At 44.5% G+C, this 144,179-nt stretch overlaps 2 protein-coding genes across 2 annotated transcripts; one reads left to right on the top strand and one right to left on the bottom strand.

The window, feature by feature from the left end:
* Positions 1-23,638: 23,638 nt before the first annotated feature.
* LOC115132117 (multiple epidermal growth factor-like domains protein 6) lies at positions 23,639-120,846 on the top strand. The gene is made up of 34 exons (XM_029664379.2): positions 23,639-24,026; positions 49,389-49,511; positions 54,472-54,597; positions 57,767-57,889; positions 58,016-58,138; positions 58,632-58,769; positions 58,915-59,037; positions 59,534-59,656; positions 59,939-60,112; positions 63,101-63,232; positions 63,690-63,818; positions 64,011-64,139; positions 72,053-72,187; positions 72,926-73,060; positions 82,069-82,194; positions 83,525-83,656; positions 83,754-83,882; positions 84,418-84,549; positions 84,733-84,861; positions 85,064-85,192; positions 86,984-87,112; positions 88,372-88,500; positions 100,300-100,428; positions 112,299-112,427; positions 112,681-112,809; positions 114,882-115,013; positions 115,276-115,404; positions 115,651-115,779; positions 115,960-116,088; positions 116,436-116,564; positions 116,649-116,777; positions 116,970-117,098; positions 117,331-117,459; positions 119,436-120,846. Exons 1-34 carry the CDS (start codon positions 23,858-23,860, stop codon positions 119,510-119,512), a joined length of 4,416 nt encoding a protein of 1,471 aa, XP_029520239.2. The 5' UTR covers positions 23,639-23,857; the 3' UTR covers positions 119,513-120,846.
* On the bottom strand, positions 51,658-52,552 carry LOC115132664 (eukaryotic translation initiation factor 4E-1A-like). Its single transcript, XM_065020680.1, has one exon. It carries the CDS (start codon positions 52,450-52,452, stop codon positions 52,099-52,101), a length of 354 nt encoding a protein of 117 aa, XP_064876752.1. The 5' UTR covers positions 52,453-52,552; the 3' UTR covers positions 51,658-52,098.
* Positions 120,847-144,179: the final 23,333 nt, after the last annotated feature.

Raw genomic sequence — 144,179 nt, 5'->3', positions numbered from 1 at the left:
ATCTGATTAGATGTCTATTGGTTGGATCCTGCAGGAACATGGTGCATCCTGGGTTTCTATGCCCCCAACAACGCACACTTGTACGCACACACACACAGTGTGTGTACACAATCACAGTGCTCAAAGGGAAGTCCATGTTGATGCAGTTCTCATAGGAGAGATCAAACAAGCATCACGTTTTTTCACACATACAGGACTGTTTGCCATTGGTCCACTGAGCTTAAAGACAATGTTTGGTTGTTCAGGTAACAGTCAAAATGAAGGAAACATGTGAGAAATGAGGATTACAAAGTATATTGAAAGCAGGTCCTTCCACACAGGTGTGGTTCCTGAGTTAATTAAGCAATTAACATCCCATCATGCTTAGGGTCATGTATAAAAATGCCCAGTTGCCTATTATTTTGGCTACCATGGCTAGAAAAAAAGATCTCTGTGATGTTGAGGGCTTTCACACCAAATTGGTTTGGAGTGGTTTTTCAAATGACCCCCTTGTTCAGTTTCGGTTTGTTTGGACTGGTGTGTACACTCTAACCGCACTTGGAAGCTTACTAAACAACGCACCGTGGTTCGCTCACAAAGGGTGGTCTAGGTCCGATTACATTTGTACTGTGGTGCGGTTGGCTGCAGGTGAGAACGCAGTCCGGACCAAACACAGAAAAAGAACCATGACTAAGCATTTAATGAAATGCACACAGTTAGGCTACCATAACTTGATATCTCTGAAACATTATGTGAGTAGCGTAGCAGCACATTTATGTTATGAGTACATCCGATGCAGATTAGGGGAGACGGGGATACACAGTGCATTCGGAAAGTATTCAGACCCCTTGACTTTTTCCACATTTTGTTACGTCACAGCTTTATTCGAAATGTTATTCAATTGTTTTTTTCCCGCCTCATCAATCTACACACAATACCCCATAATGACGAAGCAAAAACTGGTTGTTAGAAATGTCTGCAAATATATTACAAATAAAAAACTGAAATATCACATTTACATAAGTATTTCGACCCTTTACTCAGTATTTTGTTGAAGCACCTTCAGCAGCGATTACAGCCCCGAGTCTTCTTGGGTATGACGCTACAAGCTTGGCACACCTGTATTTGGGGAGTTTCTCCCATTCTTCTCTGCAGATCCTCTCAAGCTCTATCAGGATGGATGGGGAGCGTTTCTGCCTAGCTATTTTCAGGTCTCTCCAGAGATGTTTGATCAGGTTCAAGTCCAGGCTCTGGCTGGGCCACTCAAGGACTTCAAGGACATGAAGAAACTTAACCCGAAGCCACTCCTGCATTGTCTTGGCTGTGTGCTTAGGGTCGTTGTCCTGTTGGAAGGTGAACCTTCGCCCCAGTCTAAGGGTCGGGAGCAGGTATTTATCAAGGATATCTTTGTACTTTGCTCCATTCATCTTTGCCTCGATCCTGACTAGACTCCCAGTCCCTGCCGCTGAAAAATATCTCCACAGTTAAGGTTGGTTACAAAGGATGAACACACTGCAATTTTATTGTTCTCTCTTTTCCTTTCTCTTCCCATCATTGCATTAAGCCCTTCCGATTGTTGTCTTGGATTGCCTGTACAGAACCTCTGCTCCACTTTATCCTTGAATTCCTTTTTAGCTTTCCACATTTTTGACCTGAATTCAGTATCTCCTTTCAGGAACGCAAACTTCCTTTCATTGAGGCACATTTTCAAGTCCTTGGACACCCAGGGCTTGTTGTTGGGAAATACTCTGACAGTTTTTGTGTTAATGATAGTATCCTCACAGAACTGGATGCATTATGTAATGCTGTCTGTCAACTCGTGGGGATCCCTGCAAAGAAGGTCAAAGAACACCTCCCCAGTCTGTGATGTCAAAGCAATCCTTGAGCTCAACGAGAATCTCATAGTCTCTGGTGCACACTTGTTCAATCACATTACACTACATGGACCAAGTATTAACTACAAAGATACATAGCCCCCCACCTATTGATTTATGTGATGTTGTAATGACAGTGTATCCATCAATATTCACATCAATATTGTCCTGTCCTGCTTGAGCCACGTTTCTGTAAAGCAGATTAAATTACTTCTCCTAAAGTCCTCTTTAAATTTAGCCCTTGACGCTACCTCATCCAGTTTATTATTTAGTGACCTCACATTTGACAGGGTGATCACCAAGAGCGAGTGACGGCTTCTCCGCCTCCGTAGTCTCGACCACATCTTGAGCCTCGCTTCTTCTTAGTTTCCTTTTTTGACTTTGTAGAACAACCATCAGGCAAGGCAATGCTGTTTTGGAGAGTGTGAGCTTTATCTCGGAAAGAGAGTAGAAACTCACCGGAGTAGGTGATGGTGGTTGATTTACTCACAAAATCCCTACAACCTCCGGTAGTGATTGTAAAGTTTTCCGCATGTTGCAGCGATTAGGATGAAGAAGGTCACACATGCCACGTACGTTCAAACTTGCGACACACTTGGATTTAGACAAAACAAAACTAAATTGAGCGATATAACTATAAACAAAAAAATAATTCACGCAGGTGAGCTCAGGGTCTGGCAGCAGTGCCACGCCCCCAAGTCGGAGCCTGTCTAGTCCCTGCCGCTGAAAAACATCCCCACAGCATGATGCTGCCATCAAAATGCTTCACCGTAGGGATGGTGCCAGGTTTCTTCCAGATGTGATGCTTGGTTTCAACAGACTAGGGAATCTTACCATAAAGGCCTAGAGTGCTGCAGGGATGGTTGTCCTTCTGGAAGGTTCTCCTACCTCCACAGAGGAACTCTGGAGCTCTGTCAGAGTGACCATCGGGTTCTTACTCACCTCCCTGACCAAGGCCCTTCTACCCCAATTGCTCAGTTTGGCTGAGCGGTCAGCTCTAGGAAGAGTCTGGGTGGTTCCAAACTTCTTCCATTTAAGAATGTTGGAGCCCACTGTGTTCTTGGGGACCTTCAATGCTGCAGCATTGTTTTGGTACTCTTCCCAAGATCTTTGCCTCGACACAATCCTGTCTCGGAGCTCTACGGATAATTCCTTTGACCCCATGGCTTGGTTTTTGCTCTGACATTTACTGTCAACCGTGAGACCTTATATAGACAGGTGTGTGTGCCTTTCCAAATCATGTACAATCAATTGAATGTACTGTACCACAGGTGGACTCCAATCAAGTTGTAGAAACATCTCAAGGATGATCAATGGAAACAGGATGCACCTGAGCTCCATTTCGAGTCCCAAAGCAAAGGGTCTGAATATTTATGTAAATAAACATTTCTCAAAACCTTTTTTCACTTTGTCATTATGGGACATTGTTTATAGATTGATCAGGAAAATAAGTAATTTAATCCATTTTAGAATAAAGCTGTAATGTAGCAAAATGTGGAATAAGTCAAGGGGTCAGAATACTCTCCGAATGTACTGTAGGCTACTGAATATAGGCTATTAACATTGCAGTTCAAGCAGCTATTGTTTGCTCTCTTATGTTGTTGAAAATTGTAATATTACGTTTGGGATACAGGTTAATAATCGTAGATGGATTTAATGTGATAAACAAGTGACTTGCATGGACACTTGGTTTTGTTAAGTCATTTTAGTTAGTCAGTTTAGTTTGTGGCATTGTGAAACCAACCGGACCAAATGAGAAAAAAATACAATGTGACAAATAATCTAACTCTGATTCGAACTATAGTTTAGAAAAATGTGTGAAAATGCCCATAAAAAGGGGTCTCAAAGGAGCATAGGGGGTTTCAAGGGTGTTTGTGTGTGTCTCAGTCACCAAATCTCAACCCAATTGAAAACTTATGGGAGACTCTGGAGCCGTAGCTGAGACAGCATTTTCCACCACCATCAACAAAACACCAAGTTATTGAATTTATCATGAAAGAATGTTGTCACATCTCTCCAAGAGTTCCAGACACTTGTAGAATCTATGCCAAAGGTATAGGAATGGGTGACAATGTATCAGTGTTGAAGAATGTTCTTTATGTCATTTAACATTTGCTTTATGATGTTGAAATGACTGTAGGATTGGCAAGGCTTTATTGCGTTATCCAGCTTCCACATTATCCATATCATATGATCATAGACTTACACAAAATAGACCAATCTGTGGAGGACTCTTATTCACTTACAGCTACAGTGAGTCTGTCTAATGTTGGCTTGACTCATCTTGCCTGGAAACGCTAGCTATGATACTTATATATGTACAGTACAGCGAATCAATACCAGACTCCCTTGTGGACTCTCGGGTCCTGCAGCTCTTGGCCGTTGGCTAGGCCGTCTTGAGGAAGTTTTTGAGATTTTTTTTTATTTGAAGAACTGAGAGAGATGACGCCTATAGGAAATACTCCAGCGATTTGTCATGACATTGAGCATAGCATATGTAGTAGATGCAGTGATGGACCCACGCATTCAACACTCTCTTTCCACTGTCCTGCATTCACTCCATTTCCGCTTGATTGGAAATCCCACTCATCGCTCCCCGAGCATCCTTTCCACTAAAAATCCCTCTTCGCTCCTCACAGGAACAAAAAACTGCCGCTCCAAATTGTGTCGAACCAACCGATATCTACTGGATCAGCTGGCCATATTCTGAGTCCTCTGTGTTCTCCTGTGAGTACTAAAAACGGGTTGTTCTTAGAATAGACATAAGTAGACTTCAATCGGAACCGAGATACCTCGCTCCGAACATGCAAGTTTCAGAATACAGAGGGTGGGGGTAAGAACATGAGATGTGCACAGCCGTGGTGGATTAGGTACAGAGTTAGGTGAAAAGAGCAACTTACACAAACAGAATAACAGGATTGTACATACCAATCATTTAAAGTAGTGCTAATACAAATTTTTCCCCCACAATTTGCAGAAATATTAAATTGTTCCTGCACCGCACGACAAGGCACCCTTTCAGTACATTCCAAATGAATGTAGGTTCAAACAGTTAAAGATTTTAAATATACTGAACAGAACAGAGAATATGTTCTTATAGGTCGCATGCTCATCTAGAAAGTATACATTCTAAATTGACTCATGTAATGGCCGTTGAAATTCAAACCAACTGTCCTCTCTCTCTCTCAGCAATCCAATCCTTTTGACACTATGAATGACTCTGAGCTAGAGCAACTCCTCTAGGCCAGACTCTGACTGACAAATGAAAAAAGGCAGATCCCATTTGGTTCTATTATAGGGCTTCCACTGACTAAGCCCACTGGCAGTGCCCACAGTCCCATTAATGGAACATTTATTCCAACAGGAAGTGTGCATCAGGGTTGATTTTAGGCACAGGGAAAGAGGAAAGACTGGTTTTGGCTTGGCCTGGGACAGGACAACGTGGAGATGGCTCAGTCCAGTTTTCAAATGAACTTTATTAACAAATGCCATACCATATACAAACAACAAAAGGAATAGTCACATACTTCTCAGTCACAAATACAAACTTCTTAAAATACTTGTTGGAAACTATTCCAGTTGCAAGAACAGTATTGTGATACAGTATTAGTGAACTGAAAGTCACACTCCGTATGATCAAGCTCACATCAGTGCTGTGCAAATTCCAGACTAATCAGCCTTGGGTAGATTCTGGCACAAACTTATAAAGTTTTGTTCATTGATGTTAAGGTTTTAGTAGAACACTCTAAATGACCCTAATCTTCAGTAGTTTGATCTTATTTCCCCAGTGGACTTATGTTGATTTCTTCCACTTTTTTTTTAGTGGTGGCTAATGAGTGAACTCATGCCCACCCCTTGACAAGTTTGATGGTTTTGTACTAAGTCCGTGGCCACATTGGTATTTTGTGTGCGAGAATTACAGATGGAGTAAGTGTGTGTTACGTATGCAAGTCGTCCGAAAAGTAGAAGGATGAGTTGTTATTTTGTGTTAATGCATGTCTGGCCATGCCCTAAAGATGCTACGCAACCCCCTTTCTTCAGGAGGCCTGTCCTTGTTCTGTTCATCTCTTTCATCTCATGCATCTGAATTATTTAATGATGTTTGGTCTATCAAGAAAATATAACAATGAAATACCTTACTGTAATAGCTTTCCATTTAAAATGGTCAAAAAGCTAAAATAAATTGATTTCAGCAAAATACCATTTTTCAAACAAGAATTCGGCTAGGACTGTCTAGGAGTGGTCTGAGTGAGGGACCTTTTTGGAGGGGCCTAATGGGAGGGATATGTAACCTGACAACTAGCTGTTATTGGCAGAGAGGATTGGAACTATTTTTGTTATTGGTCTGTTCACTTTTACCGCCTGGTGATGTCACCAGGCAAGCAAAACCTCGGCCCATGCAAAACCTGCTGATTAGAAGGTCTGGTGTAAATTGTATTTTCAACCAGCAACTATCAGGAAATAACACTGATTGCTTTTTCAAATTTTTACAGTGTTAATTTCATCAGCTGTTGTACAATATGATACAACATTTAGGAAAACTGAATTTTGACTGCACTGGGCCTTTAAACGTAAGATGGTACAGAACATTGATCACCACATCCCATGGAACTGAATGAAACACTCTTATAAACTGGCTTCTATACTATAACCCCATAAGACGATTCAGTGTGGAAGTGTTTTACCATGTAAAACGTTTTATGTTTTATATGGGCCTCACACTTAATTTGGGCCCTTCACACAAATCCTTTATTGAGCAGAGGATAACATCAAACCTGTGCACTGGAATTGACTTCTACATATCCATACACATCCATAACTCACTCTCCACACTCTCCTCCTAGCGTAGCTTATGAAAGCGATATCACATGTACATAGCCCAGGAGGTCTATGTAGCTCATGCATGTTTCCCCCGATAAATCAAAGTAACTAGTGGATTTGTTGAGCTTTTGGGTGCCAGGAAAGCAATGAAGCTATATTATGTTTCCTAGACAAAGCCCTACTGTATTTTTATGACGCCAGGCCCGAACCAGTGCCAGGAGATCTTTGCTGTGATGAATGCAGACCTGCTCGGACTGTGTTTACTTAAAATGTGAATTGATTGCTTTCTGTTCCCCGCAGTGCTAACTGAATGTTGTAGAGAAATGTTATGCCGAGGTGGAAGTTATTTCAAAGAGTAAAGAGTCATGGCACAAAGTAAGAGTTATTGCATAGAGAGACCAAAATAAACGGTTGCATTGATAAAGAGTCCATATTTTCCTCCCTCCGTCTAGGTGTCATTGACTTTAGTGCTGTATATCAGTGGAGGCTGCTGATGGGCGGCCGGCTCATAATAATAGCCGGGACGAAGCTAATGGAATGGCATCTAACACCTGGAAACCATGTGTTTGTAATGAATTTCCTCCTCCGAAGAGGCGAAAAGGATCGGAGGACCAATATGCGTCGTGGTAACTGCATTTAAATGCTAGTAAAACTAAATGCATGCTTTTCAACCTATTGCTGCCTGCACCAGCACGCCTGTCCAGCATCACTACTCTGGACGGTTCTGACTTAGGATATGTGGACAACTACAAATACCTAGGTGTCTGTTTAGATTGTAAACTCTCCTTCCAGACTCACATTAAGCATCTCCAATCCAAAATTAAATATAGAATCGTCTTCATATTTCTCAACAAAGCATCCTTCACTCATGCTGCCAAACATACCCTCGTAAAACTGACTATCCTACTGATCCTTAACTTCGGCGATGTCATTTACAAAATAGCCTCCAACACTCTACTCAGCAAATTGGATGTAGTCTATCACAGTGCCATCCATTTTTTCACCAAAGCCCCATATACTACCCACCACTGCGACCTGTATGCTCTCGTTGGCTGGCCCTCGCTACATATTCGTCGCCAAACCCACTGGCTCCAAGTCATCTATAAGTCTTTGCTAGGTAAAGTCTCACCTTATCTCAGCTCACTGGTCACGATAACAACACCCACCCGTAGCACACACTCCAGCAGGTATATCTCATTGGTCATCTCCAAAGCCAACACCTACTTTGGCCGCCTTTCCTTACAGTTCTCTGCTGCCAATGACTGGAACAAATTGAATATCTCCCTCTCTAACTTTAAGCATCAGCTGTCAGAGCAGCTTACCAATCAGTGTACCTGTGCACAGCCCATCTGTAAATAGCACACCCAACTACCTCATCCCCATATTGTTATTTATTTATTTTGCTCTTTTGCACCCTAGTATCCATGCTTGCAAATCCTCATCTGCACAATGCTAAATTGTAATTATTTTGCCTCTATGGCCTATGTATTGCCTTACCTCCCTAATCTTACTACATTTGAACACACTGTACATAGACTTTTTCTCTTGTGTTATCGACTGTGCGTTTGTTTATCCCATGTGTAGCTCTGTGTTGTTGTTTTTGTCACACTGCTTTGCTTTATCTTGGTCAGGTCGCAGTTGTAAATGAGAACTTGTTCTCAACTGGCCTACCTGGTTAAATAAAGTTGAAATAAAGTAAATTATACAGTATTTCATTCTCACTGGATTTTCTCTGTTGAATTACCAAACTTCCCTGACCATTGAATCCTACAGACATCAATATTCAATAACAGAGCTATGGATGTGTTCCCTTCTGATTATGCAGCTTAGACAAGTGGCAGAAGGCACAGATTGAAGCAAACAGTTGTGCTCATTTCTTCTACAGTCATGCACATATTAAACAGTCAGATATGTTTTTTTCCTAATGGTTCGATAAAACGAGCTGGAAAATATTTGCTCCTAATGTTGGAAAATTGAATGTGCACCGTGCAGCCATTTCTCTGTCATCTACTTTGAAAAGGTCAGGAATTGGAGCCAGCTAACTGGAGGTTGTGGTTTTTCAGAACGCTGTCTGTGGTTTCCATCGCCAGTGGTGCAATTCTTGAAATAGAATTAAACGGTTTAAGTCATTTGCCAGGATTCAAAGTTGTTTATGGAAGCTATTTGCCATTGAGTTGTGTCTATTATTATCTGGTATTGGATAGTCCTCGTTACTGTACAAGATGTTTCTGTTTGAACTAATCCTTTTTCAAAATGACCTCCAAGGAGGTACATTAGCCAATTTCCTTGTGAAATCTACGGTAGGAAAAGCAGTATTGTAATAATCTGTGTGATCAAGGCTGAGGACCGAGGAGTCGACTTTGACCACGACTCAGCATGAAATAAATAACGTTTAGTCAGAAGTCTTATGACCTATATTGAAGGCCCAGAGTTTTTCCTGGTCAGGTCACATGGTCAGCAAAGCTCTGGGCCCTACTCACAAACTCCCAAAACCGGGGATTCCCAAACCTTTATGGTCCGCGACCCCAGTTTCATATCAACATTTTCTTGTGAACCCATCATGTAAAAAAAGTTAGGTAATGTTTACTTTTTTTATTTGGGCCATGACAATCTATCAGTCTGACAGCATTTTGACAGTATTTCAATTTGAAGACAGTGTAGTTTGAAGTGACTAAAATGCATCAGAAAGGTATTGGTGGTTATGGTACCGATACCCCCTGTATACAGTGCATTCGGAAAGTATTCAGATCCCTTGACTTTTTACACATTTTGTTACGTTACAGCTTACATTGATCAAATAGTTTTTTCCCCTCATCAATCTACATACAATACACTATGGATACAAAGCAAAAACACGTTTTTAGAAATGTTTGCAAATGTACAATATATATTTTTTTATATTCACATTTACATAAGTATTCAGACTCTTTTACTCAGTATTTTGTTGAAACACCTATGGCAGTGATTACAGCCTCGAGTTTTCTTGAGTATGACCCTACAAGCTTGGCACACCTGTATTTGGGGGGTTTCTCCCATTCTTCTCTGCAGATCCTCTCAAGCTCTGTCAGGTTTGATGCGGAGCGTTGCTGGACACCTATTTCCAGGTCTCTCCAGAGATGTTCAATTGGGTTCAAGTCCGGGCTCTGGCTGGGCCACTTAAGGATATTCAGAGACTTGTCCCAAAGCCACTCCTGTGTTGTCTTGGTAGTGTGCTTAGGTTTGTTGTCCTGTTGGAAGGTGAACCTTTGCCTCAGTCTGAGGTCCTGAGTGCTCTGGAGCAGGTTTTCATCAAGGATCTCTTTATACTTTGCCCCGTTAATCTTTCCCTCGATCCTGACTAGTCTCCCTGTCTCTGGCACTGAAAAACATCCCCACTGTCACACCCTGATCTGTTTCACCTGTTATTGTGATTGTCTCCAATGTGGGAACAACAGCCGGCCATATCGATGGGCGATTATGGGAATGAAGGAGGGAGAGGAAATTGGATTTCGCTCGGACGCCCAGGGATCCCACCTTGCCTCCGAGTCATCCCGGAAGCTCCCGACAGTCTCGATGCCCAGAGAACCCGATGCTTCCCAACTTGCCCCGAGGGCTGCTGAAGACGGCAGAGTCACCGCTTCCTGAGCCAATGCCACTAGCTGGGTTATCGCCAGCAGAAAGGCAATACAGGATCGACACGAAGAGTTATCTGTATTGTGGGACTCTTGATCATTTCGTGTCCTATTGTCCTTTAAAAAAAACAGGCTCACCGGTAGGAGCGAGTACTCTGGTGGGCCATATGGAGAACATTCCTGCTTCCCCTGCTCGGACCCCTTTTCAGCCATTCTGCTGTGGGGAGACCATTCCAAATGTTTCGCGGTTCTCAATGACTCTGGGGCCAACGAGAGCTTTTTGGACGCTACCCTGGGGTTTGAGCTTAACATCCCCACTCAGCCCCTATCCATTCCCATGGACATTAGAGGGCTGGACGGGCGGTTTATAGGCCGAGTCACCCACAACACTACTCCCATCAACCTACGTGTGTCAGGGAACCACAGCGAGGCTATCCAGTTCCTGCTCATCATGTCCCCTCAGCTTCCCGTGCTATTGGGTTTCTCCTGGCTCCAGCGACACAATCCCCTCATTAATGGACTTGGTGCACCTGAGAGTGCGAGGAGGAGGCATTGGACGTACTGGGCTGTGGAGGCGCACTGGAGGCGTACTGGAGACCTGGTGTGTAGAGCTGGCACAGATGGTGTCCTTCCTTTACCGCTTGCGTCTACTTCCATGGAAGGCTTTCATCTCCTGCCATTATCTCTTCTCAAGTCCAGGATGTCCTTACCTCCTGGATATCCTCCCAGGCCCAGGATACCCTCTCCTCCTGTGCACTCTGATTGGTCCTGGTGTGGTGGGATCTTCTGTCACGATCGTCGTGGTAATCATACTCGGAACAAGGTGCAGCGTATGTAGATTTCCACATGTTTATTAAACAAAACTCACAAAAACAATACAGCGCAACGTGACGTTCTGTAGAGCTCACAGGCATCAACACGAAAACAAGATCCCACAAAACACAGTGGGGAAATGGCTGCCTAAATATGATCCCCAATCAGAGACAACGATAAACAGCTGCCTCTGATTGGGAACCATACCAGGCCAACATAGAAATAAATTAACTAGATCACCCACCCTAGTCACACCCCGACCTAACCAAAATTGAGAATTAAAAGGCTCTCTATGGTCAGGGCATGACAATGATTCCATATGTGTTATTTCATAGTTTTGTTGTCTTCACTATTATTCCACAATGTAGAAAATAGTAAAAAGAAAGAAATATCCTTGAATGAGTGGGTCTGTCCAAACTTTTGACTGGTACTGTACATGTCTCCTTTAAGACCCTGTGATCTGTGAACCGTACATGATACAGACAACACCTTGGTGTCATTATAATCCCAATAGTGTGCTCTAAAATATGGAGTATTGTCACGCCCTGACCTTAGTTATCTTTGTTTTCTTTATTATTTGGTTAGGTCAGGGTGTGACAAGGGTGGTTTGTTTAGTTTCGTCTAGGGGTTTTTGTATGTCTAGGGTTTTTTCTAGTCTAGGTGTTTATATGTCTATGGTTGCCTAGATTGGTTCTCAATCAGAGGCAGCTGTTTATCGTTGTCTCTGATTGGGAACCATATTTAGGTAGCCATATTCCTTGGTTATTTTGTGGGTTGTTATGTCTATGTGTAGTTGCCTGTTTCAGCACTCGTTGTTTATAGCGTCACGTTTGTTTTGTTGTTTTTGGTTAGTTTGTTTAAGTGTTCTTCGTTAATAAAAGAAGAATGTATTCTAATCACTCTGCACCTTGGTCTCCTCTATACGACGAACGCGACAAGTATTTATAGATTCCATAATACAATTTTCTATACGAATTTATTAAACATTAAAACTATTAATGTTAATGTCTAAAAAGTACTCATTTTTGATTTAGTTAATTTTGTGACATATTATTTTAAGCAATATACTCTACAAGTACATCCACTTTCCAGAGTGGGCTCTCTGCTGCTTTTAAAGTTATGATACATTTTATAAGCACAACCAATACTGTGAATGTGAAAATGGGTTCAAAGGGAACTCCCTCTGCTGGTGTTTTTCTGAATATGCAATCCTACAATAGGGATGTGATCGGTTAATGACCTATAATGTCATTTCCCTGATATCAAATGGATCATTTCTTTAAAAGTACTAGAGAGCTCACTCTTGAAATGTTTTGTGTTTTAAATTAAGAGTAAATGGTTCCAAACAATGTTTAAAAGTAAGCTAAATCAAGATGCGGTTCATGTTTAATAAATGAATGTAGACATACTCCATATTTTAGAGTGCACTATAAGGGGTATAATGAAAACAAGATGTTCTATGTACCATGTACGGCTCACGGATTATAGGATCTTATAGGAGTTATGTACATGTAGACAATAAACATATAGACCAGCGGTTCCCAACCAAGGGTACTAAGACCCCATGGGGGTACTTGAAAAGACTCATGAGTCCATGGGGTTACTGGTAAAATGCACATGAGCGGGTACTTCAGGCATACTCCGGGCAGAGAAAAATTCAGTTGGTGGTAAAATAACCAAAAAAGGTTGGGAACCACTGCTATAGTCCATATAGGTTTAAAAAGGGCCTAAAATAGCCACTTTCATCAACATCTTCTCAAAAATGATGGGTATTGTCAGAACAATCTGTGACACCCAAAATATTGCTCTATTACAGTAGGAAAAATAGGAATTCCAACAGTAGGAATCCCAACACCCATCTAAAAAAGGCAAAGGTTTGAAAAGCTGTAAGCCATTAAAATTAAGAATGTCCTGTCTGGTTTACATTAACTCTTGGCTTTTTGGGGTTGAAAGAACTGCAAAGTTTTCTTTCCTTGGCCTCATTAATCAAAAGAAGCCTTCAGGAGCTGTGTCCATGTGCCATACTCTATTACAGGAAGCAGTAGTGTTTGGGTTTGTATGTTGGTGTGTGTGAGAGAGTAATGCACACATGTACTCATGTATACACACACACACGCGCAAGCAAGCACACAGACGGCAAGGAATTAATCAATTGTGGGGGATCACTGTGGGGAACAATCTATACTGAGCCTATAGCCATAGTAGAGATGTACTGGTGCTACAATGATCGTGTGTGTGTGTGTGTGTTTGCACGTGTGTGTGTTTGTGTGTGTCCTATTTAACCCGTGTGTTGTCTTAAGGGTCAAAAATGACCCACCACTATGTTTAACAGCAGAGAAAAACTCCTAAATGATATTTTTTCAACTTGAAATTGGATGACTTTTCAAAGAGTGACCCCAACATTAGAAAATGTGAAACATCACATTTGTTAATATTTCCATGAAAGCTGTACACCAGCAGGGTACAAAGATTATCTTAGGGTCATTTTTGACCTGGCAGTTATAAAATAATTTTAACCACACACACACACACACACACACACACACACACACACACACACACACACACACACACACACACACACACACACACACACACACACACACACACACACACACACACACACACACACAATGAGAAATTGAGATTGTGTGCTAGTGATTGAACTCAGACAAAACTGAAACTTTCTTGTGCATGTGCAGCATCTCCCCTCCACAACCACACACATGACTCAAGTTCAATGATTCAGGAGAGGAGGAGGTATCTGAAGAAGGAGATGGGGAAGAATACAACCCAGAGCACGATGCCTCATCTTCAGATGAAGAAGAAGATGGGGAAGAATACAACCTAGAGCACGATGCATCATCTTCAGATGAAGAAGAAGATGGTGGGGAAGTATACAACCCAGAGCACGATGCATCATCTTCAGATGAAGAAGAAATCCCCCAAGCTGAAAAAGAGACATTTTTGTCAAAGAACAGCAGAATGACATGGTCCTTGTCACCATATGACGACCAGGGCAGGATGGCAGCACAACACGTCATAAGGATGACCCCAGGGCCCACAAGACATGCAGTCAACATGTCATAAGGATGACCCCAGGGCCCACAAGACATGCAGTCAACATGTCATAAGGATGACCCCAGGGCCCACAAGACAAGACATGCAGTCACACATGATCCAGGGCCCACAAGACATGCAGTCAACATGTCATAAGGATGACCCCAGGGCCCACAAGACATGCAGTCAACATGTCATAAGGATGACCCCAGGGCCCACAAGACATGCAGTCAACATGTCATAAGGATGACCCCAGGGCCCACAAGACATGCAGTCAACATGTCATAAGGATGACCCCAGGGCCCACAAGACATGCAGTCAACATGTCATAAGGATGACCCCAGGGCCCACAAGACATGCAGTCAACATGTCATAAGGATGACCCCAGGGCCCACAAGACATGCAGTCAACATGTCATAAGACATGCAGTCAACATGTCCCAGGGCCCACAAGACATGCAGTCAACATGTCATAAGGATGACCCCAGGGCCCACACAAGTCAACACATAAGGATGCAAGTGCAGTCAACATGTCATAAGGATGACCCCAGGGCCCACAAGACATGCAGTCAACATGTCATGCAGTCAAAGGATGACCCCAGGGCCCACAAGACATGCAGTCAACATGTCATAAGGATGACCCCAGGGCCCACAAGACATGCAGTCAACATGTCATAAGGATGACCCCAGGGCCCACAAGGCAGTCAACATGTCAAGACATGCAGTCAACATGTCATAAGGAACCCCAGGGCCCACAAGATGACCCCAGGGCCCACAAGACATGCAGTCAACATGTCATAAGGATGACCCCAGGGCCCACAAGACATGCAGTCAACATGTCATAAGGATGACCCCAGGGCCCACAAGACATGCAGTCAACATGTCATAAGGATGACCCCAGGGCCCACAAGACATGCAGTCAACATGTCATAAGGATGACAGGGCCCACAAGACATGCAGTCAACATGTCATAAGGATGACCCCAGGGCCCACAAGACACATGCAGTCAACATGTCATGCAGTCAACATGTCATAAGGATGACGCCATGGCCCACAAGACATGCAGTCAACATGTCATAAGGATGACCCCAGGGCCCACAAGACATGCAGTCAACATGTCATAAGGATGACCCCAGGGCCCACAAGACATGCAGTCAACATGTCATAAGGATGACCCCAGGGCCCACAAGACATGCAGTCAACATGTCATAAGGACGACCCCAGGGCCCACAAGACATGCAGTTGCCCAGGACATCGCCTCAACATTCTACATGTTCATCACACGAGCCAATTAGAGTTGATTGATTTATGTTCTTCACGTTTTTGTTTTGGATCTATTATCTTATTTCATTCGTATTTATTGACGTTGTTTATACACTTTGTGGGTGGGGGCAATGGTTAAAAAATGAGACTAGTATTTTGTAGTTGAATTCCTCATTGTATGGTATATAAGTGTATATCTCTATGTTGCCAAAAAAGTTCAAGACTGTTATTGTTTCCCTTCAATACAATGCATTCAAAACTACTTTCTGCACATTTCTGCTACTTTCTTAGGCTATACAAGTGCTCTCTTGCTAAAATACAAATTATGTTTACACCTATGCAGTACCTTTAGCAATAATAATAATAAAAATAAACCTCTACTTTACTAAACAAAACAATAATGACAGGTGTGTTGTAATTAAAACGAGTGGTGTCCTCTGATTAAATGCAGTCTTTCTGCATGGTGAAGAGGGAAAACACAGATATTCACAACATGTGTGAATAACAGGTTGTATCTTCATGCAAAATAGATTTGGAGTTTAAAATTCAGTGAAGATGCTTTATTTTAAGGGTTTAGTGAAGGCGGGTCATTTTTGACCCTTAGGACAAGGGGAGTATACAGAATGTTAAGACTACACACGGGTTAAGTCCAGACCTGTTGGCTTGAGGACAGCACCTATAAAAGATAGGACAATACCATGGAAATGACAGAGGATCCTTGAGTCAAAGCCATTATCAAAATCTCAATGCTCTCTCTTCAAATCAGGCCTTTAGCCTAATCAATGGCGGTGCATTAAGGAAGGTACGAACCAGTATGAAGTGAACAGCCCAAATCTCTTAATAATCAGGTCCGACTGGCTGCTGATCTCTGTCTAAAAAGTCGCAGAGTACCTGGTGTGTATCATAGACTTATGGTACACCAGCCAAGCATTTGCATTACGGTATCCATATAAGAACAGCCTCAGGATGTGTGACACCATTGTGGGGAATACTGCCTGCCTGTTATATCCGCAGCATCATCAGCACAGCAACGCTTGAGGCTTGAGGCATGTGTTCGAGTGTATGTCCTATTAAGAGACGTGCGTCAAATTGTTTGAGGAGAGTGCACAGTTATGAACTTGAAAAGTTATTAATAAACCAATTAGGCATATTCGGGCAGTCTTGACACAACATTTTGAACAGAAATGCAATAGTTCAATGGATCAGTCTAAAACTTTGCACATCCACTGCTGCCATCTAGTGGCCAAAATATAAATTGCAACGGGCTGCATAATACATTATGGCCTTTCTCTTGCATTTCAAAGACGATGGTACAAAAAAATAAAAATAATTGTTTGTTTTTTTCTTTGTATTTTCTTTTACCAGATCGAATGTGTTATATTCTCCTACATTCATTTCACATTTCCACAAACTTCAAAGTGTTTCCTTTCAAATGGTATCGACAATTTGCACATCTTTGCTTCAATGCCTGAGCTACAGGCAGTTAGATTTGGGTATGTCATTTTAGGTGAAAATTTAAAGTAAAGGGCGGATCCTTATGAGGTTGAAGATGTCAACTTCCTTCATCCAGGACACACTGCTTTTCAAACCAAACACACTCCTGAAAACTGCCATCTTCAATAAATGTATGAACCTTTCAATCCCACTTGGCTGCACTCGGACCACAATTAACTTTCTGTTAATTGCCTTAACTGGCCCAGATTTGACTGCTATCTGGGACATAGTCCACATCCTAAAAGCTAGTGATTTCCAGGTAATGAACAGCCTGTAAAATAGTCTTTTAGTTCCAATGTTCTTCTATAAGTCTCCTACTGTACATGCAGCCGTGTACTTAAGGATTTGTTATTCTATAGATGAGCTCACATATGGCTTGCCTGGCACATCACTTGAGCACGCTATTACCTATAATTTCCCTCACTCAGCTGAAGTTGGCCCTTCTCTCGCTGCTCGCATCCAAGCACAGCAGTCGATGATTGATTACATAAAAAAATAGCCCTCGCAATTCCCACAATTCCCTTCATGTCCAAAATGGCATTGACATCTTGATTTATGTCAGGAAGTGTCCGTGTTGAGTTAGTGTAGTGTAGGTAGTGTAGTGTCTTGTCCTCGACACACGTAATGTCCTTCAGGGGTAGCTACTATAGTTTTTTGGTCAGATGAGTGTCTTGTAATAGATGTGTTCTTTGTGTGTGTTCCTATGAGAATGTTCCAGTGGTTAGTGCTTTGGAAGCTCCCTTCTGTGGCTCTTGGTTCCCCCTGTTGCTACTTTTTCTACATGGGAGACTGAAACTAAGCGACCGACAGTCGCAATATGGGCTCTTCAGATGGTCCATTAATGAACAGAGTCGGTGCTCTCTCACAGAGTGCAATGTAAGGGTTACTCTGGAGACTTTAATACACTTTAATACACTGGGAAGGCATTACAGGTCCATTAGACTTATAGTACAACGGTTTGATTTGTCTAATCTTATCAATTTCTTCTTAGCTAGCTACACAGCCGTCTTTGTATCATAGATAATTGCGTAATTATCGTATTTCGTCGTCCTAACGCAGTCTACACTGCCCTGCAGCTAGCCAGCTAGCTAACGTCCACCGTTAGCTAGTTCTACCGATTAGCAGCACAACTATTACACTCAACTGAACGACTTGATTAGTGTAGTGTTAGCTAGCTACATAGTTGTCTTTGCTGTCTTCGTACCCAAGATAATTTTGTAGTTTAGAGTGTGTAGTTTTATGTCGTCCTTAACATAGGAGACTCTGCTAGCTAGCCAACAGCTAGCCAACGTCTACCGAACAGAACTTCTGCACTCAACAATCCGGTCGCATTTCGCTTCGCTCCACAGGTAGTATCACATTTTTCATTTCATTTCATTACAGTACAACGGCTTGATTTGTTTGATCGTAGCTAGCTACATAGCTAGCTACACAGCCGTCTTTGTATCAAAGATAATTGTGTAGTCTAGAGCAATTTCCTAGGTTAGTTACCCAGCTATTGTCGTTCTTTAAGCAACGTAACGTAATCAACACTGCTAGCTAGCCAGCTAGCCCCGAATAGCAGCACAGTAGAAACTATTACACTCAACGGAAGACTTGATTAGTGTAGTGTCAACAACGCAGCCAATGCCAACTAGCCTACTTAGTCAACAACGCAGCCTCTGCCAGCTAGCCTACTTCAGCAGTACTGTATCATTTTAATCATTTTAGTCAATAAGATTCTTGCTAAGCTTAACTTTCTGAACACTCGAGACGTGTAGTCCACTTGTCATTCCAATCTCCTTTGCATTAGCGTAGCCTCTTGTGTAGCCTGTCAACTATGTGTCTGTCTATCCCTGTTCTCTCCTCTCTGCACAGTGCCACCCTAATCTGGTGGTCCCAGCGCGCACGACCCACGTGGAGTTCCAGGTCTCCGGTAGCCTCTGGAACTGCCGATCTGCGGCCAACAAGGCAGAGTTCATCTCCGCCTATGTCTCCCTCCAGTCCCTCGACTTCTTGGCACTGACGGAAACATGGATCACCACAGACAACACTGCTACTCCTATGCTCTCTCTTCGTCTGCCCACGTGTTCTCGCACACCCTCGAGAGCTTCTGGTCAGCGGGGTGGTGGCACCGGGATCCTCATCTCTTACCCATCTGTCTATCGCCTCCTTTGAATTCCATGCTGTCACAGTTACCAGCCCTTTCAAGATTAACATCCTTATCATTTATCGCCTCCAGGTTCCCTCGAGAGTTCATCAATGAGCTTGATGCCTTGATAAGCTCCTTTCCTGAGGACGGCTCACCTCTCACAGTTCTGGGCGACTTTAACCTCCCCACGCCTACCTTTGACTCATTCCTCTCTGCCTCCTTCTTTCCACTCCTCTCCTCTTTTGACCTCACCCTCTCACCTTCCCCCTACTCACAAGGCAGGAAATACTCGACCTCATCTTTACTAGATGCTGTTCTTCCACTAACCTCGTTGCAACTCCCCTCCAAGTCTCCGACCACTACCTTGTATCCTTTTCCCTCTCGCTCTCATCCAACACTTCCCACACTGCCCCTACTCGGATGGTATCGCGCCGTCCCAACCTTCGCTCTCTCTCCCCCGCTACTCTCTCCTCTTCCATCCTATCATCTCTTCCCTCTGCTCAAACCTTCTCCAACCTATCTCCTGATTCTGCCTCCTCAACCCTCCCTCCTCTCCTCCCTTTCTGCATCCTTTGACTCTCTATGTCCCCTATCCTCCAGGCCGGCTCGGTCCTCCCCTCCCGCTCCGTGGCTCGACGACTCATTGCGAGCTCACAGAACAGGGCTCCGGGCAAAGCGGAAATGGAGGAAAACTCGCCTCCCTGCGGACCTGACATCCTTTCACTCCCTCCTCTCTACATTTTCCTCTTCTCTCTCTGCTGCTAAAGCCACTTTCTACCACTCTAAATTCCAAGCATCTGCCTCTAACCCTAGGAAGCTCTTTGCAACCTTCTCCTCCCTCCTGAATCCTCCTCCCCTCCCCCTCCTCCCTCTCTGCAGATGACTTGTCAACCATTTTGAAAAGAAGGTCACGACATCCGATCCTCGTTTGCTAAGTCAAACGACACCGCTGGTTCTGCTCACACTGTACCCTGTGCTCTGACCTCTTTCTCCCCTCTCTCCAGATGAAATCTCGCGTCTTGTGACGGGTACAACCTGCCCGCTTGACCCTATCCCCTCCTCTCTTCTCCAGACCATTTCCGGAGACCTCCTCCCTTACCTCACCTCGCTCATCAACTCATCCCTGACCGCTGCTACGTCCCTTCCGTCTTCAAGAGAGCAGAGTTGCACCCCTTCTGAAAAACCTACACTCGATCCCTCCGATGTCAACAACTACAGACCAGTATCCCTTCTTTCTTTTCTCTCCAAAACTCTTGAACGTGCCGTCCTTGGCCAGCTCTCCGCTATCTCTCTCAGAATGACCTTCTTGATCCAAATCAGTCAGGTTTCAAGACTAGTCATTCAACTGAGACTGCTCTTCTCTGTATCACGGAGGCGCTCCGCACTGCTAAAGCTAACTCTCTCTCCTCTGCTCTCATCCTTCTAGACCTATCGGCTGCCTTCGATACTGTGAACCATCAGATCCTCCTCTCCACCCTCTCCGAGTTGGGCATCTCGGCGCGGCCCACGCTTGATTGCGTCCTACCTGACAGGTCGCTCCTACCAGGTGGCGTGGCGAGAATCCGTCTCCACACCACGTGCTCTCACCACTGGTGTCCCCAGGGCTCTGTTCTAGGCCCTCTCCTATTCTCGCTATACACCAAGTCACTTGGCTCTGTCATAACCTCACATGGTCTCTCCTATCATTGCTATGCAGACGACACACAATTAATCTTCTCCTTTCCCCCTTCTGATGACCAGGTGGCGAATCGCATCTCTGCATGTCTGGCAGACATATCCGTGTGGATGACGGATCACCACCTCAAGCTGAACCTCGGCAAGACGGAGCTGCTCTTCCTCCCGGGGAAGGACTGCCCGTTCCATGATCTCGCCATCACGGTTGACAACTCCATTGTGTCCTCCTCCCAGAGCGCTAAGAACCTTGGCGTGATCCTGGACAACACCCTGTCGTTCTCAACTAACATCAAGGCGGTGGCCCGTTCCTGTAGGTTCATGCTCTACAACATCCGCAGAGTACGACCCTGCCTCACACAGGAAGCGGCGCAGGTCCTAATCCAGGCACTTGTCATCTCCCGTCTGGATTACTGCAACTCGCTGTTGGCTGGGCTCCCTGCCTGTGCCATTAAACCCCTACAACTCATCCAGAACGCCGCAGCCCGTCTGGTGTTCAACCTTCCCAAGTTCTCTCACGTCACCCCGCTCCTCCGCTCCCTCCACTGGCTTCCAGTTGAAGCTCGCATCCGCTACAAGACCATGGTGCTTGCCTACGGAGCTGTGAGGGAACGGCACCTCAGTACCTCCAGGCTCTGTTCAGGCCCTACACCCAAACAAGGGCACTCGTTCATCCACCTCTGGCCTGCTCGCCTCCCTACCACTGAGGAAGTACAGTTCCCGCTCAGCCCAGTCAAAACTGTTCGCTGCTCTGGCCCCCAATGGTGGAACAAACTCCCTCACGACGCCAGGACAGCGGAGTCAATCACCACCTTCCGGAGACACCTGAAAACCTCTTTAAGGAATACCTAGGATAGGATAAAGTAATCCCTCTCACCCCCTCCCCTGAAAAGATTTAGATGCACTACTGTTCCACTGGAGGTCATAAGGTGAATGCACCAATTTGTAAGTCGCTCTGGATAAGAGCGTCTGCTAAATGACTTAAATGTAATGTAATGTAAAATGTAAATGTAGCAGTAAGTAATTATGCCTTTTCTAGCCTGGAGCCCTTGTATCAGTACCATTGATGCACAGTCCATCAGTACGCTAGTAGCATGGATGGGCGCTAGACTACATCCAACAGGTCACCTTTCTCTCCTTGTATTCCTGACAGTCCTGGTGACAGAAGCGAGGAGTTGATTCCCTTAGCTCTGTCTCTTCGCATATTACTCCTTCCAGATCCTCTGTTCTGCTCTCTTTCTCTCGTTCTCCTTTCAAGGCCTCCAACAACGGTAAATGTAATAACACCGGAAAATGTACACATTTTTCTATTTGTAATAACATTTCAATGTTTTTATGTAATAAACCTGGTAAATGTAATAACTTGCCAGTAAATGTTGAACTGTAAGCTTAATAATCAATGTTTTTATGTACTACTTCCCTCAATTTGATGCACATACCACCACCCACTGCCAATTATGACACAAACAAACTCATGCACATCATACAGGAATACTCATACATAGAGACACTCACAAGCACACATTGAAATGTACACATGCACAGTCATGCAGACACACACACACACACACACACACACACACACACACACACACACATATATAAAAAAGACCTGAATGAATCTGTAGGCCATCATTTTAAACATATAATCTGCAATCGTTACCTGTAAACAATAATGAGTCGTTCGGACATCCTGGGACGTGACGAAATGGTCGCCTGGAGGTTTTGTGAAGTTCCCAGTTTGATTGAATCTCCCCTTTCCACAGTGGGGTGACATTAGCTTTAACCCAAACGGTTCAGACGCTACAGACAGAAGTTGGCACGTCGACGGTACCGACTTCACATGGTCGTAGAGCTAAACAGAGAACACCATGGTGTCCGTGAGAGTCTCCCCTTTCCATAACACAAATCCAATGCAAACCTGATATCTCTAGCTTAAACTGAGGATATTTATGGGGATTTTTTGTTGTTGTGTCACTTCAATTCACTCTAGGGGGGTTTGACCTCTGTCTGGTGAGCTCTGTGTAATACTTTGGATAAAGTTGTGACATATAAGGCGGCAGGTGGCCAAGGATAGGGAGAGAGACTTTTATTGTGGTTTAATTCAACATCTGGGAACTCTTTTGGACTGTGTCGTTCATCACCCTGGGAAGATTATTACCTTATTTTGTTATTTGTGTGGGGATGGTTGTGAATGGGGATAAACAGAGCCCCAGGCCCAATGTTTGAGAATCTAAAAGTAACAGTGTGATAATGGATTTCTGTCTCATCCCCATTGGGTAGTGAGATGAGGTGGGCATGCTGTTACTGTTGACTTCCTTTCTGCGTTCTCTTCAGTAATCACTTCCATTCACATGTCCTCATTTCTGCTTGCTGGACAAGCTGTAAAACCAAAATAGCAGTCTCTTTCTATCTCCCTCCTACTCCCCCTATCCTTTATTGGCAGGTTAATACCTCCATGGTGATCCCTTTTCATGAAGATAATATGTTGACCTCTGCTGTAATATTTCCATATTTTCCTTTTATTGCATTTTCATCTTACCTGTGACGAGCCAGCTAGCTGTCAAAATCCCAGTTACATGTACAGGCCTACTCAAGTTCTCCCATTGCCATGAAATCAGTGTGATTTACAATACGTTTCTCTATGGCATTAGGAGTTACAGGATAGAGGGAAAGGTGTGACAGTGCTTGGCTTCTCTGGTGTGATGTTACCTCGGTGAATGTTCCTGTGCGGTCCAGTTGTTAGAGTTCCTCTGTACAACTGTGTCTCTGTCACTGTACCTGAGGGGGCAGGGAGGTGGGAAGAAGGAGGGAGGAACAAAGGAGCAAGGAGAGTGGACCTGTCTTTGGGGAGAGGGAGAGAGGGAGAGTGGGAGAGAGGGAGAGAGGGAGGAGCTCCCAAGCAAAAGAGAATCACATACAACATGTTTGTCAAAGCTGAGAGAGTTAGAGGGAGAGAGAAAGAGAAAAGGGGGAATGCTGCCTGAAATACCAAAGAAAATGACTCAACTGGTGCGGTGATCATACCTCCTTCGGAAACGATGCTATCGACAGCATGGTCCAGGCTCTATCTCTCTACACATCGTAATTATCTTACTTCTTTGTAGACACTTATCTCTTACTTTCAGTGCTGTTTAGACCATGGCTTCCACAGGATGGTTTATGGTGGTTCTAGTGGGCTTTTGGAGTCAGTTAAGCCCTAGTTGGGGAGCTAATGACAGGCTTGGCAGATACCGCAACCAGCGCAGGAACTGCTTCACCTGTTTTTATGGATACAGTGGCTACAACACGGGACACACGCATGGTGCAGGTGAGTGAGAAGTATGTGCTGTGTGCACAGTGCTCTACCATAGTAGCGACTTTGACGGGGGTGGGGGCCAACAATTTGAAGTCATCATGAGGGGCAGCAGTCTGTGTGTTGACATCTGACATATCACCAAATTATCAGTGTGGGCTTTAGCTTCCGTCCCTCTCCTCGCACCTACCTGGGCTCGAACCAGGGACCCTCTGCACACATCAACAACAGAAACCCTCGAAGCATCGTTACCTTGCAGAGCAAGGGGAACAGCTACTTCAAGGTCTCAGAGCGAGTGACAACACCAATTGAAACACTGTTAGCGCGCACACCTCTAACTAGCTAGTCATTTCACATCGGTTACACTCACCCCCCTTTTGACCTCCCCCTTTTCTGCAGCTACCAGTGATCCGGGTCAACAGCATCAATGTAACAGTATAGCTTCCGTCCCTCTCTTCACCCCGAACCAGGGACCCTCTGCACACATCGACAACAGCCACCCTTGAAGCATCGTTACCCATTACCCCACAAAAGCCACGTCCCTTGCAGAGCAAGGGGAACAACTACTTCAAGGTCTCAGAGCGAGTGACGTTACCGATTGAAACACTGTTAGAGCGCACCCCGCTAACTAGCTAGCCATTTCACATCGGTTACACTTGTCTGTGTGAGAGTTACAAATACAATGCAGCTTTATTGTCCCACATGAGGCTATGAACCTACATTAGTGGCTTAACCTACATTACCTTTAATGGTAAAATTGTAATGGTGTGAGTGAACTTGTGTAAAATTAATTGAAAGCAGGTAAGGATCAGGAGACAATACTGCTCCTGCAGTTAAGGGGTATACCCTGGAAGATGTTTAATAGCCTCTCACTTGTCAGAGCAGGAGGAATATGTGCATTTGAACAATAAGCAATGGCAAAATGTGTAGAATTCAGGAAATTGGCTTTAAAACATCACATTTGTCTCTCAGCCACATGGCAAAATGTGTAAAAGAGCAGGAATTAAGCTTTAAATTTGCAAAATTATCTCAGCCTCATAACAAAATGTGTAAAATAGCATCATAAAACTACAAAATAATTCTCTCTTCCCATGGCAAAATGTGTTAAAATGCAGGAAGTTAGCTAAATTCTTCTCTCAGCCTCATCACAAAATGCGAAGAATAGCATGAGATTAACAATAAAACAGCATGTTTCTCTCTGCCCCATGGCAAAATGTGTTAAAATGCAGCTAAATTCTTCTCTCAGCCCCATGGCAAAATGTACACAATTGCAGGAAATTAGCTTTAAAAACTCCTAAATTCTTGCAGCCTCAAACCAAAATGTGTAGAATAACATCATACAACTGAAGGAAACAAATATCTCTGCCCCATGGCAAAACGTGTTAAAATGCAGGAAGTTAGTTGTTTTCCTAAAATAATCTGCTTCCCTTTTTGGGGGGTTGGGGCTCCAAATGCGGTAGTCCGACCCTGGAGAGAGAGATAGAGATTGATTAATAACTTAAATCATATGACAGCGGTAGGCGATTTTTGTCGGAGTGGATGGTCGGGAGCTGGAACATACAGTAGATATAATCATTTACACTGTCACACCCTGACCTTAGAGAGCCATTTTATTTCTCTATTTGGTGAGGTCAGGGTGTGTTGTGGGGTGGGCATTCTATGTTTTGTATTTCTTTGGTTTTTGCCCGAGTGTGGTTCCCAATCAGAGGCAGCTGTCTATCGTTGTCTCTGATTGGGAATCATACTTAGGTAGCCTGTTTTCCCACCTATGTTGTGGGATCTTGTTTTTTGTTAGCTCTGTGAAGCCGGCAGAACGTGACGTTCGTTATTCCTTTTGGTGGTTTTGTTTGGTGTTCTGAGCATTAAAGATCATGAACACTTCTACGCTGCACCTTGGTCTACTTCTTAAGACGACCGTTACATGTACACTGCAAATTGACCATAACTGAGCCCAAAAAAGAAATTATATTTGAAAATAACAATAGTTTTCATACCTTGATAACATTGAGACATGATCACAATAGTTGGTGAACAGATTTCCTAAATTAAATGCATGTTTTGGTGAATTCCTGGTCATTTAGTCTTTTTTAAATTTCTTATTTTTTTTACAAACATTTTCCAAATTCCAGTGTGTCGGTGCCCTAACCCAACTGTAGATGGTGTATCCTGTGTCAGCATCAGGAGAGGGTGAGATGTCTATACAAAACATTAGGAACACCTGCGCTTTCAATGATGTAGACTGACCAAGGGAGTCCAGGTGGAAGCTATGATTCCGTATTGATCTAATATGTTAAATCCACATCAATCAGTTTAGATGAAGGGGAGGAGACAGGTTAAAGAAGGATTTTTAAGCCTTGAGACATGGATTCTGTGGGTGTCATTCAGAGGGTGAATGGGCAAGACAAAAGTTTGAAGTGCCTTTGAACGGGGAATGGTAGCAGGCACACCGGTTTCAAGAACTGAATGAATGCTTATGAGCCTGCTGCTGCCTACCACCGCTCAGTCAGATACTTGTATGCTTGTATGCTCAGTCAGATTATATGCAACACAGGACACGCTAGATAAATGCTTATGAGCCTGCTGCTGCCTACCACCGCTCAGTCAGATACTTGTATGCTTGTATGCTCAGTCAGATTATATGCAACACAGGACACGCTAGATAAACTAGTAATATCATCAACCATGTGTCAAGAACTGCAATGCTGCTGGGTTTTTCACACTCAACAGTTTTCCGTGTGTATCAAGAATGGTCCACCACCCAAATGACATCCAGCCAACTTGACACAACTGTGGGAAGCATTGGAATCAACATGGGCCAGCATGCCTGTGGAACGCTTTTGACACCTTGTAGTCAATGCCCCGACGAATTCAGGCTGTTCTGAGGGCAAAAGGGGGTGCAATGTTTTGTACACTCTGTATGTCTTAGGGTGTTTTCACATATAGTCCTCTTTAAAAGAACCCATCTCAGTCCTTTTAAAGTGAACTCTGGGATAAAAAAGGCAAACGAACTCAGTTCTCTTTGTTTTCACTCTGCCCTTGCATTTGCATTTGAACTCTTTTGCCAGTTCAACTATTTTGTGGTCTGAATCCTCTTCGTATTCACATTGCTATGCTTATAAAGAAACCAATATATTTTGTCAACATTCACTCAATGCATTCTGGGTTTAAACTCTCATATATTTAAGTGGGAGAACTTGCACAATTGGTGGCTGAATAAATACTTTTTTGCCCCACTGTATATCGACATAACCTGAAAGGCCACTCAGCAAGGAAGAAGCCACTGCTCCAAAACCACCATAAAAAAGCCAAAGTACGGTTTGCAACTGCACATGGGGACAAAGATCGTACTTTTTGGAGAAATGAAGCACGGTTGGCAGCATCATGTTGTGGGGTGCTTTGCTGCAGGAGGGACTGGTGCACTTCACAAAATAGATGGCTTCATGAGGAGGGAAAATTATGTGGTTATATTGAAGCAAAATCTCAAGACATCAGTCAGGAAGTTAAAGCTTGGTCGCAAATGGGTCTTCCAAATGGACATGGACCCCAAGCATACTTCCAAAGTTGCGGCAAAATGGCTTTAAAAAATGACTTATTCAAATCAAATCAAGTCAAATTTTATTTGTCACATACACATGGTTAACAGATGTTAATGCGAGTGTAGCAAATTGCTTGTGCTTGTAGTTCTGACCATGCAGTAATATCTAACAAGTAATCTAACAATTTCACAACAACTACCTTATACACACACAAGTGCAAAGGAATGAATAAGAACATGTACATATACATATATATGGATGAGCAATGGCCGAACGGCATGGGAAAGATACAGTAGATGGTATAGAGTACAATATATACATATGAGATGAGTAATGTAGGGTATGTAAACATTATATAAAGTGGCATTGTTTAAAGTGACTAATGATACATTTATTACATCCAATTTTTTATTATTAAAGTGGCTAGAGATTGAGTCAGTATTTTGGTAGCAGCCACTCAATGTTAGTGATGGCTGTTTAACAGTCTGATGGCCTTGAGATAGAAGTAATCTTGAATTAAAAAAATATACATCCTTGATGCACATTATCTTCTCTCTTTTGTGGCACCAATGTGAACATTTATGGCAGGGGAACAGGTGTTGCAGTAGTCAGGTGTGTTGCGTAGGAATAATGACAAGCGAACCTGGGGAGCTTTGTTTTCACATTGCCCTAAAAAAAAGGAACTTGACCTCCTCTCGAAATGATCTCAGTTCAGTTTGGTTCTCTTTGGGGGCTCTTTGAGGGGTCTAAGTTCCTTTGGAGTGTTCACACTGCCCCCAAAATTAAGCAATCCAAATTGGCTGAAAGGGACTAAGTGTGAAAACACCCTTCGACTAGATATTAGAGTTATAGACTACCTGGCATATTCAATCTGCAGATGCAGCAGCTTCTTTGTTGTTTCTTTGACTTGGTGAATTCCTGTGATCCTCCTGATTTATGACAGTTGGAGTCTAGTTGCTTTTTGAATGCGTCTTAACATTGTCCAGTAAGAGTATGGCAAGCACAAGGAGATCCTGGCACCACACACACCCATGCATGGACACACACAAGAACTCACTCACACATGCACACACATTCATGTGTGCACACACACGCCCGCAATCACGCACACGCCAATGCTACCTCCCAAAACCAAGGTTCGGCTACACTCCATACCTCTAATCCTGAAAAATGTTGTGATATTGGACCGCAGCGGACCACAGTCTTGTAACCCCCACAGGTTGCCAAACTGCGTACTTGATCTGAGCCATGTGTGTTCCATCTCTGGTCGTAGTTCCAGTTCCAAACATGTTGATGCTGGCTGTGAGTGTGGGAGAGACCCCAGGGCAGCTGTTTAGGACATTACAACGGAGTTGTGTTGTGCTAGTCAGTGTGAATTTCATGGCTGTTGGTGAGAGGTCAGTGACTTGAGGCCAGATATACACTGAATGACTGTGAGGTCAGGGAGGGATGTTGGCCACAGCAGCAGAGGCCAGTGGCTCCAATCCATATCAATAATCCTCTCATGTCGAGAACAACATTCAGAGATTGTTGTATGGTAAACAGCTAGGCTGCAGTTGCTCTTCCTCTCTGTCTTTTCTTCTGTCAAATGTGCCTCACGTCATCTATTGATTGAGAGACGATCAAGTCTATCAGTGCAGTCGATGCCCCCTGTAGCATGAGCGAAATGTTCATGCCTCTTGTCTGACTGCTCCACTTACTCATTGCTAGCTATAGCCTGACATGAGGAACCACTGCACTCATTGGGAGTCTGGGCTGTATCACCACTTATGCTGCACAGAAGTTAACACACTTGAATAATGCAACACAGTATGTAGAAATGTTGAAACTGTTAATTGCTGTTCTCAAAACAATGTCCAGTACAGGCTAGAACACTACAAGGCAAGAAGATACCGGTAGCTTCCATCTTTGTAGGCTAACTTTCCTTGCTAGCTTACAGCTGAAGCCAACATCAATTCACTTCCCCAGTACTATGTTTGTGATAATATGTAAACCATAATGCTAAATATGCTGATTTGTCAGCAAAAAACATTATTCATCTCTCCCAGTCGAGATTATCTTTGCTGGGGCCTCAAAATGGCTTTGTGTGTGAATGATCTAATGGGTCTTAAAGAGACAGCGCACACTTTTTTAAAATAAGAGATTGCTTCTTCTACGCAAATGTTGATAAGTCCCAAATGGAAGGTTAACTGATTGTTTTTCATTTGTAGCCACATGAAATCAGCCAAAACAAGCTCAATAACGCATGCACACGCTCTTATTGAATATGTATTCACCTGTATTGTGAATAGGCCTAGGCTACACCTTGATTTACCCAGTTTATCAATAGAAATGTACCATTCAAATGAATGATTACCATTATGCAGTTATCTTGTATATAAAAAAAAGTTTATTTAATGCATACAATCAAAAATACAAAATGTCCAATATAATGATATTGAACTCAAAGGATATGTCTGGATCAAGTGCCATTCTGTTACTTTGGCCAAAATGTCTGCTTTTGTTGACGTGGTATCATTTTGGTATCAAGTATCGTGATGGTATTGTGATACTAAACCTGGTATCGGTATCAAAGTCCTGGTATCGTGGCCTCTCTCCCTCTCCCTCTACCTCTCTCTCTCTACCTACCTCTCTCTCTACCTACCTCTCTCTATACCTCTCTCTCTACTAGAGGTCGACCGATTATGTTTTTTCAACGCTGATACAGATACCGATTATTGGAGGACCAAAAAAGCAGATACTGATTAATCAGACGATTTTTTAAAAATGTATTTGAAATAATGACAATTACAACAATACTAAATGAACACTTATTTTAACTTAATATAATACATCAATAAAATCAATTTACCCTCAAATAAATAATGAAAAATGTTCAATTTGGTTTAAATATTGCAAAAACAAAGTGTTGGAGAAGAAAGTAAAAGTGCAATATGTGCAATGTAAGAAAGCTAACGTTTAAGTTCCTTGCTCAGAACATGAGAACATATGAAAGCTGGTGGTTCCTTTCAACATGTGTCTTCAATATTCCCAGGTAAGAAGTTTTAGGTTGTAGTTATTATAGGAATTATAGGACTATTTCCCTCTATACCATTTGTATTTCATTAACCTTTGACTATTGGATGTTCTTATAGGCACTTTAGTATTGCCAGTGTAACCGTATAGCTTCCATCCCTCTCCTCGCTCCTCCCTGGGCTTGAACCAGGAACACAACGACAACAGCCACCCTCGAAGCAGCGTTACCCATGCAGAGAAAGGGGAACAACCACTCCAAGTCTCAGAGCGAGTGGCGTTTGAAACGCTATTAGCTTGCACCCCGCTAACTAGCTAGACATTTCACATTGGTTACACCAGCCTCATCTCGGGAGTTGATATGCTTGAAGTCATAAACAGCGCAATGCTTGACGCACAACGAAGTGCTGCTGGCAAAATGCACGAAAGTGCATTTTGAATGAATGCTTATGAGCCTGCTGCTGCCTACCACCGCTCAGTCAGATACTTGTATGCTTGTATGCTCAGTCAGATTATATGCAACACAGGACACGCTAGATAAACTAGTAATATCATCAACCATGTGTAGTTAACTAGTGATTATGATTGATTGATTGTTTTTTATAAGATAAGTTTAATTCTAGCTAGCAACTTACCTTGGCTTACTGCATTCGCGTAACAGGCAGTCTCCTTGTGGAGTGCTACGAGAGGCAGGTGGTTAGAGCGTTGAACTAGTTAACTGTAAGGTTGCAAGATTGAATCCCCCGAGCTGACAAGGTGAAAATCTGTTGTTCTGCCCCTGAACAAGGCAGTTAACCCACCGTTCCTAGGCCGTCATTGAAAATAAGAATGTGTTCTTAACTGACTTGCCCAGTTAAATAAAGATTAAATAAAGGCGCAAAAAAAATACTACCGATTTCCGATTGTTATGAAAACTTGAAATCAGCCCTAATTAAACGGCCATTCCGATTAATCGGTCGACCTCTACTCTCTACCTCTCTATGCACAACTGACCCCCAGGTATGTGCACCAGATACATTTCCTAGCTCGTCTATATCCAGAATGCTGCAGCACCAGAGCAAATGCTTTAACCCCTACTCCATGCTAAGCTGTTGCATACATTTGGCTTTACCAATAACAATTGGTTGCTGACTGGGAATGTGCTGTATTGTCATACCAGATCATGTCCCACTTTTACTCACAGTGGTGTAATCATGCTCTAATGATTCTGTGTGAAACAGTGCTGCTGTGTATGTCCTCGCTGATCGTGTGTGTGAGTGACACAAATGCACGCACACACGCACACACACACACACACACACACACACACACACACACACACACACACACACACACACACACACACACACACACACACACACACAAGGGGCATTAATTTAGCCTCCCGTCAGCGCTCCGGGCCACAGCTATTAAAATTCTTTGCCGATCACTCGGGGAGGTGGTCTTCGTTAGCCTGTAGAGTTTGCATGTGCTCGATTGGTACACTGTTTGGGAGGCACACTTTTGTATACACTGTAAATATTTAGGGGAGACGGAGGTTGGTTGTCACACATTTTGCTCTCGTGTGTATTTCACAGCACCAGTCTATCTGACTCTTCAATATTAGAATAAAGAACAAGGTCTTGGGTTGAAATGGGGATGATTTTTATCCTCGTATCTTATTCCAACGTGAAGTTATAAGCCATCAAACACACTCTGTCCACTTGTAACAACCAGCGCCTGGTTGTCACACAGTATGGGGTTGGCTGTCACAATGTTTGCTAGTAGCTTATAGCAAACAGAGTCTTAGAAATAGCCACTCCTTTCTTTGGTCTGTTGATATTCCGAACAAAATTCTCAATTTTATGCTGTGAGAATATCATTTGTAGGGTGTATACATGTGTTTGCATACTTGTGGGTGTGTGTGACAGAAATTAAGGGGGCTCTTTATAGCACACACACAAAATGTATACTACCAAATATATACTACCGGTCAAAAGTTTTAGAACCCCTACTCATTCAAGGGTTTTTCTTTATTTGGACTATTTTCTACATTCTAAACTTTTGACCGGAAGGGTAGCTCTTTATTCCCTCTTTTCAGGAAACATAATTGGTCATACATACTCCCATAAATCAAACATTTACAAAGAAAATACCAATAATGCATTTATTTTCTTTCTATGATAAACACATAAATTCCCCTCACCTTAGTGTTTAGTCATGCTAACACAAATTGACCACATGGATGTTTTTTCAAAGAATTCAAACATTTGAACCTTCAAAATATTACACAATTTAGATTGGGAGTATTTACCGCTGTGACAACCAACCCCAGTCTCCCCTAGACTACAGTGCAATCGGAAAGTATTCAGACCCCTTGACTTTTTCCATATTTTGTTACGTTACAGACTTATTCTAAAATGGATTAAAAATATATTTTCCTCATCAATCTACACACAACACCCCATAATGAAAAGGCAAAAACAGGTTTAAAAATATTTGCAAATGTATTAAAAATAAAAAACAGAAATAACTTATTTACATAAGTATTCAGACCCTTTGCCATGAGACTCGAAATTGAGCTCAGGTGCATCCTATTTCCATTGATCATCCTTGAGATGTTTTTACAACTTGAATAGAGTCGACCTGTGGTAAATTCAATTGATTGGACATTATTTGGAAAGGCACACACCTGTCTATAGAAGGTCACACAGTTGACCGTGCATGTCAGAGCAAAAACAAAGCCATGAGGTCAAAGGAATTGTCCGTAGAGCTCAGAGACAGGATTGTGTCGAGGCACAGATCTGGGGAAGGGTACCCAAACATTTATGCAGCATTGAAGGTCACCAAGGACACAGTGGCCTCCTTCATTCTTAAATGGAAGAAGTTTGGAACCACCAAGACGCTTCCTAGAGCTGGCTGCCCGGCTAAACTGAGCAATCGAGTGAGAAGGGCCTTGGTCAAGGAGGTGACCAAGAACCCGATGGTCACTCTGACAGAGCTCCAGAGTTCCTCTGTGGAGATGGGAGAACCTTCCAGAAGAACAACCATCTCTGCAGCACTACACCAATCTGACCTTTATGTTACAGTGGCCAGATGGAAGACACTCCTCAGTAAAATGCACATGACAGTACACTTGGAGTTTGCCAAAAGACACCTAAAGTCTCTCAGACCATGAGAAACAAGATTCTCTGGTCTGATGAAACCATGATTGAACTCTTTGGCCTGAATGCCAAGTGTCACGTCTGGAGGAAACCTGGCGCCATCCCTACAGTGAAGCATGGTGGTGGCAGCATCATGCTATGGGGATGTTTTTCAACGACAGGGACTGGGAGACTAGTCAGGACTGAGGGAAAGAGTAACGGAGTAAAGTACAGAGCTATCCTTGATGAAAACCTGCTCCAGAGCGCTCAGGACCTCAGACTTGGGCGAAGGTTCACCTTCCAACAGGACAACAGCCCTAAGCAGACAGCCAATACAGTGGCTTCGGGGCAAGTCTCTGAATGTCCTTGAGTGGCCCAGCCAGAGCCCGGACTTGAACCCAATCGAACATCTCTGGAGAGACCTGAAAATAGCTGTGCAGCGACTCTCCCCATCCAACCAACAGAGCTTGAGAGGATCTGCAGAGAAGAATGGGAGAAACTCCCCAAATACAGGGGTGCCAAGCTTGTAGCATCATACCCAAGAAAACTCGAGGCTGTAATCGCTGCCAAAGGTACTTCAACAAATGACTGAGTAAAGGGTCTGAATACTTTTGTAAATGTGATATTTTTGTTTCTAAAATAAAATGTCTAAAAATACATTTATTTCTCTGTCAATATGGGGTATTGTGTGTAGATTGATAAGGGGAAAAAACTATTTAATCCACTTTAGAATAAGGCTGTAATGTAACAAAATGTGGAAATAGTCAAGGGGTCTAAATACTTTCCGAATGCACAGTTTGTACTGTATGCAGTGTAGTATGTCCTTTAATTCACTGAAAAAGGCTAGTATACACTGAATGTAGAAAACTTCAGGAATACCTTCCTAATATTGATTCACACACCCTTTAGCCCTCAGAACAGCCTCAATTCGTCGGAGCATGGACTCCACAAGGTGTCGAATGCTTCCCACAGTTGTGTCAAGTTGGCTGGATGTCCTTTGGGTGGTGTACCATTCTTGATACACACGGGAAACTGTTGAGCCTGAAAAACCCAGCAATGTTGCAGTTCTTGACACACTCAAAACTCTGAATGGCACACATACACAATGCATGTCTCAAGTGTCTCAAGGCTTAAAAATCCTTCTTTATTAACATGTCTCCTCACCTTCATCAACACTGACTGAAGTGGATTTAACAGATGACATCAATAAGGGATCATAGCTTTCACCTGGATTCACCTCAACAGTGTTTGTCGTGGAAAGAGCAGGTGTTCCTAATGTTTATGTACTCAGTGTATGTTCTGCACAGGCACAGATAAACATACTTTTATGGAAATGGCCTGTTGGCTGTTGTTCCTTGTTTTCCTGCTTTAAATCAAATCAAATCCAATTTGATTTGTCTCATACACATGGTTAGCAGATGTTTATGCGAGTGTAGCGAAATGCTTGTGCTTCTAGTTCCGATAATGCAGTAATAACCAACGAGTAATCTAACCTAACAATTCCACAACTACTACCTTATACACACAAGTGTAAAGGGATAAAGAATATGTACATAAAGATATATGAATGAGTGATGGTACAGAACGGCATAGGCAAGATTCAGCAGATGGTATGGAGTACAGTATATACATATGAGATGAGTAATGTAGGGTATATAAACATAAAGTGGCATAGTTTAAAGTGGCTAGTGATACATGTTTTACATAAGATGGCAAGATGCAGTAGATGATATAGAGTACAGTATATACATTTGAGATGAGTAATGTAGGGTATATAAACATGAAGTGGCATAGTTTAAAGTGGCTAGTGATACATGTTTTACATAAGATGGCAAGATGCAGTAGATGATATAGAGTACAGTATATACATATACATATGAGATGAGTAATGTAGGGTATGTAAAAATTATATTAAGTGGCATTGTTTAAAGTGGCTAGTGATACATTTTTTACATCAATTTCCTTGATTAAAGTGGCTGGAGTTGAGTCAGTATGTTGGCAGCAGCCACTCAATGTTAGTGATGGCTGTTTAACAGTCTGATGGCCTTGAGATAGAAGTTGTTTTTCAGTCTCTCGGTCCCTGCTTTGATGCACCCAGGCAGTGGCTCGGGTGGTTGTTGTCCTTGATGATCTTTATGCCCTTCCTGTGACATCGGGTGGTGTAGGTGTCCTGGAGGGCAGGTAGTTTGCCCCCGGTGATGCGTTGTGCAGACCACACCACCCTCTGGAGAGCCTTACGGTTGTGGGCGGAGCAGTTGCCGTACCAGGCGTTGATACAGCCCGACAGGATGCTCTCTATTGTGTATCTGTAGAAGTTTGTGAGTGCTTTCTGTAGAAGTTTGTGAGTGCCGAATTTCTTCAGCCTCCTGAGGTTGAAGAGGCGCTGCTGCGCCATCTTCGCAATACTGTCTGTGTGGGTGGACCAGTTTGTCCGTGATGTGTACGCCGAGGAACTTGATACTACCCTCTCCACTACTGTCCCGTCGATGTGGATAGGGGGGTGCTCCCTCTGCTGTTTCCTGAAGTCCACAATCGTCTCCTTTGTTTTGTTGACGTTGAGTGTGAGGTTATTTTCCTGACACCACACTCCGAAGGCCCTCACCTCCTCGCTGTAGGCCGTCTCGTCGTTGTTGGTAATCAAGCCTACCACTGTAGTGTCGTCCACAAACTTGATGATTGAGTTGGAGGCGTGCATGGCCACGCAGTCGTGGGTGAACAGGGAGTACAGGAGAGGGCTCAGAACGCACCCTTGTGGGGCCCCAGTGTTGATGATCAGCGGGGTGGAGATGTTGTTACCTACCCTCACCACCTGGGGGCAGCGCGTCAGGAAGTCCAGTACCCAGTTGCACAGGGCGGGGTCGGGACCCAGGGTCTCGAGCTTGATGACGAGCTTGGAGGGTACTATGGTGTTAAATGCTGAGCTGTAGTCGATGAACAGCATTCTCACATAGGTATTCCTTTTGTCCAGATGGGTTAGGGCAGTGTGCAGTGTGGTTGTGATTGCGTCGTCTGTGGACCTATTGGGGCGGTAAGCATATTGGAGTGGGTCTAGGGTGTCAGGTAGGGTGGAAGTGATATGGTCCTTGACTAGTCTCTCACAGCACTTCATGATGACGGAAGTGAGTGCTACGGGTCGGTAGTTGTTTAGCCTTGTGAGCGTTAACACGTTTAAATGTTTTACTCATGTCAGCTGCAGTGAAGGAGAGCCCGCCGGTTTCGGTAGCGGGCCGTGTCAGTGGCACTTTATTGTCCTCAAAGCGAGCAAAGAAGTTACTTAGTCTGTCTGGGAGCAAGACATCCTGGTCCCATACGGGGCTGGTTTTCTTTTTGTAATCCGTGATTGACTGTAGACCCTGCCACATACCTCTTGTGTCTGAGCCGTTGAATTGCGACTCTACTTTGTCTCTATACTGACACTTAGCTTGTTTGATTGCCTTGCGGAGGGAATAGCTACACTGTTTGTATTCGGTCATGTTTCCGGTCACCTTGCCCTGGTTAAAAGCAGTGGTTCGCGTTTTCAGTTTCGCGCGAATGCTGCCATCAATCCACGGTTTCTGGTTTGGGAATGTTTTAATCGTTGCTGTGGGTATAACATCGCCGATGCACTTTCTAATGAACTCGCTCACCGAATCAGCGTATTCATCAATGTTGTTGTTGGACGCAATGCGGAACATATCCCAATCCACATGATCAAAGCCGTCTTGAAGCGTGGAATAAGATTGGTCGGACCAGCGTTGAACAGACCTGAGCGCAGGAGCTTCTTGTTTTAGTCTCTGTCTGTAGGCTGGAAGCAACAGAATGGAGTCGTGGTCAGCTTTTCCAAAAGGAGGGCGGGCGAGGGCCTTATATGCGTTGCAAAAGTTAGAATAACAATGATCCAGGGTTTTACCAGCCCTGGTAGCACAATCGATATGCTGATAGAATTTAGGGAGTCTTGTTTTCAGATTAGCCTTGTTAAAATCCCCAGCTACAATGAATGCAGCCTCAGGACATGTGGTTTCCAGTTTACATAGAGTCAATGAAAGTTCGTTTAGGGCCATCAATGTGTCTGCTTGTTGGGGAATATATATGGCTGTGATTATAATCGAAGAGAATTCCCTTGGTAGATAATGCAGTCAACATTTGACTGTGAGGAATTCTAAGTCAGGTGAACAGAAGGACTTGAGTTCCTGTATGTTGTTATGATCACACCACGTCTCGTTAATCATAAGGCATACCCCCCCCGCCCCTCTTCTTACCAGAAAGATGCTTGTTTCTGTCAGCGCGATGGGTGAATAAACCAGCTGGCTGCACCGACTCCGTTAGCGTCTCTCGAGTGAGCCATGTTTCCGTGAAGCAAAGAACGTTACAGTCTCTGATGTCTCTCTGGAATGCTACCCTTGCTCGGATTTCATCAACCTTGTTGTCAAGAGACTGGACATTGGCGAGTAGTATGCTAGGGAGTGGCGCGCGATGTGCCCGCCTCCGGAGTCTGACCAGAAGACCACTTCGTTTGCACCTTTTTCGGCGTCGTTGTTTTGGGTCGCCGGCTGGGATCCAATCCATTGTCCTGGGTGGAAGGCAAAACACAGGATCCGCTTCGGGAGAGTCATATTCCTGGTCGTATTGATTGTGAGTTGACGTTGCTCTTATATTCAGTAGTTCCTCCCGACTGTATGTAATGAAACCTAAGATGACCTGGGGTACCAATGTAAGAAATAACACGTAAAAAAACAAAATACTGCATAGTTTCCTAGGAACGCGAAGCGAGGCGGCCATCTCTGTCGGCGCCGGAAGTTAAAAGGGATTTATTATTAGAAATGGTGGTCTGAACGTGTGTGCCTGCGAGTGAACTTGTGCTGAGCACGTGTGTGTGCGCACGCCCGTGTGTAAAGTCTGCATGGGATGTTTCATGAATCTCCATTTTCCATCAGTGTTGATGTGGCTTTGGGTTTGATCTTCCTGTTGGCTGCGTCTTATAAAAACCTGTCACGTCTTGCATATGCTAGCAGCTTAATAAAATTACTCTAAGCCATATGATTGATAACATGTGGAAACAGCTATCATCTCTCAAATTGAAATGTGTACTGACCACTTTGTTGTGGAGGCTTAACATTCATGACCCGTGAACAGCCATTTTGTCTGCCAACGTTTCTTTTGAGATTCATCTTCATGTTTCACCCTGTAATTATCTAGAGGATATAAGGTTATGGAACTGACGCTTAGAGGAGATTTAGTTCAGTTGTGAAGAAAAGTTCATGCTGTTAGCCTCCCCTCCCTTATTTTTTAGTCTCTCAATTGTTTTGTTTGGTAAAAAGGAACTCATGCCTTTGTCGATTAGGGGAGAAAAACATATAGCATGTCAAAGTGCCTACCTCCTTCAGACAATGATTGAAAAAAAAGGAAAAAAAAAAAGAGAAAAAAAAAAGATTGACAACCCAGATATCTTGCCGGCAGAATGTAAATGGGGTTGCCAGCGCAATGTGAGATAAATTAGTAGTGCCTACTGTATATCAGCTCAGACGCCCCATCAGCACAAGGCTGCTCGCCATCAGAGTACGGTGGGCCTCAGGGGTCAGACATAGTTATTTATCTCCTGGAGTAGAATAGGCAGGTCTTTAATCATCGTCACAATAGTCCTGAATGCAAGTAAGACTTCTGATGAGCCCTTTTATCATCATGGGCTGCCTCAGAGAGTGTGCCAGACTGTCTGTTGAGCTGTCTGGACACGCTTGTCTTTGTCCGTCAGAGGGAGACTGACGTTTAATCAAAGCTGCAGTCTAGTGCCCCTATTGACTGTACTGTTATACCCTACATTACCCTCCTCTACCTTACATCGCCCAAATGAGGTTGTCTGGCACTGCTTTGTGTTTTTCAAGACAGGCCACTCGTTCCATCACTGTCAAACGGTAATATTCCACAATTTTTCAACCTTATATTCATTATCTCCAGCACCATACCAGTGTCTACATATACTGTGTGAAAATGGCCATATGGTAGAGCATGGAAGAATCATGACGTTGTGTTTTTTCTTATTATCCATAATTGGATTCTATATGTATAACAGTTGGTGATATGTGTCAGTCAACTTGAAATATGAGTGTTTCACTTTGAGTAACTCCTTGTTTGGCTCCTGAAGGTTAAAGCAATGAAACTAAGGTCCCTGACTATTCATTTCTCACCCTCTTTGTGTTGTTTTTCTGCTTTCATCTCTTGCCGTTCCACTAATTAATCCAGACATATCTTTGTTTTTATTTGGATTCTCTCTCTATCCAATTAGTCTCAAGGCCCTTCAGCAGTAAATTGTCCCTTGGCTGTGAAAAGTAGCAAGATGTTCAAATCCTTATACATTAACATGCTGTAAATGGGTCTCTGAGCTCCACATTTTGGGCAGAACTATTACACGCTCCTGGCCATGTGAAACAGATAACGTCTGGCACTAAGAGTCTCTTGGCTGCAAGGCTTTCTTGGAGGAAAGTGATTAAATGCCGTAGCAATGACCCCCCAGCTGGTGTTCTGTATGGGGAAACAAATGGCTGTAAATACAATCTGGGGATGAAAGAGACAGCTTCGTGAATAAATACATTTATTTTAGAAAGTTTCCATTGTCTGTTAATGGACTTTCAAGTCATTTCAACTGACAGCCTTGACTTCACCCAGACACATCACGTGGATTACTTGGCCAAATTCTACACGCAATGCAAATATTCTCTCATGTGTACATTTGTTTGCATTGGCTGGCAGCAATGTTTTTGTTGGATTTGATATTTGTCCAAATGTTCAAATATATACTGAGCAAAAATATAAACGCAACATGTAAAGTGTTGGTACCATGTTTCATGAGCTGAAATTAAAGATCACAGAAATGTTCCACACGCACAAAAAGAGAATTTCTCTCAAATTGTGCACAAATAGTTTACTTCCCTGTTAGCATTTCTCCTTTGCCAAGATAATCCATCCACCTGACAGGTGTGGCATATCAAGAAGCTGATAAAACAGCATGATCCTTACACAAGTGCACCATGTGCTGGTGACAATAAAATGCCACCTCTAAAATGTGCAGTTTCGTCACACAACACAATGCATCAGATGTCTCAAGTTGAGAGAGCGTGCAATTGGCATGCTGACTGCAAAGAATTTAATGTTAATTTCTCTACCATAAGCCAACCCCAACTCCAGATAATTTAGCAGTACTTCCAACCGTCCTCACATCCGCAGACACGTGTAACCACACCAGCCCAGGACCTTCACATCCGGATTCTTCACCTGTGGGATCATCTGAGACCAACCACATGGACAGTTGATGAAACTGAGGAATATTTATTTCTGTAATAAAGCCCTTTTCTTGGGAAAAACTCATTCTGATTGGTTGGGCCTGGCTCCCCAGTGGGTGGACCTGGCTCCCAAGTGGGTAGACTTACGCCCTAACCAGCCCACCCATGGCTGCGTCCCTGCCCAGTTATCTGAAATCCAGAGATTAGTGCTTAATGAATGTTTTTCAATTGATTGATTTCCTTATATGAACTGTAACTCAGCAAAAACATTGAAATTGTTCCATGTTGCGTTTATATTTTTGTTCCGTATGGATTGATACATAGATTGAACTTTGCTGTAACTCCAAATCCCTTATGGTACCAAGATAAATCCAGTAAACATAATTTGGCTGATCACTTCAGGCATTTACTGCTTATCACACTGCCCAGTTTTAATGGCAACTGGGCCACTCTCCACTCCTGGGCCTCTTGAGGCCCGAAGCCAGACCTTTCCTTCCGGCTTTAGTAACGTCCTCTGAAGTCTCTTTCAGGCCTTGCCCCCAAGTGGACCCTAATATAGCTCCAGAACAGAAGACAGAGGACATCAGAGGACATCCAAAGGTCTTTGTTTCAAAAGCCAAATAACTCCTCATAGCCTATCTCTCATTCTGACATTCGTCTTGTTTTGGTGGTCTCTGGTTTTGTTGGAAGTAGGGGATGTCTGCGTCACAGATGGTTTCTCATAGGCTTGAAAGGCGAGCCGTGTGACCACAGTGCCTTGAAATGATAACAGTAAAGCGTGTCGTGGAATGCTACTGGACTTGACATTGTGGAACGATGGCTGTATTTCAAAGAAACTAAGGAAACCATGTTTGTTCTCCATAAATCTTGAATGGAGAATAAGCTCTCGTCTTATTAAGAAAATGTCACTTCATTGCTTTGATGGAGTCAGCAACTCTCTTCATAGTGACATACTGTATTTGTTATGACTGCTTTTTTCTGCTATATGTATCTTGTGCATTGTATGGATGTGGCTCCTTAGAAGAACAAATGTGTAGCTTATAGAGCTAAATCTACTCTGCAGGAAACTATTACGTTTTTGATAGCTGCAGGTTTGTGCTGAGTATGTATTTTCCCTATGGTAGTGCTCATTGAAGCGGTGATATCCAGAAGAGAATGTCTTCAAACGGGCCCCTGAAGGACACTTAATGTCATAGGAGCCTCTGGATCAAGTTTTAATAGAGGCACAGAGAACCCTTATGAAAAAAGATTGCAGTCAGAGTGCAGTATAACTGCAGTACACGGGAATACAACTGCAGTTAGTGAGTGAATTATAACCACAGTATGCTACAAATACTGCTTCCAAAATAACAATTTTCTTACTGCAGTAATTTAGCAGTGTAACTGTAGTTAAAGTGAAGTATAACTGCAGTTCAACTGCAGTACACTGCAGATATTCTGCAATTACTGCGTCCAAAATACCACAATCGACAGCAGTTACTGCACTTTAACTGTAGTTTCAAAACCACATGATATTTTTGTAAGGGAATCATTGACCTCCGACAGATAAAACGGGTTGTTATGGAGAAGAACTGGATGATGTTTACTGCCTTTGAGGAAGCTTGCATGGGGCCATATGTTAATTTTCCAGTGCCATTCCTAATCCAGGTGTAAGGTTCATTTTTGTTGTAATAAATGGGGTAGATATACTCCATTTTAGCATTGCTTGCACTGATCTGTCTCGTATCTCGCAAAGACTAATGGGATCAAACGTAGTTTGGCTACAATGTGGTGACTAACATTAGATAATATTACCTAGGTGACATCTTCTGCTGAACCCCATTTCTGCCTCAAAGCTGTCTGAATTAATCATGGAGCTAGCATAAATCATGCTGGGACTGTATGTCGACAACTTCAGTGTAATTTAAGCAAGCCTTTTATGTCAATAAAGATAGAGCTAGAAAGCTAACTAGCTATGTCAGTAAGCTAGCTAAGAAGTTAGCTAAGCAGCTGATCAAGTCACAGCACTGGAGACCGACTTCCTTGCACAGAATTTGTGCAGGAGATAGCCACCACTTTGATAATTTTTTTCTCAAATTTGCAAACTATTAAATCACTGTCACAACGTGTTTAATCATTCAGTATAAACGCAACATGCAACAATTTCAAAGATTTTACTGAGTTACAGGTCATATAAGGAAATCAGCCAATTTAAATCAATTCATTAGGCCCTAATCTATGGATTTCACATGACTGGGGATACAGTTATGCATCTGTTGGTCACAGATACATTAAAAAAAAGTAGGGGCGTGACCACCAATTTGCCTCATGCAGTGCTACACATCTTCTTCGCATAGAGTTGATTAGGCTGTTGATTGTGGTCTGTGGAATGTTGTCCCACTCCTCTTCAATGACTGTGTGAAGTTGCTTGATATTGGCGGGAACAAGCTGTTTTACACATCGAGCCAGAGCATCCCAAACTCAATCGGTGACATGTCTGGTGAGTATGCAGGCCATGGAAGAACTGGGATATTTTCAGCTTCCAGGAATTGTGTACAGATCCATGCGACATGGGGCTGTGCATTATCATGCAGAAACATGAGGTGATGGCGGTGTGTATGAATGGCATGACAATGGGCCTCAGGATCTCGTCACGGAATCTCTGTGCATTCAAATTGCCATTGATAAAATGCAATTGTGTTTGTTGTCTGTAGTTTATGCCTGCCTATACAATAATCCCAGCGCCACCATGGGGCACTCTGTTTACAACGTTGACATCAGCATACCGCTCGCCCACATGACGGCATACACATGGTCTACGGTTCTGAGGCCGGTTGGACATACTACAAAATTCTTTAAAATTATGTTGGAAGCAGCTTATGGTAGAGAAATTAACATTAAATTATCTGGCAACAACTGCTGGTGAGAATTCCTGCCGTCTGCATGTCAATTGCTCCCTCAAAACTTGATACATCTGTGGCATTGTGTCGTGTGACAAAACGGCACATTTTAAAGTGGCCTTCTATTGTCCCCAACACAAGGTGCACCTGTGTAATGATCATGATGTTTAATCAGCTTCTTGATATGCCACACCTGTCAGGTGGATGGATTATTTTGGCAAAGGAGAAATGCTCACTAACAGGGATGTTAATTGGGCTGCAATCCCGTTACCGGGATGATATGACAACAACCACTGAAAGTGCAGGGCGCCAAATTCAAAACAACAGAAATCTCATAATTAAAATTCCTCAAACATACAAGTATCTTATACCGTTTTAAAGGTATTCTTGTTGTTAATCCCACCACAGTGTCCGATTTCAAATAGGATTTACAGCGAAAGCACCACAAACAATTATGTTAGGTCAGCACCGAGTCACATTAAAACACAGCCATTTTTCCATCCAGAGAGAGGAGTCACAAAAACCACAAATAGAGAAAATGAATCACTAACCTTTGATGATCTTCATCAGATGACACTCATGGGACTTCATGTTACACAATACATGTATGTTTTGTTTGATAAAGTTCATATTTATAAAACAAAATCTGAGTTCACATTGGCACACTATTTTCACTATTTCCAAAAACAGCCAGTGATTTTGCATAGCCACCTCAATTCAACAGAAATACTCATCATATATGTAGATGATAATACAAGTTATACACATGGAATTATAGATATACTTCTCCTTAATGTAACCGCTCTGTCAGATTTAAAAAAAACTTTACTGAAAAAGCAAACCATGCAATAATCTGAGACGGCGATCAGAACATTCAAGTCAAAATAGCAGCCATGTTGTAGTCAACATAAACCATAAATGCTAAATATTCCCTTACCTTTGAGGATCTTCATCAGAATGCACTCCAAGGAATCCCAGGTCCACAATAAATGCTTGATTTGTTCGATAATGTCCGTTATTTATGTCCAATTAGCTACTTTTGTTAGCGCGTTTGGTATACATATCCAAACGCTCGTTCTGGTCAGCGTTACGTCGGACAACAGGTCGAAGAAACATTTCAAACTAAGTACAGAATCAATCATTAGGATGTTTTTAATATTAATCTTCAATAAAGTTCCAACCGGAGTATTCCTTTGTGTTTTCAGGAGCCATGGAACGCAGGTTCGCTATCATGTGCAATGCGCGCAGCCAGAAAATGGCTGACTGCCAGACACCTGATTCATTCTGTTGTCATTCAGTCCCACAACACAGTAGAAGCCTCATTCACATTTCTATAGACGGTTGACATCTAGTGGAAGCCCTAGGAAGTGCAACATCATTAATATCTCAAGCGGGTTTCAATGGGAACTGTGTTGAGTACATACAGTGCCTTGCGAAAGTATTCGGCCCCCTTGAACTTTGCGACCTTTTGCCACATTTCAGGCTTCAAACATAAAGATATAAAACTGTATTTTTTGTGAAGAATCAACAACAAGTGGGACACAATCATGAAGTGGAACGACATTTATTGGATATTTCAAACTTTTTTAACAAATCAAAAACTGAAAAATTGGGCGTGCAAAATTATTCAACCCCTTTTTTTCAGTGCAGCAAACTCTCTCCAGAAGTTCAGTGAGGATCTCTGAATGATCCAATGTTGACCTAAATGACTAATGATGATAAATACAATCCACCTGTGTGTAATCAAGTCTCCGTATAAATGCACCTACACTGTGATAGTCTCAGAGGTCCGTTAAAAGCGCAGAGAGCATCATGAAGAACAAGGAACACACCAGGCAGGTCCGAGATACTGTTGTGAAGAAGTTTAAAGCCGGATTTGGATACAAAAAGATTTCCCAAGCTTTAAACATCCCAAGGAGCACTGTGCAAGCGATAATATTGAAATGGAAGGAGTATCAGACCACTGCAAATCTACCAAGACCTGGCCGTCCCTCTAAACTTTCAGCTCATACAAGGAGAAGACTGATCAGAGATGCAGCCAAGAGGCCCATGATCACTCTGGATGAACTGCAGAGATCTACAGCTGAGGTGGGAGACTCTGTCCATAGGACAACAATCAGTCGTATATTGCACAAATCTGGCCTTTATGGAAGAGTGGCAAGAAGAAAGCCATTTCTTAAAGATATCCATAAAAAGTGTCGTTTAAAGTTTGCCACAAGCCACCTGGGAGACACACCAAACATGTGGAAGAAGGTGCTCTGGTCAGATGAAACCAAAATTGAACTTTTTGGCAACAATGCAAAACGTTATGTTTGGCGTAAAAGCAACACAGCTCATCACCCTGAACACACCATCCCCACTGTCAAACATGGTGGTGGCAGCATCATGGTTTGGGCCTGCTTTTCTTCAGCAGGGACAGGGAAGATGGTTAAAATTGATATGAAGATGGATGGAGCCAAATACAGGACCATTCTGGAAGAAACCCTGATGGAGTCTGCAAAAGACCTGAGACTGGGACGGAAATTTGTCTTCCAACAAGACAATGATCCAAAACATAAAGAAAAATCTACAATGGAATGGTTCAAAAATAAACATATCCAGGTGTTAGAATGGCCAAGTCAAAGTCCAGACCTGAATCCAATCGAGAATCTGTGGAAAGAACTGAAAACTGCTGTTCACAAATGCTCTCCATCCAACCTCACTGAGCTCGAGCTGTTTTGCAAGGAGGAATGGGAAAAAATTTCAGTCTCTCGATGTGCAAAACTGATAGAGACATACCCCAAGCGACTTACAGCTGTAATCGCAGCAAAAGGTGGCGCTACAAAGTATTAACTTAAGGGGGCTGAATAATTTTGCACGCCCAATTTTTCAGTTTTTGATTTGTTAAAAAAGTTTGAAATATCCAATAAATGTCGTTCTACTTCATGATTGTGTCCCACTTGTTGTTGATTCTTCACAAAAAAATATAGTTTTATATCTTTATGTTTGAAGCCTGAAATGTGTCAAAAGGTCGCAAAGTTCAAGGGGGCCGAATACTTTCGCAAGGCACTGTACCAGCCTCAGATTTCTCACTTCCTGTTTTGATTTCTCCTCAGGTTTTTGCCTACCATGTGAGTTCTGTTATACTCACAGACATCATTCAAACAGTTTTAGAAACTTCAGGGTGTTTTCTATCTAATACTAATACTAATATGCATATATTAGCAACTGAGACTGAGGAGCAGGCTATTTACTTTGGGCACCTTATTCATCCAAGCTACTCAATACTGCTCCCCAGCCATAAGAAGTTAACAAATTCGTGCACAACATTTGAGAGAAATAAGCTTTTTGTGCATATGGAACATTTCTATGATCTGTTATTTCAGCTCATGAAACATGGGACCACCACTTTACATGTTGCGTTTATATTTTTGTTCAGTGTAGCTAGCTAATTATTCTGCCTTATTCATGGAGAGTCATATAAAAAAATAGGAAGTATGTTTTCATTGTTAAATTGCTGATGGTCTGGAATATTACAATTTGAATATGAGTTCTATGTCCTACAAGACAGGTCGCTTGAAGTACAAGCGTTGTCAAGATGCCGTAGGACTTCTGTGGTTAGAGGGCTGGTTGTGTGTGTGTGTGTGTGTGTGTGTGTGTGTGTGGGGGGGGGTCTACCAGCCCTCCAGTACTTTCTTTGCTAACTGTCCTGGCCTTCGTCCATCTGTCTCCAGTTACCTCCTGGCCCTGTGAGATTGGCATGCGCCTGTATTTATTGCTGATTGCTCTGTGTTTGTCTAATGGCTTCTCTGTAAGTGGCCTGCAGGGCTTCTGGTGCTTAGGCAGGACTGGTGCCAGAACAAATCAGTTGGAAGGATATTTGATTTAAATAGGGGGCGCTTTTTTTTTTCATGGGACCTCTGATGTTTGCAAGTGCTGCACACATTTTTTTTTCAAATAGAACTGCTGGGTCTCAAGGGACCTCCCTTCAGGCTAATGCCATACTCATTTTGTCCAGACAGCATCAGATACAGTACAGTCATTTTGAGAATGACACAAATACTAATTTTCAAAGTCTGCTGCCTCAGTTTGTATGTTGGCAATTTGCATATACTCCAGAATGTTATGAAGAGTGATCAGATGAATTGCAATTAATTGCAAGTCCCTCTTTGCCATGCAAATGACCTGAATCCCCCAAAAACATTTCCACTGCATTTCAGCCCTGCCACAAAAGGACCAGCTGACATCATGTCAGTGATTCTCTCGTTAACACAGGTGTGAGTGTTGACGAGGACAAGGCTGGAGATCACTCTGTCATGCTGATTGAGTTCGAATAACAGACTGGAAGCTTCAAAAGGAGGGCGGTGCTTGGAATCATTGTTCTTCCTCTGTCAACAATGGTTAACTGCAAGGAAACACGTGCCGTCATCATTGCTTTGCACAAAAAGGACTTCACAGGCAAGGACATTGCTGCCAGTAAGATTGCACATAAATCAACCATTTATCGGATCATCAAGAACTTCAAGGAGAGTGGTTCAATTGTTGTGAAGAAGGCTTCAGGGCACCCAAGAAAGTCCAGCAAGTGCCAGGACTGTCCCCTAAAGTTGATTCAGCTGCGGGATCGGGGCACCACCAGCTCAGAGCTTGCTCAGGAATGGCAGCAGGCAGGTGTGAGTGCATCTGCACACACAGTGAGGCAAAGACTTTTGGAGGATGGCCTGGAGTTAAGAAGGGCAGCAAAGAAGCCACTTCTCTCCAGGAAAAACATCAGGGACAGACTGATATTCTGCAAAAGGTACAGGGATTGGACTGCTGAGGACTGGGGTAAAGACCTTTTCTCTGATGAATCCCCTTTCCGATTGTTTGGGGCATCCGGAAAAAGCTTGTCCGGAGAAGACAAGGTGAGTGCTACCATCAGTCCTGTGTCATGCCAACAGTAAAGCATCCTGAGACCATTCATGTGTGTGGCTGCTTCTCAGCCAAGGGAGTGGGCTCACTGACAATGTTGCCTAAGAACACAGCCATGAATAAAGAATGGTACCAACACATCCTTCGAGAGCAAATTCTCCCAACAATCCAGGAACAGTTTGGTGACGAACAATGCATTTTCCAGCATGATAGAGTATCTTGCCATAAGGCAAAAGTGAAAACTAAGTGGCTCGGGGAACAAAACATGGATATTTTGGGTCCATGTCCAGGAAACTCCCCAGACATTAATCCCATTGAGAACTTGTGGTCAATCCTCAAGAAGTGAGTAGACAAACAAAACCCCACAAATTCTGACAAACTTGTGGAAATTAATATTTGTGTCATTCTCAAAACTTTTGGCCACGACTGTACATGGGCTACACATACTGAGACAGAGGGGCGCTGTTTTGCTCACTTGGATGATTTATCTGAGATTGATAGGTCTTTCTGTCGGTGCGCATCTCGGTCAAATAAATGATCAATATTACAAGGTACGATAGGGCAGGCCAGGCCCCCTAAGCCCCACTCATAATGCCGGCCTTGGGCTTAGGCAGAGCTGTTCCACCACAATTTACTGTTATTTACTATTAACGAGTGATTACACTGATTTGTCATTTCTCTCCCACAGATATTGATGAGTGTCAGGTCTATAATGGGGGCTGCCAGCATCGCTGTGTCAACACCAGGGGCTCGTACTACTGCGAGTGCAACCCGGGCACCCGTCTGCACACAGATGGCCGGACTTGCATCGGTAAGATCCAGGGGAGGGTGTGGAGGGGTCACCTGAGGTCAAAGGGGTGAAGGGGGTGAGGGAGGTTTGGGATGAATCAGGTGGATGTATTCTGTTGTTGCCCTCACCGTCTGGAAGCTAGGCCACGGGAGAAGCTGGGACTCACATCAAGCAGTGAAAGAGGGGTCTCCACCTTCTGCTTGTGTCAAAAGGAGGAATCAAAGAGTCTGTTGTGCTGGCAGAAGACAAGCTTTCCCACTGTTCCCCAGCAGCCCTGTCAGAGCAGGTTTGTGTCTGGGCATATATAGTAGTGCAGTGTCTCCCCCTCTTCTTTCTCTCTCTCTCTCTCTCTCTCTCTCTCTCTCTCTCTCTCGCATATGTGTACATGCGCACAAACACTCTCTCGCTTAGATCTCATCTGTTTTCCTCTGCAAGTTCCAGTGATGCATCAGAAAGCTTATTTTAATTCACACAACAACAGCGTGTCAGGATAACTCTCTCTCTCTGATTGATTAGGGAGCATTACCGCACAGCGGGCCAGACGTCAATTCAACGTCTTTTCCACATTGGTTTAACGTAATTTCATTGAAATGATGTGGAAACAACGTTTATTCAACCAGTATGTGCCCAGTGGGTGGGAAGCCCCGAGGCCTGTTGAAACACAGTTGGCTTTGACCAGAGCTGGTCTGGATGAAATGTTAGTGTGCCTGTTATTTATAATTACCACAGAGATACTCCAAATGGGCCCTAAATTACACTACCTCAATTTGTGAATAGAATTCTGCAGAGTGATGACTTAGAGTGCAGGTGGCCAACCCCTTTTCCAGGAGAGCTACTGGGTGTGCAGGCTTTTGGTCCAGCATGGCACTAACATACCTGGTTCAGCTAATCAAGGTCTTACAGCTATTTAGTAGAAACAGGTGTGTTACTGTTAAAGCTGAGCTGGAACAAAATGTGCACCACTTAGAGCTCTCCAGGGTTGGCCACCCCAAATGCTGTCCTCTCAGCTCAACTACAAAGACTTTACATTTACATTTACATTTAAGTCATTTAGCAGACACTCTTATCCAGAGCGACTTACAAATTGGTGCATTCACCTTATGACATCCAGTGGAACAGCCACTTTACAATAGTGCATCTAAATATTTTAAGGGGGGTGAGAAGGGTTACTTTATCCTATCCTAGGTATTCCTTAAAGAGGTGGGGTTTCAGGTGTCTCCGGAAGGTGGTGATTGACAGACATGCTTAGGCCAAGAAACACAAGCAATGGAACATTAGATCAGTGGAAATCTGTCCTTTCGTCTGATGAGTCCAAATTTGAGATTTTTGCATCCAACCGCTGTGTCTTTGTGAGACAAAGTATAGGTGAACAGATTATCTTTGCCTGTGTGGTTCCCACCGTGAAGCATGGACGAGGTGGTGTGACAGTGCTTTGCTGGTGACTGTCAGTGATTTATTAAGAATTCAAGGCACGCTTAACCAGCAGGGCTACGACAACATTCTGCAGCAATACGCCATCCTATCTGGTTTGCGCTTAGTGGGACTATCATTTGTTTTTCAACAGGACAATGACCCAACACACCTCCAGGCTGTGTAAGGGCTATTTGACCAAGGAGAGTGATGGAGTGTTGCATCAGATGATCTGGCTTCCACAATCACCCGACCTCAACTCAATTGAGATGGTTTGGGATGAGTTGGGAATGTTTTATTATTCTCCTGACTGTTCAGAAATTATTTTGATGACTGATAGATTATATTAAATAAATAAAAAACATATATTTTATACATCCTTATTTGTTTTTTGCTGTTTAAGTTTACACTGAAAGCAATTTTACATTCTGAAAATGCATTATAGTGCTCAGCATTTGTGGGAACTCCTTCAAGACTGCATTCCAGATGGAAAAAAAGCATTCCAGATGAAGCTGGTTGAGAGAATGCCAAGCGTATGCAAAGCTGTCATCAAGGCAAAGGGTGGCTACTTTGAAGAATCTTAAATATAAAATATGTTTTCATTTGTTTAACACTTTTTTGGTTCCTACATGATTCCATGTGTTATTTCATAGTTGATATCTACACTAATATTTTACAATGTAAAAAAATTGTACAAATATAGAAAAACCCTTGAATGAGTAGGTGTGTCCAAACCTTTGACTGGTACTAATATATATATATTTTTTATATATATATTTTTTTACAGTTTGGAATTAGGCGTCCCGAAAACACGCTTACGGAGACAAATCCCTGGCAGCTACGAGTGTGATGCTGTTAAACATAAAATATATCAACAAAAAGCCTCCTAGTATATCCTCAGTAAGAAAAGGGAAATGGCGAATAAAAAAAAGAACATGGATAACTTTTGGGGGGTATTTTTTGGGGTATTTCAATTCTCATGGTTATTCCCAACCTTCATCGAAGGTATAGGTTTGTTTCAGGGCAAATATGAATGAGACCATTTTGTCGTGAAATCATATTGCAATTGTTTGAATAAAGGAAATTGTGTGTTGAAGCTTTGGTTTCAATTGGGTAGCAGATTAAACTTCGCAACAGCATTTCAACAAACGCCATGGAAACGGAAAGGAAAAACAACCAACCAACAAAAAAAACCTCCTTAGACAACAAACTTGTTCTTGGTGGTGGAACCACTCTTGGTGGCAGTGTCCGCGTGTGATTGATATCCGATGATCACCTTGTGTGGCACGCCTAACCTCTCCTTCCACCCTTGTCCTATGTGTGTAATAGCATCCTTGTTTTCGTAGTCTGTTGTCCATATCGCAAGTTTGTCTCCTTTCGTTCGGATGTTAACTACTGCCCCGCATACATCATCACTGTGGTCATCGAAGGCTTCGCCCACTAGGCACAGGAGCGTTTCCAGCCAGAAGCGGTCGAGGTCGGCCCTGCGCTGCTGTTTGGAAAGTGTGATGAGCCACCTGCCACCACGCTTGTTCCTCTCGTCCTCCCACATGGGCTCGATACCATCCTTGAAAAGTGAGTAGTCACAGCCGGAGATCAAGTTACTTGATAGTTGGATGTGATTATACAGAGCCCAGAAGTCTTCCACTGTGTCAAACTTGGAGATGAGACGGAGGTTTGCTTGCCAGGTTTTCGTTTTGTCATTCTTAAAGAACCACAGAGCCCATCTATTTTGTAGTGGATGTTTGATGTGACTTTCAATCACATTACTTTTCCTTTTCACCATTGAAGAGGCAGACCATGTGCTTTGACACACGGGCTAATTTTAGATTCCCTGTAGTCTTATGCACATCATCTGTGTGCAGTCCAGAAGCGCAGAATCAATAGAGTTATTTATTTAGATTTTAATCAGGCTGCTTTGAAGGCGCAGAAACCTCTGATGGCGTGGTGTGTCAAACAAACCGCCTCGTCATTCTCACGTTGTTTTTCACCAGGCCTCATTTCCCTCCTTTAAATGAAAGGCAGCTGATGAACTCAAGGATGTTCCAAACAGTAGAAAAACACAAGACATCCTTAACAAACTGTGTGTGATATGGCTTACTGAAAAAAAAACACGAGTAGTGTGATCCTACTTCGCAAAAGTTTAAATGAAAGACTCACTCTTGATAATGCTTCATTTCCTTTCCCTGAACAAAGTGTCGACCCATGTACGTCTGGCCTTTTAGATTATGAGCCCTAAGTAGTCTCAACTGTCCCCTAGCATTCCCAGATGAACCAAACCAGCCAGGAAAGCATGTCTCTCTCCCTCTTCACACTAGAGTGCTCTGGAGCCTCCCTCCACTAAGTGCTCGGTTCCTGTGATTCCTCCTGAAACCAGGAGCAAGCTAACTGCAGACAGTCAGTGTCATTGGATCTTAGCACAGTCAAAAGAGCCAACTCATCCATCATTAGGAAAATGATCATTGTTCTTTGAGAATCAGTGAAACTTGGACCAACGCTTTATCGCTACCTGGCTCACATATTGGCTATGTGGAGTGTTGATTGATTTACAAACAATGGAGAGCAAATGGGCCATCTATCTTCCCAAGCAACACTGTCCGCTGACTCATGTTGGCTTCCCCTGGGCACGTTGCCAGTCAGGGGAAGACCTGATACTTTCCACTGATAATCTCATGGCTTTCCTCCATAAACATAGGCCCTGTCCAGAAACAACCCATTTCCCCTATACCACTCTAGGTACTTTAGTAGATCTGACAGGACTAGGTGTAAGCAATATTAGTTAAGCCACTACCATATTGCTTATATCTATCCATTCCTGTCAGATATACTGTACATAAGGTTCCAATGGCCTAGAGGTTAGCGGCAGGGGTTGTTTCTGTCCACTGCAATGAACCACGTAAGTACCCCCTGCTGTCCGTACGCTTATTGGCCCAACACGATGGCTCGCTAATGGAGCAGCAAAAAATGAATTATCTCCGGCATTTCTCTCCATGTTATTATTGGGCTTTTCTTCCGAGGTAGCAATTGAAGGGAAAACAGATTGGAGCAGAGGGGACAGTGTCTGCGATCATCACATTCCAAGGGTGGAGTGGAGATGGGGTACAGTTTAGTTTTTGTTTTGAAACTGGGACTCCCTTTTCTTAGTTCATCCAAATGAAAATGGAGGAGCTGCTTCTCATAAAGAGATACAGTTCACCTTGGGTTATGATACATCCAATGTTTGAAATGATCTCGTGGTGTCTCGCTCTTTCTGAGAAAACATATAGACGAACACTTGCTCCTGCTGTCAGAGAAAGCAGACCTACTGTACATGTAATGTTCATAACAATTACTAGTCATTGTTAGGGCCAGGAGTTTATCCTGCTCTCATGAAAAACTCTGGGCCTGTGTCAATGTAGGTCATCAGAAACAAGAAACAATAGTGGTCAAATTGTGTCTGTCTGCATTAGACTTTGAGAGCATCGAAACAGGTATTCTTTCTTCATATGATAATAAATCAACTTTATTTGTGTACTATACATCACCTTTAATTGTTGATCTGTTGTCGCTCTCTCTGTGTGTTTGTCTCCAGCCGTCCGATCCTGTGCCGTCAGCAATGGAAGCTGTGAGCAGAACTGTGTGCAACTGTCCCCGGCTCACTACCAGTGTCGCTGCAGACCCAACTATCAGCTCGCAGAGGACGGCAAACACTGCATACGTAAGTGCCGCTAGACTGCCATAAAAAAATGTCTGTCCGTGTAATATGTTCAATATGAATCATAAAGTAATGTCTAGACACAGATCAGGTTGATGGTCGTTTATCAAGTTTTGCATGGCTCACACGTGTGTTCTGTGGTTGACTGATAGCAATGATCCACCATGAGGTGTCGCATTACGCTAGTTTTGTCAAAAACAATGAAATCAATGTTACTGCGCTGTTGTGCCTAAACTTTATAGTGGATGTGGGTGTGCACGCAATTTCTCAGTCCATCTTGGTCTTGAATCTCCATGCAGCACAAACTTTTTTGTCTTTGTTTGCCATTTCAGGGATAAGGTGAAATTACAAAATGCTGACTGTGCTGGCTATGCTAGCTGTGTTGACTTCGTTGGCTGTGTTGACTGTGCGGACTGTGTTGACTGTGTTGGCTTTGTGGTCTGTGCTTCAACAGCTCACTTCCTGTCTGTCTGTCTGTCTGTCTGTCTGTCTGTCTGTCTGTCTGTCTGTCTGTCTGTCTGTCTGTCTGTCTGTCTGTCTGTCTGTCTGTCTGTCTGGTCCGGTCCGGTCCTGTCCTGTCCTGTCGTGGGTCCGAATAAACCTGATGCAAGTCCATGACTTTAACTCCAGCCTGGTGTTTTCCTTACCAACTCCACATTATTTTCTCAAACAAGGCTCATGAAAACCGTGGACAAACACCGCATCCTCATAAAAGTAGAACTTGAAACAAACTCAAATGCACATGTGGCCATCGTTGTTTCCCATGCCCATTTGGTATGACCGCATAAAGGCGTTTGACCGCATAAAGGCGTTTCATGGCTTGCAATGAATTTGAAACGTACATAAAGGCTGGAGACGGCACTGATTATGTTCATAGATACTGTACTGACTAGCTTGTGTTAATGACTACTAGGCCAAACTATAGCACCCAGATTTCCTCCTGCTAAAGATACAGTAGATAGAGGATACAGCTGTGCTGGAGTGGTTGGCTTCAGATATCGTGCCTGGCAGTCCTCAGTCCTTACCCAAAGCCCATTGGCAGCTCAGATCCTTTAACTTCAGACGGTTCTTATTGTGGTCGACAAGTAGATCTCAGATATATCATGTCGTATTTTATATATCAAGACATATGGACGTATTTAATATTCTTGGAATTTCACATATTCAAAAAAAAAAGCACTTTGAGAGATGTCAATGCTATTGTAGATCCAATAGGATTGAAGTTATATTTAAATGGTTTTGATACCAGACATGCATTAGCCCAATTTTAGCACTAAAGCAGGGGATACTTTTATATAAATATATTAGGATGTAATATAGAGAATGCAGCTATTTGGAAGTGAACACTGTAATAACCCTATATGTTAAATTACTGTGCACTTTGGCAGGCTTTGAAATTCCTTCTGTCTTGTATCAGACTCCAAAGTCTGAGAGAGAGACCAGTCCAACTAGGCCGTCATCGCCTTGGCGACCTCTGACCAATGGTCTGTCGTGCCAGCAGAATGACTGGTTAATGCAATCATCAGGAGGCTTACCAGAGTTCCGCTGTTGTCATGGTTACCGAACCCGATCCAAAAGCGACATATAGAAACGCATTAAATAGTTATCCACCTAGGGTGGATTTCAAACAAACCTGCATTGTGAAAAAGTAACATTGTTACTGCTGTATCAAGTCTATCTATGGGCAGATGTGGACATCTTCTACCTTTTCTGATTTTCTGTCCCTTTACAATATATGAAGCCATCTCCATTTCTTGCTTAGCTAGATGTGCACTGTCTAACATCGTCTTCCATACATCAACAACTAACTACCAAGAAAAAAATCTAAAAAGTTTTAAAAAGTGCATCATTTCTAGTAAGTGGAGCTCCTTGGAAATTCACTCCTCGGGGGTGCAGACATGAACGTAATTATGGCCTGTTCTGCACAGAGAAAGTAACCACACCCCCATTTAACCACATTACCCATTTACTCTCTTAAATCCACAGGGGAGAAGGGCTAGCAAGAGGAAATGAAGTGTGTGTATCTGTCAGTCTGTGTATGTTGTAACGGTTTTGACTTGAGGTTATTGTTTGTAGGGGTGCCAGGTAGGTTGTGCCCACCAGAGAAAATATCGATTTTTCCTTTTGGTTTGGGAGGGAATGAGTCCCGTCTGGTCTGTCAAGTCAACACCAATACAAAGAACTCATGTAAAAGTCAGGATGGACATACAGTTTTCATTAACCCTTAAAACATTGGAAATAACTTCAAAACAACTGTGTTCTTTCGCGTGGGTTGTATTACCAACATAAATGATCACACACATAATAATATAACAAATAATGAGCTCTGGTTCCTCCAGAAAAGTCCCATACTTCAGGCCTAAAAGAGTCCAGCCCGGTAAATGAGTTCAGTGAACTCAAGTGACCTTAGTCACGCAATGTTTGTCCGTTCATAAAGTGTAGCGTAAACCCAGTCTCAATCATACAATCAAAATATAAACTATTTTACCACACAACCATGAAGAATATCACATCTCAATAAGTCTTAAATCATCACGGTATACATCACTCTAAAACAAATGAAATACTGTATGCAAAATAGTTCTAGTCAGTTGGTCAGTCAGACAATCCAATCCAATCCGCCAACAGATCTCCAGAGGTGAAAGGCCATGAAGAACCAACAGAGAACAACAGATGTGTAGTCCAAAGGAAGCAATGAGTGGATCCGATCCTGGTTAAACTTGCGACTAGGCTACAAAGCACACTTTTAAATACAACAAAACAAATGCAGTAAAGAAGCTTCGGAACTGAGGGATGAACACATCCTCATTCGCTTCTCCATCACCACCCCACTTTGAGCAGCTGATGCTGGCTATTTCATTGGTAATTAAAAGGGAAGCGTCCTATTGGAAGGAGAAGCACTGAGACGTTCAGGGCCGTCACAATATGTGTGTGTGTATGTTGCTTATGTGTATTATGCATATGTCTCTATTAGTCAGAGAGAGAGAGAAGGGCTGACAAGTGAATATAATGAAATGTGTGTGTGTGTGTGTGTGTGTGTGTGTGTGTGTGTGTGTGTGTGTGTGTGTGTGTGTGTGTGTGTGTGTGTGTGTGTGTGTGTGTGTGTGTGTGTGTGTGAATGTTTCTTTCAATGTTCATGTGTGTGTACTCATCCCATGTAACTGTATTTCAGTAAGAAACCCCTGTGCAGACAGAAATGGGGGCTGTATGCACACCTGCAAGAATAACGGAGGAAGAGCTCAGTGCAACTGTCTTCCTGGATACATACTGGCACAGGATGGAAAAAACTGTGAAGGTAAATATCCATCATTTGCTAAATGAGTCTGGTGATGATTTTATTAGTTATGGTGGTGATGAGGATTATGATGATAATGCTAAAAAGCAAGTAGTTCAAAGTTGTGTGTGTGTGTGTTTGTCCCAGACATTGATGAGTGTGAGACCGACAAAGCTGCTTGTGCCCACGGTTGCCATAACACCCAGGGCTCCTTCACATGTGTCTGTAACCCAGCATATGAGTTGGGTGCCGATGGCAGGAAATGCTATCGTAAGTCAACTCCCATTCACTCTGTCAACTATCATTTTCACTCAGTCAACTCCCATTCTCTCTGTCAACTCTCATTCACTCAGTCAACTCCCATTCACCTTCAGTCAACTCACATTCTTTCTCAGTCAACTCCCATTCACCCTCAGTCAACTCCCATTCACCCTCAGTCAACTCACATTCTTTCTCAGTCTTCTCACATTCACCCTCAGTCAACTCACATTCTTTCTCAGTCTTCTCACATTCACTCTCATTCAACTGTTATTCACTATCAGTCAACTCCCATTCTCTTTCAGTCAACTCACATTCATTTTGTCAACTCTCATTCACTCAGTCAACTCCCATTCATTCTCAGTCCTGTTATTCACTTTGTCAACTCCCAATTTTTCTCATTCAACTCTAATGCTAGTTCGAATGTCTGCACAGATCAGCAGAACTTCACAATGCAATGATAATCTTATATTCTGGGCATGTGGCCATATTTCTTTCTCTTAAGGAATCGAGATGGAGATCGTGAATGGTTGTGAGACTGCCAACGGAGGCTGTTCCCAAAAGTGCCAACACTCCACCCTTGGACCTGTCTGCAGCTGTCACCACGGTTACCACCTGGACGACGACCTCAGGACATGTGTGGGTGAGCAAAGAGCAGTTTGATCGATATGGAGTGATTTTTATCTGCAAATAATTTAGAATTTTACATGAATTCAAAGTTATTGAAAAAATTGCCACTAAAATCTCTCCATAGACAGACTTGTCAACAACGACTGTGTATGTTTCAGACTTGGACGAGTGTGAGGTGGGAAGCTCGTGCTGCGAGCAGGACTGTACCAACTATCCCGGGGGTTACGAATGCTACTGCGGGGCTGGCTACCGTCTCAATTCGGATGGGTGTGGCTGTGATGGTACGTTCTATTAATCAACATAACTTCCTTGATCAAAATTGGATCAAATATGTTTTTTAATTTTGTATATATCTACACAGTGTTATGACTTACTGCTTACTTAAAGACATCAACATAATCTAAATCTGTCAAGATTGTAATAGTTGGCTCTTCCCAGTATACTGTACACAGTATGTATACCACAAGGGGGCAAATTGTATGGTGCCAATAATCGCAGTCTTGGCAGATTTTAGTTCCGTTGTTGATGTTTCTAAGCAGGAAGACACCCCGCTGTGTACGATGATGTCATGTCATGATGATGCGGAACCTATGGTGCTCTTTAATGTCATTTTCTGTGCTGTTTTAATAAGGGTGCTTGCTTCAACTTAAACTGTATATTTGCCTCAAACAATTTATTAAACCCCTTGCCACTACCATGAAATATATTTTAGACTGCTGAAGCAAGCACATACATTTTCTTCAGGAAATCTGCATTTTCTGGTTGTTGATGTTGCAGATGTGGATGAGTGTCTGGTAGACAACGGAGGCTGTGACCATACCTGCCAGAACACAGCCGGCTCCTTTCAGTGCTACTGTCACCTAGGACACCGGCTAGATGAGAACCGTGTCTCTTGTATACGTAAGTGGATCAGATATGAATCCTGTCTTGGTGGTAGTCAGGTAGAAATAATACATTGGGCCAGGAGTTTTTTTCCTGACCTGATTGTAACCTGACTAGGAAAACTCTGGGCCTTAGTGGTAGGCTATAACTGGCAGTACAGGTTAAAGGCTATAGCTAGGGCCCAGAGTTTACAAGCAACAAATAGCTTTATGTTAATAAGTGGCATGCTCAACTGGATATTAGTTTGGAGAGAAAGTGTGCAAGGAGAATGACAATGACTGTTGTACTTTCTCCCTCCAGCCCTGGAGGGGGCAGTAGAGGCGTTGGAGTGGAGCAGTCGCATCGCAGTGGAGCGCCCTCTGCCCCAGATAACCCTGCTTGGGGATTACTTCCAGCCGCTAGAGCGTTATGACGACTACGAGGAGGACAGCCTGGGAGAGCTGCGGGCCCAGAGCACCCTCACCCAGACCTTTGGTATACATACACCTGTAGTAACATCTACATAAGGCTGTCGTAACACCTATACAAGCAGCTTATAAGCAGTTCCATAACAGCTTGTTTGCACCGATGTAGAATTTGGTTATTTTTTAAGATTACTCCAAGTCCTTTTCCCAATATTTATCTACGTATACAGTACCAGTCAAAGGTTTGGACACACCTACTCATTCAAGGGTTTTTCTTTATTTTTACTATTTCCTACATTGTCGAATAATAGTGAAGACATCAAAACTATGAAATGACACATATGGAATCATGTAGTAACCAAAAAAGTGTTAAACAAATCTAAATATATTTTAGATTATAGATTCTTCAAAGTAGCCACGCTTTGCCTGTAAGGGGTGCGTACTGGTGGCAGAGAAGTCAGGCACAGGAGAGCAAAAACTGTTACAACGGCGCAGTTTAATAATAAAAATCACCGTAAAACAAAACAATCAATACAATGGGTACAAAACCCATCGCACACCAGAAATAACGTGCACAAGCACTTACAATAAACAATTCCGGGTAAGGACATGGGGGGAACAGAGGGTTAAATACACAACATGTAATGATGGAATTGAAACCAGGTGTGTGGGAAGACAAGACAAAACAAATGGAAAAGGAAAAATGGATCAATGATGGCTAGAAGACCGGCGACGCCGACCGCCGGACACCGCCCAAACAAGGAGAGGTACCAACTTCAGTGGAAGTCGTGACATTGCCTATGACAGCTTTGCACACTCTTTGCATTCTCTCAGCCAGCTTCATGAGTATTTTCTTCTACCAGATCTATTGTGTTATATTCTCCTACATTCAATTCACATTTCCACAAACTTCAAAGTGTTTCCTTTCAAATGGTATCAAGAATATGCATATCCTTGCTTCAGGGCCTGAGCTACAGCCAGTTAGATTTGGGTATGTCATTTAGGCGAAAATTGAAAAAAAGGGGGCTATCCCACATTAAAAGTTCTTGAAATTTTCCTGGATTGACTGACCTTCATGTCGTAAAGCAATGATGGACTGTGGCTTCTCTTTGCTTATTTCAGCTATTCTTGCCATAATATGGACTTGGTCTTTTACCAAATAGGGCTATCTTCTGTATACCACCCCTACCTTGTCACAACACAACTGATTGGCTCACATTAAGAAGGAAAGACATCCCACAAATGCACTTTTAACCAGGCACACCTGTTAACCTCTTCAACCTATGGGGGCGCTATGTCATTATTGGATAAAAAGACGTGCCCGTTTTAAGCGCAATATTTTGTCACGAAAAGATGCTAGACTATGCATGGACTTGACAGCCTTGGAAAGACAAAACTCTGACGTTTCCAAAACTGCAAAGATATTATCTGTGAGTGCCCCAGAACTAAAGCTACAGGCGAAACCAAGATGAAGTTTCATACTGGAAATGCCCCAGATTCTGAAGGCGCTGTGTTCCAATGTCTCCTTATATGGCTGTCAATGCGCCAGGAATGAGCCTGCGTTTTGTGTCGTTTCTCCAAGGTGTCTGCAGCATTGTGACGTGTTTGTAGGCATATCATTGGAAGATTGACCATAAGAGACTACATTTACCTGGTGTCCCGCCCGGTGTCCTGTGTCGAAATTATTGCGTAATCTGTAGGTCCATGCGCGTTCCATTTTTCAGAAGAGAAAGTCAACTGCCACGAAGGATTTTATCGTCGATAGATATGTGAAAAACACCTTGAGGATTGATTCTAAACATCGGTTTGCCATGTTTCTGTCGATATTATGGAGTTAATTTGGAAAAAAGTTCGCGTTATAATGACTTAATTAACTATTTTTATTTATTTTTCCTTACCCAAACGTGATGAACAAAACGGAGCGATTAGTCGACACAAATAATCTTTTTTGTAAAAACATAACATTTGCTATATAACTGAGAGTCTCCTCATTGAAAACATCTGAAGTTCTTCAAAGGTAAATGATTTTATTTGAATCCTTTTCTGGTGTTTGTGAAAATGTTGCATGTTGAAAGAGAGGCATAATCCTATGCTAGGCTATCAATACTGTTTGTCAAATGCTTGTTTAGCTATGGTTCAAAAGCATATTTTGAAAATCTGAGATGACAGTGTTGTTAACAAAAGGCTAAGCTTGAGAGCAAATAAATTAATTTCATTTCATTTGCGATTTTCATGAATATTTAACGTTGTGTTATGCTAATGAGCTTGCGGATAGATTTACACAATCCTGGATACAGGTTTTTTTCCGTAGCTAAACGTGACGCAGAAAACGGAGCGATTTGTCCTAAACAAATAATCTTTCAGGAAAAACTGAACATTTGCTATCTGAGTCTCCTCATTGAAAACATCCGAAGTTCTTCAAAGGTAAATGATTTTATTTGAATGCTTTTCTGTTTTTTGTGAAAATGTTGCCTGCTGAATGCTAACGCTAAATGCTACGCTAAATGCTACGTTAGCTATCAATACTGTTACACAAATGCTTGTTTTGCAATGGTTGAGAAGCATATTTTGAAAATCTGAGATGACAGTGTTGTTAACAAAAGGCTAAGCTTGAGAGCAAATAGATTAATTTCATTTCATTTGCGATTTTCATGAATAGTTAACGTTGCGTTATGGTAATGAGCTTGAGGCTGTAGTCACGATACCGGATCCGGGATGGCTCGACGCAAGAAGTTAACTGAAACGCATTCTAGGTGGCTACCTCATGAAGAGAATGCCAAGAGTGTGTGCAAAGCTGTCATCAAGGCAAAGGGTAGCTACTTTGAAGAATCTCCAATTTAAAATATATTTTGATCTGTTTTACAGATGGTTACTACTTGATTCCATATGTATTATTTCATAGTTTTGATGTCTTCACCATTATTCCACAATGTAGAACATAGTAAATCTAAAGAAAAGTCATGGAATGAGTAGGTGTGTCCAAACTTTTGACTGCTTACTGTATATTTTTTAACTTCTTCTTCCTCTTCCTTCTTCTCCTCTTCTTCCACCTCCCCAGTGTGTCTAAACAACACGTTTGGTTACGACTGCAGCCTGACGTGTGACGACTGTTCCAACGGTGGCGTGTGTGACATGGAGGAGGGCCACTGTGACTGTCCTGATGGGTGGACAGGCGTTGTCTGCAACCAGAGTGAGTGAAGCCATGCAGAGAAAACAAAACATCAAAACATCAACAGGGTTTAAACCCTCAAAGTCACAGGTGATGCTGATCACCTGAGAATGTATTTACTAGGAACTAAACGAAAGCAAACCAATGTAAACATGGAGGGGACTGCAAAACATTTCCTTTGCCAAAAGTTTTGCAACAGTTTGCTATGGTGTACACTCATGAATACACCCCTGTTGTGTTACTAGTCATCTAAGTTCGAACCAAATGTTCCTCTATCTATTGCTGGGTGAAGCTATAAAAGTGGCCTACCTTATGTTTAAATGGAATTCACATTCTGTCAGACATGATCATCCTACAGAAAATTCCGTATTTTGATGATGTATCTACGGTGTATAGCTTTGTTGAGAGAAATAACGCCCTACCTCTGTCTCTGCTTCTCTCACCCTCTCTCGCTCTCTCTCTCCTTCCCTTTGCCCAGCTTGTCCAGAGGGCACCTTTGGCAGGAACTGCTCCTTCAGCTGTAAGTGTAAGAATGGTGCCACCTGTGACCCTGTGAACGGGCACTGCCGCTGCCCGCCTGGCATCAGCGGGGACATGTGCCAGGATGGTGAGTTGGCACAGATTCATGTTATCATGCAGCACTGGATCAAAATGGCATTGCTTTCTCTCAAAAATGTATAATTTATTTAGCTTACAATTGAACCAATGGAATTGTCCTAAAAGTGCAACTCTTAATATTGGTGCACATTATAATATGTTGTACTTTCTACTCTTGCCTCTGTGTCTCTGTGCTCTGTAGGCTGTCCTAAGGGCCTGTATGGGAGACTTTGCAATAAGAAGTGTAACTGTGCCAATAACGGGCGCTGCCATCGTACCTATGGAGCCTGCCTGTGTGATCCCGGGCTCTACGGGCGCTTCTGTCATCTAAGTGAGTGGAATGATGTCTCGTTGCCTCTTCACCTCTACCTGTAGTTTCTTTCGCTCTATTTCCTTTATGTCAGTGGTTCCCCAAAACGTTTCACCCCCTTCTGTCATAGGGGAACATCCCACACTATTTCTATGGGCACAAGCACTGTCCATGACTGTTCTCACCCCTCTTGTTGGAGGAGAGAACATTTTGCAGGTATATATCTTATTTCCTGCAATTCTATGTTTTGCCATGGTGTGGATAGTATTTGTTTGTTGCCATTTTAAAGAAAATGTCCAGAAATTATATGCATTTTGATATGGGGTGGAGAGAACATTTTGTGGTTTTAAAGCTAATTTCCTACAATTCTCTGCATTTTGCCATGTCTTATATGTGTTCATGTGACACTGTATCTGAGTGGCTCAAACATTAGAACATTTTCTCCCTGAATGTCAAAACCAATGGGCAAAAAAACCTAGCTAAAAAACGTTATCTGACCTCGGCTAGTTGATCTGGACATTTCTGACAAGTTATAAATAGCTCTCTAAGGTCTGCAATGACTGTCGTGACAAAAGGACAACTGATGATGCGCTACCCAATTTAGAAATCGCACCTTGTGCAATCTACTATTACAACTTTCAAGAGTAAGTTGAAAGTCAGACTGAGTTCCTTAAAAACCCAGCATGCTCCACAGTTTGGGAACCACTGCTTTATGTAATCTTTTCACTCCCTGTAGCCATTTCTCTGATTGCCAGGACCAGTGATTACCTCAAGGAAGGACTCATTCCTGGTGCATCTGGATCTTACTGTGAACTGGGGCTGTTCGGCCACTAGGATTGCTGATCTAGGATCAGATCCCCTCTGTTGTGATCAATATGATCTAAAAGGCTAAACTGATCCTAAATCAGAACACCAACTCTAAGATGCTTTATTTGATTTGAGTTATTAGGATCCCCGTCATCCGACGTCAATAGTGAGAGCTCATCTTACTGGGGTCCAACACACAATGGAAAATACATTACAGACAAAAGATTTTACAATTTACATACGTTTAAAAACATTAAATCAATCAATCAATCAAATTTTATTTGTCAAATACACATGGTTAGCAGATGTTAATGCGAGTGTAGCAAAATGCTTGTGCTTCTAGTTCCGACAATGCAGTAATAACCAACAAGTAATCTAGCTAACAATTCCAAAACTACTACCTTATAGACACAAGTGTAAGGGGATAAAGAATATGTACATAAAGATATATGAATGAGTGATTGTACAGAGCGGCATAGGCAAGATACAGTAGATGGTATTGAGTACAGTATATACATATGAGATGAGTATGTAAACAAAGTGGCATAGTTAAAGTGGCTAGTGATACATGTATTACATAAAGATGCAGTAGATGATATAGAGTACAGTATATACGTATACATATGAGATGAATAATGTAGGGTATGTAAACATTATATTAGGTAGCATTGTTTAAAGTGGCTAGTGATATATTTTACATCTCCCATCAATTCCCATTATTAAAGTGGCTGGAGTTGAGTCAGTGTGTTGGCAGCAGCCACACAATGTTAGTGGTGGCTGTTTAACAGTCTGATGGCCTTGAGATAGAAGCTGTTTTTCAGTCTCTCGGTCCCAGCTTTGAGGCACCTGTACTGACCTCGCCTTCTGGATGATAGCGGGGTGAACAGGCAGTGGCTTGGGTGGTTGTTGTCCTTGATGATCTTTATGGCCTTCCTGTGACATCGGGTGGTGTAGGTGTCCTGGAGGGCAGATAATTTGCCCCCAGTGATGCGTTGTGCAGACCTCACTACCCTCTGGAGAGCCTTACGGTTGTGGGCGGAGCAGTTGCCGTACCAGGCGGTGATACAGCCCGACAGGATGCTCTCGATTGTGCATCTGTAGAAGTTAACGTGTGTGTGTGTATGTGCGCATCTATCAGTTACACATACATGTCAGTACATACACACAACAAGTAGGTCACATGGGGGAGAGGTGTTGTGCCGTGAGGTGTTGCTTTATTTGTTTTTTTTTAAACCAGGTTTGCTGTCCACTTGCGCTTTATTAGATGGAGTTCCGTGCACTCATGAACCTGTATAATACTGTATGTTTCCTTGAATTTGTTCTGGACCTGGGGACGGTAAAAAGACATGTGGCATGTCTGGTGGGGTAAGTGTGTATAAGGGTTTTCTTCTGGTGAAAGAGAGGCGGACCAAAATGCAGCGTGGTGGTTATTCATGTTTTTAATAAAGACGACTATACATGAACAGACTATACAAAACAAGAAAAGTGAAAACCTAAACAGTCCTATCTGGTGCAAACACAGAGACAGGAACAATCACCCACAAAACAGGCTACCTAAATATGGTTCCCAATCAGAGACAATGACTAACACCTGCCTCTGATTGAGAACCATATCAGGCCAAACATAGAAATAGACAAACTAGACACACAACATAGAATGCACACCCAGCTCACGTCCTGACCAACACTAAAACAAGGAAAACACATACAAACGATGGACAGAACGTGACAGAACCCCCCCCCCCCAAGGTGCGGACTCCGAATGCACAACCTAAACCTATAGGGGAGGGTCTGGGTGGGCATCTGTCCGCGGTGGCGGCTCTGGTGCTGGACGTGGACCCCACTCCATAATTGTCTTAGTCCACCTCCTTAGTGTCCCTTGAGTGGCGACCCTCGCCGCTAACCTTGGCCTAGGAAACCTAACAACGGGCCCCACTGGACTGAGGTAGCTCAGGACCGAGGGGAAGCTCGGGACCGAGGGGAAGCTCGGGACCGAGAGGAAGCTCGGGACCGAGAGGAAGCTCGGGAGTGAGAGGAAGCTCGGGAGTGAGGGAGTGAGAGGAAGCTCGGGAGTGAGAGGAAGCTCAGGAGTGAGAGGAAGCTCAGGCAGGTTGATGGATCTACCAGATCCTGGCTGGCTGGTGGTTCCGGAAAATCCTGGCTGACTGGCAGATCCTGGCTGACTGGCGGATCCTGGCTGACTGGCGGATCCTGGCTGACTAGCGGATCTGGCAGATCCTGGCTGACTGGCACTTCTGGCGGATCCTGGCTGACTGGTGGATCCTGGCAGACTGGCGGATCCTGGCTGAATGGCGGATCTAACTGATCCTGGCTGACAGGCAGATCCTGGCCGACTGGCAGATCCTGGCCGACTGGCAGATCCTGGCCGACTGGCAGATCTGGCGGATCCTGGCCGACTGGCAGATCCTGGCAGATCTGGCGGATCCTGGCAGACTGGCGGATCCTGGCAGACTGGCGGATCCTGGCAGACTGGCGGATCCTGGCTGACTGGTGGATCCTTGCAGACTGGCGGATCCTGGCTGAATGGCGGATCTAACTGATCCTGGCCGACTGGCAGATCCTGGCAGACTGGCAGATCCTGGCCGACTGGCAGATCGATCCTGGCCGACTGGCAGATCCTGGCCGACTGGCAGTTCTGGCGGATCCTGGCAGTTCTGGCGGATCCTGGCCGACTGGCAGATCCTGGCAGACTGGCGGATCCTGGCTGACTGGCAGTTCTGGCGGATCCTGGCGGATCCTGGCTGACTGGTAGTTCTGGCAGATCCTGGCTGACTGGCGGATCCTGGCAGACTGGCGGATCCTGGCAGACTGGCGGATCCTGGCTGACTGGCAGTTCTGGCGGATCCTGGCTGACTGGTAGTTCTGGCAGATCCTGGCTGACTGGCGGATCCTGGCAGACTGGCGGATCCTGGCTGACTGGCGGATCCTGGCTGACTGGCGGATCCTGGCAGACTGGCGGATCCTGGCAGACTGGCGGATCCTGGCAGAATGGCGGATCTAACTGATCCTGGCAGACTGGCGGATCCTGGCTGACTGGCAGATCCTGGCACACTGGTGGATCCTGGCTGAATGGCGGATCTAACTGATCCTGGCAGACTGGCGGATCCTGGCTGACTGGCAGATCCTGGCAGACTGGCAGTTCTGGCAGATCCTGGCCGACTGGCAGATCCTGGCCGACTGGCAGATCCTGGCCGACTGGCAGATCCTGGGCGACTGGCAGATCCTGGCAGATCCTGGCTGACTGGCACTTCTGGCAGATCCTGGCTGACTGGCAGATCCTGGCCGACTGGCAGATCCTGGCCGACTGGCAGATCCTGGCCGACTGGCACCTGACAGACTGGTAGCTCAGACGGCGCAAGGCAGACGGGTAGCTCAGATGGCGCTGGGCTGACTGGCGAAAAAGGCTCTGGCAGCGCTGGACTGAGGAGCACTGGTACCTCTGGAATGAGGGGCTCTGGCGCCTCTGACATGAGGGGCTGTAGCTCTGACAGTGCCGGACAGGCGGGAGACTCTGGCTGCGCTGGAGAGGAGGAAGGCTCCGGCAGCGCTGGACAGGCGGGACGCACTGTAGGCCTGATGCGTGGTGCTGGCACTGGTATGCCGTGCATACTATGCCAAACCAACAGCTTTCTTTGTACTCTGTCCAATACATCCTCCACACTCTCAGACTCAGCTTCGCCGACAGCTCCAATTCCATCCATGGCTCCTTACGGTAAACAGGGGGAGTTGGCTCAGGTCTGACTCCTGACTCTGCCACACTCTCCCTGTGCCCCCCCCCCAAATATATTTTGGGGGTGCCTCTCGGGCTTCCAGCCGCTCTGCCGTGCTAGCTCCTCATATTGCCACCTCTCTGCTTTCGCTGCCTCCAGCTCGGCTTTGGGGCGGCAATATTCCCCTGGCTCTGCCCAGGGTCCTTTTCCGTCAAGGATCTCCTCCCAAGTCCATTTATCCAAATAGTGCAGCCTCTCCCACTGCTGCCGCTGCCTCTGTTGCTTCTCCTGCTGCTGCCTTTGCTGCTGCTGCTGTTGCTCCTGCTGCACCTGTCGCTTCTCCTGCTGCTGCTGTTGCTGCTGCCTCGGTTTACCACGCCGCTTGGTCCTTGGTTGGTGGGTGATTCTGTAAGGGTTTTCTTCTGGTGAAAGAGAGGCGGACCAAAATGCAGCGTGGTGGTTATTCATGTTTTTAATAAAGACGACTATACATGAACAGACTATACAAAACAAGAAAAGTGAAAACCTAAACAGTCCTATCTGGTGCAAACACAGAGACAGGAACAATCACCCACAAAACAGGCCACCTAAATATGGTTCCCAATCAGAGACAATGACTAACACCTGCCTCTGATTGAGAACCATATCAGGCCAAACATAGAAATAGACAAACTAGACACACAACATAGAATGCACACCCAGCTCACGTCCTGACCAACACTAAAACAAGGAAAACACATACAAACGATGGACAGAACGTGACAGAACCCCCCCCCCCAAGGTGCGGACTCCGAATGCACAACCTAAACCTATAGGGGAGGGTCTGGGTGGGCATCTGTCCGCGGTGGCGGCTCTGGTGCTGGACGTGGACCCCACTCCATAATTGTCTTAGTCCACCTCCTTAGTGTCCCTTGAGTGGCGACCCTCGCCGCTAACCTTGGCCTAGGAAACCTAACAACGGGCCCCACTGGACTGAGGTAGCTCAGGACCGAGGGGAAGCTCGGGACCGAGGGGAAGCTCGGGACCGAGAGGAAGCTCGGGACCGAGAGGAAGCTCGGGAGTGAGAGGAAGCTCGGGAGTGAGAGGAAGCTCGGGAGTGAGAGGAAGCTCAGGAGTGAGAGGAAGCTCAGGAGTGAGAGGAAGCTCAGGCAGGTTGATGGATCTACCAGATCCTGGCTGGCTGGTGGTTCCGGAAAATCCTGGCTGACTGGCAGATCCTGGCTGACTGGCGGATCCTGGCTGACTGGCGGATCCTGGCTGACTAGCGGATCTGGCAGATCCTGGCTGACTGGCACTTCTGGCGGATCCTGGCTGACTGGTGGATCCTGGCAGACTGGCGGATCCTGGCTGAATGGCGGATCTAACTGATCCTGGCTGACAGGCAGATCCTGGCCGACTGGCAGATCCTGGCCGACTGGCAGATCTGGCGGATCCTGGCCGACTGGCAGATCCTGGCAGATCTGGCGGATCCTGGCAGACTGGCGGATCCTGGCAGACTGGCGGATCCTGGCTGACTGGTGGATCCTTGCAGACTGGCGGATCCTGGCTGAATGGCGGATCTAACTGATCCTGGCCGACTGGCAGATCCTGGCAGACTGGCAGATCCTGGCCGACTGGCAGATCGATCCTGGCCGACTGGCAGATCGATCCTGGCCGACTGGCAGATCTGGCGGATCCTGGCAGTTCTGGCGGATCCTGGCCGACTGGCAGATCCTGGCAGACTGGCGGATCCTGGCTGACTGGCAGTTCTGGCGGATCCTGGCGGATCCTGGCTGACTGGTAGTCCTGGCAGATCCTGGCTGACTGGCACTTCTGGCAGATCCTGGCTGACTGGCAGATCCTGGCCGACTGGCAGATCCTGGCCGACTGGCAGATCCTGGCCGACTGGCACCTGACAGACTGGTAGCTCAGACGGCGCAAGGCAGACGGGTAGCTCAGATGGCGCTGGGCTGACTGGCGAAAAAGGCTCTGGCAGCGCTGGACTGAGGAGCACTGGTACCTCTGGAATGAGGGGCTCTGGCGCCTCTGACATGAGGGGCTGTAGCTCTGACAGTGCCGGACAAGCGGGAGACTCTGGCTGCGCTGGAGAGGAGGAAGGCTCCGGCAGCGCTGGACAGGCGGGACGCACTGTAGGCCTGATGCGTGGTGCTGGCACTGGTATGCCGTGCATACTATGCCAAACCAACAGCTTTCTTTGTACTCTGTCCAATACATCCTCCACACTCTCAGACTCAGCACTCTGCTTCGCCGACAGCTCCAATTCCATCCATGGCTCCTTACGGTAAACAGGGGGAGTTGGCTCAGGTCTGACTCCTGACTCTGCCACACTCTCCCTGTGCCCCCCCCCAAATATATTTTGGGGGTGCCTCTCGGGCTTCCAGCCGCTCTGCCGTGCTAGCTCCTCATATTGCCACCTCTCTGCTTTCGCTGCCTCCAGCTCGGCTTTGGGGCGGCAATATTCCCCTGGCTCTGCCCAGGGTCCTTTTCCGTCAAGGATCTCCTCCCAAGTCCATTTATCCAAATAGTGCAGCCTCTCCCACTGCTGCCGCTGCCTCTGTTGCTTCTCCTGCTGCTGCCTTTGCTGCTGCTGCTGTTGCTCCTGCTGCACCTGTCGCTTCTCCTGCTGCTGCTGTTGCTGCTGCCTCGGTTTACCACGCCGCTTGGTCCTTGGTTGGTGGGTGATTCTGTAAGGGTTTTCTTCTGGTGAAAGAGAGGCGGACCAAAATGCAGCGTGGTGGTTATTCATGTTTTTAATAAAGACGACTATACATGAACAGACTATACAAAACAAGAAAAGTGAAAACCTAAACAGTCCTATCTGGTGCAAACACAGAGACAGGAACAATCACCCACAAAACCCAACACAAAACAGGCTACCTAAATATGGTTCCCAATCAGAGACAATGACTAACACCTGCCTCTGATTGAGAACCATATCAGGCCAAACATAGAAATAGACAAACCAGACACACAACATAGAATGCACACCCAGCTCACGTCCTGACCAACACTAAAACCAGGAAAACACATACGAACGATGGACAGAACGTGACAGTGTGTGTGTTAATGCTGTGTGTAAGTTGACTATGCAAGCAATTTGGACAAACATTCATGTTTCTTATGAATACAAGAAGTGATTGTCAGTCTTTCCTCAACTCTTAGCCAAGAGAGACTGGCATGCATAGTATTAATATTAGCCTTCTGATTACAATGAAGAGCAAGCCGTGCTCATATTGTCCATATGACTGGACAATAATCAAGATAAGATAAAACCCATATTTATCAATAAGGGCCTCGGACCTCTCTTCCCCTGCACTACCATGTAAACAGTTGGGCAGTGTGTACCCTATCAGGCCTGCAGTCCTGTTTAACGCTTGGTGTGCCGTCTCTCCCCAGCGTGTCCTAAGTGGGCGTTCGGCCCTGGCTGCTCGGAGGAGTGCCAGTGTGTCCAACAGAACACCCTAGAGTGCCACCGCAACCATGGCTCCTGTGTCTGCAAACCAGGCTACCAGGGAAAGAACTGCCAGGAGGGTCAGTGGTCCAGAAGATGTTCTGCACACACGCATGAGCGTACCCAGACACAAGCATACACCCGCATGAGCGTACCCAGACACAAGCATACACACACATGAGCGTACCCAGACACAAGCATACACACACATGAGCGTACCCAGACACAAGCATACACCCGCATGAGCGTACCCAGACACAAGCATACACCCGCATGAGCGTACCCAGACACAAGCATACACCCGCATGAGCGTACCCAGACACAAGCATACACCCGCATGAGCGTACCCAGACACAAGCTTACACACGCATGAGCGTACCCAGACACAAGCATACACACATGAGCGTACCCAGACACAAGCATACACACGCATGAGCGTACCCAGACACAAGCATACACACACATGAGCGTACCCAGACACAAGCATACACACGCATGAGCGTACCCAGACACAAGCATACACACACATGAGCGTACCCAGACACAAGCATACATACACATGAGCGTACCCAGACACAAGCATACACACACATGCTCATGCACACATACACGTATGTGCACATGCACACATAAACACACACACGCATTCACATATACATATACCTATGTACATGCACGCACACACACACACAGACACACAAACGAACACAACACGCATACGTCAATGGAATGGTTCTATCTGGCTTGATCTCGGTCCAGGAAACAGGCCCTAAATGTGTAACCAGTACCTTTAACCCACTTTTGCTCCTCTCCTCTAGAGTGTAATAGAGGATACTATGGACTGGCCTGCAAGAGGACATGTCAGTGTCCATCTGGGGTACCCTGTGATCATGTGACAGGGGAGTGTCTGAGCCAGTGCCCACCTGGCTTCCATGGGGACAACTGTGACCTAGGTGGGTACAGTGCATGGCATACCAACGCAGACCAATGCAGAATAGTACTTTCTTGTCCATGTATTGGGAACAGAAATGTGTATTTCTTGTTTCTTCTAACTCCCTCAGGCGAGACAACATAAAACGCTTGCAGACATGCACACAGACACAGACACACTCGCACTTGCACACATGCACAGTATGGCATCTAAGTCTATTGCACTCATTCTCTGTCATGGCTAGATTCCAAAGCGACTGGTTTCATGTTTGTTTTTGCTAGTTTTCTCATGGTGTTTCTCATGGACTCAGTCTTTCATACACCAGTAGTTGCAGCTGTTTATGAGTTTGTCTTCTTTTAGATGTGGTACTCAACACTGGTCTTCTGTTTTCCCCTCTCTTGAGGTTTGTGCTGAGCAGTTACACAATAATCAACAAGAGATGGATGGGGTGTCCAACTCTGGTCCTGGAGAGCTACTGGCCTGGGTGTGCAGGGTTTGGTTCTAACCCAATTCCAACAGACCTACTTCACCTAGGGCCCTATAAAATCTGTGTTCCGGACAGAATCACGGAATCCAGAAAATAAAACTAAATTCAACAATATTAAAAAATGTATTCAAAACAACTAGTACAAAATCAACTAAATGTATTGAACTTATTAGAAAATGCATGGATTTGCCCAAGTTATTCATAAGAGAACAACAAAATGCATCAGTGATTTGTATTTTCCTGCAACTTTCTGAAACGGCACTTGTGTGTGTGTGTGGTGCGCATATGTGTAGCCGTTAGCGATGACGCTAATGACAACCTTCTGGTAGAGATGGAAAGGCTCTCCCAAAAACCTTCTCCATTAAATGTAAACTACAAAGTAACCTATGCCTACCTGGTATATCATAATCATTTGCATCAATCCAGTGGCCATTTGTTTTGCAAACTCTGCGATCACATGAGCTCTACAGAGACATTGCTAACCAAACAAAGGTATCTTGCTGGTGCTTACTTGCATATATTCTATTTTTCTAAGACCTCAAAAGTGGTCTCCTGATGTGGTTTAAAGCGCCAATGCAGCCGTTTTTATCTCCATATCAAATCATTTTTGGGTAACAGTTAAGTACCTTGTTGTGAATTGTTTTCAATTAACATTATCAAAAAAAACACAAATAGCTTCATAGCGAAAGGCAATTTCTCAAGTAAGACTTTTGCTAAGACTGCCTGGGAGTGATCTGGAAATGTGCTGTTATTAGTAGCGGTTTGGAACTCTTTCTTATTGGTCTATTTAACTAATTTACTGCATGGTGATGTCACCATGGAAGGCCATCCCACCAAAACAAGCTGAAATTTCAGGCAGTCTTTTCAAACAGCTCTATAAAATAAAATATAAAACGCAAATATATCACATTTTTGACTGCACTCGGCTGTTAAACATTTTTGTGGACTTTTGTGGACATCATTTTTTAGTTTTTCTATAAATTAAAGTGTGATTTTGAGAGTGAATACCTGAAAGAATTGGAATAAACACAAAACGGAATCAGGCAAACAATTTAAAAAATGTATGGGGTACTATTCACATAAGACTGAAGAATTACCTGTACTAGCTGCACGTCAGAACCTTGATTATTTGAAACATGTGTTAGTACTGGAGTGGAACAAAAGCCTATACACCCTGTAGCTCCCCAAGGACAGGAGTTGGAGACCCCTGTATTGGAGTCATTAGGTCTGAGCAGATGTGCTCATTATGGGGTGACATTTTGACAATGGAAAAAAGCAGAGCTCACATCACCCCCACACCAACTGACGTACAGCACCCTAGTTATGATCCAACCTGTGAGCCTCAACCCCGGTCTCCCCTACTGGGTTGTGGGTGGGTGGCTACACTGACAAGCAGCTGTGTGAATGTGTGGGGCTATAGTACTTGACAACGGATACCTCTGGGAACCGGGGCTGTCCGTTGAGTCTGCTTCCACCATCCATCCTTCCATCTTTTAACTTATCCCTCTGTCTTTCCCACAATGGTGTCTGGCTAATAGGATGGTCATTGTGTAATGAATGTACTCAAACTCTGTGGGAGAATAAGGTGGTGTGTGTGTGTGTGTGTGTGTGTGTGTGTGTGTGTGTGTGTGTGTGTGTGTGTGTGTGTGTGTGTGTGTGTGTGTGTGTGTGTGTGTGTGTGTGTGTGTGTGTGTGTGTGTGTGCGTGCGTGTTTACATACATGCATGCTTGCATCCATGAAAGTGTGTGTGTTTGTGGAGATGCACTTACTGCATAAGTGAGTTCCTATATTGGTGTTTTGTGTCTGCGTGTGTATGTAGCTATGCATGCGTTTGTGTGTCTATGTGTGTCCGTTTATGTGTGTGGGTCAATAACAGACAGAAACAACCAGAATAGTTTAATTGAAACACCAAGCTGGTGGTGAGTTTCTTGTCATCTGGAAGCCATTAAGCGATCAGACCCTTGCATCTCCAATCAATTAGAAATATCGGGGAGCGAGGGGAATCGTGCTGGCCTACCTCCTCTAATTTCCCTCTGTTTTTCTGCATCTCTCTTAATGGTATGTTTTTCAACCTTTCCCCTCCAATTTAATTTGGATACTCTGGGCACTCTGGAGGGGAAGGATACCCTCAATCTGTAAATTAGTACAGGGTCTCAGAGAAAGTTGCCAGAGGGGATGGCTACTGTTTTACGGGCTCCTAACCAATTGTGCTATTCTGTGTATTTTTTGGCTTGCAAACTATTATGGATTATAAAGGTAAACCCAGCCTCGAGCTGCCCAGTGACGCAAGCCTACCAGACGAGCTAAATGACTTCTATGCTCGCTTCGAGCAACACTGAACCAAGCATGCGATCACCAGCTGTTCTGTAAGACTTTGTGATCACGTCTCTCCGTAGCCGATGTAAGACCTTTAAACAAGTCAACATTCACAAGGCCAGACAAATGATCAGGATGCGTCCTCAGAGCATACAACTGTCTTCACTGACCTTTTCAACCTCTGCCTGACTGAGTCTGTAATATCTACATGTGTAAAGCAGACCACTATAGTCCCTGTGCCCAAGAACACCAAAGTAACCTCCCAAAATGACTACCGACCTGTAGAATTCATGTCTGTAGCCATGAAGTGCTTTAAAAGGCTGGTCATGGCTCACATCAACACCATCATCCCAGAAACCCTAGATCCACATCAAATTACATTCCGCCCCAAAAGAGCCACAGATGACGCAATCTTTATTGCACACCACACTGCATTTTCACACCTAGACAAAAGGAACACCAACTTGAGAATACTGTTCGTTGACTACAGCTCAGCGTTCAACACCATAGTGTCCTAAAGCTCATCACTAAGCTAAGGAAGCTGAGACTATACACCTCCCTCTGCAACTTGATCCTGGTCTTCCTGACGGGCTGCCCCCAGGCGGTAAGGGTAGGTAACAGCACATCTGCCATGCTGATTCTCAACACGGGGGCCTTTCAGGGGTACGTGCTTTGTCCCCTCCTGTACTCCCTGTTCACCCACGACTGCGTGGCCATGCACGACACCAACACCATCATTAAGTTTGCAGGCGACACAATGGCGGTAGGCCTGATCACCGACAACGATGAGACAGCCTATAGGGAGGAGGTCAGAGACCTGGCAGTGTGGTGCCAGGACAACAACATATTCTTCAACGTGAGCAAGACAAAGGAGCTGATCTTGGACTACAGGAAAAGGAGGGCCAAGCACACCCCCATTCAAATCGACTGGGCTGTAGTGGAGCAGGTTGAGAGATACAAGTTCCTTGCTGACCACATCACTAACAAACTATCATGGTCCAAACACACCAAGATAGTTGTGAAGAGGGCACATCAACGCCTATTCCCCAACAGGAGACTGAAAAGATGTGTCATGGGCACTCAGATCCTTAAAAGGTTCTACAGCTGCACCATCAAGAGCATCCTGACTTGATGTATCACCACTTGGTATGGCAACTGCTCGGCATCCAACCATAAGGCACTACAAAGGGTAATGTGTACAGCCCAGTACCTCACTGGGGCCAAGCTTGCTGCCATCCAGTACCTCTATACCAGGCGATGTCAGAGGAAGGCCCTAAAAGAAAAGACTCCAGCTAACCAAGTCATAGACTGTTCTCTCTGCTATCGCACGAGAAGTGGTACCGGAGCACCAAAAGGTCCAAAAGGCTCCCTAACAGCGTCTACCCCCAAGCCATATGCATTGACCACCTTTTTTACAGTGCCGTTACTCCCTTTTTATTATCTATGAATAGTCACTTTAATCACTCAAATGTATTTCAATCGAATGTATTTATAAAGCCCTTTTAACACCAGCCGATGTCACAAAGTGCTATACAGAAACCCAGCCTAAAACCCCGAACAGCAAGCAATGCTGATATAACCCTACCTACATGTACATATTACCTAAATTACCTCGACTAACCTGTACCTCCGCACAGTGACTCGGTACCGGTATCCCCTGTAGATAGCCTTGTTGTTATTATTATTTGTTATATATAATTTTTTAAATTTGATATATATATATTTTTTCTTTTTTTTAAAACTCTGCATTGTTGGTTTTAAGGGCTTGTAAGTAAACATTTCACGGTAAGGTTGTATTCTGAGCCTGTGAGAAATAAAATGTATCTCTTCCTGTCTCTTTGTCTCTCTCTCTCTCTCTCTCTCTGCTGTAATGAATGTGAATACTTTATGAAACCACTGTGTACAGTGCCTTTGGAATGTATTCAGACCCCTTCCCTTCCCTTTTTCAACATTTTGTTATGTTACAGCCTTATTCTACAATGGATTAAATTAAACATTTTCTCAGAAATCTACACACAATACTCCATGTATTATTTATATTTATATTTTTTGCAAATTTATTAAAACTAAAAAACAGAAATACGGTATCTACATAACTATTCATACCCTTTGCTATGAGACTCAAAATTGTGTTCAGGTACATCCCTTTTCCATTGATCAGCCTTGAGATGTTTCTACAACTTGAATGGAGTCCACCTGTGTTAAATTCAATTGATTAAACATGATTTGGAAAGGTACACACCTGTCAATATAAGGTCCCACAGTTGACGGTGCATATCAGAGCAAAAAGAAAGAAATTGTCTGTAGAGCTCCAAGACAGGATTGTATCGAGGGACAGATCTGGGGAAGGGTACCAAAACATGTTTTGCAGCATTGAATGTCCCAAAGAACACCATGGTCTCCATCATTCTTAAATGGAAGAAGTTTGGTACCACCAAGACTCTTCCTAGAGCTGGCCGCCCGGCCAAACTGAGCAATCGGGTGAAAAGGGCCTTGGTCAGGGAGGTGACCAAGAATCCGATGGTCAGTCTGATAGAGCTCTAAAGTTCCTCTGTGGAGATTGGAGAATCTTCCAGAAGGACGACCATCTCTGCAGCACTCCACCAATCAGGCCTTTGTCGTAGAGTGGACAGATGGAAGACACTCCTCGTTAAAATGCACATGACAGTCCCCTTCAAGTTTGCCAAAAGACACCTAAAGACTCTCAGACCATGAGAAACAAGATTCTCTGGTCTGATGAAACCAAGATTGAACTCTTTGGCCAGAATGCCAAGCTTCACGTCTGGAGGAAACCTGGCAACATCCCTACGGTGAAGTACGTGGTAGCAGCATCATGCTGTGGAGATGTTTTTCAGTGGCAGAGACTGGGAGACTAGTCAGGATAGAGGCAAAGATAAACAGAGCAAAGTACAGAGAGATCCTTGATGAAGACCTGCTCCAGAGTGCTCAGAACTTCAGACTGTGGCGAAGGTTCACCTTCCAACAGGACAATAACCCTAAGCGGACAGCCAAGGCAATGCAGGAGTGGCTTCAGGATAAGTCTCTGAATGTCCTTGAGTGGCTCAGCCAGAGCCTGGACTTGAACCCGATCGAACATCTCTGGAGAGACCTGAATACAGCTGTGCAGCCACGCACCCCATCCAACCTGACAGAGCTTGAGAGGATCTGCGGAGAAGAATGGGAGAAAGAGAGTCATACCCAAGATGACTCGTGGCTGTAATCGCTGCCAAAGGTTCTTCAACAAAGTACTGAGTAAAGGGTCTGAATACTTACGTGAATGTGATATTTCAGATATACAGAAGATTTGGTAAAAGACCAAGTCCATATTATGGCACGAACTGCTTAAATAATTCAAGAGAAATGGCAGTCCGTCATTACTTTAAGACTCAAAGAGCAGTCAATGCGGACAATTTTAAGAACTTTGAAAGTTTCTTCAAGTGCAGTCGCGAAAACCGTCAATCACTATGATGAAACTGTCTCTCATAAGGACCGCCACAGGAAACGAAGACCCAGAATTACCTCTGCTAGAGAGGATAAGTTCCTTAGTTACCAACCTCAGAAATTGCAGCCCAAATAAATCCATCACAGTGTTCAAGTAACAGACACATCTCATCATCAACTGTTCAGAGGAGACTGCATGAATCAGTCCTTCATGGTTGAACTGCTGCAAAGAAACCACTCCTAAAGGACACCAATAATAAGAAGAGACATGCTTGGGCAAAGAAACGTGAGCAAAAGACTCCAGGCTGTGTAAGGGCTATTTGACCATGAAGGAGAGTGATGGAGTACTGCATCAGATGACCTGGCCTCCACAATCACCCAACCTTAACCCAATTGTGATGGTTTGAGATGAGTTGGACCGCAGAGTAATGGAAAAGCAGACAACAAGTGCTCAGCATATGTGGGAACTCCTTCAAGACTGTTGGAAAAGCATTCCAGGTGATGCTAGTTGAGAGAATGCCAAGAGTGTGCAAAGCTGTCATCAAGGCAAAGGGTGGCAACTAAAATATATTTTGATTTGTTTAACACTTTTTTGGTTACTACATGATTCCATATGTGTTTTTTCATAGTGTTGATGTCTTCACTATTATTCGACAATGTAGAAAAGAGTCAAAATAAAGAAAAACCATTGAATGAGTAGGTGTGTCCAAATGTTTGACTGGTACTGTATATCTCCATCCCTTTCTCTCTTTCTTTCTCTCACTCTCTCTCTGTACACCCCCATCACTCTCTATCCCTCCCTCTCCCTGGCATTTATCGATTCAATACATTTTACTGGTGCTTACACATCCCTGGTTTCCATGTAAATCAACATTAGCAGATGGGAAATTGCTGGACATTCTGTGCTAGATTACAGTGTCTTGCAAAATTATTCAACCCCCTTAGTGTTTTTCCTATTTTGTTGCATTACAACCTGTAATTTAATTTAATGTAATAGACATACACAAAATTGTCCAAATTGGTGAAGTGAAATAAAAAAATATAACTTTTTAATTTTATTTTTTATATTAAAACGGAAAAGTGGTGCTTGAATGTGTATTCACCCCCTTTGCTATGAAGCCACTAAATAAGATCTAGTGCAACCAATTACCTTCAGAAGTCATATAATTAGTTGAATAAAGTCCACATGTGGAATCTAAGTGTCATATGATCTGTCACATGATCTCAGTATATATACACCTGTTCTGAAAAGCCCCAGAATCTGCAAACCCACTAAGCAAGGGGCACCACCAAGCAAGCGACACTATGAAGACAAAGGATCTCTCCAATCAGGTCAGGGACAACGTTTTAGGTTATTGGTTATATTTAAGATTTTAGGTTATATTTAAGGCTAATAAAAAATATCAGAATCTTTGAACATCGCACGGAGCACCCTTAAATCCATTATTAAAAAATTGAAAGAATGGCACCACCACAAACCTACCAAGAGAGGGCCGCCCACCAAAACTCACAGATCAGACAAGGAGGGCATTAATCAGAGAGGCAACAAAGAGACCAAAGATAACCCTAAAGGAGCTGCAAAGCTCCACAGCAGAGATTGGAGTTTCTGTCCATAGGACCACTTTAAGCTGTACACTCCACAGAGCTGAGCTTTACGGAAGAGTGGCCAGAAAAAAATAAGCAAACATGTTTGGCGTTTGCCAAAAGGCATGTGGGAGACTCCCCAAACATATGGAAAAGGGCACTCTGGTCAGATGAGACGCAAATTGAGCTTTTTGGCCATCAAGGAAAACGTTATGTCTGGCGCAAATGCAACACCTCTCATCTCCCCGAGAACAACATCCCCACAGTGAAGCATGGTGGTGGCAGCATCATGCTGTGGGGATGTTTTTCATCGGCAGGGACTGGGAAACAGGTCAGAATTGAAGAAATGATGGATGGTGCTAAATAAGGGATATTCTTGAGGGAAACCTGTTTCAGTCTTCCAGAGATTTGAGAGTGGGACGGAGGTTCGTCTTCCAGCAGGGCAATGACCCTAAGCATACTGCTAAAGCAACGCTCAAATGGTTTAAGGGGAAACTTTTAAATGTCTTGGAATGGCCTAGTCAAAGCCCAGACCTCAATCCAATTGAGAATATGTGGTATGACTTAAAGATTGCTGTACACCAGTGGAACCCATCCTTCTTGAAGGAGCTGGAGCAGTTTTGCCTTGAAGAATGGGCAAAAATCCCAGTGGCTAGATGTGCCAAGTTTATAGAGACATACCCCAAGTGACTTGCAGCTGTAATTGCTGCAAAAGGTGGCTCTACAAAGTATTGACTTTGGGGGGGTGAATAGTTACGCATGCTCAAGTTCTCTGTTTTTCTGTCATATTTCTTGTTTGTTTCACAATAAAAAATATTTTGCATCTTCAAAGTGGTAGGCATGTTGTGTAAATCAAATGATACAAACCCGCCAAAAATCTATTTTAATTTTCAGGTTGTAAGGCAACAAAATAGGAAAAATGCCAACTAGGGTGAATACTTTCGCATGCTACTCTAGATCCACCATTCACATGCCAAGGGGGATATCAGACAAACTTGACAAAGGAAACGCATATGCTATCCAACACCCATCCACATATATTTCCTACATATTAATCTAATCAAACATATTCATCCAAATTCAGTTCAATCGAGGGTAGCCAAACAGTTGTGTAAACATAAAATAGTATAGTGTGTTTTCCGTCTGTATATCATCCTAATATCTGTCAATAAATCATAAATGTGTGTGTCTTCTTTCACAGACTGTCCAGAGGGTTACTACGGGGCTGGATGTAACCAATCGTGCCACTGTTCTGGCTCCCCATGTGACAACATGACAGGACAGTGTCACTGTCTTGCCGGGATGAAGGGACAGCACTGTGAAACTGGTAAGGATGGGAGGCGACATGCTAATAGGGCGTGTCGTGTAGGGCCATGGGGGAAGAGGAACTAGGGCAGAGGGCGCAAGGGGTTCAAATCAATAAATCAAAAATAATTTTCTCTTTTTTCTTTACGTGTACTGCACAAACATCAGGAAGGAAAAGGCGGGACTCTATCATAAAAACATGAGATTGTATTATCTACTTCAAATTCAAATCATGACGTTTCGGCCGTCAATGCCGTGGCCTTCAACAGACGCTATCCAAAGACATTTGTCTGGCACTAGGTAGGTAGAATATTAACTGTACAAAAAAATAAAGCTGTCACTGAATAAAAAACTCAACCTCCCAAGGCGTTTGAAAAACAAGGAAAACTGTAGGTAGAGGAACCAGTCCTCCTAGAACCAGTCCTCCCATCCTCTTCTGGCTGGCCAGGCATAATGACAAATCCCATAGGAATATCCTCCTGGCATACTGGCATGGAAAAACCCCTGTGCCGCAGTACCGGCCACGGTCTGTCCTCTTTAAAAGCTCTCTTCAATTCAACATGGGCTGGGCACGAAAGAGCAGGACGTGTGTTCTATTCAACATTGTGATGGCACATATATCTCTCCAACTGCTAACCATAGTAAAACAACCAAGAAAACATGTTGTGATTGCATCTTTAATGTTTTTCCATTCTGGTCCGTTTGAAATTCTCCTGGACATTGTTGGGAATACGAGCTCCTTGGAAGAGGTGATGGAATTGAGCCTGGCAGTTTTAGAGAAGAGAGAGTACTTAAAGGCCCAGTGTAGTCCGACACGTGATTTTCCTGTGTTTTATATATATTTCCACGCTATGAAGTTGGAATAACACTGTGACATCTTGAAAATGATAATACCCTTTTAGTGTAGGAGCTGTTTGAAAAGACTGCCTTCAATTTCAACTCGTTTTGGTGGGAGGGAGTTTTGGCTTTCCATGGTGACATCACCCTGCGGCAAATGTGTTGATAGGCCAATAAGAAAGAGTTCCAAACCTCTCTGCCAATTACAGCTAATTTACTGTTTTTTTCTCCCCAATCAAACCACTCCTAGACAGTCCTAGCAAAATTCTTGATTGAAAAATAGTTTTTTCCTATTTGGGACACAGCACTTTATGAAATTAGATTTTCAAATAAGCCATATGAGAATCAGTACTCTGTTCATTCTTTATTCATGGAACACTGGTTAGAAAAATAATGCTGAGTAGTACTAGCCCCATTTGAAGAATAGAACATTTCATTCACAAGGACAGCTTTGGAGGCTTTTTTTCTCTAACTTTCTTTCTCTCTGTCGCTCTCTCTCCCCTCATGTCTGTTAGAGTGTGAGGAGGGTCATTGGGGAGTGGGCTGCTCAGGCTCATGTCCCCACTGTCAGAACAGGGGAGTGTGTGACAAACACAATGGAGTGTGTTTCTGTCAACCTGGATACATGGGCACCTTGTGTCAGAGCGGTGAGAGAGACAACCGCGTACACACACACACACACACACACACTAGTCACCACTCCTCAGACTAAGTATAATTGACCACACATTCTCTCTTTCGTAGCCTGCCCGGTGGGTAGATTTGGCCTGGGTTGTCGGCTACGTTGTTTGTGTGATAATGGTGGGCTCTGCCACCCGAGGACGGGCAACTGTGCCTGTCCTGTAGGATGGACTGGACCCAGCTGCAGCAGAGGTAAGTAAGGATGATTGATTGTGTGACCCACAATCCTCACTGGCGTACCTTATGGTCCGTACTAGACCTGGGTTCAAATACAATACTATTTGAAATCTTGGCTTAATTCCTTGGCTCAACGGAACCAATAGAAGAGTCGCAAAATTGCAAAACCTTGCCCATCTTGCGCTCCAGGCAGGCTGAAGTAGTTGAACCCAGGTCTGCTCCCACCACAGCTTGTAATAATAGTTATAATAACATTGTAGTTCATTAGTTGGTTCCTTCTTTGATCATGACTGTTTAGGTGAAAAGGTGGGAAAAAAATATGAGATATATGACTTATTTTACCTTTATTTAACTAGGCAAGTCAGTTAAGAAGTTATTTTCAATGACGGCCTAGGAACAGTGGGTTAACTACCTGTTCAGGGGCAGAACGACAGATTTGTACCTTGTCAGCTCGGGGTTGGAACTTGCAACCTTCCGGTTACTAGTCCAACGCTCTAACCACTAGGCTACGCTGCCTTGTGTTGACCTCTGACCTTTGTCTCCATGGCAGCATGTGATGCCGGGCGCTGGGGGGCGGACTGTGCTAACATGTGTGAGTGCCCGGGCAGCGATGGCAGCTGTGACCTCATCACGGGGCAATGTCGCTGTGAGGCGGGCTACACCGGACCCCGCTGCCAACAGAGTAAACACTTACAGTATATATCCTTGTGTATGCTTGTGCACGTTCATGTGTGCGTGTCAATTTGTGTGTAACTGTACATACACTAGCTGGATTGGAGACAATGCCTTAACAAAGTCACTAGCAGGGGAAAGTGTTTTAGTTTCTCTCTGAGCTCTCTCTCTCTCTGCCCTGGCACTGCCACAGAGTGCCCAGAAGGCTCGTTTGGCATAGGCTGCAGACACATGTGCCAATGTGCCAATGAGGCGGCCTGTGAGCATGTTAGTGGAGCCTGCACCTGCCTCAGTGGTTGGACCGGCACATACTGTGAAAAATGTAAGTGTGTGTTTGCTTGTGTGTTGGATAACTAATTTGAGTGTCTGAGCATGCTCACATGATATGTTGAGCTGTGTAAGGTTGTAATGAATTGACTTACCTGTATAAATAAAGGTGACATTTAAAAAATGTGTGTGTGTGTGTGTGTGTGTGTGTGTGTGTGTGTGTGTGTGTGTGTGTGTGTGTGTGTGTGTGTGTGAAGCATGTCCTGACGGCTTCCATGGGCTGGAGTGTCAGCAGCAGTGTCAGTGTTCTAACGGGGGCCGATGTGACCACCTGACGGGTGCCTGCCACTGTCCAGACGGCTGGGTCGGACCACAATGCAACATCAGTGAGTCCCATTGGCCTTGGTCCTCTATGCAAATTCCATCCTGCCCACCCATCCACCCACCCACCCATCCATCCATACACATACAGAACACGCGTCAGGTAGCCTAGCAGTTAAGAGCGTTGGGCCTGTAACCAAAAGGTCACTGGTTCAAATCCCTGAGCTGACTAGGTGCCCTTGAGCAAGGCACTTCACCTGAATTGCTCCTGTAAGTTGCTCTGGAGGAGAGCTCTGCTAAATGACTCAAATGTAGATGTATAACACACTAGACAAAAGTACACAAATGAATTATGTTAGGAACCATATGAGATCTGTTCTATTGCATTATAGTTTATTGAAGCTACTTTCAATAGTTCAACTCAGCACCGTAATCAGATTGTTTTAATTTCTCCAATAATGAAATGTTCCACTAACATCACATTAAGAGTGGTTTGTGTGAGAAAATGTTATGGAACACCCCTTTAAAAGAGATTCTCTGGTACTTTTGTATTCTTTTTAGCCAATAGTTCTGAAAGTAATGCTCACGAGACAAAAGTGGTCCCCAAAAATGTATTACTACGTCACATATGTGCAGATATGTTCACTGTCATTGCTCCTCTTTCGCTCTGCTGTGTGTGGATCTTGCTATCTGTCACTCAAATGGCAAGTGGCTGAAGCTCATTGGCTAGAACTCAAATTTCTAGGGGGCTGGCCCGCGTGGGGGTAAATGACGCAGCACAGCTTATAGAAAAACAGTCGCTTTCAGACTAGGGATGTTGTGGCTAATTGAGGTAAGACAATAATTTCATAGATTATGCATGTATGAACCACACATTGACACATCCAGCCCCAAGCGGGAGGTTTAAAAAATACTTAGTAGTCGCCAAAGTTCCGGAGCAGGCCTTTAACAGCTTGAATAGAACCAAACATGCATCAAACCAATATCCGTGGGATTTCTTTAGCCACTAGATAAAATAAAAGAGAAACAGAAAAACTGGTGGCAGTAGATTTAAGGAAGTGGTAATGACCTGTCTGGTGAATACCCATCATGTTCCCCACTTGCATGTGTGTGGGCTCCCAAGTGGCACAGCGGTCTAAGGCACTGCATCTCAGTGATAGAGGTGACACTACAGACCCTGGTTTGATCCCAGGCCTTATCACAACCGGCTGTGATCGGGAGTCCCATAGGGCGGCGCACAATTGGCACAGCATCATCTGGGTTAGGGAAGAGTTTTACCGGGGTAGGCTATTGTTGTAAAATAAGAATTTGTTCTTAACTGACTTGACTAGTTAAATAAAGGTTGAGTGAAAATACATAAATGTGGCATTGCATAATCCCCTGGATCAACATAGTCATTTTTCAGGGCCATACTTAGTGAATTGGAGGCCCCAGGTATAGGCCAGTCTGAGGCCCCTGCCGAGAGCCTCCTCTAGCCTTTTGGAGGCCCTTAGTAAGATTTGGTTGTCTAATGGTAAGAGGAGGGCCCACAAAGAATGTGCCTGTGTGTGTGTGTGTGTGTGTGTGTGTGTGTGTGTGTGTGTGTGTGTGTGTGTGTGTGTGTGTGTGTGTGTGTGTGTGTGTGTGTGTGTGTGTGTGTGTGTGTGTGTGTGTGTGTGTGTGTGCCTGCGCCTGTGTGTGTGCGCCTGTGTGTGCGTCTGTTTGTGTTCCTGTGTGTGCGTATGCCTGTGTTGTGTTGTGTGGAGAGCCGAGCATGGCACACAACTGTCACAACACCCTTTGTATCTGTATACAGTTACAGTATGTTATGGCTGTTTTCATTCCCCCTAACTTTCTGTGCCCTGTTCCTGTGGTAGCATGCCAGGCAGGGTGGTTTGGCCGTGGGTGTGAACACACCTGTGGATGCCGTAATAATGCCACCTGTGACCCTGTGAGTGGGCAGTGCCAGTGTACGCCAGGGTGGATCGGCCCCAGCTGTGAGAAAGGTACTGTCAGTGTGTGTGTGTGTGCGTGTGCGTGTGCGTGTGCGTGTGCGCGTGCGCGTGCGTGTGCGTGTGTGTGTGTGTGCGTGCGTGTGCGTATGCGTGTGCGTGTGTGTGTGTGGTATAAAAATAAAATGATATTAACTGCCAGTTAATCCCAATTCAAATAACAGAGTTGACCATAACAGGATTGACCTTGCATCTTAAATCAGCCATAAATCCCCTTGTGACAGGAGGGATGGAAACATGTTGTGTGCTACAGGAAGGGACATGCAAGCTTAACATTTTTATTATTTTGTATGTTCTATCCTGTGTCTATCTATGGGCAACAGGGTTGATGTGTTATGCTTGACGTGTTATGCTTGATGCGCTGTTTTCCACCATAAAACCACAGAAAATTGCCAAAAAAGCAGAACTAGCTCACCTGCTTTTACGCTATGATTTTACCGTTATGTTTTCAATGTTTCTTTTGAAAAAAATGAAAAAAATAGGAATAGTTTCACCATATTAAAACGAGAGTTCAGTTTTTATAAAATGGTTGGTCTTAAAATGAGATGGAAATTAATCACTTATCACATGAAAATAAATTATATTCTTCAGAAATGACTTTTTCAAAGCAACAAAAATAACTACGGCTTTACAATGATGGGGAAAACTTGGCAAAAGTTTGGGGTTAAGTGAGTTAGTCTTCCTCGAAGTTGTGAAAATAAAGGAATTTTGGCACTTTGGCAGGTCTTGATTCTTATTCAAAATCTGATATATTGGATTTTCCATGTGGTGTTTGTTAAAAAGGCACTTCATTTAATATAACAGGCTTTTAAACTTCCATTTTGGTGGACAATTTCTACTTCAAATATCAATGCATGTGTGCCTGCGTAACAGAGAATGTATTATTTTGCCTACAAAATTGGAAAGTACATTTGAAAAGCAGGCTATATTTAGCTGCTATTCAAGCCTCCACATCTGTACATTTCCTTGAAGAAGTAATGAACGTCGTTGATGCTAAGTAATGGTAGACTATACATACAGGACAGTGGCTGCACCCTGATTCTCTACCCTTCTACCTAATGTGTGCAGTCATTCAATAGAACAGACTATACATGGAATACAGTAGCTGCACCCTGATTCTCTACCCTTCTCCCTAATGTGTGCACTTAACTTTTTCACTCCACTTCCTGGATCAAAATGGAATGGACTTGTGTACGTTTGAAATATGGTGGGAATCTAGCTTGTGTTTACAGCGATGTGTATCTTTCTTTCAGAATGTGTCCAAGGCTTTTATGGACAAGACTGCCATCATCACTGCCTGTGTCACAACGGAGGGGTGTGTGATCAGTTCTCTGGGCGCTGCTCGTGCTCCAACGGATGGACTGGGGCAGCCTGCGAACTGGGTAAGTGGTGGATCAACTTCCAGGACCAAATGGGGAAGAAGGGGGTCTGGGAGAGTTCCAATGCACTTAGGCCCTCTACAACAGTTAAAGGGATATTGCGAGATTCTGGCATTTAAATCCTTTGTTCTAATACCTAAAGTCAGATGAACTCGTGGATACCATTTGATTGTCTCAGCCTTCTGTATGAAGGAAGTTAGCGGTTTGCGTTTGCGCAATGACTGAAAGTCTACAGGGACGGTAAATGCCAGAATCTCGCAGTATCCCTATAATGCAGTAGCAGATAACGTTATAACTTGTCATAATGCAATAACCTTTTAACAGGGTAATGTAATAAGTTGTCAGGTAATGTAGACTAATAAACATGTCGAACAGATAATGTGATCTTTTTTTCCACTGTAGTAAGTTGGTGTGTTATCCTGTGGTAAATTACATTATTAGCAACTTCTTGGATGAATAATTCACTTCAAACGGATCATGTGATATTCCAAAATCACTGTCGTTAAGATTTACATCATTTATTTTCCTGGTGATTCGCTGATCTGTCCACTATATGTGCTGGCTAGACCAAGTTACAGCTATGTATGCCATACAGACACCATATAATAACTCCTTAATAGAAGTCTGACTTCAACCTCCTGTATGTGCCCCTCCCCCTCCCATTGTACTGTATCTCAGCACATTTTCGAACAATGGCTGCAATAAGTGGTTCTTCCAATCACAAACGGTTGTGGTGGTGTAGATGTGAGCCATCAAAGGTGAATTCACAGTTCTTACCTGAGCACTTACAGTGCATTCGGAAAGTATTCACACTCCTTCCCTTTTTCCACAATTTGTTACGTGATATTTCCTTTTTTTAAATGTTTAATACATTTGAAAAATGGTATGCATAGGTGTCTGAGCTGTGTGCTAGTAGTATACAACAGACACCTCGGTGCATTCCGCATGTCAATCTTTTTTACGATGTATTGAATGGCATCCGAATAGCAAGTCAGTTGGTGTGTTATACAAATACATTTACTGTAAGTAGGCTTTACATGACAAGGGAAGTGGGTTATGGAGGAAGCAAAAGAGAGAAACCATATCATTTGTTGTGTCATTTCTTACCAACGGGCTGTGGGAAAAAAAAAAGTCAACTACCGACTGCCGTAAACAGAATAAAACAAGTATTGGCATTGAGAATGTTGATGCCAAACCATGCAGGTCTGTGACATGAAATAGTCTAACACCTCACACACTGAAGGGTGACAACTTGAGAGGAGCAAACTGCTCCAGATTAAACATGCTATTACCAGGGTCTAATCTTCTCATTCTCCTCTTCGTCTTTAATGTTGGCATTCAACCCCAGTGTTTGACCATAGACGTTGCTTACAGTCTGTTGCTCGGATGTGTACCAGTATAGCTCTCTCATCATGGCCTCTTGTGTGTGACGTCTTCTTTCAAAACTCAATGTTTTCGAGAGAGAAGCTACATTATGGCCAGATTGGTCACAAAATCAGATTATGCAGTTATATAGAATAAAAAAATGCAATACATCGAACATCTTCCTCCTCAAGGCAGCTGAATCAACGACCTTGTCCCCCTGGAGTTCTGTTGTTACATGGGGACTTGTTCACTTCTTCATGAGCACAGATTGCAGAGGAGTCATCCGCATAGAAGAGCTCAATGCAGCTGAATCAACGACCTTGTCCTCCTGGAGTTCTGTTGTTCTGTTGAGCACAGTTACATGGGGACTTGTCCTCCTGGAGTTCTTCTTCATGGGGAGCACAGATTGCAGAGGAGTCATCCGCATAGAAGAGCTCAATGCAGCTGAATCAACGACCTTGTCCTCCTGGAGTTCTGTTGTTACATGGGGACTTGTTCACTTCTTCATGAGCACAGATTGCAGAGGAGTCATCCGGAAGACTTGCTGAATCGACCTTGTCCTCCTGGAGTTCTGTTGTTACATGGGGACTTGTTCACTTCTTCATGAGCCCAGATTGCAGAGGGATCATCCGCATAGAAGAGCTCAAGGAGCATAGTGAAACTGTATCATTTGTGGTATACCCAACACAGGTGTGGAGGGTCACCTGCTTGTGAGAATCACCAAATTGAACTGCCTGGATTTCACTGGCGTATTTACACAGGTAGTTCTCTCAGGGGCGCAACTTTGGTTTTAGAAGTGTGGGGGGGGATAATTATTATAATTTGTTTTATCCAGTCGGATGAACACTCCAAACAGCCTACCCGACTGCTCAGAGGCGTCTGCATGGTCCTAAAGCACACATGTTTCAATACGCTTTGTGTTGTAGTCACGACAAGCAAAGATATACAGTTAAGCAAGCTTTACTAGACATGTTGTCAACTAGCACATCCAGTACATGAATGAGGTAAGTAACAATTGGTTTCCATTTCCTGTGTAACATCAATATGAGTAACATCAATATTGCTACATGTTCTCTTTTTCTTCTTCTTTTTTTTTTAACAAAAAAAAGACTCCAGCTAACTTTGGCTTGTAGTCCATGTCTGCAATAAACTGGAATGTGAACTGAATGTTTGTTTACTGTCTCTGACTGTCCATTACATTATTATTATTTTTACCTTCACGCAAAGTCTTTCAGGTGTATAGGTCTTCGGATGGCCCTACCAAGCTTTGTGTGGGGAGTGTTGGTGACATCAGGAGGTGCAGCGTTCACATCTAGGTTTCGTTGGGCTTCAACTACTGCTCTGTTTACTGGCTCTGTGCCAGGCTCCTCAACAGAGGGGAAATCCTCCTCTATTTCTCTGCTCTTCCTCAGGTGTCTCCCGTTCCTCCTGAAGACTTGTCCCTGTTCTGTCTTCACCTCGTACGACTCTCGCTCAACAGGTCTGACTACTGTGGCCCTCTGCCACCACTGTTTTTGTCCTGTGAGTGGCTGAACTCTCACCCTGTCACCTCGTTGCAGCTCTGTGAGGTCCTTAACAGAGGTGTCATAGTACTTTGCCTGTCTCTGCTGTCTTTCGTTGAACTTCTCCAGTTGACAGTTTGCCATCACAGGTCCCAGAAGATTTTCGCTCATTATAAGTAGTGTCTTTTTACGTCTTCCCATGAGCACCATTGCAAGGCTGCTGTCTGTTCCTTGTGAAGGGTATTTCTGTGATCCAGCAGGGCCAGGTACGGGTCAGCACCTGCTCTCTTTGCTTTTGCCATCAGTCTTTTGGCTGGTTTTAACTGCCAATTCCACTTATTTATTTCTGTGTGGGTACCCTGGAGACGATGTTTTGTGTGTAAATTCACAAGCCTTGCTGAAACTTCGGAACTCGTCTGAAGAGTACTGGGGACTATTGTCTGAGTAAAGGATGTCAGGTATCCTGTAGCGTGCAAAGTGTGTCTTCAGTTTTCGATTTACCGTTTTTGACTATGTGTTCTCCAAATGGGCTATTTCCCAGAAGTTGGAGAGATAATCAACTGTGACCATGTAGTCTCTGTCGTTGAACTGGAACAGGTCAGTCCCTATTTTTTCCCAGGGACGCTTTGGTGCTTTGTGTGGCCTCAGCGTCTCTTTCTGCTGCTTCACACCCCATGCAGTGCAGGTGCTACATTGTGCCATATATCTTCTCAGCTGCTCAGCATATCTTCATGCCCGGCCAGTAGACATGCTCGCGAGCCCTTCTCAGCCCCTCTCATGGCCTCTGTTGTCTTGTTCTGTGAGGTACACCCAGCTCAGGGAGTCGGCGAGCACCACATGTTTTCCCGGAACGTATCGGAGACTGACCTCATAGTTTTAGAGTCTCATGAGGATGCATTGTAGTCTTTTTGGTGCGCTGAGGATAGGCTTTGTCATGATGCTCTCTAGAGGCTTGGGATCTGACTGCACTTCCACAGTTTATCCATGTGTGAAACCTCTCCATGCCAAACACCACTGCAAGCAGCTCCATCTCTATCTGTGCATACCCTTTTTCAGTCTCTGTCAGGGCTCTGCAAGCAGCTCCTTCTCTATCTGTGCATACCCTTTATCAGTCTCTGTCAGGGCTCTGCAAGCAGCTCCTTCTCTATCTGTGCATACCCTTTATCAGTCTCTGTCAGGGCTCTGCAAGCAGCTCCTTCTCTATCTGTGCATACCCTTTATCAGTCTCTGTCAGGGCTCTGCAAGCAGCTCCTTCTCTATCTGTGCATACCCTTTATCAGTCTCTGTCAGGGCTCTGCTGGCGTATGCTATTGGTTGTCCTCCCTGCATCAAGGCTGCTCCTAACCCACTCTCTGAAGCATCACATTGTAGTACAAACTGCTCTGTTGGGTTGTAGTATTTCAGCACAGGGGCCTGTGCACTGGTATCCCTGATTTTATTGAAAGCTTGTTCATGTCTCTCTGACCACTCCCACAGTGAGTCCTTGTGTGTTAGCTATCGCAGTGGCTCTCAGAGCCCCGTGGCGTGGCTGCAGAACTTGGCTAGGTAGTTTACCCTGCCCAGGAAGCGCTGCACCCCCTGCACATCTGTAGGCCTAGGCATCTGTCTGATGGCTGTCCCTTTTCCTGGGTCCACTTTCAACTCCTCTGATGTTAGCAGGTGGCCAACGTAAGGTACGTCCTTCAGCCTGAGCTGCAGCTTCTCTGGATTCAGCTTGATATTGAGCTTCCTGCATCTGTCCAGGAGCATTCTCAGGTTTTTTGTCATGGTTCAGAGTCGCCGCTTCATCGTTGTCTCCTTCTCCCACAATCAGGATGTCGTCTGCAATGATTTTGACTCATGGAAGACCTTCCATTGCCTGGTTCAACTTCCTCTGAAAGATCTCTGGGGCTGGACTGATTCCCATTGGCATGAGCAGCCATCTGTAGCATCCCATGGCAGTAGAGAACGTGGTGAGAGAGCTGGATTCCTCCTCCAGTTCCACATGCCAAAATCAATTTTTACATTGCAAACAGAGAACACGTGTGCTCTGTTCAGATCTGGCAGCACGTCTTCAACAGTGGGAAGTGGGTAATGGCTCCTCTTGAGCACCTTGTTGAGAGGTTTTGGATCAATACACTCTTAGTTTTCCAGACGGTTTCTTCACTACGATCAGGCTGCTAATCCAATCTGTGCATTTTTTTCAGCTGCTTTTATCATCCTTCTTTTCTCTAGACCACCGAGCTCCTCTTTGAGTGGTTTATATAGTGCTACTGGCACTCTTCTCTTTGGCAGCTGGACGGGCCCAGATGAGAGTTTAGACAAATATCTCACTTCCAGCTTCAGTTTGCCGGGTAAGCATCCATCTCCCTGGAATACATCAGAGTACTTCTGTTAAATTTGCTCTTTAGTCCAGGATCCTGTTGTTTTCTCGATGGGCAGGATGTTGTGATGCTGCACAGTAATAAACTCCATTGCCTCTATTGCCTGGATAGCCTTACTGCCTAGAATGGGCCTGTGCACATTCTTGTTGACTACGATGAACTCAACTCGGTAGGATTTCTTATTGCGTGGATTGATCACTTTAACCTCTTGCAACGAGCAATCCCGTATCCGGGAGCGTAATCATAGCCTCAAACGCATTAGCATAACGCAGCGGACATAAATACCCCTAGAAACTTTTCCTATTCATGACAATCGCATATTAAATTCAATAAATATATTCAAACACAAGCTTAGCCTTTTGTTAACAACACTGTCATCTCAGATTTTCAAAATATGCGTTACAGCCAACGCTAGACAAGCATTTGTGTAAGTTTATCATGGCATAATGCTATGCTAGGCTCTGCTGGCAGCAGGCAACATTTTCACGAAAGTAAGAAAAGCAACCAAGTTAAATCATTTACCTTTGAAGAACTTCAGATGCTTTCACTCAGGAGACTCCCAGTTAGATAGCAAATGTTCCTTTTTTCCAAAAAGATTATTTTTGTAGGCGAAATAGCTCCCTTTTCTTCATCATGCATGGCTGAGAAATCGACCGGAAAATGCTACAACTATAACGCCAAACTTTTTTCAAAATTTGCTCCATAATATCGACAGAAACACGGCAAACGTTGTTTAGGATCAATCCTCAAAGTGTTTTTAACATATATATTCGATAATATATCCGTCGAGGCAATTGGTTTCTCATAAGAAGCGATTGGAAAAATGGCTACCTCAGTATTTTACGCAAGATTTTCTGCGGGAGACACCATGTGACCACATGCTATATATGGTCCCTTACAGCCATTTTTCAATGGAAATGCCTAAAAAGATTTCACAATGCTGTAGACACCTTGGGGAATACGTGGAAAACATAAGCTCATTCGTAGCTCATTCACAGCCATATAAGGAGTCATTAGCATGAGGCGGTTTCAAAAAATGCGGCACTTCCTGGTTGGATTTTTATCTGGGTTTTGCCTGTAACATCAGTTCTGTGACACTCACAGACAATATCTTTGCAGTTTTGGAAACGTCAGAGTGTTTTCTTTCCAAAGCTGTCAATTATATGCATAGTCGAGCAACTTTTCGCGACAAAATATATTGTTGTAGTATTGTTGTAGTAAACAGGAACGTTTTTCATTCAAAAATTTTAATAGCGCCACCTAGTCGCAAGAAGTTAAGTGTAGATTTCCCCAGTGGCGTCAGTGTTCTCTTGTTAAACATCACCGATACCTGACTGCAGGGCTCTAGGTGACTGGCTTTTTTGAGGTTTGCAGGGATGACGTTACAACTAGCACCACAATCTAGCTGAAATCTAACCAACTTTTTGTTGACCAGCATGGTTGCAAAGAGAGCTGCATTGGGGTCTGTGGTTTTCTTCTGTACCATGTTGATGCTCTCTGACTTTGGTCCTAGTGTGATGCAGAGAACATCCTCACCGCTCTCTGAGTCAGCTGATGCATTTTCCATTGCCAGGACTCTGTTTCTCTTGCTGATCTCTGCACTTTTGCAAACTCAAGGCCATCAGACTGTTAAACAGCCACCACTAACATTGAGTGGCTGCTTCCAACACACTGACTCAACTCCAGCCACTTTAATAATGGGAATTGATGGGAAATGATGTAAAATATATCACTAGCCACTTTAAACAATGCTACCTAATATAATGTTTACATACCCTACATTATTCATCTCATATGTATATGTATATACTGTACTCTATATCATCTACTGCATCTTTATGTAATACATGTATCACTAGCCACTTTAACTATGCCACTTTGTTTACATACTCATCTCATATGTATATACTGCACTCAATACCATCTACTGTATCTTGCCTATGCCGCTCTGTACCATCACTCACTCATATATCTTTATGTACATTCTTTATCCCCTTACACTTGTGTCTATAAGGTAGTAGTTTTGGAATTGTTAGCTAGATTACTTGTTGGTTATTACTGCATTGTCGGAACTAGAAGCACAAGCATTTCGCTACACTCACATTAACATCTGCTAACCATGTGTATGTGACAAATACAATTTGATTTGATGATTTTGATTGTTTTTTTCACAGGATTGACATTTTTCTCCATGTGCAGGGCATTTTTTCCTTTTTTCTCTCATGGTTCCATCACAGTATCTGCATTGTATAATGTTCTGTCCCTCTGTAGGGTCTCCTCTCCCTCTGTCCCTCTGTAGGGTCTCCTCTCCCTCTCTGTCCCTTTGTAGGGTCTCCTCTCCCTCTCTGTCCCTCTGTAGGGTCTCCTCTCCCTCTGTCCCTCTGTAGGGTCTCCTCTCCCTCTGTCCCTCTGTAGGGTCTCCTCTCCCTCTCTTTCCCTCTGTAGGGTCTCCTCTCCCTCTCTCCCTCTCTGTAGGGTCTCCTCTCCCTCTCTCCCTCTCTCCCTCTCTGTAGGCTCTCCTCTCCCTCTCTGTCCCTCTGTAGGGTCTCCTCTCCCTCTCTCCCTCTCTGTAGGGTCTCCTCTCCCTCTCTCCCTCTCTGTAGGGTCTCCTCTCCCTCTCTGTCTCTCTGTAGGGTCTCCTCTCCCTCTCTGTCTCTCTGTAGGGTCTCCTCTCCCTCTCTCCCTCTCTGTACGGTCTCCTCTCCCTTTGTCCCTCTATATGGTCTCCTCTCCCTCTGTCCCTCTGTAGGGTCTCCTCTCCCTCTCTGTCCCTCTGTAGGGTCTCCTCTCGCTCTATGTATCTCTGTAGGGTCTCCTCTCCCTCTCTGTCCCTCTGTAGGGTCTCCTCTCCCGCTGTCCCTCTGTAGGGTCTCCTCTCCCTCTCTGTCTCTCTGTAGGGTCTCCTCTCCCCCTCGGTCTCTCTGTAGGGTCTCTCCTCTCCCTCTCTGTCTCTCTGTATGGTCTCCTCTCCCTCTCTGTCTCTCTGTAGGGTCTCCTCTGCCTCTCTGTCTCACTGTAGGGTCTCCTCTCACTCTCTGTCTCTATGTAGGGTCTCCTCTCCCTCTCTGTCTCTCTGTAGAGTCTCTCCTCTCCCTCTCTGTCCCTCTGTATGGTCTCCTCTCCCTCTCTGTCTCTCTGTAGGGTCTCCTCTCCCTCTCTGTCTCTCTGTAGGGTCTCCTCTCCCCCTCGGTCTCTCTGTAGGGTCTCTCCTCTCCCTCTCTGTCTCTCTGTATGGTCTCCTCTCCCTCTCTGTCTCTCTGTAGGGTCTCCTCTGCCTCTCTGTCTCACTGTAGGGTCTCCTCTCCCTCTCTGTCTCTCTGTAGAGTCTCTCCTCTCCCTCTCTGTCCCTCTGTATGGTCTCCTCTCCCTCTCTGTCTCTCTGTAGGGTCTCCTCTCCCTCTCTGTCTCTCTGTAGGGTCTCCTCTCCCCCTCGGTCTCTCTGTAGGGTCTCTCCTCTCCCTCTCTGTCTCTCTGTATGGTCTCCTCTCCCTCTCTGTCTCTCTGTAGGGTCTCCTCTGCCTCTCTGTCTCACTGTAGGGTCTCCTCTCCCTCTCTGTCTCTCTGTAGGGTCTCCTCTCCCTCTGTCCCTCTGTAGAGTCTCCTCTCCCTCTCTGTCCCTCTGTAGGGTCTCCTCTTCCCCTGTCCCTCTGTAGGGTCTCCTCTCCCTCTGTCCCTCTGTAGGGTCTCCTCTCCCTCTCTGTCTCTCTGTAGGGTCTCCTCTCCCTCTCTGTCCCTCTGTAGGGTCTCCTCTCCCTCTCTGTCTCTCTGTAGGGTCTCCTCTCCCTCTCTGTCCCTCTGTAGGATCTCCTCTCCCTCTCTGTCTCTCTGTAGGGTCTCCTCTCCCTCTCTGTCTCTCTGTAGGGTCTCTCCTCTCCCTCTCTGTCTCTCTGTGGGGCCTCCTCTCCCTCTGTCTCTCTGTAGGGTCTCTCCAATCCCTCTCTGTCTCACTGTAGGGCCTCCTCTCCCTCTGTTCCTCTGTAGGGTCTCCTCTCCCTCTCACTCTCTTCCTGTGCTAATGCATGCACTGCTACAGGGCCCTGCACATTTATGACGTTAGCTCTCTGTCCGGACAGTTCTATAGCTCTTCCAATCTGTATGCATTTCTCTAAAGTGAGATTAGTCTCTCTGAGTAAGCACTTTCTTAAGTGTGGGTCACACGTGCCACACACAATCCTGTCCCTGATTAGAGAGTCTGTGATTACTCCAAAGTTGCAGGTGGCCACTAGAGTCCTCAATTCAGTGAGACATTTGTCTAAACTCTCATCTTGGCCCAGACTTCACATGAAAATATGATATATCTCAATTGTTTCATTTTTCTTGGGATCACAAAAGGCATCCATTACTTCCTCAACAAATATATTGTCTTTTCTACTGCCCACACAGTGGGTCTCACAAATCTCTATGCCTTGTTCCCCAATGAGATAATACAGTAGCTTCACTTTTTAGTCATCAGGTTTTTCTCCCATTGTAAGAGCCATGTACAAATTGGATTCCTCTTTCCATCTTTTCCAGGTCAGTGCTAAATTACAATCATCAAAGTCTATTTTTACCCGAGGTTTCAGTGCATTTTCCATGGCTATTTATTTGTAGAATGGAATGTTAGCTACTCACAAATCTGCTTGTATCCAATAGCCAGCTAGCTTTTAGCATAGAGTCACTCACGATAGCCAGCTAGCTTTTAGCATAGAGTCACTCACGATAGCCAGCTGACGTTGACGTTCAGCATGATGACTTGCTTGTAAATGCGGCACTTTCCAAACTGCCGCCTGGGATGTATTCTTCATTTACATCGATGAGATCCAGGTTCTTTTGAGTATCGCTGCCACCATGTTTCAATATGCTTTGTGTAGTAGTCACAAAAGACAAAGATATATAGTTAAGCCAACTTTACTAAGCATGTTGTCAATCAGCACCTCCAGTACATGAATAAGGTAAGTAACAATTGGTTTCCGTTTCCTGTGTAACATCAATATGAGTAACATCAACACCGTTGCCTTATTTTGTATCACATTCGAATGATAAAACAGGGGGGACAAAAATGCAATTTCAGAATGTCCCCCCGTCCCCCGTCCCCCATCCCCCATCCCCCCGTCCCCAGTGAAAGTTGCTCCCCTGAGTTCTCTGCAAAGTCAATATGAACTTTGCAGAGATTCCGCAGATTCTCTTTCCGCAGATTCTCTTTTAATTCTCTCAGTTTGGAGTGTTGGTGTTGAATGTTGTACACGTGTTTCCCCAACTTCTCTTTCAATTCTTTGGAGAAGTCCTACAGTGGAATCTGCAGTGTGCCACAGACGTTTTCTTTAACTGTCAAATGTACAGTGAACTTATCCATGTTTCCCTCTTTGTTCTTCTCTCTCTCTCCAGCTTTGTTTTTCCACTCAAACCACCATGTCTGCTCACCAGCATCAGTCAGATGTCAGATGTTTTAAGGTCTTTGGCTTGGCAAAGGGAGAACTCTGTGTACATGCACTCTTTCTAGGGTTCTCACAGCACAAAGTCTCAATTAGGTTCTCATTGTTTCCGCAGCTGATCACTTTGTGATGCTGTAGTTTGTCCGCCGTGAACTGGAGGTTGGCATGGGTTTTGCAGAGGCATGTGTCCCTATCCCGGACTGTTGGCTTGACAACCCAAAAAGGACGTCTTTTGCGGAATTCATAGAAGGACATTTTAATCTGAATATTCCCTCTTAAAATTCTGAAAAAGGTTCTGAATTGTGCCATTCAAGAAGCGCTTCTGCTTTTCTTTCTTGTGTGTTCCTTTTCCCTGTTGTTGCTCTACTGTTGACATCACTTTCATAGAATCTAGTGATTTTCTCTTCTGTGGCTGTGCTAATCATGTTACACGGCTCTTTCCTGAGGTATTGAAGACTTGTTGTTTTCTGTTTCCATTTGCCCTCATTTCTTTTGCTGAAAATCCAAATTCTCTGTTTGCGTCTTTGACCAGGCCAGACTTTCTCAGGATGTTCGTAAAGGATCAGTTTTTATTTGGTTTCTATGTCTGTGACCTCTGTGCTGTTTTATGTGGAATCTTCTAAAAACAAAGAAAAATACTTAAGTTTTCCAATTGTCCACACCTTGGAGTATTTTCTAGATTAAAGGAATTTAAAACATGATTAGATAAGCCTAAAAAAAATAATTAAAAAAAGTAATAACATAATGGAGTTTTGTAATTTCCACCACAGTTAAGTTTGTGATGGAAATTATGCTTCTACTGTTTTTGGAGAAAAATTACAGACTGCTTAGCATACTTTGGCAAGTATTACAGCTAGCATATACAGGTAGTTTACACTAAATACATAAAATATATTTAAAAAAATCAAAATTCTACCACAAATTAAATACATTTATAGCCTGTTTGGAAATTACTGACAATAAAAATATTCTCTACACAAGTAATATTTACCTAGATTTTTCTTCAACTTCTGGACTTCACTTCTGGAACAACTGTCTCCTGCAGCCATGTGCTTCAATGTCACAATAAGTTTCCATGGTAACTAAGTTAACATTCTCGTGACAAAACTTTATTAATGAGGAATTCTTCCTGTCTCTCTCTCTCTCTCTCTCTGTCCCCAGAGTGTGCCCATGGCTGGTTTGGGGCGGACTGTGCTCAGCCCTGTGAGTGTTTGAATGGTGGTGTGTGTGACCATCGCATTGGAGAATGCAGCTGTGGCCCAGGCTGGGTAGGACAGCACTGTCAGACAGGTAAGGAATAAGAATCCTAACCATGTTACTGTAAAATGACATTCTCCAAGATGGCGTAGCAGCAAGATGATTGTTTTTGTCCCGTGTAAATATTCATCTTTTTTTTTTAGACCTAACTGGAACCTCCATCAGAAGCTAGCCTTCAGAATCTAGCTAGCTAATTAGCTATTAGCTATTTAGTCATTGTTAGCCACTGCTAGCAGTCTTTACCTTTAGCACAGACACCAGCCGCTTTAGCCCGGATAACCTGGATAATATCTGCTCTGAGCATATCGGACTGCTTTCCCCCCACTACATCACCGGATTCCTGCCGCAAGCTCTGGACCATTACACCGGATCATTGCAGCTAGCCAGCTGCTACCGAGTGGCTATCGTGGCTAACACCCTTGTCCCGAAGCAAGCACCAGATGGATCGGCAGGACTCGGTGTCGAAAAAGGGTCCAGGCCAATTGGCAAGAGAGGTATTGTAGTTGGTGTACTTCGTTTGCTAGCCGGGAGAATGGGCCTAGCTCCAGACAACTGGTCTGCTGACGTATTTCGGCCGATGTGCTCTCAACCGGCCTCCGCGTCGTTGATGTCAGTGAGGACAAAGCTACTAGCCCTGGCCTGCTAACTCTCTGAGCGTCGTGTCTCCCGCTGTTTTGTCCATTGCTGCTTATTGGACACTGTGATCACTCGGCTACACAGTTGATGCCTACTGGACTGTTCATGTTGTTTATCTGTCGGCCCCAGCCTCGAACTCAGGCCCTGTGTGTAGTTAACTGACCTTCTCTGCCCATTCATCGCTATTTACCCGTTGTTGTTGTCTTAGCCCTCCCAATGAACACCTGTAATTGCTTTATACCTCCCTCTAATGTCAATATGCCTTGTATACTGTTGTTTAGGGTAGTTCTCATTGTTTTGTTTTACTGCAGAGCCCCTAGTCCAGCTCTACATGCCTCGGTCAGCTCCCTTGCCTCACCCCCCACACATGCGGAGACCGCACCTAGCATAACTGATGCCTCCAGAGATGCAGCCTCTCTCATCGTCACTCAATGCCTAGGTTTACCTCCACTGTACTCACATCCTACCATCCCCTTGTCTGAGCATTATGCCCTGAATTTATCCTAAAACGCCCAGAAGTCTGCTCCTATTACTCTCTGTTCCGAACGCACTAGCCGTACCCTTATCATACTCCTCCTCTGTTCCTCTGGTGATGTAGAGGTTAACCCAGGCCCTGTGTGTCCCCAGGCGCTCTCTTTTGTTGACTTCTGTAACCGGAAAAGCCTTGGGTTCATGCATGTTAACATCAGAAGCCTCCTCCCTAAATTTGCTTTATTCACTGCTTTAGCACACTCCATCAACCCTGATGGCCTAGCTGTGTCAAAATCGTGGTTTAGGAAGGCCACCAAGAATTCTGACATTTCCATCCCCAATTACAACATTTTCCGTCAAGATAGAACCGCTAAAGGGGGCGGAGTTGCAATCTGCTTTAGAGATAGCCTGCAGAGTTATGTCCTACTATCCAGGTCTATGCCCAAATAGTTCGAGCTACTACTTTTAAAAATCCATCTCTCCAGAAATAATCAGCTTGTTACAGACCCCACTCAGCACCCAGCTGTGCCCTGGACACCATATGTGAATTGATTGCCCCCCATCTGTCCTCAGAATTTGTACTGTTAGATGACCTAAACTGGGAAATGCTTAACACCCCAGGCATCCTACAATCTAAGCTAGGTGCTCTCAATCTCACACAAATTATCAAGGAATCTACCAGGTACAACCCCAAATCCGTAAACATGGGCACCCTCATAGATATCATCCAGACCAACGTGCCCTCTAAATACCTCTTCTGTTTTCAACCAGGATCTCAATGATCACTGCCTCGTTGCCTGCATCCGTTATGGGTCCACGGTCAAACGACCAACCCTCATCACTGTCAAATGCTCCCTAAAACACTTTCTAAACGACCTGGCCCGGGTATCCTGGGAGGATATTGACCTCATCCCGTCAGTAGAGGATGCCCGGTTGTTCTTCAAAAGTGCCTTCCTCACCATCTTAAATAAGCATGCCCCATTCAAAAAATAAGAACAGATATAGCCCTTGGTTAACTCCAGACTTGACTGCCCTTGACCAGCACAAAAACATCCTGTGGCGTACTGCACTAGCTTCTAATAGTCCCCACGATATGCAACTTTGCAGGGAAGTTAGGAACCAATATACACAGTCAGTTAGCAAAGCAAATGCTAACTTTTTCAAACAGAAATGTACATCCTGAAGCAAAGTTTTGGGACACTGTCAAGTCAATGGAGAATAATAACACCTCCTCTTAGCTGCCCACTGCACCGAGGCTAGGAAACACTGTCGCAACCAATAAATCCAGGATAATCAAGAATTTCAATAAGCATTTCTCTACGACTGGCCACGTTTTCCACCTGGCTATTCCAACACCAGCCAACAGCTCTGCACCCCTCGCAGCAGCAGCAAAATATATTTTATATTTTACATTCTTCTACATTCTTCAAAGGAGCCAGCCTTTGCCTTGATTACAGCTTTGCACACTCTTAACATTCTCTCAATCAGCTTCATGAGGAATGCTTTTCCAACAGTCTTGATGTAGTTCCCACATATGCTGAGCACTTGTTGGGTGCTTTTCCTTCACTCTGCATTCCAACTCATCCCAAACCATTTCAATTGGGTTGAGGTCGGGTGATTGTGGAGGACAGGTCATCTGATGCAGGACTCCATCACTCTCCTTCTTAGTCAAATAGCTCTTACACAGCCTGGAGGTGTGTTGGGTCACTGAAGTTGGAGACTTACAGTATACAGTGGGGCAAAAAAGTATTTAGTCAGCCACCAATTGTGCAAGTTCTCCCACTTAAAAAGATGAGAGAGGCCTGTAATTTTCATCATAGGTACACTTCAACTATGACAGACAAAATGAGGGGGAAAAATCCAGAAAATCACATTGTAGGATTTTTTATGAATTTATTTGCAAATTATGGTGGAAAATAAGTATTTGGTCAATAACAAAAGTTTATCTCAATACTTTGTTGTATACCCTTTGTTGGCAATGACAGAGGTCAAACGTTTTCTGTAAGTCTTCACAGGGTTTCACACACTGTTGCTGGTATTTTGGCCCATTCCTCCATGCAGATCTCCTCTAGAGCAGTGATGTTTTGGGGCTGTTGCTGGGCAACACATACTTTCAACTCCCTCCAAAGATTTTCTATGGGGTTGAGATCTGGAGACTGGCTAGGCCACTCCAGGACCTTGAAATGCTTCTTATGAAGCCACTCCTTCGTTGCCCAGGCAGTGTGTTTGTGATCATTGTCATGCTGAAAGACCCAGCCACGTTTTATCTTCAATGCCCTTGCTGATGGAAGGAGGTTTTCACTCAAAATCTCACGATACATGGCCTCATTCATTCTTTCCTTTACACGGATCAGTCATCCTGGTCCCTTTGCAGAAAAACAGCCCCAAAACATGATGTTTCCACCCCCATGCTTCACAGTAGGTATGGTGTTCTTTGGATGCAACTCAGCATTCTTTGTCCTCCAAACACGACGAGTTGAGTTTTTACCAAAAAGTTATATTTTGGTTTCATCTGACCATATGACATTCTTCCAATCTTCTTCTGGATCATCCAAATGCTCTCTAGCAAACTTGAGATTACAGGCTCAAAATGGCCAGAGACAAAGTACTTTCTTTTCAGTCTATTCTTGTTCAGAGAGATGAAGGCTATTCCATGTGAGAAATTGCCAAGAAACTGAAGATCTCGTACAGCGCTGTGTACTACTCCCTTCACAGAACAGCGCAAACTGTCTCTAACTAGAATAGACAGAGGAGTGGGAGGCCACGGTGCACAACTGAGCAAGAGGACAAGTACATTAGAGTGTCTAGTTTGAGAAACAGAAGACTCCAGTCCTCAACTGGTAGTTTCATGAAATAGTATCCGCAAATCACCGGTCTCAATGTCAACAGTGAAGAGGCGACTCCGGGATGCTGGCCTTCTAGGCAGAGGTCCTCTGTTCAGTGTCTGTTCTTTTTCCCCATCTTCATTTTTTATTTTTATTGGTCAGTCTGAGATATGGCTTTTTCTTTGAAACTCTGCCTAGAACTTTGCAGCTCGGAGTCGCCTCTGGTTAGAGCTAGTTTGCGCTGCGTTTTGTTCAGGTGGGTCATGTTTCGGAGGACACATGAACCGACCTTCGCCTCTCCCGAGCCCTTTGGGGAGTTGCAGCGATGAGACGGAGGTCGGAAGGTCGGAATCACGAAATTTGGGAGAAAAAGGGGGTAAAAAAAATGGTTGTCTGTTTCGCAAGTTGTTTTTGGAATTCATACATGTCACATATCAGTTTGCAAACAATGTAAAAACAAACATGGTCTCTCTTTTTGTTTTCTGCTTTCTTGAGAAAGGCAGCTCCAAAATGCAGGTGTTTCAGCCTAGCTCAGTGCTTTCTTTGGTGGAGGGGCAGTCAGCAGAAAATACAGAGCGTAGGGGTTGGCAATCTTCTCTAGTTGCCCCGTGATTTGCTCAGTGTTCTGTCACTCATGGAGACACTACGTCACCTCAAAATCTACAGGGAGAGCTTGACCCTGCTGGTCATTTATGAACGTTTGAACATCTTGGCCATCTTGGTCACTATTATAATCTCCACCCGGCACAGCCAGAAGAGAATTGGCCACCCCTCAGAGCCTGGTTCCTCTCTAGGTGTCTTCCTTGTTCCTGCCTTTCTAGGCAGTTTTTCCTAGCCACCGTGCTTCTACACCTGCATTGCTTGCTGTTTGGGGTTTTAGGCTGGGTTTCTGTATAGCACTTTGTGACATTGGCTGAAGTAAAAAGGGCTTCATAACTAAATGTTATTGATTGATTGATTGATTGATTGAACGTTCAAGCCCCCTTGGATGCTGCCATATATTTACATTAGAAGTGCCCATCCAAGAAGGCTCAAGGTAATTGGGCACAGATAAACTGACATCAAATCACGTTATATCTAATTGATTGATTGATTGATTGATTGAACGTTCAAGCCCCCTTTGGGTGCTGCCATATATTTACATTAGAAGTGCCTATCCAAGAAGGCTCAAGTTAATTGGGCACAGATAACGTGACGTCAAATCACGTTATATCTAAGTTATATCATAGCTTTGATTGGACATGTCAACATCATACTGTCACGCCCTGACCATAGAGAGCCCTTAGTTCTCTATGGTGTAGTAGGTCAGCGCGTGACTAGGGGGTGATCTAGTATATATATTTCTATGTTGGTGCTAATATGGTTCCCAATTAGAGGCAGCTGTTTATCTTTGCCTCTGATTGGGGATCATATTTAGGTATCTATTTCCCCACCTGTGTTTTGTGGGATATTGATTGTTGGTTAGTGTGTTTGGGCACTACGTCCTCACGGTCTTTGTAAGTTTTGTTGTTTTGTTAGTTTCACTTAAAGAAATATGTGGAACTATACTCACGCTGCACCTTGGCCCGCTCATTTCCAAGATCGTGACAGAATATCCCACCACAACAGGACCAAGCAGCGTGCCCAGGAGAAGAAGGTGTCCTGGACTTAGGAGGAGATCTTGGATGGGAAGAGATCCTGGACAGGATAGCCTTCCTTGGCGGGAGTCGCCAAGAAGCATGGAAGGACAGCGACGACACCGGGGACCACGGCCACAGAAACCCCAAGATTTTTGGGGGGAGGCACATGGAGCTGGCGGTCGAACAGTGGAGAGTGCCAGAGCCTGTTTGGGAGTCGGATGATAAATTTGAATTGAATTTCCGGAGAGAGGTGGTAGCGATGAGAATGCTGCCGTACAGGCCCGCTGAAGAGCGTGACACCAGTCCGGTGCCATCTGCACTGGTTTCACGCATCTGGTCTCCAGTGCGCCTTCCCAGTCCGGTACGTCCTGTGCCTCCTCCTCGCACTCGCCCTGAAATGCGTGTCACCAGTACGGTGCAACCAGTACCGGACCCACGCATCAGGCCTCCAGTGCGCCTTCCCAGTCTGGCACGTCCTGTGTCTCCTCCTTGCACTCACCCTGAAGTGCGTGTCACCAGTCTGGTGCGTCCTGTGCCTGCTCCCCGCACCAGGCCTGAAGTGCGTGTCACCAGTCCACTGCCACCTGTACCAGCTCCACCCACTCAGCCTCCAGTGTGCATTCACAGTCCAGAGCTTTCGGCGACGGTCCCCAGTCCAGAGCAACCGGCGACGGTCCCCAGTCCAGAGCTTCCGGCGACGGTTCACGGGCCGGAACCTCCTGCGACGGTCCACGGTCCGGAACCTCCTGCGACGGTCCACGGTCTGGAACCTCCTGCGACGGTCCACGGTCTGGAACCTCCTGCGACGGTCCACGGTCAGGAACCTCCAGCGACAGTCCAAGGTCCGGAACCTCCTGCGACGGTCGACGGTCTGGAACCTCCTGCGACGGTCCATGGTCTGGAACCTCCTGCGACGGTCCATGGTCTGAAACCTCCTGCGACGGTCGACGGTCTGGAACCTCCTGCGATGGTCCGCGGTCCAGAACCTCCTGCGAAGGTCCACGGTCCGGAACCTCCTGCGACGGTCCACGGTCCGGAACCTCCAGCGACGGTCTACGGTCAGGAACCTCCAGCGACGGTCCACGGTTCGGAACCTCCTGCGACGGTCCACGGTCTGGAACCTCCTGCGACGGTCCACGGTCAGGAACCTCCAACGACGGTCCACGGTCCGGAACCTCCTGCGACGGTCGACGGTCTGGAACCTCCTGCGACGGTCCACGGTCTGGAACCTCCTGCGACGGTCCATGGTCTGAAACCTCCTGCGACGGTCGACGGTCTGGAACCTCCTGCGACGGTCCGCGGTCCAGAACCTCCTGCGAAGGTCCACGGTCCGGAACCTCCTGCGACAGTCGACGGTCTGGAACCTCCTGCGACGGTCCACGGTCAGGAACCTCCAGCGACGGTCCACGGTCCGGAACCTCCTGCGACGGTCCACGGTCCGGAACCTCCTGCGACGGTCGACGGTCTGGAACCTCCTGCGACGGTCCATCGTCTGGAACCTCCTGCGACGGTCCACGGTCTGAAACCTCCTGCGACGGTCGACGGTCTGGAACCTCCTGCGATGGTCCGCGGTCCAGAACCTCCTGCGAAGGTCCACGGTCCGGAACCTCCTGCGACGGTCCACGGTCCGGAACCTCCAGCGACGGTCTATGGTCAGGAACCTCCAGCGACGGTCCACGGTTCGGAACCTCCTGCGACGGTCCACGGTCTGGAACTTCCTGCGACGGTCCACGGTCCGGAACCTCCTGCGACGGTCCACGGTCTGGAACCTCCTGCGACGGTCCACGGTCAGGAACCTCCAGCGACGGTCCACGGTCCGGAACCTCCTGCGACGGTCCACGGTCCGGAACCTCCTGCGACAGTCAACGGTCTGGAACCTCCTGCGACGGTCGACGGTCTGGAACCTCCTGCGACGGTCCACGGTCAGGAACCTCCAGCGACGGTCCACGGTCCGGAACCTCCTGCGACGGTCCACGGTCCGGAACCTCCTGCGACAGTCGACGGTCTGGAACCTCCTGCGACGGTCCACGGTCAGGAACCTCCAGCGACGGTCCACGGTCCGGAACCTCCTGTGACGGTCCACGGTCCGGAACCTCCTGCGACGGTCGACGGTCTGGAACCTCCTGCGACGGTCCATGGTCTGGAACCTCCTGCGACGGTCCATGGTCTGAAACCTCCTGCGACGGTCCACGGTCTGGAACCTCCTGCGATGGTCCGCGGTCCAGAACCTCCTGCGAAGGTCCACGGTCCGGAACCTCCTGCGACGGTCCACGGTCCGGAACCTCCAGCGACGGTCTACGGTCAGGAACCTCCAGCGACGGTCCACGGTTCGGAACCTCCAGCGACGGTCCATGGTCCGGAACCTCCGTTGCAAAGCAATCCCTATTTGGCTTCCCCTGCCTGCTATTCGGTGGAGAGTGTGTGTGGTCCAAGTCTGGGTTTAATGGTATCTTTTCCAAGCTTAAAAATATAAACATTCACATGCAACACCATGTGTCAGACAAGGTTGAATACATTGGCCATGCTGTCAAGCCAGAATTACTTCTGTCACGTTCAAAACAACTGAAAACTCGGAACTGGGAAATCTCAGACTTCCGTGAGTTCAAAACAGGGAACTCGGAAAAAAACAAGCTCGGACTGGGAAAATACATTTTGAACGGTCTTCCAACTCGGAATTCCTTGTCGGGAACTCTGGCCTCTTTCTAGAGCTCCAACCTGAAGTTCACTGATGTCATAGTTCAACCTTGTTTTTTTCTGAGTTCCCAGTTGTCTTGAAAGCACCATCAATCTAAAGAGTGACAGACTTTGATGACAAGGATGACAAAACATGCCCACATGAAGGACCGCCGAGCCACAACTGTCTTGTATGCTGCTGCATAAGTGATGCAAGATGCCAAGGGGATACGTATACTGTAGCTAAGAAAGTAATACTAAGTGTATGTTGTGTAGTAAGATATTAGTAGCCCATGTGCTTCACCCTAATAATTTGGTCTCTTTCCTTCTCAGAACTTAGCCTTCTATTCTGACTTGGTGGTGCAAATCTAGCCTATAGCCTGTTTTAGAGAAATGTCATAATTTAATATTGTTAGAGCTTTTATTGTCTGCTTATATTCCCCCCCTTTATTTATTATTCGGTTCTGAGTTGGTGAACAAGGAAAATACTGTAAGAACAGCCCACGTTCTGAATTCTGTCGCAGTACATTTAAAAGTGCCAAACAAATACTTAAATTGACTACGTCCGTCTTAGCTCGCTCATTAATGTCTTAATCAAAATTACAGGTTGGCTCGTATCCGCTCATCGTTCCCTTATGCCACAGTTTGTACGTCTCAATTGGCAGTAGAAACCACATTTGTTTAAGCAAGTCAGCCATATCAGTGATGTTTCTTATAAAGGCAGTAAATGAGTTGTGTTGACTAGTGCCTTTGCTGGCATGCATCCCCACAAATAATGTTGAGCTTTCCTCACCAAGATTGACATGCTACAATCGACACTGGTCATGGAGATGGTGCTTTTTGGTACAGTTGAAAAGCCAGCATTTAAAGAAATGCTGCAGGAACTTGACAAACCGTTACCGTCGAGTAGATACTTTTCACAAACAGCTGTTCCCAATTTGTATGAGAAAGTGATGGAGGAAATTCTCCAAGCACTCAAGGACATACCCAATTTCTCTCTCACAAGAGATATGTGGTCTAGTGCAACCACGAACCCGTACATGAGCCTGACTGCTCATTACATCGCCAGTGATTGGCCTCTCAAGTCCCCCTGGGAAGACTTATGTGACAGCATCGTTAGTTAAGCCCATTCTACAACTTTAAATGGGAAAAATTCTCTCTCCAAACCCCACGACTCCAAGCTCACAAGAAATATAACAATGACGATGGGCAGTGTATTGCAGGACAAGTACAGAGCACTGGAACTACAGGGGCTTTTGTCAAAGGCCTCCCTTCTCGATCCCTGGTACAAAACCTGCAGGAGAGATTGCTTGGGGGACACGAAAGAAACTGGTGGCAGCACTTAGAGTCGGTGCTAGTAGTGCCGCTGCCATGACGGATGGGGATGGCTGTGCACCTCCCCCAGCTAAAATTAGGAATCTAGAGGATCTTCTTAAGAAGGAAATGGGCCCTCTAAGCTTAACTCCGCCACGCTTGACAGTGCGCTGTGACACCGAGATTTAAAAATATATATTTTATCTTTATTTAACCAGGCAAGTCAGTTAAGAACAAATTCTTATTTTCAATGACGGCCTAGGACCAGTGGGTTAACTGCCTGTTCAGGGGAAGAATGACAGATTTGTACCTTGTCAGCTCAGGGATTTGAACTTGCAACCTTCCGGTAACTAGTCCAACACTCCAACCACTAGGCTACCCTGCCACCCCAATGATGAGGTAATGCACTATTTGAAAGAGGAGGTACTGGACGCATCAGATGACCCTCTGTCATGGTGGCGGGATAACCACTCTAGCTTTCCTTTCTTGGCTCAACTTCAAATCAAATGTATTTGTCACATACACATGGTTAGCAGATGTTAAAGCGAGTGTAGCGAAAAATGCTTGTGCTTCTAGTTCCGACAATGCAGTAATAACCAACGAGTAATCTAACCTAAGAATTCCAAAACTACTACCTTAGTAGTGTAAAGGGATAAAGAATATGTACATAAAGATATATGAATGAGTGATGGTACAGAACGGCATAGGCAAGATGCAGTAGATGGTATCGAGTACAGTATATACATATGAGATGAGTAATTTAGGGTATGTAAACAAAGTGGCATAGTTTAAAGTGGCTAGTGATACATGTATTACATAAAGATATATGATACAGTATATACATATACATATGAGATGAATAATGTAGGGTATGTAAACATTATATTAAGTAGCATTGTTTAAAGTGGCTAGTGATATATTTTACATCAATTTCCATCAATTCCCATTATTAAGGTGGCTGGAGTTGAGTCAGTGTGTTGGCAACAGCCACTCAATGTTTGTGGTGGCTGTTTAACAGTCTGATGGCCCTGAGATAGAAGCTGTTTTTCAGTCTCTCGGTCCCAGCTTTGATGCACCTGTACTGACCGGGTGAACAGGCAGTGGTTCGGGTGGTTGTTGACCTTGATGATCTTTATGGCCTTCCTGTGACATCGGGTGGTGTAGGTGTCCTGGAGGGCAGGTAGTTTGCCCAAGAAGTCCATGTGCATTTGCGCAACCAAATCCGGACGTGATTGGGAGTTCCATAGGGTGGCACACAATTGGCCCAGCGTCGTACGGGTTTGGCCAGGGTAGGCCATCATTGTAAGTAAGAATTTGTTCTTAAACTGACTTCCCTAGTTAAATAAAGGTTAAATAAAAAAATATTTAAAAAAATAGCACCGCGCCAGAGAAAGTGTTCAGCACAGCAGGGAACATCTCTGTCCATTCTTCACTGAACCCCGATAAAGTAAACATGCTGGAGTTTCTTGCTCGGAAACCTCAAGGAGGAGGAAGACTTAAAACTCCTAGCCTAACTTTAGTGTGTGCCATAGGCCTTCTACAACTGACTGTAGCCTAACAATAGACAATAGCGTTGTGAGTGCATGGCACATCTTTCTTTTTACAATTTGTTTATGAGAGATAATAGGCCCTAGTGCCTTTTTTATAGCTTAAACTTTGAGTGCAGTAGCCTACCATAGCCCTCTTTTTGCTCTTTCATTCAACATTAACAAAGTAGAAAAAAATATACTACATTTTTTTAAAGGTTTAGGGCTATAATTATTTGCACTCCCTTGCTCTGTTTCTCTAAAATATATTTTCTATTATTATTTTGAAGTGTTAGCCTATGCTAACGCCTAAGTACAGGTACTTTTTGTTGCAATGCTAATGTCTTCTTATCACCCCAGTAAACATGCACACTTTTGGCCGACGTATCAAAATCTTTAGGTAATATGTCGTTCAGAGAGCGTTTGCACATTGGGAAGACGTCGCCGAGACATCAGATAGACAGAATAGTCTTGACAATATGCCTAAACTGCATCTTCCCGAAGTATCCTGTATACATCGTGCCTATGTTGTGCAGATCGACGTGTGCTATCTGTACATTGCTTTCTGGTGCTTTTTAATTTTTTCAATCAATACAATTCACATTTTTAAACAGTGAATGTGTTTGTGTATGCTTAATCCCAACAGCAACAACAGCATAATAGATCGTCTTTGATAATGGTGATGGTGGTAGTAGCCTATAGAAAGATTTTGTCTCCAAGCCAAGGAGTAAGAGCTACGTCCAGCAGTTCAATATGAGAAGCAGCAGTGCAGAGGAGCATAAGCACTTTGACAGCAGTTCAATGTGTTTTTGTTTTATGTGCACTTGTGTCCTGAACAGCGTGTGAGGCTGGCCTGTTTGGCCCAGGGTGTGAGGAGCGGTGTCGATGTAACCATGGGGATATGTGTGACCAAGTCAGCGGTGTGTGTGTGTGTCCTCCTGGTTGGAGGGGACCCAAGTGTGACAGAGGTAAGGCCAGAGTGCTGATCTAGGATCAGTCTTGCCTTTTAGATCATAATGAATAAGATTACATGGACAAGGGGACACCTGATCATACATCAGCAAACCTACTCAGAGGCGCTTTATGAATACAGGTCCTGACATTTAGTCAAATATGAATGCATAGTAACTATTTATTACAAGGACCTGTATGTACTGTAAATCACAACAGACTGTATGCATTGACTTCATTGAACATGTGTGATTTCCCCGTTCACCACAGCCTGTTTACCTGGCTCCTATGGGAATGACTGTCTGAGCGACTGTAACTGTCCCCACGGTACTTCCTGTAACCATGTGTCTGGCAAATGTGGCTGTCCCCCTGGATTCACTGGCAATGGCTGTGAGCAAAGTGAGTGACTTCGGGAAGCTGAAGGAGAGTGAAGATGTATTGTACTGTTTCACTTGTTTTGTGTTGCATTGAGCAAAATAACAGACTCTGCAATGACACATGCAACCTAACAAGTTAGCATTCGTTCGGTGATAGATTGTGGTGTGTCATAGTGTAAGTGCCCGTAGAGGGAGCTCTGGTCTAGCCTAGAAGCTAGAGCCAGAGGGATAAGAGAATAGAGTAATCGAGAACTGAATGCTATGGCCATGTTTGAATAGTTCAGAAATGTATCCTTGGTTCTTGAGGTAAGCACAGATCTAGTATGCTTTCACCATCAACAATCCAACCATTGCAGATCCATGATAACCTCAAGGAAATTAGGAAGGAAGGATGCATTTCTGAAGTATTCGAACAGGGCCCATGAGGTAGATATGCATTGTATGTAATGGTGGTTCTGCATGAAATGACAGTAAATATACATGTTTTCTTATTACCGCTACAGTAGGCATAAAGAACATTTGGAAAGTACTCAGATCCCTTGACCTTTTCCACATTTTGTCACGTTACAGCATTATTCTAAAATTAACTAAATTGACATTTTTCTTCATCAGTCTACACAATACCCCAAAATGACAAAGCGAAAACAGGTTTTTAGAAACGTTTGCACATTTATTAAAAATAAAAAACAGAAATACATTATTTACATAAGTATTCAGAACCTTTGCCATGAAATTGAGCTCAGGTGCAACCTGTTTCCATGGATCATCCTTGAGATGTTTCTACAACTTGATTGGAGTCTACCTGTGGTAAATTCAATTGACTTGACATGATTTGGAAAGGCACACACCTGTCTATATAAGGTCTCACAGTTGACAGTTCATGTGAGAGCAAAAACCAAGCCATGAGGTCGAAGGACTTGTCCGTAGAGATCCGAGACAGGATTGTGTCGAGGCGCAGATCTGGGGAATGGTAATAAATTTCTGAAGCTTTGAAGGTCCCCAAGAGCACAGAGGCCTCCATTCTTAAATGGAAGAAGTTTGGAACCACGAAGACTCTTCCTAGAACTGGCCGCCTGGACAAACTGAGCAATCGGGGAAGAGGGCCTTGGTCAGGGAGGTGACCAAGAACCCGATGGTCACTCTGACAGAGCTCCAGAGTCCCTCTGTGTAGATGGGAGAACCTTCCAGAAGGACAACCATCTCTGCAGTACTCCAACAATCAGGTATCTATGGTAGACTGGGCAGACAGAAGCCACTCCTCAGTTAAAGGCACAGCCCACTTGGAATTTGACAAAATGCACCTAAAGGACTCTCAGACCATGAGAAACAAGATTCTCTGGTCTGATGAAACCAAGACAGAACTCTTTGGCCTGAATGCCAAGAGTCACATCTGGAGGAAACCTGGGACCATCTCTACGGTAAAGCACTGTGTTGGCAGCATCATGCTGTGGGGATGCTTTTCAGCAGCAGGGACTGGGAGACTAGTCAGGATTGAGGCAAAGATGAATGGAGCAAAGTACAGAGATATCCTTGATAACCTGCTCCAGAGTGCTCAGGACCTCAGACTGGGGCGAAGGTTCACCTTCCAACAGGTCAACGACCCTAAGCACACAGCTAAGACAACGCAGGAGTGGCTTGGGGACAAGTCTCAGAATGTCCTTGAGTGGCCCACCGGAGCCCGGACCCACCAGAGCCCGGACTTGAACCCTATCGAACATCTCTGGAGAAACCTGAAAAAGGCTGTGGAACAACGCTCCCCGTCCAACCCGCTTGAGAGGATCTTCAGAGAAGAATTGCAGAAACTCCCAAAATACAGATGTGCCAAACTTGTAGCATCAACCCCAAGAAGACTCAATGTCGTAATCACTCCCGAAGGTGCTTCATTTTTAATACAATCACTAACATTTCTAAAATCATGATTTTGTATTGTCATTGTGGGGTAGATTGATGAGAAGAAAAAACAATTGAATCCATTTAGAATAAGGCTGTAACGTAACAAAATGTGGAAAACGTCAAGGGTTCTGAATACTTTCCGAATGCACTGTACCTTTGTTGTATGGGACTTGATGTGTGTGTTGTGTGTTTCTCTGCCAGCATGCCAACCTGGCACATATGGGCTGAACTGTAACCAGGTGTGCCAGTGCTCTGGCACCAACCAGCTGTGCCACCCTGTCACCGGCTTCTGCTTCTGCGCCCCGGGTTACCATGGCAACAACTGTGATCAAGGCAACCACCCCACACACATGCACCGACCGCCACACACTTCCTTAACCAATGTCACGAAGGAATTCCACTGTTGAAAGTTTGTTAGCTTACAATAGTCATAGTTAGATTCAGGGGTTTTTCCACAATGTGACCTGATCAGGAAAAACTCTTGGCCCTAGTTATGACATCAGCTGATCAGAACAAAACGTTGCTCTTACCAGTAGGAAATGTGTTAACCATAATAACTACCACAACTAGGTCCTGTGTGTGTTTGCCTTGACAGAGTGTGACATGGGACGGTATGGCCCAAACTGTGAACGCCCGTGCCAGTGTCTGAATGCCGGTGTGTGCCAGACCACCACGGGCACCTGTCAGTGCCCATCGGGGTACATCGGAGCAGACTGCAACACCAGTGAGTGCCAACGTGTGCCAGGGGAATGGGCATATCCATAGGGTATTGACAGAAGGAGGGGAGGAGTGGACATTCACATATAATACAATGATATTTACATAGTATTTAGTTCAACATTAGAAAGTAAAATGGTAATTGCATAAAATGGCAATTGCATGTATTTTTGATCCTATAACACAAGCAGTACCATATAACATTTGGTATGGTCTCCTCTCTTTCCCCTATCTTTTCCTATGGTTCTACCAGCATGCCCATCAGGGCGCTATGGGCAGGACTGTGCCAGGGTGGCCCTGTGTGGCGAGGGGGCACGAAGTGACCCAGAGACGGGCAGGTGTGTGTGCAAGGCGGGCCAGCGGGGAGAAGACTGCAGACAGGGTAACACGCACACATATTTCTGTTTATTCTTGCTCCACAATGAGTGTAATCAATGTAATAAACCACCCCGTCAAGTTTTATTGACATTCTATAGTGTGTGTGTGTGTGTGTGTGTGTGTGTGTGTGTGTGTGTGTGTGTGTGTGTGTGTGTGTGTGTGTGTGTGTGTGTGTGTGTGTCAGATTGTGCCCAGGGCTGGTATGGGGAAGACTGTGGCCAGCACTGTAACTGCAGTAACGGTGGTGTGTGTGAACTGGTCTCTGGAGGCTGTACCTGCGGACTAGGCTGGACCGGACCCAGTTGTGATACAGGTGACCTGACTATACATACTATTTTTAATCTTTCAATGTCTTTGCTTATTTGCTTAATCCAACCTGGAGTGCCAGGTAGGTGATGTTTGCAGAGACACTTATATTGTTTCAATTGCATCAGACAAGCTCAATCAAGCACACACACAGTGTTATTCAAATAGTATTTCAACCCCTGTCGTGACAACCATGTCAACAGCTCACATTTCACATTTTCCTCATTGTGTTGTTTTGTGAATTTGATGTGAAGACTCCATTTGAGTGCCCCTGATATCATGAGCCCGTGACACCATTCCATTGCTTACCCATGACAAGGTGTTGTATGTGTTTTCTGTTGCTTGGTCATTCAGAGTGCCCATCGGGGAGTTACGGAGCCAACTGCAAATTGCAGTGTGATTGTCATAACAACGGGACGTGTGACAGAGTGACGGGAGAGTGCCAGTGTGACCCGGGATACTATGGTCACCTGTGTGAACATGGTGAGGCAGGGCCATTCAGTCTGTCTTATGTTCTGTTGTTCCTATGTCCTGTTTGATGTTCTGAAGTTCTAATGTTCTGTCTAGCCTGCCCTGCTGGTTTCCATGGCCACCGCTGTCAACGCCAGTGTAAGTGCCGAGGCCTCGCCCCCTGTGACCCAAGCACAGGGCACTGTCTCTGCCCTACTGGTTACCATGGATACCACTGTGAGAAAGGTGAAAAGCAGTTTAACAGTCAGAAATAAGGATTAGGCTGAGATTTAGTAGATACAATTGCTGATAAAATGGGACTGTTACATTCCCCAGTCATAGTCTTTTACCTGCAATGCTGAAGGATGGGGATTACTTTTCATTCTCATATCCATGTGTGCCATGAATGCTCCCCCTCCATCTCATTCCCGGTTACAGAGTGTGAGCAGCGTCGTTTCGGGGTGGGCTGCAACCAGTCATGTGACTGCGAGGGGGACACCCCATGTGACCCCATGACCGGCCACTGTCTGTGCCCCACAGGAAAGATGGGAACGCGCTGTGACACAAGTAGTTGTTTGTTTCTTTTTATCTAATATTGAAGTAGTGTGATTTATCAACATTTTTCAAATGACTATGGGGTGGCTCCTAACATCCACTTAAGTCAAATGATCACTGAGTCTCCCATTTAACATCAATGCAGTTTGACTTAAAGTCAATGTAAGGATTCAAACATGCCAAACAACACTACAATTTAAAAGTGTTGTCGCACTTCTTGTTTCCCTGTCTGGGTTGTGTCCAGATTGTCCAGTGAACCACTACGGCCCGGACTGTTCTGAGAGCTGTGAGTGTAGGAACGGGGCACGGTGTGATCCACGGAACGGCCGCTGCACCTGTCTACAGGGCTGGATAGGACCCACCTGTCAGGAAGGTACGTGTATTAATAAGGTGACAGGACAGAGCAGGCACAGATGTGGCAGAGCATTATGGGTACTGTAGTACATGCTACACTAAGAACTGCATGACTAGGATAAATATCCCACTGATTAAGGCGCTATACAAAAACACACGCTATACAAAAACACACAGAGATATTTCAGATAAAAATCAAGCAGATGGCAATACAATATATGAACAGTGGTGTAAAGTACTTTTAAGTAGATAAAAAAACATGAGCTGGCGAACACCCAGTATAATAGTTTGTTTGGAGGTGCTGACTATTGGCAAATAAACTATAAACTATCAAAATAAAGTCGCACACTCCATGTGTAATCTCCCAGCAATTTAATTGGTAAATACCCACTAAATTGCTGGGAGATTACACATGGAGTGTGCGACTTTCTTTATTTTGATAGTGTAAAGTACTTAAGTAAAAATATTTGAAAATACTTCTTGGGGGTATCTGTATTTTTGACAACTTTTACTTCACTACATTCCTAAAGAAAATGATATACTTTTTACTCAACACATTTACCCTGACACCCAAAATACTCATTACATTTTGAATGCTTAGCAGTACAGGAAAATTGTCTAATTCACACACTTATCAAGAGAACATCAGTGGTCATCCCTATTGCCTCTGATCTGGTAGACTCACTAAACACATGCTTCGTTTGTAGATTATGTCTGAGCCCTTGGCCATCCTCAAAAAAAATGTGGTTTGCTCAATATAAGACATTTTAAATTATTTATACTTTTACTTTTGATACTTAAGTATATTTTAGCAAATACATTTACTTTCGATACTTAAATATATTTAAAACCAAATAGTTTTAGACTTTTACTCAAGTAGCATTCTACTGGGTGACTTTCACTATTACTTGAGTCATTTCCTATTAATAACCTCGACAGGATAGGTGTCCCTATACCAGGACGGTTAAGCTAACGTGTACTAATGTGATTAGCATGACAGTTGTAAGAAACAGCAAACTTTCCAGGACATAGACATGTCTTATATGGGCAGAAAACTTAAATTCGTGTTAATCTAACTGCACTGTCCAATTTACAGTAGCTATTACTGTGAAAAAAAGATCATGCTATTGTTTGAGGAGACTGCACAACAACAAAAAACATTTATCACGGCAACTGGTTTGATACATTCACCTCTGAAGGTAAATAATGTACTTACATTCAGTAATTTTGCTCTGATTTGTCATCCTGAGTGTGATGTGGGGTGGGAATTCTATGTTTTGTTTTCTATGTTTCTTTATTTCTATGTTTTGGCCGGGTATGGTTCTCAATCAGGGACAGCTGTCTATCGTTGTCTCTGATTGGGAATCATACTTACGTAGCCCTTGTTTCCCTCCTTTCAGTGTGGGTAGTTGACTTTTGTTAGTGGCACTATAGCCCTGTAAGCTTCATGGTTGTTTCTTCGTTTGTTGGCGACATTTTAAATAAAAGGAAAATGTACGCTTACCACGCTGCACTTTGGTCTTCCTTCAACGACAGCCGTGACACTGAGGGTCCCAGAGATAAAATGTAGCATCCCTTTGATTGATAAAATACATTTTTGTATTCAAATGTAGGAACTGGGTTTATTTCATTGTATTATCTTTTACCAGATCTAATGTGTTATATTCTCCTACTATTAATTTCACATTTCAACTAACTTTAAAGTGTTTCCTTTCAAATGGTATCAATAATTTGAATATCCTTGCTTCAGGTCCTGAGCTACAGGGAGTTAGATTTTAGGCATGTCATTTTAGGCGAAAATTGGAAAAAAAGGTACGATCCTTAGGTATCTTTACTTTTACTCAAGTATGACAATTGGGTACTTTTTCCACTACTGTAAATGAAGAAAAGAACATAAAAGATGACATTTTTAAAATGATAGTGAAAGCAGTTTCATAAGAATTCAGTCTAAAGAAAAGAACGCTCTTTCTTCTCTTTCTGTCTTCTCGTCTGCAGGAGGGTCCTCACGTCTCCACAGCAGTCCCAACAGAAACCAAGAAAATAAGCACTCACACACTCCTGTTCCAGTATAGCACCCCCTACTGACTGACCCCCAGCTGGGGCTTACTGGTCACCTCTAGAGGCCACCGAGTTCGAAATTGAACTGACACACTCAAAACAATAAACTGTTTATACAGAGATGGGAGTGCAATGGCATGGACTTGATGAACTAAATACCAGTAGGTGTCAACAGATAATTTGCACCGAGACATTCTATTGGTGTCAGCGCCGGGACCTATGAACTGGTAGATGCCATTTATGGAGTTGTCTAATCGCAGACATTGATGAAACAATGGAGTTCACATAACACACTACACTTGACGTCATAGGATTGATTATTCTACACTTCACGCTACGGGGTTGACTCTGCTACATTTTGCTTGACGAGGTTGACTCTCCTACTCTTCACGTTACAGGGTTGACTCTGCTGCACTTCACGCTACGGGGTTAACTCTGTTACACTTCACGCTACCGGGTTGACTCTGCTACACTTCACGCTACGGGGTTGACGCTGCTACACTTCACACTACGGGGTTGACACTGCTACACTTCACGCTACGGGATTGACGCTGCTACACTTCACGCTACGGGATTGACGCTGCTACACTTCACGCTACGGGATTGACGCTGCTACACTTCACGCTACGGGATTGACGCTGCTACACTTCACGCTACGGGATTGACGCTGCTACACTTCACACTGCGGGGTTGACGCTGCTACACTTCATGCTACGGGGTTGACGCTGCTACACCTCACGCTATGGGGTTGCCACTGTTACACTTTATGCTACGGGGTTGACGCTGCTACACTTCACGCTACGGGGTTGACGCTGCTACACTTCACGCTACGGGGTTGACTCTGCTACACTTCACGCTATGGGATGGACACTGCTACACTTCACGCTACGGGGTTGACTCTGCTACACTTCACGCTACAGGGTTGACGCTGCTACACTTCACGCTACGGGGTTGACGCTGCTACACTTCACACTACGGGGTTGACACTGCTACACTTCACGCTACTGGATTGACTCTGCTACACTTCACGCTACAGGGTTGACGCTGCTACACTTCACGCTACGGGGTTGACGCTGCTACACTTCACGCTACGGGGTTTTGACGCTGCTACACTTCACGCTACGGGGTTGACGCTGCTACACTTCACGCTACGGGGTTGAAGCTGCTACACTTCACGCTACGGGGTTGACGCTGCTACACTTCACACTACGGGGGTTGACGCTGCTACACTTCACGCTACGGGGTTGACTCTGCTACACTTCACGCTACAGGGTTGACGCTGCTACACTTCACGCTACGGGGTTGACGCTGCTACACTTCACGCTATGGGGTTGACTCTGCTACACTTCACGCGGGGTTGACTGGGGTTGACGCTGCTACACTTCACGCTACGGGGGACGCTGCTACACTTGACGGGGTTGACGCTGCTACACTTCACGCTACGGGGGGACTCTGCTACACTTCACGCTGACACTGCTACACTTCACGCCACGGGTTGACTCTGCTACACTTCACGCTACAGGGTTGACGCTGCTACACTTCACGCCACGGGGTTGACGCTGCTACACTTACACTTCACGCTTCACGGGGTTGAAGCTGCTACACTTCACGCTACGGGGTTGACGCGCTACACTTCACGCGGGTTTTGACACTTCACGCTACGGGGTTGACTCTGCTACACTTCACGCTACGGGGTTGACGCTGCTACACTTCACGCTACGGGGTTGACGCTGCTACACTTCACGCTACGGGGTTGAAGCTGCTACACTTCACGCTACGGGGTTGACTCTGCTACACTTCACGCTACAGGGTTGACGCTGCTACACTTCACGCTACGGGGTTGACGCTGCTACACTTCACGCTACGGGGTTGAAGCTGCTACACTTCACGCTACGGGGTTGACGCTGCTACACTTCACGCTACGGGGTTGACGCTGCTACACTTCACGCTACGGGGTTGACACTGCTACACTTTATGTGACTGGGTTGACTCTTCTATACTTTTTGTTATGGGGTTGACTCTGCTATACTTCATGTTATGTGGTCGACTCTCAAAAGGTACTCAAGAGTTACCAGACACTGGTACACATTTTCTAGTTTACCCTGTATAAGAGGACATTTCTGGGTCAAATTCCAAAAAGGACAAAGTTATGCAGAGGTTTGCGGCATTATTTACTGTAAAATTCAGTTAAGTTGTTGACAATCATGTACCATGCTTAACTGTGTGTATTTGTCTGTACATTGCATGTATGTAAATGTGTTCACGTCTACAATAAAATAATGTTGTACTTATACTCTCACGATATGATAGTACCTCTTTGGAAGGAGGTTTTCACATTGAGATTTGCTTTTTGTTTATAAAATATGTTGTACTTCGGAGTAATATCATTGAAGTTGTAGTCCTGCTCATTGGCTTCTCCAAAAACAATAGTTTACACACATGATCCATTTGTTCTCTTTGCTGCCACCGTTGCACTATACAGACTCCTATGACACAGTTGATTTAACGATAAGAAACAATTCAGGATAAAGTTCATCTGAATGAAATGTTCTCCAGTATTTAGAAAGTCTGCACCCAGTATTGATGATGTGCACAGTCATACACACTGGTCAATAGGCTTTAGTCCATCACCCTTATACTCTATTTTACCAGGCAAGTCAGTTAAGAACAAATTCTTATTTTCAATGACGGCCTAGATATAGTGGGTTAACTGCCTTGTTCAGGGGTAGAATGACAGATTTACCTTGTCAGCTAGGGGATTCAATCTTGCAACCTTTCGGTTACTAGTCCAACACTCTAACCACTAGGCTACCTGCCACCCCAAGTAAGCTACAGCTCCTCTGTCACGTTCGTTGTACGGAGGAGACCAAGGCGCAGCGTAAGATGAATACATACTTTAATGAAGACGAAGAACACTTAACAAACTATACAACAAAACAAACGTGACACTATACTATAAATGTGTATACACATGCAACTAGACATAGACAATAACCCACGAAATAGTCAAAGAAGACTGCTGCCAATTACCTTCAGAGGTCACATCATTAGTTAAACTAAGTCCACCTGTGTGCAATCTAAGTGTCACATGATCTGTCACATGATCTCATTATATATACACCTGTTCTGAAAGGCCCCAGAGTCTGAAACACCACTAAGCAAGGGACACCACCAAGCAAGCTTTAATCCGAGAGGCAACAAAGAGACCAAAGATAACGCTGAAGGAGCTGCAAAGCTCCACAGCGGAGATTGAAGTTTCTGTCCATAGGACCACTTTAAGCCATACACCCAACAGAGCTGGGCTTTACGGAAGAGTGACTGAAAGAAAAAAAAGCAAACATGTTTGTTGTTCGCCAAAAGGCATGTGGGAGACTCCCCAAACATGTGGAAGAAGGTACTCTGGTCAGATTGAGCTTTATGGCCATCAAGGAAAACGCTATGTCTGGCGTAAACCCAACACCTCTCATCACCCTGAGAACACCATCCCTGCAGTGAAGCCATGTGGTGGCAGCATCATGCTGTGGGGATGTGTTTCATCGGCAGGGACTGGGAAACTGGTCAGAATTTAAAGAATGATGGATGGCGCTAAATACAGGGAAATTCTTGAGGGAAACCTGTTTCCGCCTTCCAGAGATTTGATACTAGGATGGAGATTCACCTTCCAGCAGGACAATGACCCTAAGCATACCGATAAAGCACCACTCGTGTGGTTTAAGGGGCTGTAGTCAATGAATAGCATTCTCATGTTGGTGTTTCTTTTGTCCAGTAGGGAAAGGGCAGTGTGGAGTGCAATAGAGATTGCATCATCTGTGGATCTGTTAGGGCAGTATGCAAATTGGAGTGGGTCTAGGGTTTCTGGGATAATGGTTTTGATGTGAGCCATAACCAGCCTTTCAAAGCACTTCATTGCTACAGACGTGAGTGCTACAGGTCGGTAGTCATTTAAGCAGGTTACCTTGGTGTTCTTGGGCACAGGGGCTATGGTGGTCTGCTTGAAACATGTTGGTATTACAGACTCTGTCAGGGCAGGTTGAAAATGTCAGTGAAGACACTTGCCAGTTGGTCAGCGCATGCTTGGAGTACACATCCTGGTAATCCATCTGGCCCTGCAGCCTTGTAAATGTTGACCTGTTTGAAGGCCTTACTCACATTGGCTAAGGAGGGAGTGATCACACAGTCGTCCAGAACATCTGATGCTTTCATGCATGCTTCTGTGTTGCTTGCTTCGAGGCAAGCATAGAAGTGATTTAGCTTGTCTGGTAGGCTCGTGTCACTGGGCAGCTCGCGGCTGTGCTTCCCTTTGTAGTCTGTAGTAGTTTGCAAGCCCTGCCACTTCTGGCCAGCGTCGGACCCGGTGTAGTAGGATGCAATCTTAGTCCTGTATTGACGCTTTGCCTGTTTGATGGTTTGTCGGAGGGCATAGCGGGATGTCTGGAAAGCAGTAGCTCTGCCCTTTAACATTTACATGTTATATAATCCTCCTACATCTTTATTGCTGTGAAAACACATGAACGTGTGTGATAGGCTAAAACATGGGATTTTGTCATATGTGAAAACGTGCTTTTTTAAATTTAGTAGCTAGTAGCCTGCCTTGTCAAGGATGCATCATGCCATATTGAGTGGGACACTACACTTTACAGATCTAGTGGAACAAAAGTAAACCTTGAATTTGGAGGTTTAAAATATCCTTCTGGTGGCCAAGTTGACCTGTTTTAAGAAATACCATTGATTGGTGGCTACAAAGTCTAAGATCTTTGTAAATAAGATGATACAGAATTTGGTACAGGAACTAGTCACTGTCAGCTGGTGAAGTTAGCATAGGGTTACTAACGTATTTGATGGGACCATAGGGCTAACGTGTGCCAGGTTATTTGATGGGACCATAGGGCTAACGTGTGCCAGGTTATCTGATGGGACCATAGGGCTAACGTGTGCCAGGTTAGTTGATGGGACCATAGGGCTAACGTGTGCCAGGTTATTTGATGGGACCATAGGGCTAACGTGTGCCAGGTTATCTGATGGGACCATAGGGCTAACGTGTGCCAGGTTATTTGATGGGACCATAGGGCTAACATGTTCCAGGTTATCTGATGGGACCACATACAGTGTAGGGTTCTATCATGTGCAAGTACCTCAACGATTTTAATTGGCTGATGCCCATTTTGAGGTTCGAAAGTATGGCCCTCTAGTATTAAATTACAATTACATTGTTTACAACCAATGGAGTTAAACAAGATTTGGGGGTTCTGATTAGGTACAACAGTTGAACTAAGCTCATGAGGCATTTAGTTATATTCTTCAATAATCAATTACTATATATAATTAATTTAAAAATCAAAAAATGGATGTACCAATCACAGACTGCAACTTTAATCTACATAATTTGGGCATGTCTCAAATTAGTTTCAAATTAAATTATAATTTAATTAAACACAAAAAATACAATGTTATAACAACTCTTCAAATGTACTGGTGAGCTGTGGAAATAATTTCATTTTTGATGAAGAACAATTCATTTAATTATTATGAAGAACAATAATAACTATTCATTCATTCATTCTCCTCATATAGCAGTTATACTGCTGACACCAGCTGGCTAAAGATCTGAATTGTGGACCTGTGAACTTTTCTGTGTTTGGTATCTCTTGTGCCTATGTCAGAGGACATTATGTAGTATTTATTCACGAGTGATTAATAAAGAAGTTAAACTGATTCTGTTCTGTACAGCGTGATCCTGTACTACTCCAGTGGCACATTGTATAGATTGTAATTTACCAGCTCTTACAAAGGGAATAATGTTTTGGGTATGATACTGGGATGATACTCTCCTGGATAAACCATGCTATATATGAGTTATTTATTAGTATTTGGACTGAAATAATGAAAAAAAGGGATGGTTTGGCGTCCAGTCCCAGCACACATGACGATGCAATCAGAGGACTCTTGTGGGGGGAGGCGGGCTGATTGTAATTGAAACTCATCACCGTTTGAAGTCCATTCCCGCCGAGATCTCTGCCCACCAGCCAGCACTGGATGTAATACCTCTAAACGGCTGTGACGCAAAAGAAGAATGCCCTGGTACAAATGCACAAATGCATGACCCTCCTCCGCCACCTAGTGGATAAAGCAAAAGATATGGTGCAAAAAAAAGGCTGAAAATGCATTTGTGTTGTGTCGGTAAGTAGTCTTCACTCCTACAATACAGTTGAGAAAGAGGCGAGAGGAGATAGGGTGCAAGGTATCAATGAATTGAGATAAATCCCTTTGTGTCACTCTACTTGTAGTTCAGAACAATAACAGTAGAGGGCAGCAGAGGAACATGGTCAGAGCAGACTTGAAAATCAATTAATTTTTTTATTTTTTATTTCACCTTTATTTAACCAGGTAGGCTAGTTGAGAACAAGTTCTCATTTGCAACTGCGACCTGGCCAAGATAAAGCATAGCAGTGTGAACAGACAACACAGAGTTACACATGGAGTAAACAATTAACAAGTCAATTACACAGTAGAAAAAAAGGGGAGTCTATATACATTGTGTGCAAAAGGCATGAGGAGGTAGGCGAATAATTACAATTTGGCAGATTTAGCAATTTTGCAATTTTGAAGATTAACACTGGAGTGATAAATGATCAGATGGTCAAAACCTCTGAGATAATAACTCTCCATTCAACAGCTGGGTTTATGAAAAACAGTAAATTCTTGTTTAAAATTGTGCCAATAATTCCATAGTACCATACCATCACTGTCATAGTCAAATATAAATTACGGATACAAATGTCTATTTTATAGTGGTGTTATTTCAGCCAACATGTACTCAATATAGTTAGAAAAACATCAGTCTGGAAAATCACCAGGAATTTAGCTACTAAATCAGCACTTTTTACATCACCAATTCCACCCCTGGCCATTCAGTCATTTTACACAGTTTGATATTCGTTTAATTTCCATAATGTGCAAGTTTGGCTCACACAATTAATAATAACATGTCTACAAACAATGAGGTTTGAGGTCAATCTAGTTGATTATCTGGAGCAAAACACCAGTCTCAACGTCAACAGTGAAGAGGCGACTCCGGGATGCTGGCCTTCTAGGCAGAGTTACAAAGAAAAATCCATATCTCAGACTGGCCAATGAAAAGAAAAGATTAAGATGGGCAAAAGAACACATACACTGGACAGAGGAACTCTGCCTAGAAGGCCAGCATCCCGGAGTTGCCTCTTCACTGTTGACGTTGAGACTGGTGTTTTGCGGGTATTATTTTTATTTTATTTGATTTTTTACCCCCTTTTCTCCCCAATTTTGTGGTATCCAATTGTTAGTAATTACTATCTTGTCTCAGCACTACAACTCCTGTACGGGCTCGAGAGAGACGAAGGTCGAAAGCCGTGCGTCCTCCGAAACACAACCCAACCAAGCCGCACTGCTTCTTAACACAGCGCCCATCCAACCCGGAAGCCAGCTGCACCAATGTGCCGGAGGAAACACCATGCAGAGTTCCGACCTTGGTGCATGCACTGCGCCCGGCCCGCCACAGGAGTTGCTGGTGCGCAATGAGACATATCCCTACCGGCCAAGCCCTCCCTAGCCCCGACGACGCTAGGCCAATTGTGCGTCGCCCCACAGACCTCCCGGTCACGGCCGGCTGCGACAGAGCCTGGGAGCGAACTCAGAGTCTCTGGTGGCACAGCTAGCGCTGCGATGCAGTGCCCTAGACCACTGCTCCACCCTGGAGACCCGCGGGTACTATTTAATGAAGCTGCCAGTTGAAGACTTGTGAGGCGTCTGTTTCTCAAAATAGACAATCTAATGTACTGCCCTCTTGCTCAGTTGTGCACCGGGGCCTCCCACTCCTTTTTCTATTCTGGTTAGAGCCCGTTTGTGCTGTTCTGTGAATGGAGAAGTACACAGTGTTGTACGAGTTTCCAGCTACAATAGTCATTTACAAAATTAACATTGTCTACAATGTATTTCTGATCAATTTGATGTTATTTTAATGGACAAAAATATATCCCTTTCTAAAACAAGGACATTTCTAAGTGACCCCAAACTTTTGAACGGTAGTGTAAGTTATTGTTAAAACTGTATTTACATTATGACGATGATGATATTAGCAGCTACAGTTGAGGTACAGCACAGCTACACCTCGTTGTATAATTCTGACAACTTTTATAGTCACATTTTTAGCAGTTTAATAATCTATAGTATAATAGAAAATAATAGTATAACATTAACACGCAATTTTTAATAATATACAAAATCACCATAACCTTGCTGGAGTCAATGCTATATGATATTGTATACCTAAAAATGTGTAACACTAGGTTGCCTACCAGAATACACAAATACTGTAAATGTAGTACATATTTTTCATCTATATATCAATCTTCTCTTTGTTTATCAACTATTCACTCTGTTATATGTACAGTGTACAGTCCCGCAGCATCATCATGAACCACACACCCCAGCCACAAGCTGTTCACTCCCTTACCGTCGGGAAGACGGGGCATGAGGTCTCATACCAACAGGCTCAGAGACAGTTTCTATCTACAAGCCATCAGACTGCTGAACACTTGAACTGGACTGACCACCTGCTCTGATTCTCTGCAACTTAGCACACATGCACTCACTCACTCACTCACTCACTCACTCACACACACACACATCACAATTTCTGCTACCACATTCTTATTTACTATTGCTAATACTGCACAATTTAAACACTTGCCTCCCAATCCTCCTGTCTCTGTGTAAATATTGTACAATACATTGTGCCTTCCTGAATTATACTCTTGTTAAAATGTTTATTCTATTCTACTGAGCCATTTACTTTATGTTTGTATTCTAATCTTTTCTTATTTCTTATTGTTGTTGCATTGTCGAGAAGGGACCTGCACGTAAGCATTTTGTTGGATGGTGCATACCATGTGTACAACAAACTTGAAATAAGACGTGAGTTGCTGGGCAGTCTTACATAGAACAAACTCCCTGTGATAGCTCTGTTAATCCACACAGTATATTTGTACTCAGCAGTATCCTCTACTATTTCATTAAAGGAATGACTCTCCACAGGCTATTTATGGTCTGTCCTGTACTGGACTGGGTCCATTGACAATTGGAGCTTTAAAACCCAGGCCAATCCACACCAGTTATGGAACTGAGTAGCAGACATGACTAATATATTAAGGTCTCCTCTTTAACCAAACCCAAAAAAGGGAGAATATCTCTGTTTTTGATATAAACAAATTCAGGAATCTCCATTGAATTATGAATTATATCGTATCTCTATGGGAATCAGTACCACCACAAAAACACACCAACACTTGAAGAATGCATGTAATGCCGCATGGTGATTCCATAGCTTCATAGTCCAAGATTGGTTGGGTGGCGGTTGGTAAACACACATTAGACTTGATGACCTCATGATTCCTCAGTCGCTGAGAAACACTCCGTCCCAAATAACTTTGATGTCAAAGACAAAAGGGAAAATGTCTCCCTCGGGCTTTGGAATTCATGTGCGGAGACCACAAAAACAACACTTAATCAGGACCATTCAGACTGGTGATCAGCAATACATGTGGGAATTCAAAATGAGAGGCATTGTGTATAGAAAGACCAAAGAGATTTGTCTGGTCCCTTCCTTACATCCTCTCGCGAGCGACTTGAATGTGTACAAAATGATTGAAAAACAGCGCAGTGTGGCTCGATTGAATTTAGCCGAGAATAGGTTAGTGGGAAAGAGGAATGGTCGGTTCGGTTTCAGAAAAGTCAATTCACAGAGAACACTGGAACAAAAATCACATTTTAGCGAGTGTATCAATCTGCCAGCCCAGAGAAGAAAGAGGGGAGGTGGTGTGGGTGAATAAGAAAGAGAGAGGGAGAAATGTGGAGGGAGAGAGAAAGCAGCGTGAGAGAGAGAGAGAGAGAGAGAGAGATGTGGAGGGAGAGAGAAAGCAGGGTGTGAGAAAGAGAGCTTCATTTGGCTCACTCTTTAGAAAAGGCCTCTCCTCTCCTGCTGGGCTCCGATCAGCTCCCGTCCCCTCCGCACAATACTGGTAGGGAGGCAGCCCCCCGCTTACCCCCGACTGCCCTCCATGTGCTGGGGCTAACACCGACAGCCTGGGTCCAGAGCGCTAGCATATGGAGGCCAGACCATGGGACTCCTCTCCCCAGTGGACCCAGCTGGAGGTCTGGTGGATTGGACAGTGTAGTGCAGAGACACACCCCTCTCTCTCTCACTCACACACAGATCCAATGTGATGACCCTGGTATAAAATGTTAAACTAATAAATAGTTAAAATATTAAAATATACATGTATGTACAAAGAACACCGTACTACTCTTGGTTGCCAATTCTCCCCATTTTATAGTCTGCTGTTTAATCATCTTCATCAGATGTAATTGTGTCCTTACAGTATTGACACAACATGTGATAGCCATTTGTATGTGAAGACAATGCAAATCTTACACAGGGGAGAGTGACATTTGCTGTGTACTTTTGCTGGAAAAGAGACCTGTTTGTGAGCCACCAAAGAGATACAGAACAGGTGTAGTTAATTCACTCCACAATGAGGATGGACCACACACGCAAGCACGGTGCAGCCACTGTTAGGACCCAGAACACTTTTCCAGAGGAGAGAGCTAAGGTTTTTTGGCCTGCCTTTCAACCCCTCGATTCTGAAATGAACTAATGTTGACTCACGGCAGGAATATGTTGCCATTCTGATGCTAATGGCAGCTTGAACCAACTCCTTCACCAAGCTGCCTGAGCTCTCCATGCAGCAGCACTCAGGCCTGATCCCTGTGTGTGTGTGTGTGTGTGTGTGTGTGTGTGTGTGTGTGTGTGTGTGTGTGTGTGTGTGTGTGTGTGTGTGTGTGTGTGTGTGTGTGTGTGTGTGTGTGTGTGTGTGTGTGTGTGTGTGTGTGTGTGTGTGTGTGTGTGTGTGTGTGTGTGTGTGTGTGTGTGTGTGTGTGTGTGAGAAAGGGATGGGTAGAAGGCGAGGAAAGATGGACAAGGGGAGAAAAGCAATGATATAAAAGAGAATGTCAAAAACCACTTGTTTACTTCTGATGGCTGAGCTACTCTTGACAGTCTTTTGGTCGGTGAAATCCACAAATAACTGCAAATGTCATCTAATTATAGATACAGAACACATGTATGAAACGTTTTATGCTTAAAATTCATCACCACAAAACTGTTTGTGATAAGAGCAGCCCATGAAGGATATAAAAGAGTAGTAAGGGCCCATCATAACTTTCATTAACTGTTACATAACCATATTATACTATATATTATATTTCCATTAACATAACACATTGGGCAACATTTTGGTAGTGCAAAAGCAATGTGCAAAAAGTACCGTAAACCTCATTATAATCTTGCAGTGCGATTTAATTTGAAACATTCTTCAACAATATCTGGTATGAGTAGGCAATTATTTTACTTGAGTTCAGAACACTGAGCAATACATCATTATTTAACTGGAGTTCAGTAAACTGAGCAGTGCATAAACAGTTGCCTCCACATAATTCACGTTGTTGAAGAAGAATTTTGAATGAAATCATGCCGAGGTTTATTGTCATTTTCTGGCACTTTGCAGAAGACTTTAGCACTACAAATGTCAGCCATTATCTTATAGGCAATATGAGTCATGCTAAGCCCAGTATTACTCACTCCACTTTAAAACACTAAAACATTGACAAACTGTGGGTTTCATTTGAACATTATTTTTTGTCACACAAGAGAAGCTGTAGCCTATGAAAAGACCATGTTGGCTAAATGGATGGACGACTGTTAATAATAACATGAACTATGACCCACACCCCCTATCTGCCCGTCAGGTTTGTGATGGTGGAGACAAGGGTCAGTAGTTGCTCTCTGACCCTTTAAAAACAGAGAAATCCTAGCTGCTCGGCCCAACACTACACAATACAGTGCAGGAGAAAGGGCAGGTGGTCATTAAAACTGCTGTAATCCCTTCCATGAATAGCTCAGGACTTCTCTCACTCTGTAAGCCATGGTCATGGGCATAGAGAGAGAGAGAGAGAGAGAGAACGCGAGAGATGAAGAACGCGACTGAAGAGAGAAGAAAAAGGGAGGGAAGAGGGGGCCCCGTCGTTTGATGCCCTGGACCACGGGGCCGTGCTTCAGAGCGGATGTGTTAACAGTTTCGGGCTCAATGGAGGGAGAAATCCCCACAAAGGGAGGTGTACAAATATTGTGGGAAATCTGTCCGCTCTTTAATATTTCATGAGGGCCTGCCATCTATTCATGGGACTTCATTCCTCTGGAGGGGCCCGCATTCAAGCTCACTCTGCAGTCTCAATGGGCAGCCCTTAATTGAGTGCCCGCTCATTCTTCGGGTAAAGAAAGAGCAGATCCATGCCCTCTAGCATGAGACTAACTGCGCGGTAGGTTCAGTGATGATTCTAGGGCTGGTGTCACGCTGCCTCCCTGTCAGTGAGGCTTTCAGCGGTTCTATTGCCAACACTCCACAACCCCTGCTGTCCTAAGCCTCTGTCTGTTATGAAACTGCTAAACAAATAGAACAGCACTTACGGTACGAGTGAATCTGCCAATCAACATCACCAAGAACATCTCCCCAGCCTACCAGTCATTTTCTTTGTTTTCTGGACTAGACAATGATGACAGATTTTTACAAGTAAGTACGTCTCCTATTGTGGGCGCCAATTGCGGCATGCTGACCGCTTTCCCCATCTATCCTCAGATAAGCCAGAGTCGCAGGTCACCGTCTGACCCAGCAAAATGAGATGCATAATAAAGTTGGAAATAGTTCATTTCTGTAACATCAGTAGTTAAGTAGTCAGAATGTTAACCTTAATGTTGCCCTAATGTTGCCTTTTCCATCCCAATCTCAACTCCAGAGACAGAAATGTGAGCTGCTCCATATGGTGACCTGCGACTCTGGCTTATCTGAGGATAGACTGGGAAAGCGGTCAACACGCCGCCAAGCTGAGCTTAGTATACTAAACGGTAACAATTTACGGAACACTATGTGCTTTAAGAATTCCACTTCTGACACCATTTGTATTTCATGACCAATCCATTGGAGGACGACCCTGGCTCTCTGATAAACACAGAGGAAACATGCACATTAGCTGAATCTCAATCCATGCACAAACTTCACTTGGGAATATCTATTAGTCAGGGACAACTACAGTGTTCGGGAGGCATAATGACATTTTTTGTGTTTGTGGTGACCAGCAGACCAAACCTGCAGACAGTGAAGATCTGGAGAGTAGGGTATATACTGTACATGCACCCCTGCCTTATGGGTTTTCTGGAGGGAGTTGCCCAGTGTATGGGTATAAGGATAACGCTAACCTATTGAGATTAAGCCGTGTTGTCATATACCTTGTGCCTGTGCTGACCACTTCATCTCAACCCGGCTGATGCTATGTGGCGGCAGTGGGCTGTGAGGCCAGAGGTATAATCAGGGCTCCTGGGGGCCTTCAGCTGCAGGCCTGGCTCCTGATCCTTGATTAAAGGTCACCCCGCTCCCTCTAAGGGCCTGTAAGCCCCTGGGAGCCCTAGACTCTCCCCTTCTCCAGGCCTGATGCGTGTCCAACAGGCTTAGTCCAAGTCTTGAGGGATGGAGAGAGGGCCTGCCGAGAGGAATCCCAGGGAGAGGAAAATCCTCAACAAACAAAATGGATTCCACAGCGGAAGCGACTTAAAGCTTTCATAGCACATACTTTGTTCCAGGCCGCTTCATTTAAGAGCAGCAAGGCTTTGATGGATTGTTCTCTAGTTATTTTGAAGACTTTCATTTCAAATATACTGAACAAAATATAAACGCAACATGTTGGTCTCATCTTTCATGAGCTGAAATAAAAGATACCAGAAATATTCAATACTCACAAAAAACTTATTTCTCTAAAATGTTGTGCACAAATGTGTTTACATCCCTGTTAGTGAGAATTTATCATTTGCCAAGATAATTCATCCACCTGACAGGTGTGGCATATCAAGAAGCTGATTTAACAGCATGATCATTACACAGGTGCACCTTGTGCTTGGGACAATAAAAGGCCACTCTAAAATGTGCAGTTTTGTCACACAACACAATGCCACAGATGTATCAAGCTTTGCAGGAGTGTGCAATTGGCATGCTGACTGCAGGAATGTCCACCAGAGCTGTTGCCTGAGAACGTGAATGTTAATTTCTCTATCGTAAACCACCTCACAACTGCAGACCAGGTGTAGCGACTCCAGCCCAGGACCTCCATATCCGACTTCTTCACCTGCGGGATTGTCTGAGACCAGCCACCCGGACAGCTGGGGTTTTGCACAAGCGAAGAATTTCTGCACAAACTGTCAGAACCAATCTCAGGGAAGCTCATCTGCGTGCTCCTCTTCCTCACCAGGGTCTTTACCTGACTGCAGTTCGGCGTCATAGGCGACTTCAGTGGGCAAATGCTTACCTTCGATGGCCACTGGCACGCTGGGGAAGTGTGCTCTTCACAAATGATTCATGGTTTCAACTGTATCAGACAGATGGCAGACAGTGTATATGGCCTCGTGTGGGCAAGAGGTTTGCTGATGTCAACATTGTGAATAAAGTGCCCCATAGTGGTGGTGGGGTAATGGTGTGGGCAGGCATAAGCTACGGACAACAAACAAAATGGCATTTTATCAATGGCAATTTGAATGCACAGAGATACTGTGACGAGATCCTGAGGCTCATTGTTGTGCAATTCATCCACCACCTCATGTTTCAGCATGATAATACATGGCCCCATGTCGCAAGGATCTGTACACAATTCCTGGAAGCAGACCATTTCCCAGTTCTTCCAGGGCCTGCATACACATCAGACATGTCACCCATTGAGCATGTTTGGGATGCTCTGGATCGACGTGTATGACAGCGCGTTCCAGTTCCTGCCAATATCCAGCAACTTCGCACACCCATTTAAGAGGAGTGGGACAACATTCCACTTGCCACAATCAACAGCCTGATCAACTCAAGGGGGAGATGTGCCGCACTGCATGAGGCAAATGGTGGTCCCACGAGGTACTGACAGGTTTTCTGATCCACACCCCTACATTTTTAGAAGGTAACTGTGCCCAACAGATGCGTATCTGTATTCTCAGTCATGTGAAATCCATAGATTTGGGCCTAATGAAATATTATCCTTATATGAATCTTTGAAATTGTTGAATATGGTTGAAGATGTTGCTTTGCAGAAAAGCTCCTGCTCAGACGAGTTTACTTCTGCACATTTATCGTGGTCAACGTTTCGCTACAATACCTTGTCCAGGCTGTTTTATTCCAAACTCTCACCAATAATAACTTCCATGAACTTTGACTCCCAAGTGCAAACCTTGTTAACCTGGATACTCCACAAGCTTCTGCAAATCCTTTTTGTGAAGATGGCCGCTTAATGCTGGCTAACGAGCCGGGTTATCGACTTGTGGAATCAAAGATTCACTGGAAGGTTCAAACGCCTATCTGAAATCTGAATCAAATAACTTTTCAAAGCTTTATTTATGGTTTAATAGAGATTACTTTTGAGTCATTTTCAGTCCCTCGCGTGTCTGTACATATCTGCGTATCTGCAAAGCCATTGCTTTGAGCCTTGAATTTGTCATTGGCCTGCTCAGCCACCACCACCTGTGCCATACCCAACCCCACCGGCGTTATCACCATGGCCAACACCACACGACATCATGGTCCAGGGATTCATGGATAGATTTAGAATTGACTGTGGTGCGTTAACAGGTAGGAAATAGAGGGAGACGTCAGATCAGAACCAGTAATATGATTGCACCTTGCTTGTTAACCTAACAACTACTAGATGATTCATTCAGTCAGTTAATCCCTGGTGGCCATTGGGCTCAGGGGGGAGTAGTTCCGGCAGTCTAATCCAAGCCTCACCATGCCACTCCAATGGGCTTTGTGTGAGCAAGTATTAGCACCACAAGTGCAGCCCGAGACAGCGGTGGGCAGAAGATTGGGAAAGTCCCGGACTCAAAGGCGGGAGCGAAGGGAGGGGGCAGGGAGAGATGGAGGGGAGGGGAGGGGGCAGGGAGAGATGGAGGTCGCACTCAAGGTGAGACTTGGCAAGACTTGCATTTGCTGGGGACAGAATCTGATGTAGAGAGTCTCTAGTGTATTTATGTGTCTCTGTTCTAAGTGGTTCCTATGTGATGCTAATGGTTTAGGACTGGTATAGAAACCATGATGAGAACAACCCCATGGATAGTTTTGTTCACTTCTCGTTTGGACAAGAAAACATGAGAGAAATGCTTTAGAAATCCCCTCTATGGATCGTCCTCATGTGCATCCACGCGCTAAACAGGTTTGTTAAAGAATTTGACCCGCCAAGGTCCAGGTCTATAAATTAATTCTGTTAAGTGGCAGCATTCAGGCCCCAAAATTATTTATACCCTTACTATTGGCCGGGGAGTCACTTAGATAAACACTGCGGAGGTTCATCTCATGTGGGCCACAAAGGGCCTGAGTGTGCCGCTGCCAAAGCCTGCACTGAACTCTGACCTCGACAGGTCACGAGGAGCATTTTTCCCTCAGTAATTGGACAGAAGGGCCCTTTCGCTCTTCATTTAACCTTTTGGGACTGATTCTTTCTACCTCAGCTACCACAAAGCCCCTGGTCCCAACCCAGTGTTTTCAGGCCTATCTTTCCACCCTCAGCACAGGCCTTTGAAAGCTGGAGAAAAGCTGGAGTGTGCTTGCCCTGTCAGGGACAATGGCAGAGTTAGTGACCCCTGACCTCACCAGCCTCTGAGTTTTCTTTCTGGATCAGGGGCAGCCATTTGTTACGGTAGGTTATTGCACCACAGCTCTGCAACAGAATGAGGGTAAACACTTGTTAAGAGGTGATTCTTCTTCTCTGGGCTGCGCCCCGACTCCTCCTTTTCTCTCTTCTCCTTTTGTTTTTGAGGGTCTGTGTGTTAAAGATGGACAGGTCTCTTGTTTGAAATGCAGGCAGCAGTTCCACAGTCAATCATTGTGACAGTTCTTTGTCACTTGTCCAGAAGGGACAAGATAGAACCCTGTGTTACTCAGGAACAAACACAGAATAGTATAAATTATTCAGATATTCACATCTGCACAAAACAAGGGGAGAAACTTCTGGGAGAAACATATCAACATAGCAAAAAGTAAAGGAAACGTTTGTAGCAACATACTTTCAGGACAGATATTGCCCACATGCAGACTCAAATGCATTATCTTACAAAAAAAAACAGACACTAGCATCTCTGAAAAGCCTGTATGTATGTGGTGCATGTTCCATACAAAAGCTAGAGGTAGGTTCCAAGTAGAATTTATTTCAGCACTCTAGGCAGAGTTATGGATCAAAACTGCAAGGATTTCATGAAAGCGACATGTCATGCTATAATCACTTGACTTTAATGCATGTAAAATACAGTCTCCAAAACAGAATAGACTCTAACACTGACAAGGGGGCAAACATTATAACCTTGTGCAGCCACTTTACTCATTCTTCAGGGAAACCACAATTACAAAAAAAACTCAACTAGATTAGCCTTTAGTGTTCCTAAAGTGACCCCCCCTGCCTGCCTCCCTCCCCCTACTCGCTCCCTGGTCACGAGGTGACCGAGGACCTCGTGTGTCCAGATGCCGAGCATGCGGCCGTGGCGGCAGGAGCGTCCTGTGAGGCGGCCGGAAAGCATATGGGCTGAAAGGGACAAATCTTCTGGAGCTGCTGTCCACTTCTCTCTGGGGACATAAGCCTCATTGTCCCTGCCCTCCGTGCCACTTAATGGTGCAGAACAGCATTGTACAGTATTGTCAACTGTTCCTTGTCTTTTTCGCCTTCAATAGCAGGGCCTCTCACTCACTCTCGCTCAGTAGGTGTTTTAGTGCCCCCTCCTCTTTCATCCCTTTCTTCTCCTGCCACCTCCTTTTGATACTTCTTTTGCTAGATTGCTTAATGTTCCTCTTGAGTGATGGGCTAATTGTGAGAGAACAATTAAGCCATCTTATTTTCTCCCCCTCTTCGCTGTCGTGTCTGCTTTTGTTTTAGGGTGGTGTCTCTTGAGTGGAAAAGGACTTGAGGTCAGTCCAATATCTGTCTGGGTGTCAATGCAAATACCCCCAACACGGGCCTTAAATCATGCAGAGCTCATGGGGTGAACAGCTTGTGATCAGCTTAAAGAGGCCGGCTGGAATCCTCTGTCTTAGTGACTTGCTTACATTTTGTATGTGTAGGTGAGTATAAGTATGTCAATGTGTGTGCACAATGTGCATGCAGGAACCTTTAGGGAAGGAGCTCTGAATTGATTGATATTACTTGTTGACTTAGAGGCCTGCTGCCCTGACACAGTCGGTGTTTGGGATGGTGAAACACCAGTCCCTTACTAACACTTTTTGAATGGAACCTGTCTGTCCTATATAGTGTGCAGACGTCATACTGTATATGTAACACCTGACCTGTATGCCTCCCGTGAACAAAATCCTCCACTCAATATTGTAGATATCCATCCACATATGCGTGTCTAACAAGCTTGTCCAGTCCAGTCAACCCAAATCGAGAGGAAATGGGATTTACTACCCCCAGTGTTATAATCCAACCACTTAAAGGCCCCTCTCCCTTGTCAGCGGTCTCTCCTTTTGTGTGTGCTGAGAAATATGTTCCCATTTAATAGACAGGCGATCAAACCAGCTGAGAGACAGCTTTGGCCAAGATGGGATGTCTACACACTTTTATCCAGTCTCCCCTATTGTCTCCGTCACAGCTGTGACCCTGTCTGCAACCTTCCCTCATTTGGGCTTTCATCCTCTTTTCTTCGCCCATACCTTCCGCCCCATTTCATACTGTCTGGATCCCGCCCTACACGTGGACCCTAGTAACAGCATCCTGCTCCTAGCTCCGACCACCCCACCCCCCACCCCACCCCTCCCGAGCTTCTCACATCTAATCCCATTTTAATTTGGCTTCTTTTCCACAATCTGCCACTTCTAACATGAGAGATGTCAGAGAGAGAGAGAGAGAGCAAAAGAGAGAGAGAGAGAGAGAGAGAGAGAGAGAGAGAGAGAGAGAGAGAGAGAGAGAGAGAGAGAGAAAGAGAGAGAGAGCAAAAGAGAGAGAGAGCAAGAGAGAGAGAGAGAGAGAGAGAGAGAGAGAGGGAGGGTTTAGGCGTCTTGATGAGTCCCACACTGTTCTGAAGACGCTGCCATCTTTTTTAAATCATACAGTAGTCTTCCGCTTTTCACAAGGATACATCAGCTCTGAGGAAACATCATTCCCTAACATACAGCAATGAGTAGTACACTAGTTACATGGTTGTGTTCGTTGTTTGCTTACTTGCTATCTATAGAGCATTGTTCACTAGTGCCCAAAAAATAACGTATACAGTTGAAGTCGGAAGGTTACATACACTTAGGTTGGAGTCATTAAAACTCATTTTTCAACCACTCCACAAGAACAATTATGTGGATATATTGAAGCATCTCAAGACATCAGTCGGGAAGTTAAAGCTTGGTCGCAAATGGGTCTTCCAAATGGACAATGACGCCAAGCATACTTCCAAAGTTGTGGCAAAATGGAGGACAACAAAGTCAAGGTATTGGAGTGGCCATCACAAAGCCCTGACCTCAATCCTATAGAACATTTGTGGGCAGAACTGAAAAAGCATGTGCGAACAAGGCCTGCAAACCTGACTCAGTTACACCAGCTCTGTCAGGAGGTATGGGCCAAAATTCACCCAACTTATTGTGGGAAGCTTGTGAAAGGCTACCCGACACGTTTGACCCAAGTTAAACATTTTAAAGGCAATGCTGCCAAATACTAATTAAGTGTATGTAAACTTCAGAGGAATTTTTACTCTGATTAAATGTCAGGAATTGTGAAAAACTGAGTTGAAATGAATGAAAACGTGGTGTATGAAAACTTCAGACTTCAACTGCATGTATATAATTCTCACAATGCTTCCTTTGAACAACTAATACGCATTATTTTGGTATAAAGTTGTCCTACAGACTATAAATGCATACTGTCCATTTTTTTTAAAGGTTGGAGTTGGATCACCATTCTCCAAAGCCCACAAGAGAACAAGTTATAAATACTATATGATCTGGCTGTAGATGGCGGTGATGTGCTATGAATGACCGTCTATTCATCACACTATTGTGCCGATCCCAACTGTAATCTGCTGGCTCAGATCATTTCTTTTCACCGACCACAACTGTAATCTGCTGGCTCAGATCATGTCTTTTCACCGAACCCAACTGTAATCTGCTGGCTCAGATCATTTCTTTTCACCGAACCCAAACGTAATCTGCCGGCTCAGATCATTTCTTTTCACCGAACCCAACCGTAATCTGCCGGCTCAGATCATTTCTTTTCACCGAACCCAACCGTAATCTGCTGGCTCAGATCATTTCTTTTCACCGAACCCAACCGTAATCTGCCGGCTCAGATCATTTCTTTTCACCGAACCCAAACGTAATCTGCTGGCTCAGATCATTTCTTTTCACATTGTCCTTTCCAGCATGGTTCCAGTTATTATGATGAATGCACAACCACTCCAGCCCAGTACAGATCAGCTCAGGCTCGGTTTAGTTTGGCTCAGTAGTGTGAAAAAGGTGCTCTCTACAGTCCTGATTGGGTCTGAGCTCACTGGTACCCTGTTGCCCATTAGCAACCATTAGTGGCCTGTCTCAGATTTTGGCACACCACTGGTAGTGGTGGTTAACCATCAGTCAGTGGGGTCTGTGTGACGATAGTCAGCGAAGGGAGGGCACTATGGTGCTAATGAGAGCAGAGGACGGCCTTTCCCTCTCTTTTGTCTCCCTCTCTCCCTGTGTCATTATCTTAATGTGTCTCCCTCGCTCCCCACTAAAAGGCCTCAGCCAGTTTGGCCTGAGGTACACAGATGCTAATCTGAACCCCAGTGAAAATGGCGGTAAATGAAAATGAATTGATTCTCATTCAGGCTCCTTGTCAGGTTGCTGTTCTCTGCCCTGTGTTTTCTTAATATGCGGACCTTGCCTGTTGAACAATACGTGCATACCCCTACACCTACCCAACTCAAACACATGGTAATGTACTTGCCATTGCTAGGCAGGCCGAATGAGGCGAGCGAGAGAACGTAACGTCTTGAAACCTAGGTATGTATGAACTGTACATTCGCGATTTGACCTGTAACCAGTGTAGACCTCAGACGATGCACATCTCAGGAACATCATTATATGTATAGATTATTTTGGACCAAATTTCACAATCATATTGACTAATGAAGTTATTGCAAAGAGTAATAAGAATCTAGCCCACATGTTGTCCATTCACTAAACTGTAATGCATGCAATCACCCCTTTACAAGCCATACATGGTGTTACAAAAACATCCTCAGCAGGGAATGAAAAGTAATAGAGTACAGTACACTTGTAACCTGTTGCCATTACAACCTGCTCACTGCTTCATCATTGGTCGTATTTGCATTATACCAATATTGTGGTTTGAATATGGTGCTGGAGTGAAATCTATTAAAAGGAGGGTTAACTGTTCTGTGCGATTAGCGTAATGAGCTCTGATCAATTGTGGTCTAACAGGCACCAGAGCAGGAGTACACCCTCTTCAACCTCAGGAGGCTGAAGAAATGTGGCTTGTCACCTAAAATGCTCACAAACTTTTACAGATGCACAATCAAGAGCATCCTGTCGGGCTGTATCACCGCCTGGTACGGCAACTGCACCGCCCTCAACCTCAAGGCTCTCCAGAGGGTAGTGAGGTCTGCACAACACATCACCGGGGGCAAACTACCTTCCCTCCAGGTCACCTACAGTACCCGATGTCACAGGAAGGCCAAAAAGATCATCAAGGATAACAACCACCCGAGCCACTGTCTGTTCACCCCGTTATCATCCAGAAGGCGAGGTCAGTACAGGTGCATCAAAGCTGGGACCGAGAGATTGAAAAACAGCTTCTATCTCAAGGCCATCAGACTGTTAAACAGCCATCACTAACATAGAGAGGCTGCTGTCAACATACAGACTCAAATCTCTGACCACTTAAATAAATGGACTTAATAAAGGTATCACTAGTCACCTTAAATAACGACACTTTAATGGCCATCACTCATCCATATATTTATATGTACATATTATTTTTCATCCCTTTACATTTGAGTGTATAAGGTAGTTGTTGTTAATTTGTTAGATTACTTGTTAGATATTACTGCATTGTCGGAACTATAAGCATAAGCATTTCACTACACTTGCATTAACATCTGCTAACCATGTGTATGTGACCAATAAAATTAGATGTTAATTGATTTGACACCCCAATTCTTCCCTCCAGTCCCTTCTGCTCTGCCACACTGTCCATCCTGTTTGTTTACCAATCAATCGATCACCTTCCATTTTCTTTTTTTTTCCGTCCTTAACCAAGCCTCTCCTCCTCCACCGGGTGATTGAGGGGGTCAGAGTGGGCGTTCAGCTGAGCTCTAATCCCGGGGGTGGTGGGGGGATCTCATTACTCACATGTATAGGACCATGTAAGGGCCTGTATCCACAAAGTGTCTCAAAGTATAGGAGAGCTGATCAAGGATGAGTTTTGTCCTTTCAGTCATAATGAATAAAATTATATGGACAGGGAGGACCTGATCCTAGATCAGCACTCCTACTCTGAGACACTGTGAATACAGGTCCAGACCTGGGTTAAAATAATATTGGTTTTCTTCCATATACTTTGAGCATTTGATTGAACCTTCCTGCAGTGCCAGATGGGTGGGGTTTGGGACTGTTCCATTGGTTCGATTCCGCCAGGTAAGTGCAGCTTAAATATAAAAAATATTTAAAAAACGCTATGAAACCAGGTCTGATATTTTTCCATGAACATAGCAGCCACATCAAACCAAACACATTTGATAGTGGAGTTTATGGTTCTCTGTGACAATGTGCTCAGGAAATTCCCTCATTATCTTATCCATAGATATTTCTACAGAATGGCAAGGAATAAAATGAATCAACATAAATAGAACTGTGATTTATTCTCTGTGAGGCTGTTATTGCGGTTATCTAGTTGAATTTATGGAATGTAACACATGGTGTTTATCTAACTGGGATGAAAAACATCAAGACCTCCCAGAAAGGCCCTTTCAGATGGAACCCAATCACATTCAGTCCCTTTAGCTGATGACAGATAGCTTTACATCATCCCTCAGACAGTACCGTGAGACTGAGCTCACCCACTTAACACATAGACATTTACCATACATAAAATACCCCAAAAATCTGACAAAAAGTTACATTTCAGAATCTCAAACCAATCAACCCCCCCCCCAAAAAACATTTTTTTTTATAAAAAGCTTTGCTACGTTTTGAGAGTGTGAAAGAAAACGAGTGATGGCCCGTATTGAAAGGAGGGACATTTGCTAAGCTATCATTCATGAGTGAGGGTCCCATGCCTCCACAAGCTTGCTCCCAGCTCCACACACTTGTTGCCATTGTGACACACTGGCAGGGAGAAGCCTCTGTGGTCCAAAGGGATCAATTCAAATACTGACAACAACACACTAAACCAGGCTGCCATTTGTCCCAAGCAAACCCCCAAGAAACCCCTCTCTTCCCATCTGTCAGGGGGCCCCCAAGGCACATTGTGTAAATGTGAATGTGTGTGGGAGGGAAAGGGGGTGTGTGAGAGGAGGTTAATCAAGATTTGGATGAGGAAGAGAGAAGGGGGAGGTGAAGGAGTGTGTGTGTGTGTGTGTGTGTGTGTGTGTGTGTGTGTGTGTGTGTGTGTGTGTGTGTGTGTGTGTGTGTGTGTGTGTGTGTGTGTGTGTGTGTGTGTGTGTGTGTGTGTGTGTGTGTGTGTGTGTGTGTGTGTGTGTGTGTGTTTGTGTGTGTGTGTGTGTGTGTGTGTGTGTGTGTGTGTCTAAGAGAGAGAGGGAGTGAGTGGATGTGTGGGAGGAGAGGAGCTGGTCATTATGCTGATTTTCCTGTTTTCTTTTCAATGCCATTAGAAGAATACATTCTTGTACGTTCCTTTCTTTTTGGTCAGGCAGTCTCTGTCACCTACGCTGCCCATTTTTATGCTACAGCAAGGGTGGTCACAGAGGGAACTAGAATCTGGGAATCAGGTCAATTATAGACGATGTCTTGCTGATAAGAGAAAGAAATTGAGAGAGAGAAAGACAGTGAGGGAAAGAGAGGGGGTCTGCTGTTTTATAATAAACCTTTAGAATAGCACCAGGTCACCTTACAGACAGAGTGGAGCTTGACTTGGCTAACTGGTTTTGTCCTGCCTGTTGTGACGCTCCTAACAAGAGCCGTTCTCACACAGCAGCACCCCCCCCCACCCCACCCAGCTTGGTGAGCACTTTCTCACCAAGCTGCTTCACACGCATCTATGCAACTGCAAATTCTCAGTCCCTATCTTAATTAGAAAATCTTAACCTCTTCCATGCAGCAGACCATGTCAAAGCAACAATCCCTGTTCAGTTTTCATCCCAGTGGACCTGAAACTACCTGAGCGCTCTCCCCTGCTGACAGTAGCCTTGGATTGGAGTTGGCTCTAGGCCACAATAGGACAAGTACTGACCCCTGACCTTTGCAGCGACCCATTCTCTTCCAGGGGTTAGGGGCTGTGGCAGATGTGGGTAAACTTCCAGCAAACTAGAGAATGGAGCACACTTGTTAAAAGGGGGTCTGTTTTCTCCCTGTCTTTTGAGTAGGT

Source organism: Oncorhynchus nerka, linkage group LG7 (genome assembly GCF_034236695.1).
Source record: "Oncorhynchus nerka isolate Pitt River linkage group LG7, Oner_Uvic_2.0, whole genome shotgun sequence".
NCBI classification, from domain to species: Eukaryota; Metazoa; Chordata; class Actinopteri; order Salmoniformes; family Salmonidae; genus Oncorhynchus; species Oncorhynchus nerka.
This window is presented reverse-complemented; position numbering and strand designations above follow the sequence as displayed.

What these genes read in the sequence shown, in the direction of transcription:
- LOC115132117 (XM_029664379.2), top strand. Translation starts at nt 23,858, where the DNA reads ATGGCTTCCACAGGATGGTTTATGGTGGTTCTAGTGGGCTTTTGGAGT. An exon ending in GGGACACACGCATGGTGCAG is followed by an intron (nt 24,027 to 49,388) that starts GTGAGTGAGAAG and finishes TCTCTCCCACAG; the next exon opens with ATATTGATGAGTGTCAGGTC. An exon ending in GGGAAAGAACTGCCAGGAGG is followed by an intron (nt 72,188 to 72,925) that starts GTCAGTGGTCCA and finishes CCTCTCCTCTAG; the next exon opens with AGTGTAATAGAGGATACTAT.
- LOC115132664 (XM_065020680.1), bottom strand. Translation starts at nt 52,452, where the DNA reads ATGTGGGAGGACGAGAGGAACAAGCGTGGTGGCAGGTGGCTCATCACA.